This window comes from Onychomys torridus, chromosome 2, assembly GCF_903995425.1.
Source record: "Onychomys torridus chromosome 2, mOncTor1.1, whole genome shotgun sequence".
Taxonomy (NCBI): Eukaryota; Metazoa; Chordata; class Mammalia; order Rodentia; family Cricetidae; genus Onychomys; species Onychomys torridus.
Genome location: NC_050444.1, coordinates 138386201 through 138523710, shown reverse-complemented (window position 1 = coordinate 138523710; position 137510 = coordinate 138386201). Strand labels below are relative to the sequence as shown.

General features: G+C 50.2%; 4 protein-coding genes and 1 non-coding gene across 10 annotated transcripts; 1 reads left to right on the top strand and 4 right to left on the bottom strand.

The window, feature by feature from the left end:
* Positions 1–397: 397 nt before the first annotated feature.
* Rspo1 (R-spondin 1) lies at positions 398–17314 on the bottom strand. The gene is made up of 5 exons (XM_036180135.1): positions 17194–17314; positions 4302–4493; positions 2020–2169; positions 1359–1547; positions 398–727 (listed from the first exon to the last, which is right to left on the bottom strand). Exons 1-5 carry the CDS (start codon positions 17285–17287, stop codon positions 564–566), a joined length of 789 nt encoding a protein of 262 aa, XP_036036028.1. The 5' UTR covers positions 17288–17314; the 3' UTR covers positions 398–563.
* Positions 17315–68325: 51011 nt separating this feature from the next.
* Positions 68326–75017, bottom strand: C2H1orf109 (chromosome 2 C1orf109 homolog). Of its 2 annotated transcripts, none has more exons than XM_036179864.1 (5): positions 74720–75017; positions 73271–73548; positions 71436–71615; positions 69763–69881; positions 68326–69630 (listed from the first exon to the last, which is right to left on the bottom strand). In XM_036179864.1, exons 2-5 carry the CDS (start codon positions 73543–73545, stop codon positions 69551–69553), a joined length of 654 nt encoding a protein of 217 aa, XP_036035757.1. In that variant the 5' UTR covers positions 73546–73548; positions 74720–75017; the 3' UTR covers positions 68326–69550. The 2 variants fall into 2 exon arrangements, with proteins under 2 accessions (XP_036035757.1, XP_036035758.1); XM_036179865.1 differs by having other exon boundaries at positions 73271–73545.
* Positions 75018–75228: 211 nt separating this feature from the next.
* Cdca8 (cell division cycle associated 8) lies at positions 75229–94557 on the top strand. Its single transcript, XM_036179862.1, has 10 exons — positions 75229–75514; positions 75627–75755; positions 78162–78202; positions 84512–84584; positions 88480–88562; positions 90236–90300; positions 90912–91004; positions 92497–92623; positions 93246–93332; positions 94086–94557. The coding sequence occupies exons 1-10, from the start codon at positions 75421–75423 to the stop codon at positions 94128–94130; spliced, it is 837 nt and encodes a 278-aa protein (XP_036035755.1). The 5' UTR covers positions 75229–75420; the 3' UTR covers positions 94131–94557.
* Positions 94558–101309: 6752 nt separating this feature from the next.
* On the bottom strand, positions 101310–137273 carry Epha10 (EPH receptor A10). 5 transcript variants are annotated; one of them, XM_036177273.1, is made up of 18 exons: positions 136583–136599; positions 134875–135056; positions 134588–134652; positions 132012–132690; positions 124332–124487; positions 123526–123876; positions 119660–119793; positions 114920–115091; positions 112168–112276; positions 106605–106663; positions 106364–106489; positions 105310–105495; positions 104632–104693; positions 104235–104438; positions 103819–103968; positions 103105–103298; positions 102622–102777; positions 101310–102431 (listed from the first exon to the last, which is right to left on the bottom strand). In XM_036177273.1, exons 2-18 carry the CDS (start codon positions 134969–134971, stop codon positions 102317–102319), a joined length of 3015 nt encoding a protein of 1004 aa, XP_036033166.1. In that variant the 5' UTR covers positions 134972–135056; positions 136583–136599; the 3' UTR covers positions 101310–102316. The 5 variants fall into 5 exon arrangements, with proteins under 5 accessions (XP_036033166.1, XP_036033167.1, XP_036033165.1 ...); XM_036177274.1 differs by lacking the exon at positions 134875–135056 and having other exon boundaries at positions 114920–114998; positions 136583–137262; XM_036177272.1 differs by lacking the exon at positions 134875–135056 and having other exon boundaries at positions 136583–137261.
* On the bottom strand, positions 133259–133361 carry LOC118578980. Its single transcript, XR_004944359.1, has one exon. It is a non-coding gene; the product is annotated as a U6 spliceosomal RNA (small nuclear RNA).
* Positions 137274–137510: the final 237 nt, after the last annotated feature.

Genomic DNA, 137510 nt, shown 5'->3' with positions numbered 1-137510 from the left:
TGAAATAAACCTTTAAGCAGTTTCCAAGTCAGGTCATCCCTGACACATACCATGGATGTGTAATGACTCTCATCAACAACCAAGTCACACAGCTGGGAGTGCCACTCAGGACTGGGGAAAGCACTCTCCCCATTGGCAGCCGCTCAGCTTTGGCTCTAGTCTGCCATCCACCTGGCAGATGCTGTCCCAGCAATTCCTCCAGAAGGTTCCACTCCTTGAAATTTAGGTTCAGATGCTGGGAGTTCTCTCAGACATGTCTTCTGAGAGCATCATAAACTGAGTGTGTACAGCTAGACCACAGGATGGAAGTATCTTCAGTGACCTCAAGAATGTGTGTGTGTGTGTGTGTGTGTGTGTGTGTGTGTGTGTGTGTTGATGTTTTCTGATGTGGGCCATATGTGCGCCTGGATATGCATGGATGGATGGATGGATGGATAGACGGATGGGGACGTGAGTGGACAATGTGTGGACTTGCTGTCCCAGATGCTCCAGTTCTGGAAAGTTCTCATTATGCAGTACAGCACAAGACTCTTCCACACAGATCTGGAGACTGGTCACCATGCCTAGGTGGGTCCTGCTGACGTGAGTGGTCCTGCTGTGCCTGGATGTGGCTGCTGGTGCCCCTTGTGTCTCCGAGAGTTGGCCCCTGGCTCCTTGCTGTTCTTCCTGGCCGTATGCCTATTGGCATTCTCCCTCCGGCCTTGGCCCCCCTTCCTCCTCTTCTGCCCTGCGACAATCGGATAGTGGAGAAAATCAACAAAGGTGCCCAAGGGTCCTCAGAAGCTCATGACAAGGGAGCTGGGCAGGAAGGCAATAGGAGGTTGCCTCAAAGCCTCTTCTGGCTGCAGTCTCCTCAGGGGACCTTATAACATGAGTACAAGAAACAGCCCCTAGAGACTGACCTGCCTCCACCCCACTCCACAGTGCACACCAGGCACCCTCCTTCGCCTCGGCCCTTGGACCCCAAAGACCCTAGAGCATTTCCTGACTGTTCAGGGAAGGTATCAGAACGAGTGGAACAGTCCCTACTCCCTGCCACCCACAAGGCTATCCCTGATACCAGGCAGGGTGGGCAGCATCTACCTTGTGGCCAACTTCAGGCTCTGTGGCCTTGTCTGAATGGGTCCAAGTATCTGGGCCTTAGCCCATCCCAACCCCCTCTGCTTTCCCAGGGCCTTTCTAAAATGAACATCCAGAAGAAATGGGACAGGGATCATGCCCCACAGAAGTTTCTAATTTCTGCCACAGAGCATCTCAGGGCATTGTCCTCAGCCAGGATACGCCCCCAGTTTGCACAGCATGGCAAACCCGGCAGGCCATAGATATTGCTGACCCCATAGGCAGAGGCTGCAGCTCACCTTCAGGACATGGCGTCCTGCGCACTGTACACTTCCGCGTCTCTTTGGTGTCAGTGCAGGTGGCATGGTCTCCTCCAGGAGCATGGAGCACTCTGCGTGTCCGCTCTTCCGATCCCTTCCGGAAACCACACAGCTTCCTCTTCTTGGAGCAGGGCCCCCATGGGGACCACTCACTCATTTCACATTGTGCTGACAGGAGGTGAGGTAGGAGGGAGGGAAGGAAGAGGCAAAGCCCTCCCCCCCCCCCCCCCCAGTGCCCCAGGGAACCCTCACCCACCCACCCAATCTCAGTCCAGACCTCAGGTGGGTGTGAGTTCTACAGACCAGAGGCAGAGGGTCACAAAGAAAGAACCCCAAAATGTGGTTGCGAAAGGTGAGCTTTCTTTTGCCCTGCCCTTTCACTCTGTGGACATCAACCTCTTTTTTTTTTTTTTTCCTGTTTTTGTCTGTTTGTTTCTCTGTAGCTTTTGGAGCCTGTCCTGGAACTCACTTTGTAGCCCAGGCTGGCCTCGAACTCTCAGAGATCTGCCTGGCTCTGCCTCCCGAGTGCTAGGACTAAAGGCGTGCCCCACCACCGCCCGGCAGCATTCAACCTATTTGAGTTCCATCAAGCTCTCTGCTCTGGGCTCTGGGTCCTCTGCTTCTGGCACCCACTCCTTACCAGGACTGCTGCACTCCATGGTGCTGTTGGCTGCAGTGGAGCCCTCGGGACAGGCTGGATAGCAGCGGCCCTTGTGCAAGTACAGGCCCTCCAGACACTTGGTGCAGAAGTTGTGGCTGAAACAGGTCTCACAGTGCTCGATCTTGCATTCTGAAGACAAGGAGCAGAATGGAGTGTGCCCAGGCCAGGATGGGCACATTCTCTTATCCCTAGCCCCAAAGCCTGCTGCTCACAGCCACTCACAGAGGTCAAGATCTTCCTCTAGAGTTGGGATTCCTGCAGAGGAATTTTTTTTCCCCCGAGACAGGGTTTCTCTGTGTAGCTTTGGAGCCTGTCCTGGAACTCACTTGGTAGCCCAGGCTGTCCTCGAACTCACAGAGATCCGCCTGGCTCTGCCTCCTGAGTGCTGGATTAAAGGCGTGTGCCACCACCACCCAGCCAGAGGAATCTTTCAGAGGGGGAGGGGACTTAGAGGACACTGAAGTAGTCTCTCCTGAGTACTGACTGGGACTCTTGACAACAACAGAACCCAAATGAAGTCTAAGATCCTGGAACCCAAGATGAGGCTCAAGGGTTTCTGGGAGGAGGGGCCTTCTGGGCTTGGTGGAGACAGAGAGGACGGTTTCAGCATCCCATGGCATCCTAAAGCCCCTCTAAAAAGAGTAGGACTGAATGGGAAGATGAACATTCAGGCAGCACCTGTGTAGCACCCCTTCTCACATTGTTGGGCACCCCAGCACCCCAGCATTGGCTCTCCTCCTGCCCAGAGCAGAAAGAATCTGCTCAGGAGAGTGGGAGCAATCCCAGGGCAAATTCCTCTCCCTGTGCAAAACCAAGTTCCGGGAACCCCTGGGTTGGACTCCCAGGTCCCTCCCTCCCTCCTTCTATCAGCTCCCCCCTTTGCGGGAGGTGGGCAGAACAGGGCTTGGCTGGGAACAGACAGGCCTTCCACCATCTCCCCTTCCCAGACTGGGAGGTACTGGCTTCCTCCCAGTCTCTGGCACTACAAGTGCCAGCTGCCAGCCTACCAAACTCTGGCACATCCAGGAACCCCCTCTTTCCAAATGCCCTGAAGACCAAGAGGGCAGCTCCCAGGGCCCACCTCACCTCACTGAGCTACCCGCCCACCTCCTTCTGTACCTTCGTCTTGATGGCTTAATTTCAACTTTGCCTCCCTTACTCCTGCCCTACCCCGCCTCCCGCTGCTCCCACCAGATGGTTAGATTCCTGCGTTTGGTTGCCAGTACAATAAGAACCAAAATAACAATAGCAGCTACCATTTATTGAGTGCCAGACACCAGGTTTATAGGTGTGTTTCCCAACAACCTGAGGAGGAAAGACTAGTACTCCCAATTTAAGGATGAGCTGTCAGGGGGCTGAGATACACTCAAGGTCATACAGCGAGCTAATAGCCAAGCTGAGATCAGAACTCAGAAGGCTGCGCTGGCACCGGGCATCTTGCCTCCATGCCTCTAAATTGTCAGCTTTAAGAACCTATGGCCCCTTCTGCCCAGCCTCCCTCCAAAGGCTTCTGTGAGGCTCAGTGATCTGAGATCTGGAAATGAGTTCTATAGTCCCAGGCACTGAATTGAGTGAGGAAACACTGGTATGGCTCACATGTACAGGTTCACTGGGTGCCCACCCCCAGAATGTCCCAGTTGTAGTTACAGGGACGGGATGGAAACAGGGCAGCATGTGTCTTACAACACATGGTGCTGTGACTGGAGTGAAAAAAGGAGGAGCCAGAAGCCAAGGGGAGCCATGAAAGAGCAGAGTGGCCAGACAGGGTTCCATGAAGCCAGGGTAGAGCTGACACCAGGTGACTAGCAGCAGGAACGTGCGCCAGGCTGTAAACCTCAGAAACATCTTGGTGGCTGCAGTGCAGAGGGTGGGCTGGATGGACAGGCTATGGAAATGGTGCAGGAGACAGGTGTTGGGAGTCTAGATATGGCAACAGGGAGAAGGGGAACAGTGGCTGGGTTGGGATGAGTGAGTGGGTTGGGAAGCACAGTGAGAGACTAGCTTTCGGGTTTCTGGCTTGACAGATGAGTTGGGACAGTCAGAGTGACCTGTGGGAACAGAGGTAGGTGCAGATACGGAGAGAGGAGGGTGGAGTTCTGGTTTGTACCCAGTGGGATCGTGGGTGGAGCATCTAGGAGGCTGTCTGCCTATACATTTGAAACAAGAGCCTCATCTTCCTTCCTGTGGCCCCTCTACACTTCTCATCGGCCATTACTAACTAGTTCAAAGCAGGGCCTCTCCATCCCCATCCCCACACTCACTGATGCATTTGTTCATGTCGGGGTTTCGGGCATCGAAGTATCCAGGCGGGCAGGATGGCAGGCAGACGCCCACCTGGCGGATGTCGTTCCTCTCCAGCAGAATGAACAGCTTGGGCGAGCACTTGAGGCAGCCGTTGACTTCCGAACAGAGCTCACAGCCCTTGGCACAGGCTTGGCTCCCCTCAGCACTGACTGCAGGGTAGAGTAAGGATGAGAAGAGGAGACCCCATATTTCCAGGTTCTCACAGAGATGGGGGGTGATCCTTTGGGGGCTTCATTGCACAAAAGGAATGTGCATCTCAGAGGCAGGGCTGGGCAAACAGCTCTCTGCAAGGTTGCCTTAGGAACAAGCCTACAGTAAGTAGCTAGTATAAATGCCTAGATCTGCACCACCAACTTCTTACTGCCCCAGCACATCCTGAAGTCTATACACTTGTTCTTTATCCCCAGAGATGAAACTCAATCTGTACCTTCCTGGAACTTATCCTAATTCTCTCCAAAGGAGAAAACTTCAGCCTCAGGTACCCAAGGAAGCTTTTCAATTGCTGATAAAGTTTTAAGATCAAGAGGGATTCTGGATTAAAAGTTCTAAGGAGAAAGACAACTAGAGTAGCCTCTGCCTAGAATAGTGGTCTAGTGGTCTCAACTTGAGAGATTTTGCTTCCTAGGAGACATTTGATCAACTTTTTCTTTTCTTTTTTTTTTTTTTTATGACTGAGTCTCTTGTAGTCAGAAGATGACATTGATCTTCTGTCCCCCTGCCTCCACTTCCTGAATGCTAGAATCCCAAGTAGATGCCACCACACCTGATTTTTGTGATACTGGGGACCAAACCCAGGGCCTTGCTCATTTAAGATAAGCACTCTATGGACTTAAATCCCCAACCCTAGGAACTTAAAAAAAAAAAAAAGATTTATTTTAATTTTATATGTATAAGTGTTTTGCCTGCATGTATATATGTGCACCATGTGCATACCTGGTGCCCTCGGAGGTCAGAGGAAGGCCTCAGATGATTGTGAGCCATCATGTGGGTGCTGGGAACTGAGCCCAGGTCTCCTACAATAGCAATAAGTGCTCTTAACTGCTGAGCCATCTCCCCAGTCCCTGGGGACTTTTTTGACCAGAGGAATGAGTTGCTACTGGCATCAAGGGAATAAAGAGAAGCCCTTAAGCATTCTCCATTATGTGGCCCAGCCCTGGACAAAAAGAACCATGTAGTCTAAAACGTCTGAGACGCCGAGATTGAAACATCCTGGTTTGGTGCTTTCCCTGAAGGCAGTGTGACCTTCCACAATGGCCCTGAGACTCGCCTTTCATTCTGTCCCTTCATTAACTATTCAGCCCACACTCACCCACCACCTTCCATGTGCCCCATACAGGGTGTGCTCAGAGGTCAAATAAACTGGGCCTCTTTGTTGTGGGACTGGCCTTCAGTGGGGCAGACACCTATTCATATGTGAGTGCTGGCAGCCCCAAACCAGCAACACTGCACTCAAGAGTCCAGGAAAGGCCAGCATGATGGATCATGCATGTGATCCCAGTATTCCAGGCAGGAGGTTATGAGTTTGAGGCCAGGCTAGGGCAATATAGTAAGAAGACTGTCGAAGAAGGAAGAGGAGGAAGAGGAAGAAGAAGGGGGAGAAAAGAAAAAGAGGAGGGGAGAGAAGAGAAAGGACTCTCAAAGGCGGTGTCACGGTGTCCCTTCTTGAGGGATCAGTAGGAACTTGTCCTTTACAGAGTAGAGAGGAACAGGGCCAGAGAAGGGCAAGGGAACATGCAGATAATTTGGGGAGGGAATGTTGGGAGATAAGGTGTCTTCTGTCTGTATCACACTAAGGAGCTTCAGTCCTGTGGGCAGTGTTTCCTTTCAAGCACCCTTTGCATACAATTCTTCTAGATGTTAACAGAGGATGTGGGGGAAAGGTGATTGCTGCAGGCGAAACCTGGAACCAGTGTCTGAAATGCATCTCAACGGGATTGTTTGTCTATTTGTTTTATGCATGCTATGGTGCGCTCATATAGAGGCCAGAGAAGGAAGGACACTGGGTTTCTTTCTCCACCACTCTCTGCTCCACAGGGTCTCTCACTTGCCCTGAAGATGGCTGTTTTGGCTAGGCTCACTGACCAGTGAGTGCTCATGATCTGCCTGTCTTCTGCCCCACAATGCTAGGGTTACGGGCATGCACAGCCATGTCTGGTTTTTGCTTTTCTTTCATGTGGGAGCTGTGGATTCAAACCCGGATCCTCATGCTTACAGAGCATGTGCTCCTACCCACTGAGCCATCTTTCCCAGTCCACTTGGACTTTGGGCTTCATTACTGTTAGAAATAGTTGTTGTTGTGGGTGGGGGTAGGGGAGGTGAGGTGAGGGGGTAGGTGTGCATGTGTGTGTGACTGTACTTGTGTGGAGATCAGGGGACGACCTTCCACCTCTAAATGAAATCTGGGGATCAAACTCCAGTAGTCAGGCTAATGCAGCAAGTGCCTTTACCGTCTCAGCAATTCTGCCATTCCTGTTTACTTTTTGTTTTAAGATTTGTTTGTTTGTTTGGTGTGTGTGTGCGTGTGCGCGCACATGAGAGAGAGAGAGAGAGAGAGAGAGAGAGAGAGAGAGAGAGAGAGAGAGAGAGAGAGAGAATGTCACTGTGCATGTGGAGAGGTCAGAGGGCAACTTTCAAGTGCCTCCTTCTACCATGTGGGTCCCAGGTTAGGCTTGGCAATGTCATCTTGCTGGCTCTGCTTTTACATTTCAATTTTTATTTATTTTTTAAGTCTGTCTTTTTTGAGGGAAGAGTTATTTTGTTTGCTTTCAAACCCTGATACATAAGGTTTCTCTGTGTAGTCCTGGCTGTCCTGGAATTCGCTTTGTAGACCAGGCTGGTCTTGAACTCAGAGATCCACCTGCCTCTGCCTCCCAAGTGCTGGGATTAAGCTCCATCTTGCTTTTGTCTTTGTGAGACAGGGTCTATACTATGAAACCTGACTATCCTGGAACTTATTCTGTAGAACAGGCTGGCCTTGAACTCACAGAGTTCCATCTACTTCTGCTTCCTAAGTGCTGGAATTAAAGGTGTGCATCACTATGCCCAGTGTTTTGTTTGTATTTTGAGAAAAGGTCCACTATGTAGCACAGGCTGGCCCCAAACTCATGGTCCTCTGGTCTCAGGCTCTAGCGGACTGGGATGGCAGACATCATCATTCCAACAGAACCCTTCCCTGCAGGGCTTTTTCTACCCTGATGACAAACCTGTGTGTGCAGTGACTCTCTGGGAGGGGACAGAGAAAGAAAGATGTACTTCCCAGACATTTTGGCTGTAGACCACTTGGTTTTGTTTGTTTGCTTTTGAAACTTTTTTTTTTTTTGGGGGGGGGGTTCAAGACAGGGTTTCTCTGTAGCTTTGGAGGCTGTCCTGGAACTCGCTTTGTAGATCAGGCTGGCCTCAAACTCACAGAGATCCACCTGCCTCTGCCTCCCGAGTGCTGGGATTACAGGCGTGCATCACTACCGCCCGGCACTTTTGAAACTTTCACACATGTAGCCCAGGCTGTCCTCAAAGTCTCTATGTAGCCAAAGCTAGCCTTGAGCTCTAGCTCCTCCTGCGTCTACTTCCTGAGTGCTGGGGTAACAGGTTTGTGCCACCACACCTAGTTTTATGAAGCTCTAAGGATTACCCAGAGCGCTGTGTGCACGCCAGGCAAGTCTTCTGCCAATCACGCTACTTTCCCAGCTTCGTTCTTTGGCTTTCAAGACAGGGTCTCACAGTGTAGCTGAAGCTATCCCGGAACTGCTATGCAGCCCAGGCTTCCTTGAACTTGAAGCAGTTTCCCCACCTCTGTCTCCAAGTGTTGGGATGACAGGTGTGAGCCACCAGGCCCAGCCCATTATTAGTACCAACCCTCTTTTCTTCGGGATGAGGAGATGAAGAGGTTAAATTACTGAGCCACGCATCAGCCAGTTTGTGTTCCGGGAGCACAGTCATACGAAAGGCAGATGGAGGCTGTTGAAGAGAGTGCAGCTTGATGACTTCTTTCATGTGGAAGTTGTTTGCCCGGAGTCCGTGGTACTGAGTTGGGAAAATGAAACATGGCTTTCGTTTCTGCCTGGCATGCTCGCTGAAGGGGCAACTATGCCTGCTGCACCGCAACTCTGCGGAGTCTGTGCGCCAAGTGTGTGGGTCACTGGAGAGTTTAGGGACTGCCTCCACTTCATGGAAGGTCCTTTGAGTCACCATCTCATTTGTGGCGGAAATGAATGTTCACTCTGGTTTTGGGCTTTTGCGTCAATGGGGTGTCCCCCTGGCGGTCTCTACAGGGGGCATTTTATTCCTTTGTTTTTGTTTTCAGCACTGGGGAATGATACAAGGCCTTTGAGTGCTGGGCAATCAGTTTACCACTGAGCCACACCCCAGCCCTCTTTTTACTTTTTACTTTGCGATAGGGGTTCACTAAGTTGCCCGGGTTAGCCTTGAACTTGCTTTATAGATCCAGGCTAACCTTGAACTTTTCAAGCCTCCTTCCTCAACCTCCCAAGTCCTGGGATGCTGGGCCTGCACAATGAGGCTCAGCTCTTGATAGCTAGATTTCAACATTCATTCTTTCTTCTTGGCCTCTCTGTTAAGAGCATATTTGCACCTGGCGGTGGTGGCACACACCTTTAATCCCAGCACTTGGGGAGACAGAGGCAGGTGGATCTCTGTGAGTTCAAGGCCAGCCTGGTCTACAGAGCGAGTTCTAGGACAGCCAGGGCCACACAGAGAAACCCTGTCTAGAAAACCAAACAAAACAACACATTTGCATAGTGTTGCCCCCCCCCCCCATGTTCACTGTCCGCTCAGCCTTGTCACACTGCGTTTTTCTCAGTGGATGTTGGTATTGGCTAAGAAAGTGCTACACCCAGGGTCAGCATAGCAGGAACATGGTGAGGATGGTAACACAGGAAGCTGAAAGAAAAGAGGGCCAAACCAGGAAGAACCTCTGGAAGCAACAAAGATACCAGCTCAAAGTCAGCCAGGGAGGCCGACAGGAGCCGTGGTCAGGACTTCACTTTAGAAGGGCCCCTCAGGACAGGGGACAAGGGGCTAAAGAGGTGGCCAAGGAGGAAACAGGAAGATGCCCAGGTTAAAGCTCTCAAGCAGGGAAGGCGAGCGGTGTCACTCACCTGCTGTCCACCCTGAAAGCTCCGGCAGGGACATTTCCAGTCTCACTAGGACACTTAGTGAGAACTAGCTTCAAACAGCGGTGAGCTGGGGTGGGCCAAGAGCCAGGACAGGGGCAAACAGACCTGAGATCTGCAGGTGGCAGATCCCAGAGACCAGGTGCTGGGTTGCATGTGGTGTGAGTGTGGGGCAAAACACAAGTTCAGGGGACTTCGAGACACTGAACTTGTGTAACCATTGACCCTCCACTGGGTCAGAAATCCCGGAAGAACAGGCTTGGGTGGGGAGAGGAGAAGGAGTTTGGGCATGCTGAGTGGCCAGTTCCTGTCAACACTCAGGAAAGGTGGCCATCAGGCAGTAGAGCCTGTGAGTCTGGAGCTCAAGGGATGAAGTTTGTCAGTAGATGGACAGTGGAAACAGCCATCCAAGGCAAGTGGGACACCAGGCATGCTGTTGCAGGACTATAATCCCAGCACTTGGGAGGTAGAGACAGGAGGATCTAGAGTTCAAGGCCAGGGTTGGCTACACAGCAAGTTCTAAGCTAGCCTCAGCTAGGCTACATGAGACCCTGCCTAAAAACAAACAAACAAACAAACAAAATAAAACAAGCCACTTCACGGACAGACAGAAAGACAAGCAGGTCTTTTGAGATGGTAAATGGGTCCAGAGAGGGGGAAGCATAGAGGAAGACCAGGAAGGAAGAGGTTGGCCTTGATGAACCCAAGTAGGAGACTGGGAAGGATCCTGAAAACCATCCTGCCTCAAAGGAGTCTCAGGAAGAGGGAGGTACCAACAAGCCTAGTGCCCCGTCAAGGAAGGACTCAGCAACAGGTACGGTTGACAGCCACACTGGGAGTCAATACAGGAGGTACAGAGGGCAGGGAGTGGGAGTAAAAGGAACAGAGGAAGCTAAAGAGGAAGTATCGCTCTCAAGAAGAGTGACCGTGGAGGAACAGCAGGGAGGTGCGGTCAGTGCTGGTAAAAATCTCAGGTGTGAGGGAGTGATGAAGCTCTCAGGCCATGTCCCGGCAGCCCCTCTGCTCCTCAGAGAAGCAGAGGGAGAGAAGGGCCTGGAAAGAGGTAGAGGGGGGATACTGGGGAGGTGGGAGCTGGCAAAGTGGGAGAGGGACCAGGGTAAAAGGGGGAACAGAGCCAAGTAGGAGGCAGCCAAGCCATGTAGCTTTGAAACATGTCTACAAGGCTGGACCATTAGTGGTCACTGACAGTGACTTAGAGAAGGGGAAACAGCCAAACTCCCGTGATCTGGGGAGTGAGTGGACAAGAAGGCTTCCAGAATAAAGTAGAATAAAATCAGGAGCCTGAGGCAAGAAGGTTGCTGTGAGCTCCAGATCATGGGATACAGAGCAAGACAGTGAAGAAAGGGGGTGAGGGGAATAAGAGGAAGAAAAGGAGGAAGAAGATCAAGAAAGAAGGAAAGGGGAGGAGAGAGAGGGGAAGGAAGGGAGAGAAAGGGGGAAAGGGGGGATAGGAGGGACAGGATGCCAAGATTCAGAGAAATTGATGGGGTGAAGACCTGAAGAGACAGGAGGGTCAAGATCCAGAGATGAAGTGGCGGGATTGGATGGGTTAGAGGAGGACCCAGAAGCTGGCATGAGGGTTTGGAAGCTCAGGTGTGGGGTCAGCTTGGTGAACCAAGGGATGTTTACCAAGGTGGAACAGGAATCCTGTGACCTTCTCAGCTTAGGGCATCTGGGGTGTGGCAGGGAGGGAAGAAACAGCATGGAAGGCCGGACTGGAACTCACACGGGGGAATGCGATCTTGAATGGAGGACCCAAGGAAGAGGATGTGTGTTTGGGGGATGCACAGAGGACACAAAAGGGGAGGGGTTGGGGCTGTAGCTGGGTGCGTAGAGGGCTTGCCTAGCATGCATGAAGCCTGGGCTCCAACCCCAGCATTGCATCAATCAGGTGTGGTAGTGCAAGTCTGTAATCCCAACACTCAGGTGGAGGCAGGAGGATCAGAGTTTAAAATCTTTCTCAGTAGCTTGGGCTATTTGAGACTTGGTCTTAAAAAAAACAATTCGAAGGGGAAGCAGAGGCTCCTTCATTCCCCACCATTCACTGCACAGCTAACAGGATCCTAGCAGTGACTGCTGGGAGCTGAATGCTAGGGTATGGTGCTAAAGGTCTAGCCAGCACTAGGAGGCAGGATTGGTGCCGTGACAGGTAGCGGAGGAGGGGTGGTGGGCACTCACTCAGCTATCTTGCTACAGGAAGGGCACATGCCTCCTAGGAGGAACAACCTGTGCAAAGGCCCTAATGTGCTAAGTGTCCCAGAGTGCCCCCAAGAGGAAGACAAGGCTCTGTCCCATTGATGAGGAAAGGGACCAGACAGAAGTCCCTCCAGCTACTTTCTGTGATGACTGGGCCCTGGGCTGTCAGCCTAGGGAGGCCTCTCGGGCTCACGGAGGGGAAGTTGCTTAGAGAAGACAACAGCCTTTCCCTCTTGACCCTCTACTGCCTCTGCTCTGGAACCCTTTGCTTCTCGGGCATATTTAAAAACCAAGTTATGTGTATGGAGGTTTTGCCTGCATGTGCATGTCTGTGCCACGTGTGTGCTGGAAGCCAGAAGAGAATGTTGGGTCTCCTGAGACTTGAATTATAGATGGTTGTGAACTGAATATGGGCACTAGGAATCGAACCCAGGTCCTCTGCAAAGGCAGTCAGTGCTCTTAGCCACTGAGCCATCTCTCCAGACCCTTCAGCCTCCTTTTCCGGTCAGACAGGTAAGGCTATGCCTCCATAATGCTGTTCCTGCCTCTGGCCTCAGTCAACCCAATGTAAAACCCATTCAGTCTCTAGTGGCAGGCTGGGGATGTGGCTCAGTGGTAGAGGCTTGCCTAGTGCATATGAGGCCCCAATCCTCAGGCAGAGACAAAGGGCACTGCTGTTGCTATGATGCTAGCTAGCCCCTAGGTGAAACAGCTTCGGGTTCATAATCCCTCCTCCTCACCGACACTTACTCGAGCTCCCAACACCGCCGAACATGTGGTGACCCCCGACCTCTGCCTGAAACATTGTATCACTTCTAAAAGTCAGACCTACTTTCCAGTGGGCCAAAGGTTTCCCTGAGGTAATCCCCACCCACCTCCTTCCTCAACCCAACCTCAAGCAGTAACCATTTCTCAAAACATACCACTCTTTCGATCTTCTACGCCTTTTGTCTAAGTCAGCCCTTTAGCCTAGAACACTCCGCATTCTTCAAAGCCTCAGAACTAATTTTCTCCTCCAGGAAGTCCTCCCTGATCACCTCCCTGCCAGTCTGAATGGGGTCTTTTCCTGTGGTCACCTTTCCCTAACATTTGAATCCATCATGGCCAATATAATTTCTTGGATGGTCGATATAATCTCTTGTTGCTCTTTCTGCTGAGATGTCTCCTCTCACTACAAAGGGCTTGGGGAAGGCAGAATCTGTCTCGTTTCTGAATAGGAGTCCAGGGAAGGATTGAAACTCACAAGGGGTGGAGCTTTCTAGTGTTGGGCCGAGGTTGGGTGTGGGGTCTCAAGGAGAGTGTGTGTTGGCAGGCATCCCCTGGGGTGCAGAGAGTGGTGCTGGGCACATGTGGGAACTCAGGTGGGTTAGGTCAGTGAGGGAGTCTGCAGGGATGGTGACAGCAATTGTGGGGTGAACTCCAGCCTCGGAACAGCTGGATTCAGTAAGAGAGGCCCGAGGCATGTTGGTGGGTAGAAGATGAGGAATGAGGCCCAGAGAAGGAGAGCAGGAAAAGGCAACATGGGCCCTTCTTGGAGTGGGGTCTAATCCTGCATTCCCTGGACCAGAGGCTATCTGTTGCTTGTTCACTGAGCCCATGGGGGTTTGGAGTCTAACTCAAAGGGAGCATGGTGTAGATCCTCATGTTTCTCAAGGGGCCAGCTGCCCTTCGGCATGCTCTCGCTGTGCCTTCCCCAGGCTGGCCCAGCTCTCCATTGGAAGCTTCTTGGTGGCCTCTCCCCAGCTGCAGCTCAAGAGAGGGCAAGTCCAGACTCCTTATCCTGGCAGGGAGGCCAGCTGATCTCTGCTCCTCCCTGCAGCAGGGACTCCCCAGCTTGCATGCAGCCCTAGGCAACCGGGTGCAGGGTCTCCATGCCAATGGTGGGGAGCTTCATCCCAACCAGTGGGGGTTCCATTCCGATGGGTGCTGGCTTCCTATGGGACAGAGCCCACTGTGGGGGCTTGGGGGAGCTAAGTGCCCTGCATTCCCTAAAGTTTGTGGTTAACCAGCTCCCAGCTTCTTCTGGCTTCATCCACTTCCAGAGCAGATACTCAAGTCCTCCCCAGCTCCTCTCAGCTGCTGTGCTCCCTAGTTTTACAACACAGGCTTGACTGGTGTCTTCCCCATGCCAGGTCCTTTTCTGCCATAGGTGGGGAGCTCACTTCCTCTTTTCTTTTTAGACAGGGTTTCACTCTGTAGCCCAGGCTAGTTTTAACTCATAACAATCAACAATTCCTCCTGCCTCAACTCCCCAAGAGCTAGGATTACAGATTTTCACCATCATGGCTGTATCCACTGATTTTCAGTGTCATTTCCAAGGAGTGAGAAAGGGCTGAATGAGGGGAGCGGGACTGGAGCATGCGCAGTGAGAGATGCCAGCACCAGACTGGGAGCAGGCAGTGAGAAGGGGTAGGAACGGCTCAGGGCAGGACTGAGTAAGGGGTCCTGGAATCAGATAGGAAAAGGAACCAAGGGAAGGTACTCTGGGTGTAAGAGCTGGAGTGAAAGAAAGCTTAATGAGATTCAAAGACCCTAGCACTTGGGAGGCAAGAACGAGGGAAGAGGCTCCTCGGTGAGCTGGAGGAGGGCTTCCCTGAGCTTCATGACCCAGGCCAACCAGATGTCCTTTCTTTACTCTCTCCCACTCCATACAGGGAGACCATCTCTCAGACCTCAAGATCACACATGTCCAGGTTCAAACCACCAGAGAACCAATCAGATCTCACAAGTGGCTGCTGATGTTTGACTGACAGGCCCAAGAGGGATGGCAGTCAGGCAAAAGCAAGAGGCTCCTCTGCACATCAAGACAGCTCCTCAGGGGGCCACTGCCCGATGCCCTTCCACACATGCCCTGGCTTTCCTTCTTCCCTTCCCTGATGCCCAGAAACCAAAGCACAAAATGAAGTCTGAGTGGGACTTTATGTAGTAGTACAAAAATTGCTTTAAGCCAAGCAGTAGTGGCAGACACCTTTAATCTCAGCACTCAGGAGGCAGAGGCCTGGTGATCTCTGTGAGTTTGAGGCCTGCCTGGTCTACATGGTGAGTTCCAGGACAGCCAGGACTACACAGTGAAACCTTATCTTAAAGCCCCCCACCCCAATACATACATACATACATAAAAAGTCCTTTAAAAAAGAAAGAAAGAGAAAAATAGGCTGTGGAGATGGCTCATCAGATAAAAGTACTTGCCACACAAACCTGATGACCTGATTTTGGATTCCCCATGACCCACGTAAAGGCTGGACCCCATATCAAAAGCATCTCTAGTCCTAGTACACCTGTGTAGAAAATGGGAGAAGACTGTCCTGATATTCACAGGCCAGGTAGCCTGGCTCAGAGCGGTGAAGAGATCCTGTCTCAGGCAAGGGGCAAAGGTAAAGACTGACCCTGAAGACTGTCCTCTGACTGCCAACCTCCAGTAGTGTCCTAGAACCCTCCCCCCCACAAACACACGCACACACACTATTTTTACATATATAACGTTTACATATACATCTGAGGTTGGGGTGTGCATGCCTGAGGCCCTGGTCTTGTCCACAGCACACGAAGAAGCCAGCGGTGTACCCCATCGCTATCTGTCATCCCCTAGATGTCTGACTGTGCTTCTGTGCAGTGACATCACAGCTTCACAGGGAGTGTGGCAGGATCACCAAGCAACAAGTACCAACTGACAGCACACACCCTCATGCCTGGTGACCCTCATAGCAATGGAGCGCTCCCCTTCCCTGCCCTACATCCTGACATACATCAGTAATACAAGCTGATACACACACTGCCCAGGCACCGGATGTGGCTGGGTCAAAGTCAAGCCTATGGAAATAGCTACATTCCATAGCCATGTCTAGAAGCTGGCCTACTAAATCCCACTTCAGAGCTTGTGCATCAGTTCCTCTGCCTTGGACCGGGGTCTGATGGCCCCTTGTGTCAGTGGGCATGTGATCCCCTGTGGGTGAGCAAGATCGCTGTGCCTAGTACATGAGTGGCCTGCTTCCCGCCCCCACCCCGTCTCATCATCTCTATGTCATTTCGGAAATAATGGAGACTGATCATAAACCACTAAACCGCATCTGGCCCATGGACTCCAAAACACTGGCCACAACAGAGACATGGGGAGGGGTGTGAGAGGCTTCACTGCTGCCGCTGGAATCTCACTGTCCCTAACTGTTCGTTAAGCTGGTGGTTTTCGGCTTCACCAATTCCCTGAGCCTCCTTCCTGGGGCCTGTGTCCCTCCTGTGGAGAGCCTTGGCCCTCAGCCTTCTCTGGCTGGCAGGCATCAGTCCCATGAGAAAAGTGAAGCAGGGGGAAACTGGGAGAGACTTCGGAAAGACTTCCTGCCTGCATGACATGGCAGTCCTTGATGGGGGATCTCGATGAGGGACAAGGCCTCGGGAGCCGGAGGCCCCCACCCAACTCCCTGGCAGGGTCACTAGCATACACTGGCCACTCCCGGTACACGATACCCCCATAACTGCAGCTGTTGAGCAGAGCGTAAGGGACAGGCCAGGAAGGTGACTCGTTAACTTTGCACTTTAGCAACCTGTTTTAAAGGACACCGGGCTCATTGGGCTCCATGATGAATAACTGCAAACCTAGCATTAGGAAGACTGAGGCAGGGGGATGAATGTGAACTAGAGGCCTACATAGACAGTTCTGGGCCAACCAGGGCTACATAGCAAGATTATGTCTCAAATAAGAAAAGAAAACTGGACTTGCCATTCTTTCCTTTCTTTCATAAAATATTTATTTTTAATTAAGTTTATGCATGTGTGTGGAGGGGGAGGGAAAGGGGTATGTACACATGAGTGCAGGTGTCCACAGAACTCAGAGGTGTCATACCCCTGGAGCTGTGAGCTGTCCATCATGAGCGCTGGGAAACAGAACCCAGGTTCTCTGCAAGAGCAGTGAACACTTTTAACCATTGAGCAATCTACCTACCCTGTTCTTTCTTTTTTTGTTTTGATTTTTAAAACAGGGGTCTCTCTCCCTGTCTTCCATCATACTCTGGCATCATCTTCCCTCTTTGAAGGGCGTGCTGGCTTCAGCTCTGGGAATCCCACAGGTTTAAGTTGCTGGAGAAACTCACTTACCCTTCCCATCTAGCAAAGGAAGCTGAGCGCCTGCTGCCCAACTGTGCAGAGCCCCTGTCTAAACCTTTGCAGTTCAGAGAGGTGCTCTGAATGCCTGAGCTTGGATGGGGGATATGGGGTGTCTCAGGCAGGGACTCTCTCCACAGCAGGAAGCATCACCATGGATACCCTACAAAAGTGGTGTTGGGTCAAAGGGCCTCCTAGAGAGGCGTTGAGCCAGAAAGCAGATCTCAAAGAGGAGGAAAAGGTCCATAGTGAGAGGTTTACAGACCAGTACATCTCAACAAATGAAACCGCCCACCGGATAATCCGCAGCCTTCACAAAGCAGGGACAGATGAAACAGCCATCACACAAGAAAGCCACCACAGGTTCCCGGCCCCGCCCACACCAAGGCTCAGCCCAGTAGGTACTCACTCCGCCTCTGCCTCTTGCCCTTGACCCCTCGGCTGCCCACAGCGAGGTGTGTCCAGCTCAGAACCAGGGCCACCACACACAGCCCAAGCCGCATAGTCACTGGCCAGCCCCGGGCCCCTGGCGGGAGGGGTGGTCTCTTGCTAAAGGCTCTGAGGCTGGCTCAGTGGCAGGAGGCCCAAGCCTGGGCTGCAGCCCAAATCCTCCATACTCTCAGCTGCGGACTGAGCGGTTATGGAGCCGGGTTCTCCATCGGTCCAACAAAGGGAGGTCCTGCTTGAAGCCACCTCAGAGGGTCACATGAAAAGTCTTGTTACTTCAGCAGAGAACTACCCCCAAGATAGACCTGTGGGTAAGGAGAGAGAAGGGTTAGGTCCATAGTGTCTGGAACCCCTAATTTATACCTCCTCCCTTCCTTTGGGTTTCCCTGACCTGGACTTTGCAGAATTCATGAGGTCTGGACACTACACTCCCTACCAGGCATCCCTGAGGAAGAAACCTCATCCTCCTTTCTCCAAGCATCCTGTATCCCAACACTGGGGCCAGCTACAGGAGTTACTGGAATACAACGAATACCCAACATTAAACCAGCTGGCCTCCTCTCTGACTAATAATGGCTAGTTCTAAGTGGAAGTCCTTCTTTAAGTCTACCCTACAGACCTCATGCTGCAAGAAAATCCTGACATTTGAAAAGGAGCTCTCTTTGTCCGCCTATGAGTGACTCCTCAGCTTTCTCTTCCTGGTGCCGAGTCACCCACGTGCCTTTCACCTGTCCCAATCCAGAAGTTAGAGCAGTGGCCTCTGGCAAGCAGGCAGACTCTGCATGGCCCTCTGGGGTTGGAGGGAGAAAAGGAAGTGAGGGTCCCCCCCTCCGCCCCCCAGCCACAGAAACTCTGACACAGCAGGCTGGGCGGGCCTGGCTTTTGTGAGGGGATAAAAACGGCAGCAATGCCCGCCCTGGCCAGAAACACAGAGAATGGCGATAATCCCCCGGCCCAGAGAGAGCCAGGGCTCTGGACCCAGTGGCCAGGGTAGTGGGGGCAGGGGCACCCGTCCCTGCCTGACGCATCTGAGCTTCAGGGTTAACCAAGGAGCACCCGTGACAGCTTCATTTCCACTCACAGGGTCATAGACTCACAACAGAGGCTCGCCCACACACTGCCTAGAAAGAGCACCAGCACACCCACTTAGGTCCCAGGGTGAGCATCTGACCTGCTCCCCTAGGAGGCTCTGCCCAGGGGCTAGCTGTCTTTGGAACAGTCATTTCCCCTCCTTGGGCCTCAGGCTCTGCATCTATGAAATGGGGATTGGTTCACGGCTCGCTCTAAGTTGTTTTGGCTTACTAATAAGAAATCTGAGAGACTAGCATGGAGCCTCCAGCCTCCTGTTCTCTCCCCTTCAGCTCCTCTGTGCCCAGTCTACCCCGCCACCCCTGGCCTCCCAGAGAGGCCCCAGCAAGCGCCCACCTGCACTGGAGATAAATCATTACCCCCTGAGGGAGTTCGGTACCTCCCTCCCTCCTCCCTCTTCGGCCTCTCCCGCTGGCTTTGAAGGCCAGACACACTCAAGTGGTTAAGCTGCCTGTGAGAAGTGTTTACATGAGCCTGATGGATCCCACCTGGTGCTGGAGCTGGAGCCAGGGGGAGATGCCCCCCACCACCTCTGGTGCCCGGTCAGCTGCCACTGCCTATTCCCCCCACCCACCCATGCCAAAACTTCCCAGCCCCTATGTCACACTCCAGCCCCCACAGCCAAGGATATCCAGCCAAGGGGCTAGATATGGACCCTGATGGTCCTAGGTGCAGACTTCAGAATCGGGCTGCCTGGCTTGCAAGGCCAACCCTGTTGTCGTATTAACTTTGAGTTACTGGCCTAAACTCTCTGAGCCTACTCTCTAATCTGCAAGAGTCTGGTTTGGGTATAGTTTAGGCAAGTTCATCCATAACTTGCTCAGAACAGGGTGGGTAATAGTGGGGTCCCAGTTAATGTAGTAATATTTTTTGTGAACGAGGTTTCATTGTGTGTCAGTGTTTGTATGGCCCTGGGCAAAGGAATTTAACATCTGAGTCATCTGGGTGCTAAGTTAAATGCAGAGCCCAGGTGCAACTGCCACATTTGCATATATCTCTGTGGCTGGTGGCCCTGGTCCTGAAGCTGTCACCTCTCAGGAAAGGCTGTGTCAGACAGGGTGTTAGGACCAGGCAGCTTTGATCCACCAGCCCTTGGGCTTGCAAACACTGACTCAAACATGTCTAGGGTCAAGCCTGGGTCTTTGACTTTGGTGTCATTGTGTGGAGTCCACCAGTCAGGAAAGATCTCCTGAATGTCTTGGCACCCACTGAATGGTGCCTGGTACTTCAAGGGCAAGGGCTGAGCAGCCCAGACCACGGCAACTCCTTCCTGGCCCTCCTTACTCTCTACTCCTTCTCCATCCTCCCAGCCTGCCATACTCATCAGGTCCTTGGAGTCCCTGCCACTGAGAACTTCTTCCCAACCCCCATGGGATCCCCTGGAAACCTGTCTTTCTTGGGATGGAGAGGCAGGGCAGAGGTGTATTTCATTGGCATAGGGGGTGCCTGCTTCCCCCTGGGATGGGAAGAATTTCAAATGTTTTGGGCACTGTGTATCTTTATCTCAAACCAGGCAAATAAGCTAACAATTCATCCATACTAGGGAGTATAAAGCAACAGGAGCAAAGCAGTGTGGGTAAAGAGCAGAGCAGTCCTCCCTGTGAAGGTACAGCTGATCTCTGACAGGAAACAATGACCTAATATCTCCAGGCTATCTGACATTTTGTGGGAGTGAATTAGACCAGAGACTCTGTCGAACCAAGTCCCCAGGGCCACAGATTCCCTTCCCCTCCAGCTACTCCCGCTCCTACCTGGCTACTCAAGGAGAATCTGATCCTGTGGAGGAGAGCAGGGAGAAGAGCTAGGAGCAGAGGACCGACTTTTAAATGCCCCTCCTTGTTTCGACCATAGTTTCTGATTTACTTTGGGTGTTGAACTCTTACAGCTCCCAAGTTCATTTTAGAGGGTTCATTGCACCCTGTTACAGGAAAGAGCCGTGGATAGTGTTCAAGGCCCCTGGCATTGGTGGGGGTGAGAACAGCCTTGCTGGCTAGGGCAGAGTCCCACTTACTGTGCACCCCTCCCACCTGGCACCTCCCACCTAGACCCTCGTTTACCCCATCACAAATGAAAGAGCAAGGTTGGATTACAGGGAAGCATGGTCCTGTGGAGTTAAAGACAGAAGATCTTAAAGCTAGTTTGCTACTCCGCTCTGAGTGTCCCGAGGCTGGCCTTTGCCGAGAGCTGAGGCTTGTGGCTCTGGGGATGGACCAGGGCAGGTGAAGCGTCTGGGGGCGAGAAGCTGAGCTGGCCAGAGATCACAAACTGAGGTCACATGGGTCAGGGAGGGGAGGACCTACAGGGAGGACTCACGCTGGGGAGAGGGGGAACTCAGCTGCGGGTGGAGCTGAGGGCGGGAACTCAGCCTGAGTAGGGGGTTGGGGTAACTTTCACCTCCTTGCCTGCAACAACACTGTTAGGATAAATTGGTATTCCGTCAGATGTCGGATACAGACCCAAAAAATGTAAACCATGTCGATGACTTCTCATTAGCCAACACTCCCAATCCCTAAGATCTGCCACCGGCCGAGGAACAAACCGGCTGCCAGGAAGAAGCCGAAGTATTTCGGGGCGGGCGCGGGACTGAGTGCGTGCCAATGGAACCTGTGGGTATCGCAGAGGCACACCAGGCGCGGCCCGGGGACTATTCCCACTCGGTTGGCCCCAAACCCAGAGCGCAGAGAGAGGCTCCACTCCTTGCGTGCGCCTGCAGCGATCACATCCATTCATCCTCCCTTCTTCTCTCTTAGAGAGGCCTTGACAGGTGCCCGGGGAGCGGTCCCGCTGCCCCGACCCCCGTGTCCCCAGCATCTGGCTGATCTCCCCACGAGCACTGCAAATACGCAGGATCGGGTCTCCTGAGCTGGGCCCATCTTGACGTCCCTGGGTGGCCGCAGCACACCTCTCTCAGCCAGGCCACTGCACACAGCGCATGGGCCTTCTACCACGTCGGGCTAGGAGGAGGGACTCGGTCGACGCGAGCCAGGCTGGGTCGCGTGGGTAGGGGTTGGGTCACAGCTGCGTCGCAGCTAGGGTGCGTGGGTCGCGGCTGGGTCGCGTGGGTCGGGACTAGGGACTCCAGGTGGGTCTGGGTCACAGCTGGGTTGCAGCTGGGTTGCGTGGGGGCACAGCTGGGGTGGGTGGGTTGGGGTTGGGGACTCGAGGCGGGGCTGGGTCTTGTGGGTCAGGGTTAGGTCACAGCTGGGTTGCAGCTGGGGTGCGTGCGGGCACAGCTGGGGCGGGAGGGTCGCGGTTGGGGAATCGGGGCGGGGTGCCCCGGGCTGATGTGCGGCGGGACAACGGGATGTGGTCGGGCTCTGCGCTGCCTCCCTGGCTCCCGCTGCGCCCAGACGGGGACCCGGGACCCGGGGCGGACGACGCGCGCAGCTGGACTCACCTGGCGCAGTGGCCGCGGCGGGGCAGCCTGAAGGGGCGAGGGCGCGGCCACTGGGTCCCGCGCTGCCGTCGGCCCCGCGCTCCGCCCGCCGCCCAGTTGCTCAATGCCCTCTCGGTCGCCAGCGCCACGCCCGGCGCATTGGTGCTGGGGCGGCCCGCGCGGGCCCCGCAGTCCGCCGCCCGGGCTCTGCGCCCCGCGCCCGGAGAGGGGCCGGTCCCCGGCTCGCACGAGGGAGGGAATCCCCCGGCGCCACCCCCAGCCTGCCCCCCTGCCCGATCCGCAAGAAAAAACGGACTGGAGCGCCGGGCCCGGGACTCCGTAGCCCCCTCCCGCACACCCGGACTAGGGACGCGCCGTCTGCACCGTGGCGAACGCCGCGAGCTCACGTTGCCTCTCCCCGCCCCGCACCAGTTCTTCTTGGGTCAGGAGCAGGGGCCGAGGACTCTTGCCAAGGCCCGTGCCCTCCATCAGAATATTGGAAAGGGGGCAGGTACTGAACGAGCAGGGCTTGGTGGCCCGGCCACACCCTCCTTCCCTTCAGGGTCAGACCTTCAGTGCATCTGACCAGTTGAGAAGACCGGGGTGAGGAAGGGCTCCCACTGGAATCGGTGTGAGCCATCCCACAATACATCCTTGCTCCCTCGTTCATCGTCTCTGTGGCCAGGACTAAAGTTACTTAACTTCTCCGAACCTCCGGGTTCTCATCTGTTTTGAGGGTTCCGTGAAATGAAGGATGCCGATGCCCAGTTCCGGGCAGGAACTCGAAAAATGTTTGTAAGATGAGAAAGTGAGCGAGGAATGGTTACAGACACCTGCACTGACCTAGAGGAAGGTTGAAGTCCAACCTTAGAGGAAAAAAGGACGGAGGGAGCCACATGCCTGAGGGTGGCAAACAGTTGCCTCTCTCCCCCACCCCCTTCAGACTGGATGGAGAGAAACTCAAACTGCATTTGTAGTGTGTTCAATTTCAGCAGAGGATAGGCTGTCGGGGGCGGGGGGAGGGGGTGAGTAATGAAGACAGGCTGTGGGATCTCCTGAAGAGGAGGAGGGAGCCCTGACTGTTAGCCAAGGGCACAGGGTCGCTGGTAGTGATGGGAGGTGGTGGTGGTGATGGTGGTGGCAAGGGTTGAAAGGCCCCTGGGGTGTTCCCATGGCCAGGGAGCAGCGGGGTAGTTAGCCAGAGGAAGTGAAGCTGCTGGCTCTCCAATGCACAGTGTCTGGGCTCACACTCAGAAGCCTCCCCGAGTCTGTAGGAGCTGGTCCAGGGCCCTCCAGCCCCCTCCAGAGGCCCTCCCCGCTCCGCGGCCCCAGCCTCTTCTGGGTCCGATCAGCCCTTGGCCACGCTCTGCACCTAATCAAACAGCCCTAAATGCCGAAAATGCACTGTTTATTTTATTTTATTTTTTTACACACTTGCATAACTCCCTGACCAGCCACGCCAGGCGTTGGGCTTTTGTTTGGTTTTATTTTGTTGCAGAGAGAGAGAGAGAGAGAGAGAGAGAGAGAGAGAGAGAGAGAGAGAGAGAGAGAGAGAGAGAGAGAACACGAACGATGCAGGATGCAGCCCTAGAAGGCGAAGCTGTCAGTCCTGGGCATGGGCTCAGGTTTCTCGCCTGAGGAAGTCCATGGGAGTTGAGCAGCTCTGTGGCTCAGGAATGGGTGAGAAAGGGGGAAAGGCCCCTGGGTGGAGATAGAGGGTTAGAGCATGTGACCCAATGGAGGCATAGGGAAGAGCTTTTCCTGTATATTTAACATATTCCAAGTGCTGATTTGCAAATGTACAGTCTATGGCCTAATTTCCCAACTACCTGACTCTCTTTTCTCCCTCCCCTTTGTCCCCTTCTTTACTGTATGTATGTATGTATGTATGTATGTATGTATGTATGTATTTAGTGTGTATTTAGCACATAGGCACATGGAAGTCAGAGGACAACTTGTGGAAGTCAGCTTTCATGTGGACCTGGGGATTGAACTCAGGTGGTCAGGCTTGGTAGCAAACCCCTTTACCCGCAGAGCCACCTTGCCGGCTCCTCCTGCCCCTTGCTTATTGGTGTGAATGCAGAGCCGCTGAGATATCTGTCTGGTAAACTGCTCAGAGATGCACAGCCTATAAAGTAACTGGCCTAGAAAAGGATTGGAGTTTCCCCCAACAAGGTTGTGCTGCCTCAACACTTACAGCTGTGGATTCTTCTGGACACATCTTCCCCTACACTTTTCAGCTTCAAAATGTCAGTCACATATGAGGAACATCACCCATCTTGGTCTGCCCTTGGCTGGACCTGAGCTCCAAAAGGACAGGGCTTGTATCCCATGCATCCTTCAGACCCCAGCACCACTGACAGACTCAGTGGCTATTTGACAGCCAGGGTTGTCATGGTAGCCAGAATGGTCCATGCCTCTGTGGTTCTCTCAGGTGATGCTCAGGCTGTATGGCTCCTTCTTCAAGCTCAAGTCATTCTCACCGGAGTCTGGGGAGTTGCTACATCTTAGCAAATGCCCCCGTGCTTCCTGTCACTTTTCCCCTTGCAGGGACTTCCTCAGCACCTTCATTGACTCAGGGAGGCTGAGGAAAAGAGAGATTTCTTATCTCTCCCATCAGGAAGAGCTGATGCAAGAATGGTTTAGAAGCTTAATAACTCTGTCTGTTCTTTTCTCTCTCCCTCAGCCTCCCTTGACAAAAGCCACTGTGGCCTCTCCTAGAGGCTCTGTGCCTCCATAAACGCCTCTCCTTTGAGTCTCTACCTTTGCCAGCAGAGGCTGGAAAACCTATTCACCTTTCCTGCCCCAGGGTAGACCTCAGCTCTCCTTCCTGCCTCCCTTTCTTTGGTGACATTCCTGCCCTGTCCTGTATCCCCTGTCCTGCTCAGGGAACACGGAGACATCTTTCTGAAAGAGCTCTTTGTGGCAGGCTCAAGTATCCTCTTACCCACCCATCCTCCACTTTCTACCCCTTGACTCTTCTGGAACATTCTAGACAAGGTGGACATACTTGACCACGCCTCTCTGCCTCCCCTCCCACAGCCATGGCCACCCCTCTTGGCCTCACTCAAATGGTTCCTTCCCTGAACTCACAGACTGAAAGGCCCTCCTGCCATCTCCTCTATTCCTAGTGCCTCACCTTGTCCTTGGTTGATGGCTCTCTGCCTTTGTTTTGGGGGCTGGATCTCTCACTGAACCTGGGAAGCCACAGTTGGCTAGACTCTCTGGCCAGTGAGCCCCGAGGACCTGCCATCTCCACTCTCCCAGAGCTGAGGTTACAGGCACCTGCTAAAATTACACCTAGCTTTTTTTTTTTTTTTTTTTTTTTTTTTTGAGACAGGGTTTCTCTGTGTAGCTTTGTGCCTGTCCTGGACTAGCTCTGTAGACCAGGCTGGCCTCGAACTCACAGAGATCCACCTGCCTCTCCGGAGTGCTGGGATTACAGGTGTGCACCACCACCGCCCAGCCAGGTCATCATTCTTATGCATAAAGCACATTGCCTACTGGGCTATCTTCTAGGTCTTCTTTTGGTTTCTTTTTGAGGCAGAGGCTCACTGTCTATCTCAGGCTGGCCTTGAACTCGTGGCTGTCCTTCTGCCTCCGCTTCCCAAGTGCTGGAATGACAGAAATGCATGGTTACACCTGCCCGATTCTCCTTACTCCTGGGTGCTGACTTCTATGTGGGCCTCATCTCTGCATCTCAGCTGCCTGCAACCCCCAGCCAGCCTGAGCAGTGCTCACGGTGCTGAGGGGTGGAAGGATCCGCTACAGGCTTCTCCTCCTGGGCCTCTCAACACTTGAGGGCTCCTGGGGACAACAAGACAGGTCAGAGGCTCAGCGGCTGACACACTGTAGGTAAGGGCTCTACCACGGAGCTATTATCCATCTACCATCCAAACTACTAATAATTTTCCATCCCATTCTGGAATCCTCCTGTCTCAGCCTCCAGAGTCCTGGCATATGCCATCTCACCCAGCCTGGGCAGATCTGTTTTCCTGCTGTTTGCTGCTCACTAGAGGCTGCCTGCATCCCTTGGCTTGTGGTCCCTTCCCTGCATCACTTCTGCCCTTGAGTCTGTCATCACAGCTCCTTCTCTGAGTTGGACTCTTGAGCCTTGGTTTTATAAGAACTCCTGTGATGACTTGGGGCCCACCTGGACGATCTAAGACAAACTTCCCATCAGCGAGATCCTTGACGACAGCTGTGAGATTCTCTTGCCATGTGAAGGAACACGCTTGCAGACTTTGGGGATTAGGACCGAGACGTCTGTGCAGCGCTGCCTTCCACAGCATGCTCAGATCCTTCCAGCTGATCTGGCTGCACTTGGAATTGAAGCCAAACTTCCCATCTGACTCACACACCATGGGGGCCTGCCCCTGCTTGCCCTCCCTGTTCTCTCTGGCTATCCCTCGACCACACCAGAGTCAATGCTGCCTCCTTTTCCTCCCCCTCCTCTTCCTCTTTCCCCCTCTCTGCTCCTCCTCTTCCTCTTCTCTTCCTCTTTTTCTTCCTCCTCCCCCTCCTCTTCCTGCCCCTCCTCCTCTCTCTTCCTCTTCCTCCCTCTCCCCTTTCCTTTACGATGTAGCCCAGGCTGGCCTGGAACTCTATGAAGCCAAAGATAACTTTGAGTTTCTGATCCTCCTGCCTCCACTTCCCAAGAGCCCTGCTTGTCTGCTGGGAATGGATGTTCGTGTGTGCCCAGCAACCCCTCTACCAACTGAATCCTGTTCCCAGCCAATCAAGGCTTTCTTCTACTTTGAGTTTTCTCCCAGGTTTGTACACAGCCCGCTCCTTGACATCTGGGTCTGTGACACCCATCAATCCCTCCATCTACGGCAGTTCTAGTGGATTGTTTTGTGCTCCTTTCTTGAGAGTACTTCATCTCAACATGATGTTCTCTGTGTTTTGTTTAGTTTGGCAACACTGGGGACCCCAGAGCTTTGCTACATGTTAAGCAAGCACTTGACCACTGATGGAGAGCGCTAGCATTTGCATTATGTTTTATGAGTTGTCTGCCTCCCCTTTAAGAATGTGAGCATTGTCATAGTGGAGCTGGCCTGAGACTCCAGCACTGGAACTCAGGGTTTGCTCCATAAGTCAACATGTTAATGAGCCTTTGTCCAGTGGCTGCAATGATGCCCTCTGTCTCATAAGGTTACTTTGAGAACAGGGAGATAATAAGGGCTGCAATTATTACTTACATAAAAGGAGTCCACTATTGTACCTGGAATTTTATCCTTAATATGTGTTGCTAGTGTTTTGGTTCAAGACCTTTGTGTGGCAAAGCACATACGCACTTTGAGGCTAGGTCAAGGTGAAGGAAGTCTGTTGGAAGATTATGGTGGGTAAAGCACCCGAGGGGCTGCTGGGGCAGTGGTGGCCTGTGCCTTTAATTCCAGCTCTTGAGAGGCAGAGGCAGGCAGACTTCTGTGAGTTTGAGGCCAGCCCAGTCTACAAAGTGAGTTTCAGGGCATTTAGGACTGTTACACAAAGAAACCCTATCATGAAAAACCCTCCCCGGCCAAACACCCAAGGTGGGTGAAGTATGCGGGGAGGGCATATGCTTCCCTGCATCATAAAGCTGTTCACTCTCCATCTGTCCCCTAAAGGGGTGCACAGCCCCTCGTCCTCTTCTCTCCTTGCACCTGCTCTTTCTCGATGAAGACTGGCAGCTTCTATTTGCACATGGCCACTCAGAGCCCCCAAATAGCCTTGGCACTCTATGACCAGGGAGCAGGGCTACCTGAGATCTGCTGTCATGGGGGATCATGAGACTTATTCCAGAAAGGGAGTGATCCAGGCCCTAGATGGCCTGTCTTGTTCATCTCTGATAATATCACCTGGATCATAAGGTGTGGGCGGCTATCTGGGCATAGTAATCGACAATTCCAGAGTGATGGAGCTGACAGTTCACCTAAGCACAGTCTCTGTCTCCTCCCCTGGGACTTCACTGTGCATGTGCTTCCCCCTCAGACACATTAGCTTGTCTCTGGTGTGTTTTGTCTCACTGTCTAGCTCTGGCTTAGACATAGCTCCTGGTTTTAAGAACCTAAATTTCCATGACAGGCCTGGGTCATTCCTTATAACAGACTTTCAAATAAATTAATAAATGATGCTAAGACCAGAGAGATGGCTCGGTGGGTAAGAACACTTGCCATGCCAGCACAGGGACCATATAAAAAGGCATGACCGTATACCTGTAACCCCCACACTGTGAGGGTGGAGACAAGAGGGTTTGCTGGCACCATTCTGCTGAAAAAATGGTGAGTTCCAGACTCACTGAAAGGCCCTGTCTCAAGGGAATAAGGCAGGGACAGTGATGGAGCAGGACACTGACATTCTTCTTTGGCCTCCACAGGCACATGGGTGTGGCCACCTGCACACACATCTGCATCATGCACATGTGCATACGTCATGTACATATGTCATATACACATACGCACACATAAAATTAATGATTATTATTTGTTGAGTGGATTTTCTTAAGGATCTCTTTTTTCTTTCTTTCTTTCTTTCTATTTTTTTTTTTTTTTTTTTTTTTTTTTTGAGAAGGGATCTCACTATGCAGTTCTGGCTATCCTGTAACTTGCAATATAGACCAGGCTGGCCTCAAACTCAGAGATTCTTATGCTTCTGCCTCCTAAGTACTAGAATTAAAGGTGTGTGCCATCACACTCAGCTCAGAGGAGTCTATTTCTATTCACTCCAGATATAAAAGACCACAGCAAGCAAAAGAAAATTCCATCCAACTTACTTACGGGCATGGGTGACTCAGGCAGCTGCGTTGCTGGGAAGCCCACCCCAGCATGGGTGACAGAGGTTGCATCCCAGGAGTCCTCTGCACAGCTTGTAGGCGCATCCACCAGAGAAGCCTCCTTCGACAGTATTGGCCACTTATGGAGCCTGGGTGAGGGCAGCTCCAGTCTCTGAGTCTTGTATGTTTCTAATGAGTTCCATGAGCCTCCTGTGCCTCCCTCTCCACGACAAATGCCTCAGTCTCGAGGAAACAGCTAGAAGACAATATTGTGGTTATATATTTATGGGATCCAATGTGATTATTTGATACATATATAAAATATGTAATGATCTCAATAACTTTTTAAAAAATCTCTTGCCTGGTAACTTCCCCTCTGGCAATACACAATTATAATTAATGGTTAATTATATCTTGTAACATTAACTACATTCTACACAATTATGTAATTATATGTAACTAGTTTCCAATTACAAGGGCAATTTATGAGTCTCTAGCAAACATGAAGGAGGGTTAGCATCCCCTTTGGCACCCTACTGTGGAAGAATCATCCCTCCTAGGTAGGCTCTAGTCAGCAACTGTCACCTATCCGGTGTGGTCTGTCTCAAATGTTATTTTACAGGTGTTCCGCTATGCCATTTCAGATCCTTGGTTTGCTGTACTAATGGCTTTCCTGGGTGAGGTGCTGGAAGGTGACGGTGTTGACACTTATTTCCAAGCTCCCCATTGGTAGAGGTGCGTGTGGATTTTCCCCCAGAGGAACAGTGCCTGGAGAACAGGGTGATTCAGAGCAGGCTGTATGGCACCTGCATCAGCCCTGGCTTTTTATGTCAGCCCCTTCCCTTCTGTCCACAGGGACATTGCGGCCTGGTTATTATTCTCCTCATGCAGACAAGGAGACCCAGGGGATCAGCCCAGCAGCTCCCCTGAAGGGGCACAGTCCCCAGTTACAGGCTTCAGGGACTTCTTGCATTGCGGCCACGTTTTTTAAGGCTCCCGATTATTTCAGATCTTGAGAACATGAGGGGTGTGTCACAGTAGTCTGGCCAGGATAGCTGCATGGAAGAAGAGGGAGAGGGTTGCCTTTTTCTCTGTATTACCCACACGGGTATCCTCATTAGAGAGAGAAAAAGCGCTTTGCTTACTAGATTGGCAAAGCTGTGGTCCTGGCTTTAATTTGTGTGTCTCTGACTATGGAGCAGATGCGTGGTTTTATAAGTGTCGGATGCTACACAGTCATCTTTTCTTTCCTGTGGATTTTGTAATTAACCTACTGGCCTCTGTGAGGTTCTCCCGACTTAAGTGGAGTACCAGTGTTACAGGGAAAGAATGTTAATTATTTGTTGGGCATATTCATGTCTACTGGCTCCCCCACCTGTTATTTTCTGTGTATCTTAGACTACATCATTTGCCCATTCATTGCCCTGGGTAACCATGAGTCTCAGAGCAGGCAGATTTTTGCTGTCTTTCCAATCCCTAACAGGGACCCGAGCGTGCATAGGTTTCCAGTTAATGTCTTTAGGGTCACACAACAGATAATAAGCTTCATATGCACATTCTCTTCTTCCTTCTTAAAATAAGCTTATTTCATTTATTATTATCATGTATGTATCTGTATGCAGGGGCCATGGAGTCAGACACTAACTCTGTGAAGCTGGTTCTCTCCTGCTTTTATGTGGGCTTGGAGTCTGTAGGCTTGCCCAGCACATTACCTGCTGAGCCTCCTTATCCAATGTCTGCATCTGGTATTTCCTCAGTCTGGCAGTGCTGGAAAGAAAGCGCTGTCTCTAACCCTTCTCACGGGGTTAGCTCACAGCCTTGGCTGAACTGTTCTTTCTCTTCCCTAGTGTCTGGGAGAGAGAGAAAGACAGACAGACAGACAGAGACCGAAAGAGAGGCAGAGAGGCAGAGAGAGAGAGAGAGAGAGAGAGAGAGAGAGAGAGAGAGAGGCAGAGAGGTGGGAAGATAAAACAAGGAGACAGGTGTAAGGCTGACAACATTGCTGAAGGCCTTGAATGCCAAGCCAGAGAGCCAGACTCCATTCTGCACAGTGAGCACGTTTAGCTTCCCCAATGAGTCTTTGTTCCTCTCACGAACTAAGGACCAAGTGTTTTCATCTGCAAGGCTCATGACTAGGACACCAAGACTGTGGGCACAGGAAGTGGCTAAGATACAAGGACCTTTGGGAGCACCCAGACCAGCTCTTGTTCACCTCTCAGAGACCCAGGCCATAAAAGGTGAGCTGACTTTCCCAAGGTTACAGGCAACACAGGGCTTCAAACCCAGCATTGAGCCACATATGGTGGTGTAGTTCTATAACCCAGCATTTAAGAGGTAGAGGGAGGCAGGAGGATCAGGAGTTCAAAGTCATCCTCAACTATGTAGCAAAATTGGATACCAGTCTGGGCTATATGGAGACCTTGTCTCAAAAAAATATACATAATTATATATAACAAAATATATAAAATAATATATGGAATTTATATTAAAATATATTCTATTAAATGCATTGTATGTAATAAAAATATATATTTAAATGTAGAAATCCAAGCTCGTGTCCAATTCTCAGCTGCAGCCCCATCTCCTCATGGCCATGTGACTATGATGAGCCCAGGCTAAAGCTGTCGTTCACTTGCTCACTCCCATCACTTGTCCAATTGTGTTTCGTTCACTCATTTGTCCAACTGGTGTTTTTTCAGTGATTGTCATGCTGTGGGCCCTCTGTGGTCATGAATTCTGTCCATCCCACAGATTAAAGAAAATCACAGATTGAAAATACTACAACTTTGTGTCTGTACTGATTCTGTATGTACTTTTTTCTTCTTCTAGTGCCTAAAAAGTATAATATACATCATGTTTAGCATTATAAATAATCTGAAGGATGGTGGCTGCTTCTTCTTCCTTCCCCTCCTCCTCCTCTTCTTCATTTTTAATTTTTTTTTTTTATACAAAGCCTTAGGTATTCAGGCTGGCTTAACACTGCTGTGTAACAGAGGATGGTCTCGAACCTGACTCTCCTACCTCCACCTACTAAGTGCTAGGATGATATACATATGCCATTATGCCTACCTGGTAGCCTAGAGATAAATTTATTTTCTGAGACAGTCAAGCAATGTACTACAAGCTAGTTTTAAACTCAAAATTCTCCTGCACCAGCCTGCAGAGTGCAGGGTTACAGGCTTGAGCAACTGTACTTGATTTATGGATTTGAAGTAGGTGGGACTGGGCTGGGGATGGAGTTCTGTTGCCAGAGAAGAGGAAATGTCTACCTAGCCTGCAAGAAGTCCTGGGTTCATCCCCAGCATCATATAAACTGGGTGTGGTGAGGCAGGAGGGTCAAAAGTCCAGGGTCATTCTCAGCTACATCCTGAGTTCGAAGCCAGATTAGACCTTGTCTTTTCAAAAATGGCTGTGTGCGAGCAGTGTGAAGTGGCTTCACCAGTAACTCCAGTACTTAAGGCTGAGACAGAAAGACTGCTAGCCAGCCTGGGATGCAGAGTGAGAGAGAAAGCAAAAAGGAAGGGAGGAGGGAGGGGGAGGAAGCAAGGGAGAGAGAGGACACCCACCCGCTGCTTACATACGCAATCTTATGTCTTGCTTTGTAAGGGGCTGCTGTATCTAGATTTGGGGGTGTGGTGTGCTGGAACCAGTCCCCATAGGTACAAAACTGTGTATCAGATTGAAAACTAGGGACTGGGGAGATGGCTGAGTAAGAGGACTTGCGTTCAAACCCCAGCACCCACATAAAGGCACATACACCTGTAATCCCAGCAGTGGTTGACAGAGTCAGGTTGATGCCAGGAGCTGGATGGCCAACCTGCCTAGACAAAGGGCAACTTCAGGTTCAGTGAGAGATGCTGTCTTAAAAAATAAGATGGAGCGCAATACAACCAATGCAGTCATCTCCCCCCTTCTCTCTCTCTCTCTCTCTCTCTCTCTCTCTCTCTCTCTCTCTCACACACACACACACACACACACACACACACACACACACACGCACACGCACACGCACACGCACACGCACACGCACACTCGCACACACACTCACACATGAAAACCAAACTAATGGCAGAATTGGTCTCTGCCCTGGTAGCCCCCAGGGAAGGCGGCAAGCAATTGTCAGCTGTAACTGTGGCGAGAAGATATTCCCTTTGGGAGGAATTTGAATTGGTTCAGCCTGAGCTGAGGTGGGCAGGTTATCAACATTTCCAGGGAAGTGACTGTCAGTTGGGACAAGACAGCAGGAGGGAGCAGGACGAGTGAGAGGAAAGGCCCATGTCGGGGCAAGGGCAGTAGGAAGTCCCGGGACCACAGTAAGTCATCATTGGGGACCCCAAGAAAGATGAGAAAGGGGAGAAGGTGGCGGGGGGGCAGGGGGAGAAAATGAAGGGGCAAGAGGAGGATGAGGGGGAAGAGGAAGGAGAGATGGAGGACCAGGAGAAGAAGAGCAGGGGATGATGGGATATGCACTGAGATGGGGGGAGGCACCAATAGGTGATGTCAGAAAAGCAGGGTGGTCATGGGGGCCTGGAGTAGTGTTAGGGGCTCAGTTCCAATCCAGCGGCAGGGATGTTGCACGGATGGACCTCTGAGAGGCAGGTCACCCTTACTGTGGAAGGCATGCAGGCCAGGGGACTAGTGAGACACAATTGCCATGAGATGAGACTTGGTCCCGAGTCTTCTGGGAACATCAACCAAGAGCTGGTCTGACCTGGGGTGGCTGAGTCAGAGTCCCCATGCTCCCATCCCAGCCCCTCCTCCTGCCAGACTGCCCCAGATGAGAATCACACGGGGGCTGGCTGGACAGTTAATGAGGTTCAGGTGCTACTAGCCCTTGACTCCGGGGAAGGGACAAGTAAGCGTGATTCCCCCCCCCCCCCCCCCCTACCACCCCACCCCCGTGGCTGTTGAGGTCAGTCTTCTCTAGTGCAGTTCAGGAAGGGAGCTCAGGTTCAAAGACAGGGGTGTGGGGGAGGGCCAGGGTGGACTGCAGAGGTAAGAGTCAGATGAGGCTCCTAGGAGAAGACTCTACAGTCTTTCCCTCACATATGTGTCTGTGTTTACTGATATCCATAGAGAGTCTGTGTTGGTATGTACACTCGTGTGTGTGTGTGTGTGTGTGTGTGTGTGTGTGTGTGTGTGTGTGAGTACATGCACATTTTCTGAAGGAGTCCGTTTTCTCATTTAACTCAAAGTATGCTGTATCCCTCTTGGGCTGGGATTTCTGACAGACCTCTAAGACACACTTAACTCCAATCCACCCCTGGACTCACCCAGCTGGTCCCCACTCCCAGCTGCCCCTCTACACCATGCTGACAGGTGACCTCTTCCAGCTGCCTTCCCAGGGCCTAGCTTGTTTGGGAAGAGGCAGGCCAGGGTCACGGAAGCAGCTTCAACTGAGGTTCCCACACAAACACACATTAACTCAACATGTGCACTAGCTAAGATGTGAGCACACACATGCATACCAGGCATGAGTGTACATACACACACACACACACACACACACACACACACACACACACACACAGTCCATCATTTGGGACTGTCAGGATAAGTCAGTTCTGGGTCTGATGGAGAGGCAGGTTTTCTTTTTTTTCTTTTAAAGATTTATTTATTTATTATGTATACAGTGTTCTGTTTGCATGCATCCCTGCAGGCCAGAAGAGGGAGCTAGATCTCATTACAGATGGTTGTGAGCCACCATATGGGTGCTGGGAATTGAACTCAGGACCTCTGGAAGAACAGCCAGTGTTCTTAACTCCTGAGCCATCTCTCCAGCCCGAGGCAGGTTTTCATATGGAGGATGTACACAGTGTCATGGATGACACTGAGGCACAAGAACACAGCAGAATAAGCCATTGTGTGACACTTCTTTTTTTGTTTGTTTGTTTTTTGTTTGTTTTTGTTGTTGTTGTTGTTTGTTTTGGTTTGGATTTTCAAGACAGGATTTCTCTGTGTAGCTTTGTGCCTTTCCTGGAACTCATTCTGTAGCCCAGGTTGGCCTCGAACTCACAGAGATCCACCTGCCTCTGCTTCCCGGGTGCTGGGATTAAAGGCGTGCACCACCACCGCCCGGCGTGTGACACTTCTATGGCAAGGCTCTAAACATACATCTCTCTCTCTTTTTCTGTTACACACACACACACACACACACACACACACACACACACACACACAGATGTAGTCATCTTGGCCTGCTCAGAAGCACAGTAGACAAAGAGCTCTACAGAGGACAGGCCTGGCTCTGCCTTTGTGCCCTTGCACAGATCACTTACCTCTGGGCCTTCTAATACGGGCACACAGGAGGAGCTCAGTAGAACCCTGCTGCCTACCTCTTCTTCCTGATAGACTCCTCCCAGGTGAGAAACCAGGAAGGTGTTTCCCCTCTTTCTTCCCCTCCAGTGTCTCGACTGTACGACTGTAGCTCCAATACCTCAGAGAACTCTCAGATGCATCCTTCTGGGCTTAGCAGGAAGCGGGTGGAATCCTGGCTGCAAACACTTGCAACTCTATAACATCAAGAAGCTTGGCAGTAGGAAGAGCTATCCCTGGCCTGGGGAGCGGGAGGAGAGGAGAGAGGTTTGTGTCCTCAACACGGCTTTTGCAATCTGGAGCAGTTGGGATGGGAGGTACCGGGCAGGTGTGCCACCAGCAGCATAGGCTCCTTCCTCTTCAGAGATGGAGGCCAAGGGACAGCGATTGCTGAGCGGGCAAATCTCCGGGTCCAGCCTGCCCTGGCAAGGGGACAAATCACCTGCTCTCTCGACTGCTTTAGGTCCTGGGTTGGGAAGCAGGAACTCCCAGACAGGTGAGGAGAAACAGAGAGGCATGGGAAGTCGTCTCCTTGCTCTCCAGAAGTTGACATCACAACCATAGTTTTGATGATCGTCCTTTTGTGGCCCAGGCGACCGGGTGGAGGAGTTAGCTGAGCCCACCTGGAGCACCCTACTCTGTAGAAGTCCTAAGGTGGGCTGACTGAGCCACTGTGGAAACCGCCTGTGCTTGGTGGGAGCCAGGGAGGTGGGAGGTCATGAAACTGATGCTCTTTCTTCCAGTCCATGTCCAGATCTGAAGACTGGGATTGGTGGACAAGAAGTGCCAATCAATAAACTCTCTGATCATCCCTCTACTCCCCCGGGAGCCTCTCCCTCCTCCCAGAGCTTTTATTTACAGCCACGGTAAGTTCTTTCACATAGAGGGTGACAATAATAGACACAGCCAGGTACTTCGCCACCTGCGGCAAAGCATTTGCTTGCCTAGAAGTTGTGGATCACTGGCTCCCTTCTTCAGGTGAGTCTGTGCTCCAGGTGCCCTGCAGCTCTCCAGGCTTCAGCCAGGCCTTCCAGTGCAAAGGTATGGATAAGCAGAAGGGTGAGCACAAGTGTGCACTGTGTCAATGTGTGTAAGTGTGAGCATGTGGGGGGGGGGGAGGTGTGCGCCAGAGTATGTGCGCATTGGCTTGCCTCTCTGTGAGTGCGTGCTTCTGAGCATATGATCTCATGCAGCTGTGTCCGTGTGCTGTGTGCGAGGGTGAAGAGTCAATGTCTCCAGGGACTCTGGAGCCATTCCAGTCCCCTCCACAGGAGCAAATTTGTGTGATGGTGTGCATTTGTGCAAAGGTGAAGATGGATACACCACAGGAATCATTGCTAGTCCACACAGAGACCAGCTCATTACCAGGCACCAACACACAAGGTCTTAACTAGTCCAACAGTCCATGAAGAAGAAGAAGAAATGATGACCCAGGTTGTAGTGCCTAGGCTGGACCTAGGACTCCATGCGACACCCTCAGTCACTGTAGCCCCATTCTGTGACCTGGGGAGGTGGGGCGGTTATGCATGAGTCTCAGAGAGGGGACAGATGTAGGAACTCATGGACCTTGCGTGTGGGCAAGCTGAATGTGGGTGAGATGCCCTGTGGTGGTGGGCTCCAAAAGAACAGGGATAGTGGGTGTGTGGACTGGAACCTGAGGGCACAGGCCCCTGCAGTCCATGGGAAAGAGGGGGAGGGGATGTAGGAGTCGGTGCACGTGAGAGAGGCTGTGTGAAGTGCAGAGACTTTTTCCTTGTTTCTTTCTTTTCTGACTTCAACCAGGAACAGATGTGTGAGGGGGCTGACGAATTGGAAACATCTGTAACAACTGTCCGAGCTGAAGTGTAATAAATAGGCCTTTCATCACATTCCCTGTAAGGGGGTCGCTGGGGACAGGCTCAGGGGAACGCTAAAAGGGTTTGGCGGGGGATAGTGGCCTGAGGATGGGTGAGTAGAACAGACTGGCCTTCGACGGTAGGAAGACAGAGTGGTTCCTGGCTTCTCCCAGCAGACACAGGCCTCAGTTTTCCTGTCTGTGCAGTGGGCTTGGCATTCATCCAAGGTCTAAGACTGAACACCCGAGAAGAGGCAGTTTTTCACCTGACATAATTGCCAGACAATGGGACTCGGAATAAACCATGCCCCTGCCCCTCGGCCATGCCTCTTCCTGGGCCAGGCCTTAGCACTCCATGTAATTATCTCCAGAGGTCTTAGCCCCTGGAGTTTACATGCATCGAGTTTTCTAAAGACAGGCACACTGTCCTTGCAGCTACGATGCTGAGTAGGTAGGAGCTGGTAGGGACCTGGAGACCCGAGTTCACCAGTGTGAACACAAGTATTCTGGGAGCCTAGCCCCACATTTCATCGCTGCCTATCCCAGACACTCGGCAGCTGCCAATACACAAATGGGCAGTGGGGATCCAGAGACCTGGCAGCAGTCTGATACAGCATCCAGGAGCCCCAGGAAGGAGGGGATGTGGAGCAGAGAACTCTGAGCTGAGTCTTCCATGACAGGCTCTCCCAAGGCTAGATGTGAGAGGTAATGAGCCTCCCCCACCGAAAGGCTCAGAAGGGTCAAGGGTCTTTCATAAATTTGGGGTGCAGAGATTTTTATCTCCCATACTGCAGGAGCTGTACCTTGAAGGGTTGGAGCTCGGGGGTTCTGCCCCAGCCTATTGGCTTTGCCTGGGTCTTTGGTGCAGCAAAGACACAGTCCTCTGTTGGCCCCTGGAGCCTGAGAAGGGACAAAGATTCCTGTTTGCCACTGACCAATAGTTGTGTGACCGGGGTCATCTAAGCAAGCTGCTGTGGTTCAGCGGCTCTGAGAAATGGGTGTAGGTTACCCATCCACCCCCGCATCACAACATTGCTACAAAGATGCCGTGTGTGTGTGTGTGTGTGTGTGTGTGTGTGTGTGTGTGTGTGTGTGTTGAGGAGCTGTCAGGAAAGTGCCTGCCATGGAAGCATGAAGACCTGGGTTAGTATTTCCAGAATCCACATAAAAGCTAGGCTCAGTAGCACAGATCTATAAACCCAGTGCTGAGAGGGTAGGGATGGAGGATCCTTGGAAGTTATGGCCAGCTAGTCTAGCCAAAAAGTTAGTTCCAGGTCAATGAGAGATCCTGGTGCAAAAACTAAGAGACAGCAACTGAGGAAGATAATCAGTGTCAGGCTCCATATGCACACTCACTGACATGCACACACAGGTTCACATGTCACGCCTGGGAGAGAGTTCAAGCTGAACAGACTAGCAAGTAAACAACACTTGATTCCACAAATGTAACCAAGACCTCAGTCGGCCCCACCAGGGCCTGACACTGACTCCATCACAGGGGCCCTCAGGCCTCTGTCCTTCTGTCTGGATGTTCCCTTCCCCATCTTCACCTGACTGCTCCTGCACACCCTGTCTTCTGAGGCCCTGCCTAAGCCACTGCCCAGGCTAGGACCCCCTGCTTGTGCTCCTCTAAACACCCCAAACCCTACCTTTCCCCCTTACAAAAGTCATCACACGCTTTGGTGACCACTCCATTGTGGATGACACCCACTCCATTGAAGCCTTCCAAGACTTTGAACTCGTTGAGGGCAGATGCGTCTTCCTCTTCTCTGGCTATGGCTGTGACACCTGTCTGTGTCTGGTGTGGGCCTTTTACTCTTTTAAGCTAACATGTGGCATTTGTTTGTGCAAGGTGTGTTCCATGAGCTTTACACTTCATAACTCAATCAGCCCTAACCACCATTCAAGGAAGAACCTGTCAGCCATATTTGAAAAAAGATAAATAATGGCTGAATGAATCTCACTGCCTAGTGAAGGTGATGACAGGTCTTTGTTACTATAGAGACATGCTGCTCCTCAGCTGCCTCAGGAGCTGGAGAAAGCTCTGCTTTGGAAGGAATAAAGGGCAGGTGAATGGGGCCGTTGGGTCCTAGAGTCAGACCTCAGACTCCTGTAAAGCGGGGCCTGTTCTGTTCATTTTCAGTTGATTGCTCTGGACCACAGCTTCTGGATCGGAGCCTCGGGACTGAGCCTCTCTCCTGCCGCCTGTCCCTTGATTCCCTCTATCCTTCAAATCCCAGGACAGGCCCCATGCAGATGCCATTCCAGCCTAGAGGCTCAGATCAGCCTTTCTGGGGTTCCTTTGGACCCCTCTTTCCGCTGAGGGCATCATGGGGGCAGAAGCACTCAGGGGCTGTGCCCCACCTTCTTTTGTTCAAGCAAACAAATAGACCAAATGTTCCCAGCTTGGCGGGATGAGTGTCCGCCCTAATCCAAAGCAATGTGTCTCTCTGGCAAGAACCCCCAGTGGCTCTCCTGACTCTCCACTCTCCACAGGCCATCTCACTGACAGCCTCAGGCTCCGGCACTTGTGCTTTGGAGTCCCCAGTGGTGATGCCCAAAGATCAGATCCACAAGGTTCACCTGATGGAGCCAGATGTCATGAGGGTTCATAAACTGGAGAACAGGTCCAGACTCCATCTGTTCTGGGTGATGGGTGATGGGTGATGTTCACAGCTGAGGAGGGGGTGGGAGATAACAGCAGGGTGGAATGGGACAGAACCTTTAAGGTCCCTTTTAGGGAGTGAACTCCAAGGTTCTCCACATGTGACCCTGCTCTGGAATGAGAACACACCAAAGACTGTCTGCAGTATGGTGGCTGGCCACCCAGACAGGTATCATCAGTGTGTATGAGTGCACACATTGACTTGCAAAGGATACCTGGTTTGTGCACATGTGTGCTCAACAGCTCAACAGGAACACAGAAATCTGCATGTCTGGGGAAGTTTGTTTGTTTGTTTAGAAACAAGGTATCATGTGACCCAGGCTGGTCTTGCACTACTGATCCTCTTTCCTGAGTGCAGGGATTACAGGCTTGTACTATCTCACTCAGCTTGGGGGAGTACATTTGTGAATGTGTGTGTGTGTGTGTGTGTGTGTGTGTGTGAGTAATCGATACAAGGGTCTCTGTGTGTCTACATGGCTGTGGCCGGCATACTTGTGGGGAGCAGGAAGTGATGGAGAGCTCTGGAGACCTGACATTCACACCCTGACCAGCTTGGGCTGCCTCTGCCTCACAGTGTGTGTGTGTGGCGAGGGGGGGGGGGGCGGCGCTGGCTGGCTGAGACTTTCAGAGAGGCTCTGAGAAGGCGGCATCCAGGCTCTTCGCAATCACCCAGACAGACCCACTGGGTGGGGAGGAAACTGGAGCTTTCAGAGGCTCCTGTGGACCTAACTCAGTTACATGCTCATTATGCAGCTTCTCTGCTGTGAGCCTGTGGCTGCTGGGTTGGGCGGGGTGCAGCATGTGCCCCTCAACCCCAGGCTTTCAGTGCCTGTGGTTTTCTCCTGTTGGGTGTGTCCCATCCCGAGGCTCTCCAATCCCCAGGAGCCTCAAGTGTGAGCAAAGACTCACCCTGCCTTCAGGGAGCTCTCATCAGACAGAGGCACCTTGGGGAGTCTAAGAATAGGTAGTTGGCCTGTCCCAGGAAGCAGGTAAAGACAGCAGGGCCTGTGGCACACAGCCCTGCCCTTTCCTCTGCTGAACTGTCTCCGGAAGCCTGTTCCCTAAAGTTCCACTCTAAACTGGCAGTGGGTGATTGCTGGGGGCACAGTTGCCTCCAGTGTGCCAAGAGCCACCCTGGGGAGGGGCTGGCTGATCTCCCCCCAGTGTGAGATGCGCAGTTAGTCACACCCCCCCATCCCAACTTCACAATTAGACTTGCAGTTTGCAAAATCCAACGCCAGCTTAATGAGAAGCATATTGTCTCCCAGGAGAAGCTGGAGGGGGGCAGAGGGCACCACGCCTCCCTAGGGAGGGCCTCTGAGCCCATTGGAGCCTGAGGAAGAAGGCCAGCAGCCCCTCTGCCCTCCCCGCCCCCGGCCTCCTAGCTCCCTTCTCTACAGCAGGGTCCCCAGGCTTTGCCTTCCCTCCTTGGGGGTGGGGGGGCATTTGGGAGCCAGATGTGGAACTCCAGCCTCTGGAAGGGAAGGGGCTGAGGGAGAAAGAGGAAGAGTGGCCATCGGAATCCAACAGATGGAGACACTGGAATGTGGGCTCTGCCATCTGCACTCAAATCTTGAGGTCTTGGACAAGTTACTGAACCTTTCTGGGCCTTGCTGGCATCACTCCCACACCCGAAGGTTCCCAGAGAAGTATGGTAGGGCACTCAGGCCAGCGCTGTGCATAGGAAGTACTCCACATGAGGAGGCTCTGGGATGTCATGAAAGGAAAAAGCACTGGAGTTTCTGAGCTAATGTCAAGACGGGACGGTAGTTACAGCATTGTCCTACAGCCCAAGCCAGAGCTGGTGCTGGGAGAAGGAAGTCCATGAGACTCAGTTTTCCCCTCATGCTCCCTAAAACTCAGGACAGGCCATTGTAAAATCACCCCCTTCTCTCCTCCTCTGAGTGGAGAGCAGTGGAGAAGCTGCAGGGCTGAGGCCAAGTTCTGGGCTCCCCTGGTGATCCACGTGCCCTGGGTGTGAGCTCCACAGGCCAACCCTCTTGCATGCCCTTTCACGCCCTTTGCAGGATCCTCAGAGGCGGTAACGATGGCAGCGTTATGGTGTGAGCAGCCTATGGCTGCAAAATACTTCCAACTATGCCAGGCACGTGTATGGCCACAAAGAAATTCTCTCTCCTAAATCTATTAGGATGATCTGATACTCACTAATCTTACCACTTTCACTTTGTATCATATTTAACCCTTCTAATGGCTTCCAGGAACCGAACTCAGGACCTTGTGCTTGCTAGGCAAGAGCTCTACCACTGAGCCACACACCCATCTCCTTATTTGAACCTTTAAGCATTATGAGAACAACCCAAAGATCCACTGGCTGGTGAAGAGCATCACATGGCACATCTACCAAGTGGAGCAAGACTACGGTGCCGAGGGTTGAGGTTTGCTGACCCTCCAGACATCATGCTTGAGGACAGAAGCCAGACGAGGAATGAGTGAATGGCAGCTACCTGGGATTACGATGGGAATAGGGACTGATTGATGAAGGATATATTTTGGCCTTGACAGAAATGTTTCAAATCATACCATGATAATGGTGGTATACCTCTGTTGATTCACTGAAAACTACTGACTTATACACACTGAGAGGTTTCATGAGTGAATTTTATTTCTTAAAAAAGCTATTAAAGCTGGGCGGTGGTGGCGCACGCCTTTAATCCCAGCACTCGGGAGGTAGAGTCAGGAGGATCTCTGTGAGTTTAAGGCCAGCCTGGGCTACAGAATGAGTTCCAGGAAAGGCGCAAAGCTACACAGAGAAGAAATCCTGTCTCAAAAAACAAACAAACAAACAGAAAAGAGTACTTGTTGCTTTTTCTGAGGACCTGGGTTTGATTCTCATCATCCACCTGGTAGCTTATAACCATCCATAACTCCAGTTCTAAAGGATCTGAAGCCTTCTTTTGGCCTCTGTGTGCACCAAGTACACATGTGGTGCATAGAGATACATACAGGCAAGACACTCAGATACATAAAATAAAAATAAATCTTTTTATGGTCAGGCAGTGGTGGCGCACACCATCCCAGCCCTTGGGAGGCAGAGGCAGGAGGATCTCTGTGAGTTCAAGGCCAGCCTGGTCTACAAAGTGAGTTCCAGGACAGCTAGGACTATTTGTTACCCAGAGAAACCTTGTCTGGAAAAACAAAAACAAAAAAAACCAACAAGCAACTTTTTAAAAAAAGCTATTCAAGATAAAACGATAAAGCAACAAAAACTAAGACAAACTGTATTTTCTCTTTTGCCCGGAAAAAATCCACAGGGATTTTGGCGCCAGGTTGGTTTGTCTCAAAAGTTCACACTCAAGTTCTTCAAGGTGAAATATAAAAAATAGATCCAAGGAAGGCTGGGTAGTGGTGGCCCACACCTTTAATCCCAATGCTTGGGAGGCAATGGCAGGCAGTTCTCTTAGTTTGAGGCCAGCCTGGTCTACAGAGTGAGTTTTAGGACAGCCAGAACTATACAGAGAACCCTGACTCAAAAACAAATGAACAAACAAATAAAAATAAATAAATAAATAAAATAAAATAAAATAAAAATTAGGTTGATGGAGACATAGTGAGTCCCAGGGCTATGTAGTAAGACCCTGTCTCAAAATAAATGTTTGAGGGCAGCCTGGTCCACATAGTGACTTCCAGAACAGACAGATCTACATAATAAAGAGATCCTGTCTCAAAAATAAATAGCTGAGCTGGGTGGCAGTGGTACCTGCCTTTAATCCCAGCACTTGGGTGGCAGAGCCAGGCAGATCTCTGTGAGTTCGAGGCCAGCTTGGTCTACAGAGTGAGATCCAGGACAGGCATCAAAACTACACAAAGAAACCCTGTCTCAAAAAACCTAAATAAATAAATATATAAATACATACATACACACATAGCTAAACTGATGGAATCCAGGTGACCTGGAACTGGCCACAGGTTAGACCTGGGTAGTAATACCGTGTTAAAATGAGTATCATTGCTGGGCGGTGGTGGCACACGCCTTTAATCCCAGCCCTTGGGAGGCAGAGCCAGGGGATCTCTGTGAGTTCAAGGCCAGCCTGGTCTACAAAGCGAGTCCCAGGACAGGCTACAAAGCTACAAAGAAACCCTATCTCGGGAAAAAAAAAATTTATTTTTTGAGTATTATCCAGCCAGGCATGGTGGTGTGTGTCTTTAATCCCAGCTCTCAGGAGACAGAGGCAGGTGGATCTCTCTGATTTAAAGGCCAGTCTGGTCTACAAAAGGAGTTCCAGGATAGCCAGGGCTGTTACACAGAGAAACCCTGTCTGAAAAAAACCAACCCACCAAACAAACAACAAAATATGTATTACCCACGGCCTCAGAGCAATGTGAGGGTAGCCTATTTTCTCTTCCTTCCTGTTCCCCCTCCTCCTCTTTCTCTGTTTTTTGAGACAGAGTTTCACTCTGTAACCCAAGCTGGCCTGGAACTCAAGGTGGTCCTCCTGCCTCAGTATCTCAGGTGAGGATATAACAGGCATAAGCCTACCCACACTTTAAAGATAAGAAACTACAGTGCAGAGCCATCCACAGAAGTGGTCTCTCTGTGGCTCGTTGGGTTGTGTGGTTGTTTGCTTTTCCCAACTCGGTTGTCAAGAACTGGGCCACAAAAGGGAGGTGATGAGAAAGGAAGAGGGGAGATGGACCTTAGAAATAGGTATTCCACAAGACGGGGCCCTAACACCTTGTCCTGCCCCTGCTCACAGGCAAGTGGACATCACCAGGAACCCTAAGTTCTCTTGCCCAGCATGTTTCCTGTCTCTCTCTGTGGCTGCCTGACTCTGTGTGTATACTGTGGAGGTGTTTTGCGTGTAAAATCAAAAGGCCAAGCCTTCAGCATCCATCCAGTGTCAACCTTGCACCCAGCACCAGTCCAAGGTTACTAACTATTGTGCTTCCCAGTGGTACAGAGAAAGAATCGGAATCCGAGGCGATTCTATTTCGTAGGTAAGCGATGCTCACATTGATGATTGATGGGGGATGCCCAAAGCCATGCTCACATTGATGATGGGGGATGCCCAAAGCCATGCTCCTTACCAGGTATGGCTCTCAAGGCAAGCTTCAAAGCCCCAGCCCTACCTTGAGGCTGGCTGTTTCCTTCATGTCTCCACATCTGCCTCCTCTGGCCCCTTCTGCCCAGCTCCCTCTCCTGTCTTTCTTTGTATCCTTGCTTGCCTGTCTCTCTCCCCTGGTCTCTCTCCCTGTGTGTCTCTGTCTCTCTCATTTATTTTTAATAACCACAATAATGAGAAAAGCTCCTTCCAGACCCTCCTGGGGAGGGAGACAAAAGGAGGGAGCTCAGGGACAAGGGGGAGGGATAACCTCCCCTCTAGCTCCTGAGAAATTTAATAAAGGGCCTGAGAAAGTGCTGGGCTCCAAGGCCGGCCAGTACCCTGGGAAAGGGGGCAGCCCCCTCCCCCACCACAGACAGGCTCTGTGTGGGCCTAAGGTCAGGGGAGGGAATGTCTCCGTGTCGGCCCCCCTTCTCCAGCTTCCAGCCTTTATCTCTCCCTTCCCTGCTGGTGGGAGCAATTCCCCTGGCTAATCCGCCCCTGAATATAGGCCCTGCAAACCCCTCCCCTTACCCAGACCTGAGGCTTTCCCAGGAGAGCTACTCTGAAGGGAGAAAGGGAGAATCAATCACGGATTGCAGACTCTGGACTCACAAGAGGTCAGGCAGCCCCCCACTCCCCCCTCCGCTCCCCCCGCAGCTGTGTCCAAGCCAGTCCCCCAGGAGGCCCTTCACAGAGAAGGCTAGGCCCTGACCACCCCATCCTGGCCCTCAGAGCACCTGTTGCTGAGGTGCTCCATTGGTCCCTAGCAGAGAGAACCCCAGATCGTGCACAGAGCTTAACTGTTGCTGACACTGGGTCTTGAAGGCCAGTGTTGGCAAGTTGGAGACTACAGGTTACACAGCCTCTCTTGATGGTCTCCAGTTTCAGCTTCCAATGGCGGCTCACTCAGAGAGTGAGGTAGGCCAGAGTGGAAAACCGCTCTGGTCCAACCCCTCATGTGACTTTTGGGGGAAACCAAGAAGAGGAGAGCCACTAGTGAGAGATGGGGGCTCCCCCGGGTCAGGGCAAGGAAGTCCATTTGTCTGGAAACTCTACTCTGGCAAGGCCCACAGCTCTCTCACCTGTTGAGGAGCAGGAGGGACTGAGAGCTGCTCTGGGGCCTTTGGTGGTGAGTTCCAGAGATTGAGGGAGAGTAACTAGACCAACTTATTGTTTGCAGAGCTTACCAAGTGCCAAATTCTGGGTTAATGTAGTATCTGCTAAGCCCTTGGAGCAACAGGGTGTGCTTTCTACACTTTAAAAGATAGGAAACCTAGGCCGGTCGGTGGTGGTGCACGCCTGTAATCCCAGCACTCAGGAGGCAGAGGCAGGCGGATCTCTGTTAGTTCGAGGCCAGCCTGGTCTACAAAAGGTTCCAAAAGCTACAGAGAAACCCTGTCTTGAAAAACCTAAATAAATAAATAAATAAATAAATAAATAAATAAATAAATAAATAAAAATAAAATAAATAAATAAAGATAGGAAACCTAGAAGACCAGAGAAGTTAGGCCACTAGTCTGAGGTTGCACAGACAATCTGTAAGATAGCACAGTCTAGTGGTATTGGATGGAGTGTCACTAACCCCCTGACTCAGGGAGAAGCTCACAGACAAGACAAATGAAGGCAGGTTGAGGTCCTGGGGAGAGGGCAGGAAGAAAAATGGGAGCTAGAGACAAGGGTTTCAGCGATGACCCGAGATAGGATTTAACACTTTCATGAGAAATGGGAATGCAGAAGGTGACCTCAAAGGGTGACTTTACAGGCAGGCTGACTGACCCCAGCATTGCCCAGGTTCTACAGGCTAACACAGAGCCCTACCTACATGCCTACCCAAGTCAATGCTGTCACGTGAGCAGCAGGAAATGCCCCCCACTCCGCATACCTGGACCTACCCTTCTTTGGGCCCCCTTTGTCTAGAGCTACAGGCAAATGAAGAAAGAGGGGGCCAAAAGATGCAGCAGGGAGGCAAATCCTACCACATTCTGCTAGATGCCAGGGCCTGCACTGGACACTGCCATATCCACAGCCAGACAACAGGGCCAATGGGCTGACATCTAGGACCTTCTCACATTGCAGTGACTATGCAAAAAGGAAGGCACTGTTGCTAGAGGGGAGGCAGGCTGGCCACTTCTGGCTGTAGAACGACACAGTGGTGGAAGGCATAGCTAGCTACTTCCTTTTCTAGTTCTGCAGGACAGATGGATACAGAGACCAGTAAAGCAGAAGTGCTCATTCCTCACTCCACTGGCAAAATACTCCGTGCCACTTAAAGACCCTTTCTTGTTCCCATAGATTATTTCAGTCCTCTTAACTCTTCAAGAAAAAAAGAATAATCTCATTATTATTATTATTATTATTATTATTATTATTATTATTATTAAAGCACCTGAGGCTCAGCATAGGAAAGGACTTTGCCTGAAGACCCACAGCCAGGCAGAAGCAGTACAAAGCATCCACATTTCCCGGCTTCTTGTACAGCACGTGGAGACCCCCAGATCCTGCTGTAGTTGGCAAACTTTGGGATCTGAGCTGGTTCTGAGCCCCCTCCCACCAGTGGGGAGCTGCAAATGGATAGGCCACTCTTGCCTTGAGTGCAGCCCAGCCGTGTGGGGGCAAGGCGGGGGGCTCTTCAGGACACGTGTTTCCACTTTCATTGGAGCTGAGCACTAATAGCAGAAAAACCTGTGAAACTGCTAATGGGATAATGGAGAAAGTATTTATTTATTTTTCAAAGGCGGCCTGTGAGGATCTGGGGGAGGCTGGAGGTCAGCTTGCTGTTAACAGGGATTAGGCACCACAGTGGAATGAGGGGGTTTCCGGAGCAGAGGCTGGAGGCCAGACTGGCCTGGTCTGGAGCACCCCCCCACACACACACATGGAGAAAGCCAGGCTGGGCTTGAAGATTTGAGTCACTTCCAGGTAGGGGACTTCCTTCCTGGAGCATCTCTCCACATTTGCCTCTGGTTCTCTGAGCCCAAGGTGTCAGCACCCTCCAGGCAACCTTCCTCCTAAGGCAATATATGCTTCCAAAGACACCCTTCCTAAGCTGCTACTTCCATGTGAGAAGTGACTCTTCCTGAGTAAGGTGTCTTGGGTCTGGCCATTGTGATCTCTGCTACTGAAAATGTCCCCAGTACTCTATCCAGGTGACATCAATGCTCTTAGATCCCCCAGTTCTGGGCTCTCTCTCTCTCTCTCTCTCTCTCTCTCTCTCTCTCTCTCTCTCTCTCGTGTGTGTGTGTGTGTGTGTGTGTGTGTGTGTGTGTGTGTGTGTGTGTGTAGGGACTGCTCAGAGGCATAGGGGAGGCAAAGCATGTGGGACCCCAGATCCCTCCCTCCAAACAGAGTAGCTTTGTTTTGTTTTGTTTTGTTTTTGCTTGCATATTGACCTTTAACCTTAGGCTTCTCTCCAAAATACAAGGTGTAAAATAAGTTAATTAATTAATAATAATAATATAAATAGTGAGGGCTGGGTATAGCTCTGTTGATAGAGTGCTTACCTAACAGGAAGCATTGGAGTCGATTCCCCAGCACCACCTAAACCGAGCGTGATGATGCATGCCTGTAATCCCAGTACTCAGGAGGTGGAGGCAGGAAGATCAGAAGTTCAAGGTTAATCTTATCTACATAATTTTGGCTGCACTGGAGTTGGAGGCCAGTCTGGGGTTCGTGAGATTATGCCTCAAACAACAATAATACTGAGCATTAAAATTCCCAGCTCTCCCTTCCTCTATGAAGGTGATATAACCTAGGGTTCAGAAGGGACTTTTCCACAGTCACGTGAAGCTAGAGCTTGACTTCAATCTTCTGTCACCTTCAGAGCAACCCGAGAGGCCACAATGGCTCTCTAAGGGGTGAAAAGAAGGGTTTGGACTGGAGTCCTCTGGTCACTTAGGAGGTGTTTTGCCTTTTGGAGACCTGCATGAGACCCACATGGAAGAGGTCAATGGCCCTAGATTGGGGTGGGGTAGTAGGGACAGCAGTAACCCATCTGCAGTTGGGTCTGCCTTTGCCTGTGTGACAGCCCTGCTTTCTGTCCTGCCCAGGGGCCAGTCCTAGCCCACATTCCAGGATCAAATCTGTCCATGGTGGCCAATGTCTCCTCTCAAAGCCAGGAAGGTGGTAACTCGAACACTCTCCCTCTCCCTCTCCCTCTCCCTCTCCCTCTCCCTCTCCCTCTCCCTCTCCCTCTCCCTCTCCCTCTCCCTCTCCCTCTCCCTCTCCCTCTCCCTCTCCCTCTCCCTCTCCCTCTCCCTCTCTCTCTCTCTCTCTCTCTCTCTCTCTCTGCATCTTCTACCATACCAGCAGATATGCAGGATTCTGAATGGCTTACACCTGCACCTGGCAGTGGCCACGCTGGGGAGGCCTGGCTGCCTGTGGCTGGAGGACTCTACGATTCGATTCGGGTCAGATCCAGAACTGCCTTGCCAAGTTGGGCTCACCACAACGACATTCCATTTCCTGAGGAACATGAGCCTGACATTCATCAGTTCCGTTCCCGCCTCACCCTCTGCACTTCCCTGTTCCCGTCCCTCAAATAGTCTTTTCCTTGGGGAGTTTGTCTGTCTGCCTCTATACTGCCCATCCTCACTCCTTGGACTTTGCCCTCATGCCCACCTTTCATAAACTGACTCCAGAGGGAGCTACCCCCACTCCTCACCCCAAACACAAACACAAACCTCCTGTTGGATTGTTTAAGCCATTGGTCAGAAAGTTGCTTCCCCATGGGGTGAGGTCCAAGGAGAAGTTAGGCACTTTTTTAGAGGCCCATATAGCCTGGCCACAGGCCCAAAGTCTATGATTCACCTTTTTGAGACGTATCTATAGGGTTTTACTCTGTCCAGTGTTCTGTAGGTCCTGTGGGAGGGCAGGGAGCCAGACAGATCCAGTGCCCAACCATTCTCAGTCACGAAAAAGGAAGTCCAACCCTCATGGCAGTAAGAAGAATCCCTTTGGGCCACCTGAACCAGACCAGAGGGGAGTTGTTGAAGACTTCCTACCAGCTGACCTTGGAAAAAGCAAGGAGATGGTGATGGAGGAAGAGCTGGGCTCTGAGGTTCTAAAACAAAGTATCACCCAGGGGTTTTGTCCCATTTACATATATCCAGAAGCTCATCAGGCAGCATCCACAAGCCTTCACTGGCATTTTTTTTACAGGGTCTCTCTACTATGTCACTTTGGCTGTCCTGGAACTTGCTATGTAGACTAGACTGGCCTTAAAACTCATGGGAATTCACCTGCCTCTGCCTTCCAAGTGCTAAGATTAAAGGTGTTCACCACTATGCCTGGACATTGGCAAATTCTTAAAACAAAAAGGGTAGGTTATCTAGGCATGGTGGTACATGCCTCTCATCCCAGCTACTCCTGGGGCTACAGAAGGAAGATGGCAAGTTCAAGGCCAGCCTGAGTAACTTAGACCTTGTCTCAAATTTTTAAGTTTTTTTTTGTTTTTTGTTTTTTGTTTTTTGAGACAGGGTTTCTCTGTGTAGCTTTGGAGCCTGTCCTGGAACTCGCTCTGTAGCCCAAGCTGGCCTCGAACTTACAGAGATCCTCCTACCTCTGCCTCCTGAGTGCTGGGAATAAAGGCATGCACCACCACTGCCCGGCATGTTTTTTTTTTTTTTTTTTAAATTGACTGGGTCTATAGTTTAATGATAGATCAATTCCCAGCAACACACACACACACACACACACACACACACACACACACACACACACGATGATAAGCCAATGAAGAGAAAAATAAAGCCAGCAGGACACATGAATGACCAGGAATGTAATAGGTATCCCTAACAGCTCTCCATTTTTAGCCTATTGCCCCGCACACAGTAGGACCTCAGCATTCTGTCATAGGAACAGAGAAAAGGAGGATAGTAACCAGTGTTCACCACAGGGCGGCCTGTCCTCCAGTAACACGTGCTACTTCACTTAGTCTGCCCTATGGCCACGTGCAATGGGTACAGCCCTGAGCTCATCTGGCAGGAAATTGAAGCAGAGAGAATCTGTGTTCCTCACCAAAGGGTACACAGCCTGACTGCAGGTGGTGGGAAGAGGCTCCTTCTGGGTACCTGTAGAGGTGTCGAGCGCAGCTGGGGCCTTCCATCTGTACAATCTACAGAAGCAAAGCAGGTGCCACAGATCTCTCCTAAGTGAGAAGATCCACCGCTCAGAGCTGGCCTAGAAGCTGCCCCCCTGCACTTGAACTCCTAATACTATGCTCTCTCTTCCCTACACCTCATCAGTTCCCTGGAACCTTTCCTGGGCTGGGGTTCAGACAGCTGCCCCCTGGCAAGCTTTGGGAAGGAAACAGTTCCAGGAAGGAGAGCTGGCCCAGTGACTCGGCAGCAGGATTTATGTCCTGTCCAGGGTGGACAGTTTGGCTGTTGTTATGAAAGACTGAGTAGGGTGCAAGGATGGGACTTATTCCCTGTAAATGACTTCAAATGTCAGGCAGCAGAGCCCAGAGCTCTCTGTGCACGCACCCAGCTGCTGGAGGCCAGGCATCCATAGCGAGCATGCCCGCTGACCTCATGGCTACTCCAAATGCCATCAGAGCTCACTAGGAGACAGAAGGTTCCGGCGAAGAGCTAGAGCAACATGCTCTGCAGGGGACGCAGGGGCCCCTCCCGCCTGAGATGGCACAGAGACAGAGGGTGTTGTTCTGATCTGAATAAGATCCACTCCAGTGCAGATGGAGCAAGAAATTACCTGCAGATGTGACTAGGCATAACCACTGTGACTCGCGGGGCTGTCACGAAGGCCGGGGAGTCAGGGGCCTCTTAGAGAAGGCTTGATTCCACATAAGGCTTGAAGCACAGACTTATGCCAGCCTGGGCCAGAGGATGATTGGGCCTGGCTTGTCCAGAGAGTCAACTGATGAATGAGTCTTCAGGGGTTCTGGCTTATGGCTTCAGGAAGGGCTTCTGCATGGGCACCCAGGAAGCAAGCTGCCATTGGTCCTCTGGGCACATGCCACACAGGGACCAAGTCCTCCAGGAATGCTGCAGAGCCTGCCTTTGTGGGCACATTGTGGGCTGTATAAACCAAGACAGTATGCTGTTTAAAGTAGACAGTTACAGCGGTAGTTCACACATTGAAAATAAAGGACCAGGCTGGCAAGATACTCAGTCATTAAGAGCACTGGCTGCTCTTCCAGAAGACCAGAGTTCTGTTCCCACATGGCTGCTCACAGTCATCTGTAACTCCAGTTCCAGGGGATTGGATACCCTCTTCTGGCTTCTGCAAGCACCAGGCACAAAAATGGGACACAGATGTATGTGCAGGCAAAACATACAAAATAAACTAAAAATGGCTGGGCAGTAGTGGCGCATGCCTTTAATCCCAGCATTCAGGAGGCAGAGCCAGGCGGATCTCTGTGAGTTCGAGGCCAGCCTGGGCTACCAAGTGAGTTCCAGGAAAGGCACAAAGCTACACAGAGAAACCCTGTCTTGAAAAACAAAACTAAACTAAACTAAAAATGCAAAAGAAAACAGGACTCTAGTGGATAGTGATGAAGGTATGGATGCTAGATGGATGGATGGGTCAATGTGTAGATTCATTCATTTACTCACTCTCATTAATTAATCCATTCCAGTGTCTAAAAGGCTCCAAACTCTGTTCCTGGCAGAGATACGCAGAGAATCAAACCCAGATCCTGTCCTGAAGAAGTGTATACCAGGGAAAGGAGATGGATGTAAAGGTGGGCAGCTCCCACAAATTAGATAGGCTGTTGTTATACTGGGGTACATGGTAGAAGGGGAAACAGATGAGGACAGTGACTTGGCTTGAGTTGTCATGGAAGACTACATAGAGAAGGCAATATAGAAACTGATCCATGAACGGTGACCAGGGGGTCAAGGGAATGTCACAGTCTATGAAGTACCTGCTTTGTAAACAGGACCATGGTTTGATTCCCAGAACACACATAAAAAACTCTGGGCTTGGTGGCCTGCATTCAACACAGAGGAAACAAAGGTGAATCTTAGGGGCTTGCTGGCCAGCCAGCCTAACCTATTTGGTGGACTCTGGACCAGTGAGAAATCTTGTCTCTAAAAAACAAGGTGGATGGCATCCCAAGAAACAAACCCAAAGTGGGCTCTTATTTCCATAGGCATGTTCACACTCACATACAGATGCGCGTACACACACACACACACACACACACACACACACACACACACACACACACCACAACCTCTCTGATTATTCCACAGACATCCTGGCAGATGTTCTCTGAGACAATGGTTAGGGGCATAGGAGAGAGATTTGTGCCTGTCCATCTGTCCATGACCTGAGACATGTCAGGAGATGAAGTGGAATCAGTGACCTAGGAGGGGCCTAGAATGCCATGCCAAGGTCTTTTTGCAGTTCCTGGGACCTTTGGGAGACTTCAGAGATAAGAGCCCTGTGGGACTGTTGGAGGAGAGCCATCTTCTTGGCCAAGAGTGAGTTGAGAAGACAAAGATTGGAGCTAGAGAACAGTGGAATAAAAGGATACACTGGAGAGGTTTGAAAGTACTGTCCTCTCCGGGACAAGTGTGCTTGGGAGAAGAAACTGCAGGAGAGCAAGCAGAAGCAAAGACAATAACCCTGCATAGACACAGAGAGAGGCAGCCTGTGTGGGCAAGGAAGGGAACAGCCTACGAAGGAATGGCCATCCAGAAGTCTAGGCTTAGTTCTGGCTGCCTTAAATTTCCAAAGAGTTGTGGTTGGGGATTTAGCTCAGTGGTAGAGTGCTTGCCTAGCAAGCACAAGGCCCTGGGTTCAGTCCTCAGCTCCAGTTTAAAAAAAAAAATTCCAAAGAGTCTCCTTTCAGCATCCATTTCCCCGCATGATGGTAGGATGCTCCTTCCTTCCCACTCTTCCATGTATATCCCCCCACTATGAGGAAGACAGCCAAGAACACTGGGCATGGGGAGGAGAGCTCTTGAAACACTACTGAAGTCGGTGTGTTTGGTGTTTTCTGAATTCACAATAGAGAGAGAATAGAAAAGCCCCAAAGCCCAGGCTTCCTGGTGGCACCCCTGTCATCCGGCTGGCCTTTTGGTTTCTTGTAGTCGTTCTTCAAGCCTCCATGCTATCTGGGTCTCTCTGAGCAAATGGCCTTGCCTCCAACCTGTCCTCCCCTGAACTTGCTGTAACTGTCTGCCCTGCCTTCCTCTCTTTCTGAGCATCTGTGCCACTGACCATCATCTCTCCCATCAGCAATCTGCGGCTCCTCTGCCTCCAGGACATGTTCCTGACTTCTCCATCCTGAAATGCCACGTGTGCCTGCTGCATCTGTCACCTGCGCTTGGCTCTCATGACTTGCCACATTCGTCCCTTTTACTTCTTCATCTCCGTCTGCCTCAGCCCACTCCAGAGCAGCTTGCTCTTCCCCATGGAGATCACGCCTGGACGCCAGACTTCACCGCCTTCCTGAAACCCTCTCCTTCCCCGGCTCCCCACTGCCTTCTGCTTCCCCAGGACCCTTTCCCTGGCTTTGGCCCCTCATCCAGCTCCATGGCTGTCTTTTCTATATACACAACCTCTCTCCAAGTCCATTCTCACTCCAGCTCTGACTTCTCTTGTGACCTCCAAACCCACGCCTTCAGAAGCCAGCTGAATGTCCTCTGCCTGGGACATGGCCAGGACTCATACTCCATCTCCTCCTACCTACCCTAAAGTTCATTATCTCCTGTGCTTCTGACCTTGACTCCAATAGACCCAGAGCCATTTTTTTCTACCCACCCTTCATCTACTGAATCACTGGGTCCTGTGCATTGGAGAGTCAACTGTACCGATTCTCTACTGTCCTCATGCTGGGTGTCTCATCTTATAAGCTGTCCAGCTATGAAATGAGTCTCTTCCTCCCTCTTATCCCCTCCCTAAGGGATTTCATCTCATTACTACTCTTACACGCTTTTGTTATTGTTTGAGATAATCTTCCTATGGAGCTCAGGTTAACCTGGAACTCTGGATCTTCCTGCCTCAGTCTCTCTAGTGCTATAATTAAAGATGTGTGGCACCCATGAATAACTGCTGTTGTTTGTTTGTTTGTTTTTGATTTTTTTATGTGTGTGTGTGTGTGTGTGTGTGTGTGGTGTGCATACTCACCAGAGTTGGTTCTTGCTCTCCACCTCTTTGAGACAAGGTCTCTCGTTTCTGCCAATCTTCTTATTCCTGCCTAGTTGGCTCACACGTTTCTAGGCAATTTCTTTGTTTCTACCTCCTATCCTGCCATAGGCACACTGGGATTACAGATGTGGCCCACTGCATCAAGATTTTTGTGGGTTCCAGGGAACCGAATTCAGTTTACCAAGCTGGTATGACCATCATTTTTACATGCTAAGCCATCTCTCTAGCCCACTTCTGTGTTCTTTTTTGAAAATTTATTTTTCGTGCATCAATATTTTGCCTACCTGTGTGTATGTACCCTACTTTTGTGCCTGGTGTCCACAGAGGTCAGAAAAAGGTGTCAGATCCCCTGGAACTGGAGTTACGTTATGGTTGCGAACCACCATGTGGCTGCTGGGAACGGAACTTTGGTCCTCTGCGAGAATAACAAATTCTCTTAACCATTGAGCCATCTCTCCAGCCCCTACTTCTGTGCTCTTTATCAAACTTATTACCTTCTGAAGTTAGCTCCCACCCACTCCCACCCCTTGTTTATTTTCTCTCCCCTCACTAGGACCCAAGCTGTCCTTGCACTGGCACAGGCCCGCCTCATGCTCCTGTTTCCTGCTCTCCGCCTCACCTGACTCCTCACCACTGTGTTCTTTCCTCTTCACCTTCCTTTCTACTCTCATGAACCTGCCAAGCTGATGGCAGAACCTTCCAGGAGGCTCTCCTCTCAGAGAGGCTCTTTTCAATCTTGACTCCCTTACACTTTTTAAAATTAATTATACCAACCCCTGTTCCACCTTCCTCCTCTTCTCCTGCTCCGCCCCACCTACCCCCATCCCACCCCTATCCCCTCCTCATAGGTGGTAAGGCCTCCCTTGGGTAGTCAACACAGGCTGGCATACCAAGTTGGGGCTGGACCTAGCTCCTCCTCCACCTTGCATCAAAGCTGAGTAAGGCATCACACCATAGGGAATGGGGCTCTAAAAAGCCAGTTTGTGTACCCGGGATAAGACCTGGTCCCATTGCCAGGGGACCCACAAGCACATTCATTACACTCTTAAAAGCTGAATGCTCCAAAGAGTTTGTGTGTGTTCCTGTGGAAATCTCCATTCCTGTTTACAAAGTTTTGTAAAATACACAAGGGCATATCCCACAATGATGTCAGCACATACCACAAGACATCGGAAAACTCTTGTATACTCATGAGACAAAGAGAGTGGAAAAGGCAAGCATGGTCTCTGTGTTACCAGAAGTTTCCCCTTGCAGGTCCCCTGACAGCATCTTGGAGAGCCCAGGCAACACTTGGATACCTCTGCTCCAGACAGCTGCACATCCCACTCACGCACTTCCTTCAGATCTCAGCAGAAATGGTAGCCCCTCAGAGAGCTTCCTGCTTCTTCTTATGCCCTCCCAAAATCATTCTACCCCATGACTACTGCCATGTTCCTTCTTTCTCTTTCTTGTTTTTTTTTTAACTAATTAATTAATTTATTTGTTTGTTTATTTATTTATTTATTTATTTTTTCCTTTTTTGGTTTTTTGAGACAGGGTTTCTCTGTGTAGTTTTGTGCCTTTCCTGGAATTCATTCTGTAGCCCAGGCTGGCCTCAAACTCGCAGAGATCTGCCTGCCTCTGTCTCCCGAGTGCTGGGATTACAGGCATGCACCACCACCGCCCAGCTCTTTCTCTCTCTCTCTCTCTCTAATTTATGTTTTTACTTTATGTGCATTGGTGTTTTGCCTGCATGTGAGTCTGTGTGAGGGTGTCAGAGCTTGTGCATGTGAGCTCCCATGTGGGTGCTGGGATTTGAACCCTGGTCCTCTAGAAGAGCAGTTTTAGTGCTCTTAACCGCTGAGCCATCTCTCCAGGCCCTAGATAGGATCCCCCCTCCTAGACGCTGGCTTCAGATTTGCTATGTAGGGGACAATGGCCTTGAACCTTTGATCCTTCCATTTTTCACTTCAAGTGCTGGGATTCACGGCGTGTGCCACCACATCCAGCTCCTTCCATGTTTTATATCTCCCTTACCACCCTCTGGCACAGTTGGTTCTTTTTTGAACTTTATTTTTCTCCACTACAACACAAGCTTCCTAAAACCCAGAATTGAGACTCAGAGCCTGGCGCGTATTCCCTGACTGACCCAGCAGACACTCAGAAGGAATGGTTCGTGAGTATATCCCACGAAGGCAGCTGTTCTCAGCCATGGCTGCATTTCAAGTCACTAGTGAGGAGGGTTAAATTCCTGTACCCCAGCCTACTATACCAAAATCTTAAGGGTGAACTCGCATCTACTCAGTGTCAGCTTTATAAAGGCTCCCAGATGAGTCCAATGTACAGCCAAAAACCAAAACCATCGGTCAGGGTTGTTCCAGCCTTCCTGATGGAGAGACTGCATCTCACTGGGCCAGAGTTCCACAGGATACAGATGGCGCCTTTTGCTGAGTTTTGCCTGTCTCCTGGACAAGACAGCAAGGCTGGAGGGCAGCTAGACACAGGAAGCTGTCAGGCTGTCCTGGGTGGGAACAACCCTCCTGAGTCCCAGGCACAGTTCAGAGGTCAGGACTGGCAGCCAGCATGAGTGGTGATGTTTGCTATCATAGACTTGTCGGCAGGGCTTGCTGCCCTGGGGACACTTCTCTGTTCTGTGATGCCCAATTTGGGTACCTTGGCAACTAGTGAAGAATGATGATGATCTGTGTTCAGAGAGAAACTCTAGACCATCTCCAGGTGGTCCTGGGCAGAGGGGCAGCTCATGCTGCTAGCCTCATCTTGGACATGTAGCCAGAAAATGACACACCTGTGTTCTTGCTTCCTAAATGAATAGTTCCTGGGAGCTTTTGCCTGCTGCAGACTCCTCTGGCCAGGGCTGGGGACTGAGAAGGCCAGAGCAAGCCACTGTCCAGCTCAGAGCTGCTTCTGAGGCTCGGTACCTCCTAACAGAGGCTGTTGGCTGAGCCAAGGAATGTGCCGGGCACGTCTTCATCCCGGTGGTTCTTGGGGCAGTGCCCCCGTTGCTTGGCGGAACAACTAAAGCATGGCTGACCCTCCCACCAGCATCCTTATCTCTAAGCTGGGGGAAATCATAACGTTTGCAAAGTTGCTGTATTAGACATAAAGGCGCTAGGCATGAAGTATGAACCAGAGAAAACATGATAAATGGCAGATGTGGTCTTTGAAGCTTCGAGCTCTTTCTTCTGGGAGCCCCTTTGGGCTTGCTTGCCTTTTGGTGAAGAACCTGGGTCTGAGATGGTCTGGACCTAAGCTCCAGCTCCACAAGGCTAACTGGCAGAACTGGGCCAGGATCCCAGGACTTTCTCTACCACACAGCAGTGACCATAGAGGGCTATGGTCTAGCCAGCCTCAAGAGAAGTTCCACCTCACTTCTCTGGAAAGAAGGGGAGCCAGGAAGCTTGAGGTGGGGGGTGCTGAGAGGAGGGTGGAGTTAGTCCTTGATGTGGTAGCTGGGCCCAGTCGGGGCTGTAGTCACAGTGCTGGGGTTTGGTTGGGGCAGCAGCCACCACTTCCTGTGGCAATGCTGGGCGAATCCGGGTCTGCCAGTGTGTGGGGTTGATGTAGAGAGGATGCTCGGCAAAGCCTGGCAGAAAAGCTCTTGGCTATTAGGACGAATGGGGAGGCCCTCTCCTACTCTCTGTCTCATGTCTGTTATCCAGTCAGCCTCTAAGTCATAGGTAGCCAGGGACTATGTCCAAAGCTCAGCAGGTTGCTGATGGGAGGAAGTGGGTCTCAGCCTCAAGTCCTCCTCTAAGGAAGGATGAAATGTCTAATTAGTTAAGAACCTATTGGGTGCTGGGCCTCACGTTCCTCCTCTGAATGCATTAGCTCATTTGATTTTCATACTAACCTAATGAGTCAGGTATTGCTATCCTGGTTTATAGATGAGAGGCAATGCTCAAGGCCACAGCCATGGGGAGAAGAGCTGAGAAAACATGGAAGCTCAAGATCCTTTCAGGACATTATTGCGTTCCTGGAGGTCACAGTAGCTGGCCAGCTTTGCCGAGGCCCACCACCATCCCTACCAAGTAGAGCAAGGCCTCCTCCCACCAGGCCACACAAGGGTCTCTGTGCTATTCTACCTCTTGTTCCAATTCAAAGATGGGCTGAGCCCTTCAGTGAGCTGGTCAGAAGTAAGGATACGTAAGAGAAAAATAAAGCGATAGAGAGCTGGAAGTGATGGGCTAGGAGTCACTTTGATCAGAATAAGAAAGGTCATCGTGGTTCAGGTGGTATCTGAGCTGGGCTTGCATAAATAAGAAGGTGGTTACCTTTCCATAGCAGGAAACAATGTTGTAAAGTAGGAGGTAAGGGCTGTTTTCTGTAGCAGAGACCCCAGCTCCCTCATAGGAATAGGGAACAGCTTTCCCCAAGCAAAATATGCTTACTAGAAGACTTTTCTAGAAGGGGTAAGGAGAAATTGATGATGGATTCCTGAGTTGGGACTGTCAGGTACCTCTTTAGGATCTATAGACTTTATGGGGTCTGCTTGGGTGTAGAGATTGCTGTGACCAGAGAAGTGGATAACAGGGGGCTGTTGAGAGTGAGGTAGCAGCCTTCTGGCCCAGGAGTCTTTAAACTAAAAGGAAGAGAACCCACAAACAGGAAGGCCAGTAACTTGGAGGTACAGGCTGGAGACCTAGTTCACATTTTCTAGATGGAGGTGTACTCCGCAGGGACACTGGTCAATTGCATGGATGCCTGGCTCCTCTGAGAGTTCAGGTCTTACCTGGTTTGGGAAAGGAAAGGCATGTGAACTTCATCTCTGCACTGAGGGAACTCTGACTGCTGGAAAGGATGTTGCACTTGGAGACCATCTGGAGGAGAGGCCTTTGGAGCCATTCCTTTCTTTCACAGAACTGACAGGAAGGGGAAAGGGCCCCTGGCAAGTACACAGGGTGATGGTCCAGAAAAGTATCTAGTCATCAGCATGGGCTCCTTCACCCCGCCCTGGCTTCGTGTGGCCGGGAAGCCTGATGTCTCTTTTTCAGAAGTGAGATCCAAACCAGCTCTCAGAGCAACACAAGCCAGAGGAAATTTTTAGCGCAGATGTGACTGTCTCACTCTTCCCTTCCTGCCCCTAATTTCTCAGTTGCCTTTAAAGAGGCCGCAGAGAGCTGAAAAACAAATCTGAGTTTAAAGAGACAAGTGCAAAAAATGCAAACTGGGCAAGAGGACAGAGCCTCCAGCTGGACCAAATGTGCCCGGGGAACAGCATCCCCTGCTTGGCAGGTGCTGGGGATTTATGGCTGAGTTTTGAAGACATTTCATCACATTACGAGCCAGCTCAGGAGACCCTCATAAAACTCTGCTTATATGAAAGAACAAACTAGCTGATAAAAGTCAGCTGCTGCCTATAAACTTGCAGTGGGGATTGCAATTGAGTAGTGGATTTATTAGTCTGGACTCTCTGAAAATGAAGAACTACCCTGCACGTTTGAACCAGGAGAGCTGGACCACAGAGAGTCACTGCCTGCTTACAGCACGGCACATGGACCATACTGCCCCTGGCCCCCATGACTCACTCCACTGGAGACCAGAGGGTCACACTCACGATCTAATTTTGCATTCCCCGTACTCACCTCCCACAGAAAGAATCAGCCACTATCTCCACCCTTTGCACTCCCGCACATTCTTCATGACGGCCCTGCTCACACCAGACTTGCATGGATTTCTCTTATTTACCTTTGTACTGTGGTGATCCGTGCAGGGCTGGGCCCATGGAGAGGTCTTAGGGTGGGTGCATGTGGATGTGGCTAACCTGTTGTTGTTACCACCCCATTCCTGACAGCATGCATGCAGCTCTGGGAGCTGTCTGTTGGAGCTGAGGACTAGCTGGGGCCCAGAAGGCTCATGGAGAGAAGAGCAATGTGGATGTTGGCGCTACTCTACTCTGTCATCCCTGTCTACATTGCTGCTTTTCCTATATGGATCAAAGAGAGAAAAAGAACTGGGTACAGTAGCACACGCCTTTAATCCCAGCACTTGGAAGGCAGAGGCAGGCGGATCTCTGTGAGTTCGAGACCAACAGGGTCTACATATTGAGTTCTAGCCTAGCCAGAACAACATAGTGTGACCATGTCTCAGATGGTGGTGGGAGTGGGTGGCTATACAACAGGATGAGGGTTACTGTATGAATGCACAGAGCAAGCCCCTCCCCACCATGTGGGTCCAGGCCTCTGGCATTATGGCTCTAGTTCACTCCACCAGGCTCAGGAAAACTACTTTCCACTGCCTTGTGCAGAAACTCAGAAGAAGCCTTCCAGGAATGATGGAGAGGCAGGTGAATGCCTGGAAGGGTCATCCCGTTGTTCTTTAAGAATAACTGGCATTCCCTTCTCAGACTGGCATAAAGGGCAAAATATAGGGCTCTGGCAGACAATTGGGACCCACTCCAACCCTTTTGGCTATGGAATCAGAAGGGAGGGCAGCTGGCAAGGTTTGAGTCACCCTGGAAGGGGTCAGGACACTCCATCACTGTTGCCAGGTCTGTTCTGTTGGCTCTGCACAGGGCAGGGCACTCAGAGAATAGACGTTAGGTATGCCCTCTCTGTGAAAGAAAAGGGACAATGGACTGTAGGAAAGGCCCTTTCACCAGAGCCAAGATCCTCTGTAAATGCTGCAGTGTACTTGGCCACCAGTGGGGACTTAGGAAACTGTCTCCACAGCTCAGCCTCTTCATCTGTCCAATGGAGACAAGCACACCTTCGTCAATGCTTGCAATAGCTTGAAAGATATTTTAAAACATAAAATAAATAGTACATGGTAGTGCAATCTGTAAATCCCAGCAAGGGGACTGTAGTGAGTTTGAAGGCAGGCTAGACTATAGAGGGAGATCTTGTCTCAAGATCAAAACCGGGTGATGTTAAAGAACACAGCAAGCCGGGCGTCCGTGGCGCACACCTTTAGTCCCAGCACTCGGGAGGCAGAAGCAGAACAATCTTTGTGAATTTAAGGCAGCCTGGTCTACCAAGAGAGTTCCAGGACAGCCAGGGCTACACAGAGAAAGCCTGTCTCAAAACAAAACAAACAAAAACAAAGAGTATTGTGGAACTTTTTGATGAGCAGGTCATGAATCTCAAGGGCAAGTGTTGACAACTACCCCCAAATCTGTCACAGAGCCTTTGCCTTTTTTTTTTTTTTTTTTTTTTTTTTAAAAAAAACTTCAAGATAGGCTTTCTCTTCATAACAGCTCTGGCTGTCCTGGAACTCACTTTGTAGACCAGGCCCTGAGCTCAGAGATCCGTCTGCCTCTGCCTCCCAAGTGCTGGGATTAAAATTATGTACCACTACTGCCCGGCTCCATATCCTTTTCTTTAATGAACCTATGACCCCATAAGGACATAGCATCCTCTCCATTATGCAGATGGGGCAACTGAGACTCGGTCAGCAGGAATCACTGGAGAAGACCTCATGGCTGGCTAGCGGTTGTGCTAAGAGTTGACCATAGGGCAAAGTGACAGGCTGTGCAGTACATGCTGTGACCTTCCTACACAAAGCTGCTCCGCTGAAAGTGTGGCAATCCCCCTCCTCACAGGGAAAAGGACCTCTAAAGGACCCAGCGCTTGGGCTGGTTGGGAAAGTACCTGGCTTCCTTCCTCTGGATGAATGTCAGGCACAGCAGTCATCATGAAGCCTGAACTCCCCCTAGGCAAGCAGAACTTCTCCTGAGAGCCCAGGCTTGGGACAACACACACTTTGTCTGAGAGCAGAATTGTTTTTCTTGTTTTTCAATGTCAGGGATGAGTCTCACATGCTAGAAAACTCTTTACCCCTGAGCCACATCTCTAGCCACGAAAGAATCTGTGTGTGTATGTGAGGTAAAGTATTAGGAGGTGTGTGTGTTTACATGGTGTATGTATGCACATGTGAAGACCAGAGGTTGCTCTCCACTCTTAAGAGTTTGTTTGAATTAGGGTCTCCTTTTTTTTTTTTTAAGATTTATTTATTTATTTATTATGTATACAGTACTCTGTCTGCATGTGTCCCTGAAGGCCAGAAGAGGGCACCAGATCTCATTACAGGTGGTTGTGAGCCACCATGTATGTGGTTGCTGGGAATTGAACTCAGGACCTTTGGAAGAGCAGCTGGTGCTCTTAACCACTGAGCCATCTCTCCAGCACCTGAGTCAGGGGTCTCTTTATGTAGCCCTGGAACTCAGTTTGTAAAGCAGAGTGGCCTCAAACTCAGAGAGATCCTCCAGCCTCTGCCTCTGGAGTGCTGGGATTAAAGATTAAAGGCATATACCACCATGCCTGGCTCCACTAAGTCTGTTTTGTTTTTGTTTGTTTTTCTAGACATGGTTTCTCTGTGTAGCCTTGGCTGTACTAGAACTAGATCTGTAGAGAAGGCTGGTCTTGAACTCACAAGAGCTCAGCCTGCCTCTGCCTCCTCAACGCTGGGATAAAAGGTATGTGCCACCACCTCTCAGCCTTTTGCTTTACGTTTTGAGACAGAGTCTCTTACTGAATCTGGAGTTCAATGATTGGCCACCGTAACTCCAAAGTCCTCCTGTTTCCACCTCCCAGTGATGGGGCTATAGACATGTCTGCTCAGTTGGGGATGAGAACTCAGGTCCTCAGACTTGATGGCGAGCACTTTACTCATGGAGCCATCTCTCCAGCCCTGAAAGAATCTTCAGGCCAATTTTTGAATGTGTTAGAGTAGGGACAGGAAAACCAATTTTATTTTACTGGAACAGACTATGGCTCACAGTGGCAGGAAAGTGTGTGACCAATTGAGAGACATGGAAAGAACTCACTCCATCACCCAGCAGTGTCCCTAAACAGCGAGCTTTACTAGGGTTCCCACATGGTGATTTCCTCTAAATTACTTTACATTTGATAACCCCAGTAAAAATATTTTTGTTTTTGTGGTAAGGCACAAGATTAGTTAAATAAAAAATTGGGGACTGGGGATGTAGCTCAGTGGCAGAGTGATTGGCTAGCATGTACCAGGCCATGGATTTAATTCCCAATTGCTTCCCATCCAAAGTATGGGGGAACATAGCATAATTAACAAATATGGAAGCTCAGAGAAAGCTGACTTTGGGATATCCATCAGTAAGAGGCAAGCAATAAATTGTAGCAACACAACACATCGAACTGTGTAAGGGCATTCTATGCATGTGTTTGGATGTATGCCTATGCATGTGCCTGAGGAGGCCAGAGCTGCTCAGATGTCCTCTATTACTCCCCTGTGGTAGCATTGTGTTCCCCAAAATATTGTACACTCTAATAAACTTTTCTGGGGCCAGAGACAGAACAGCCACAATATTAAACATAGAGGTTAGGCAATGGTAGCACATGCCTTCAATCCTAGCATTCCAGAGGCAGAAATCCATCTGTTCAAGGGTTCAGCCAAGCATGGTGGCTCACACCTTTAAACCCAGGTAGTGACGGCAGAAAGAGAAAGATATATAAGGCATGAAGACCAGAAACTAGAAGCATTTGGCTGGTTAAGCATTTAAGCAGCACAGTTCAGCTGAGAGGCTTCCAGTCTGAGGAAACAGGATCAGCTGAGGAATTGGTGAGGTGAGGAAGCTGTGGCTTGTTCTGCTTCTCTGATCTTCCAGCATTCACCCCAATACCTGGCTCCAGGTTTGATTTCATTAATAAGACTCTTTAAGATTCCTGCTACACTCCCCACCTTGTTTTTTGAGACAGGGTCTCACTGTGACCCTGGAGCATACCAATTCACTAAACTGATGTGTGCCATCACATCTAGCTCTTGTGTGGTGCCAGGGATCCAATCTCAGGCACACCCTCATGCTGTGCAGCGGCACTCTTTACCAGCTGAGCCATCTCCCAGACTCTCTGTTTTGAAAATTTTAAGAGAGTTATATATTTACACAGAAAGAATTCCAAGGTACAGTGGAAATACAGATATAAAATGCGGGTATGTGGCCAGTTGGCGGTGGCGCACACCTTTAATCCCAGCCTTCAGGAAGCAGAGCCAGGTAGATCTCAGAGTTTGAGGCCAGCCTGGTTTACAGAGCGAGATCCAGGACAGGCACCAAAACTACACAGAGAAACCTTGTCTCGAAACCTCCCCCTTCCTCACCGCCCCCCCCCCCCCCTGCCCCCCCCAAAAAAGTGGATATGTAATATGTCACTATAGTCACTAAAACAATGGAAAAAAAACAAACTCCAAACTGCCTTTTGTTTCCTGTGTCAGCTGTCTGCTGCTGTGGGAGGAAAGCCCCCCTGAAACCTACTAATTTACATAATTTTTCCGTTTGCACGTACCAGATATCCAAGCACGGGTCTGCTGCCATCTTATCTCAGGTCCTTATGTGGTCCCATCTGAAGGTTCAACCAGTGGAGGATGTTCCCAAGCTCCCTCACAGGGTGCTGTCCAGCACAGACCTCTGAGTGTCTCTCTGCAGGATGACCTCACAGCATCTCAGCTGACTTCCCCAAAGGTGGGAGATACAAGACAGAGAAAGGGGCAGCAGCTAAGATAGAAGCAGTTTTCTTTTCCTTTCTTTCTTTCTTTTTACCTCGAGACAGGGTTTCTCTGTGAAACAGTCCTGGCTGTCCTCGAACTCACAAAGATCCGCCTGGCTCTGCCTCCTGAGTGCTGGGATTACAGGTGTGCGCCGCCGCCGCCGCCGCCGCCGCCGCCACCACCACCACCACCCGGCATAAACAGTTTTCTTGATGACCTATTCCCAGAAGTGACTCTCACTGTTCCACTTATTAGAAACTGCATTACAGGGGTTGGGGATTTAGCTCAGTGGTAGAGTGCTCTAGCAAGCACAAGGCCCTGAGTTTGGTCCTCAGCTCCAGGGGGGAGGAGGGGGAGCTGCTGCACTACAGAGTGGCACATCAAAGGGCAGGGAGTCCACAGGGCGTGAAGATCAGAGGTGGGGTCACCAGGGCCCACCTCAGAGACACCAGAAGCAGTTAGTAGGCAGATGGGGAAGGTTTCTCTGAATATATCCGTGTACCTTTTACACTTTAGGTGATGTGTACGTTATCCAACAAGTAAGTCACATTTACTTTTAGATTTAAAATCTAAAATAATAATGAAAAGGTTGGCATTTTAGGAGCTGGAGAGCTGTCCCAGTGGTTTAGAGCACTTGCTGTTCGTGCAGAGGACCCAAGTTCAGTTCCCAGCACCGACAAGGCAGTTTATAACTACTCATAACCCTAGCTCTAGCAGATCCAAAGCCCTCATCTGGCCTCCACAGGCATCAGGAACTTAAAATACATTCTTAGCAGAGAGAGAGAATGGGAGAGAGAGAGAGAGAGAGAGAAAGAGAGAGAGAGAGAGAGAGAACAGCATTTTTAATAGAAAAATCTAATAGTGAAGAAAATAGTGTTTGGTAATTATTTAAATAATTTTAAATAATTACCAAACACTATAAATATCTGTTTCATGGAGAAAGACAGCTTTATTACACAAACATAAAACATTTATAAGTACTACTTAATAGAGCAGGTACATTCTGAGAGATGGACTTTAGTGATTCTGTTGTGTATTTCAACAAAGATGCCTAGGTTACTAGCAATACTATGTTATGGGGCCACCATCATAGTTAGAATAGGGTCCTTCAAACGCTAAAGTGTTATATAGCACACAGCTACACACACACACACACACACACACACACACACACTAGCACAAGTACAAAATACAAACCTGTGTGCATGTCTGTATGCAAATGCACATGGAGACTGGAGAGAGATGTCAAGTGTCTACTTCTCTGGTCTATCCTCCCCACCCTTTCGCTTTTGAGATAGTATCTCTCAATGAACCTGGAGCTTGCCCACTGTCCAGCAAGTCCAGAGTCTGTCCTGGCTTCCCAGAACTGTCATAAGTACATCTCACTGCACCAGCCTTTCATCTGAGTGCTGAGAACACTCAGGTCTCTGCTTGTTCAGCCAGCACATACTGAAAGCCAACTCTCTCTCTAGCCCCCAAATACAAACTCTTAAGCAAAAACTCAGGATTCTATACAATCTGGCCCAAGCTGACCTCACAGATGGGGTCTTGTCATCCCATCCTACAAACTACATAGTCCATGTTCTGAATTTTATTACCATACCAGGCTCTGGGAGTAAATGTAACAAGCATGGTGCCTGACACACAACAGACTTGCAGCAAACTCCACCCTCAAACCAAGGCTGCTTTTGCCTAGACTGTCCCCAGGCCTGGGCTGCCCTGCTCCCCTCTCCCTCATCCAGCCCCAAGTCCACTTCCCTCAAGGCTAACTCAGATGTCACTGTCACCATAAAGTAGTTCCCACAGGAGGCAGTGCCTCTTTTCTCCCACAGCGCTTTTGACTTCAACTATAACCTTTCTGCTATTCTATTATAATCCGAATCCAATTCTCTACAACTCCTAGACCAGCAGCATTAACATCACCTGAGCCCTCATCAGAACCTCAGAGGTGAGAGTCTGTATTATATTTTAACAAGATAATTGCCATTTATATGCACACTTAAGCTTGAGAAACACTGATTCAAAACTGTCTGGCCTGGGGCTGCAGAGGTTGGTCACTGGTCAACACCTAGCTGCTCTTAAAGATCCACATTCACTTCACATGGTGGCTGATGAACCATCTGTAATTTCGGTTCCAGAGGATCTGATACTCTCTGGTGGCCCCAGGCCTGTACAATAATACTTCCCATAGCTTCCCTCCATCTCTATGCCCAGGGCCCAGCATAAGACTCAATACTAATTGTGGGCATGGTGGCACACAGCTGTAGCCCTGGCATTTGAGAAGCTGAGGAAGATCATTAGGCATTGTGGCAAGCTTGTAATCCCAGTCCTGGGGAGACAGAGGAGGATCCTGGCTCGCTGGCCAGCACACATAATTTAGTTGGTAAGTTCAAAGGCAATGACAGACCATGTCTCAAGGGTGGAGGATGATATTCCTGGGGATGACACCTAGTCATCCTCTGGTCTCCACACACACCCCCATACACAAACATGCATGCATAGATACAAACATGTATAAAGAACAAAAAACAGCTGGGCGGCGGTGGCGCACACCTTTAATCCCAGCACTTGGGAGGCAGAGCCAGGCAGATCTCTGTGAGTTCGAGGCCAGCCTGGGCTACCAAATGAGTTCCAGGAAAGGCGCAAAGCTACAGAGAAACCCTGTCTCGAAGAAAAAAAAAAAAAACAAAAACAAAAAAAAAAAACAAGTAATATATTCATAAAATGTCAGATTGTCTATACAGTACAGTTTTGTTGGCTTATTTGCAGATATCCCCACTACCCACAAAGGTAAAAAGATCAAGTTTGTATCAATGTTTTTGTTTTTAAATTTGTGAAGAATAGTGAAGGGACACAGATCAAAATATCTAGGGTGAGTCTGCATTATACTTTCCTGTTGTTTAAAATTTTTATAGTTTCCCTTTAATTAAAAACAAGAAATGTAGTAAGAACAACAAAGTCATGTTCTTCTTAAATATATTCATCCTCTGTGTTAAGTCCCGTGCATGGCAGCATGTGGGAAACTGGGACCCCAAGGCAAGCGGCCTCTGCACAGAGACTGAGTGAGGCTCTGACTCAAGGCTGCCGTTCAGCTTATTTCCTGTTACTGTGTGTGACGGCTGATCTTGGCTGTCAACTTGACCACAGCTGGAATCAACTAAAACCCAAGCAGCTGGGCATGCCTGTGAGGGCTTTTCTTGACTGGATCATTAGGGTGGGGAGACCCACCCTAAATCTGGATCTTTTGAGGTGGGAAGACCCATCTCAAGTCTGAACCACACTTTCTGGTGGCAGTCCACATAAAGGCATGTGGAAGAAGAAAGCTCTGCTTTCAGATTGCCTGCCCTCACTCTTGCCCCATCTCTCTCGATATATATTCATTCATTCTATCAGTTCTGCTCCGTTAGAGAACCCAAAACACCATGATACACACTGACCAGTACAATGGAGAAACGGTTTATTAGACTCATGATTTGAGGGTACAGTCCATCCCTCAGGGAAGTCAAGGTGGCAAGCACTTGAAGCAGCTGGTCATATGACACCCGCTATCACGAGCAATGGAGTAGTGCTCAGCCTGCTCTCTCTCATTTGATCTAGGGCCCAGCCATGAAATGGTGCCACCCACATTCAGGATGGCTCTTCTCACCTCAATGAAGAAAATCCTGCACGCCTGCCTGCAGGCCAGCCAAATCTAGAACATTCTTCATTGAGTTTCTCTTCCTAGGAGACTTTACATGTGTCAAGTGAATAACCTGGCCAGTCACTCCAAACTCAGAAGAATGCAGTCAATGAGAGGTCACCTGAGTCTCAACCTGGCATCTGGAGAGCCTCGCTAGCCTCAGTCCACTTATTTCTTTCCCTCTGCTTTTGCCCTTTTTTTTTTTTTTTTTTTTTTTTTTTGAGGCAGAGTCTCAGATGTAGCCTTGATTAGTCTGGAGCTATGTAGATGGGGTGATCTCAAAATCACAGAGATCTCCTGTCTTTGCCTCTCCAGTGGTGTGTGGGCTACTCCCGGCACTCAGTTACTTTGAACAGCAACAGGGGACCTCTCAAGGGCAAAACATTCAGAACCAGTCACGCTACACCATCTCCCCCTAGTGGCTGGTTTTGGAAATGGAAATTGGCCTGAACTACTGTGAAGGGGTAAACATTTCAAATGCTCTTTCCTTCGGTCCCTCCCTTTTTAGGGTGTGCAAGGGATTGAATCCAGGGCTTCATGTGTCTCACACACACACACACACACACACACACACACACACACACACACACACACACGTTGCTACTGCCCTGTGCTCCCAGATCCACTCACATCTTTAAACCATTAAGGACTCAGATACTGACACACAGAACCAGGACCTAAGCCAACTGGATGAAGTACTTCAGCTGAACCAGAGGCCACTGTGGCCCTCTACCCCATCCTTTCCTTCCCTGCCACTCCAGCCTAACGATGGAGATGGACACTGCTCATCAGTGCTGCTTTTCCTGTTTCCTCTACCCCATCCACTTGCCGGAGCCGCAGGTGCAACAGCCACGGACCCTTGGCCTCGGCCCAGCGTGGAGAAGCCCTAGGGGCCTCTACCGTAGGTACTGATATCTCAGGGCGTCGGGCTGCACTGCTGATGCTCACTTAGAAACAGCAGAGGTAGCAACAGCAGCCCTCAACTTCGGGGCTCCAGATCTCCAGACACTGAGCAGCTTCCTGGCTCCTCCAGGAAGAAGGAGACACTCACCAGGATATCTAGAATAGGAAGCAGGTACAAGACATCAGGTTTACTGAGGCCCAGAAGCCCAGCAGCAGTGTCTCTAACACCTCCAAAGAGGCAAGCCGCAGGGAAAGGAAGGCAGATGGGGAACTAATGGAAACCAGTACCTGGCACAAGGGTCTGGCATTCATCTTCAGAGATCTGGTCCCAGGCCTTAGGCAGAGCTTGGACGTTGGCCAAGTCTCCCCAGTGGATGGAGGAGAGGAGGTACTTTCTCTTCAGGTACCTTCCCAGAAGTTAAGGACTGCTCAGAAAAGAAAAAGAAAAAGGCAATCTGCTGGAGAGGAGTGTGGGAAGCTAAAAGTGGCAGCACACCCATTGGCACACCTTCCCAGGTAGGCAGGGCTCACCAGGGCCAAGAGGACTGATGGGCACCTGTACTGGCACAACATGATGCTACCAGGAAAGAAGATGCAGACCTCACAGGCTCACGATGGACCAGACAGAAAAGCAAAGTGACTTAAGAGACCAGACTCTGTGGCTGTTCTAGTTAGCTGTATTGGCCCACACCTTTAATCCCAGCACCCACGAGGCAGAGGCAGGCTGACCTCTGTGAGTTCAAGGGCAGCCTGGTCTATATACCGAGTTTCATGACAGCCAGGGCTATCGAGAGAAACTAAAAATGTAACAAAAACAAAACCCTCAGTGGCAGTTGAGGTGAACACACCACTGGAGAAACACAGAAACAGAGGCACAGGGCGGGGGAAGCATGGAGTGGACTTGGCACTGCCGCCCTCTGACACAGCTTGGCTAGCGTGGAAGAAAGCTGAAAGATGGCTTGAGCCAGGCAGCAATGGAGGGATTCTGAGCCTTAGCCCCGCAAAGGAAGAGCTGACAACTCCCGGATGAACACAACCAGATCTCAAAGAGAGACAGTCTGGAGACTGCCAGGAGTCCATGTCAGGGGCAGGCAAGATGGCTCACTGGGAAAGGTGCTTGCTGCCAAATCTGATGACCTGAACTTCATCCTGGGAGCCACATGGTGGAAGGAGAGAACTGATTCTGTCAAGTTATCCTCTGACCTCCACATGAATGCTCTTAAACACTGGCCTTGGCCACACTATTCTGCTTAAAGGCTTCTCAGAACTTTCATCTCAGAGTGACAGCCAAAATCTTCAAGATCCTTCTCAAAAACCAAGGCCCTCTGACACCATGCCCTGCCCTCACCACATGGACCTCATGGCTCTTTCCTAAATATACCAGGCATGCTCCCACACAGGCCTTTTCACTCGAAGTACACTCTGCCTGGACCATTCTTTTCCCAAACATCCACGTGGCTTGTTCCTTCACTTTTTCAAATCTTGGCTCAAATGTCATAAGCATCACTGCCTCATGGGTGCCTGCCTTGACACTATTAAAATCACAACTCCAAGCTGGGTGGTGGTGGCACACATCTTTAATCCTGGCACTCAGTAGGCAGAGGCAAACAGATCTCTGGGACAGAGGCCAGGACTACACAGAGAAACTCTGTCTTGAAAATAAAAAAAAAAAAAAAAAAAGACAGCCCCACCTTCCTACCTCGCCTTCCCTGCTTTACTCTTGGCACTCAGCACAGGTGACACCACATACCCCCCTCTTCTCATCCTGCCTCTCAACACTTACAGAAGTACCCAGCAGGCAACCTGTAAGAAATGACTATAAAAAACAGATCCAGGCAGAACCCACGGTTGAGCTCTAAGGAGAACTGCAGCAAACTATATAGCCTGAGGACCTTGTGAGATCTGAGTCAGCAAAGACTTCTAGGAGCAGCTCTGAGCGGTCTGGACGCACTCAAGGATATGAGCTCCGATAGTGTCTGTCGATGTCTTGCAACCACTCCAACATGTCAGCCACAGAGGGGCTCACAACCGAGGGCCGCAGGACAGCATCCATGTCAAGTGCAGCCGAATGCTGCTCATAGGTCTGAAACACCTGCTCCACATGCCCGCTGATGGTGTCTCGAACCTTGAGGAGGGTGGCTCTGTGGGAAAGGTGGAATGTTAGGCAGTATCACGAAAATGGGAGGAGGTAAGGCTTCTCTAACCACTACTGGCACTTGAGGGTTTTAGAGGGCACTCCAACCCTCGGACACACTAGGGGAGTGGTCTACCACTGAGCTACACACCAGTCCCACTTTGCAAATTATTTTTAATGAAGTATGGGGGAGGGTGCACACACGCCACAGCACATGTGGGGAAGTCAGGGGACTCCTTTGTGGTGTCCATTCTGTCCTCCCACCTCTCCACGGGTTCTGGGGACTCAACTCAGGTCAGTAGGCTTGCAGAGCAAGTACCTTCACCCAAGGAGCCATCTTGACCGCCCTTGTTTGGACAGTTCTGGAATGACAGTGAGGGCTCAGGGTGCACAGAGTGCTAGGGAAAGTGAGTTGTTTCCCCTGCATAAAGGCTCAGGACTACATATACAGCAAACACAGTCAGTGTATCAGTGAATGAATGGTCATTAGAGGGAGAACTATGACAATGTATAGAAAGTGCTTTTGCACCGGTGGTGGTGGTGGTGGTGGTTACACACAAAGAACCCTGTGTCACGGGTGTCAGTGGGGTGAGGGGGTGATTTTGGCATTGCCTAGGTATTCTTCTTTTTCTTCCTCTCCCCCAGTCAGGGTGCTGGGATTAAAGGTATTTGCCACCTCTGCCTAGTTATTATTCTAATGCTGACTATAAGGAACCCATCACCAAGAAAAAGGTTGTAACTTCCCAAGGACAAAGGATCCCCTAGCCCAGAACTCTGGTTCTAAAAAACCCAACTATGACTTACAGTGTAGAAACAGGAAACGATCCCATAAATCTATAAGTCTAGCTTATAGACTGTGACCAATAGTAAAAACACAAACAGAAAACAAAGTATCAATGTAACACCTGGGTTATTCTTTAGCAGGCTATTTCAACTACACATGTATCCACCTGTGTATAGAACAAACTTTAACGTTCTCTTGCTTCCAGAACAGGGTTACACCAGAGGTGTGTAAGGTAATGGCCTTGGTTCTGGCACAGCTACAGAAGAGGGCAGCTACCCTCTCTCCAGTCCCCTTCTCTTCTGCTTTTGTAATTTCTTTTGTTTATTTAGTTGGTTTGGGGTTATTTATATTTTTCTTACTCATTTATTTTTATTTATTTATTTCTGAGACAGGGTTTCTCTGTGAGTCCTGGCCACAAACTCAGAGATCTGCCTGCCTCTGCCTCCTGATTGCTCAGATTAAAGACATGTGGCCACCACACTCGACCTGTTTTTTTGTTGTTGTGGTTGTTGGTGGTGGTGGTGGTGGGTTTTTTTAATTTATTTATTTTTGTTTGTTTGTTTGTTTTTTTGAGACAGGCTTTCTCTGTGTAGCTTTGGAGCCTCTCCTGGAATTTGTTCTGTAGCCCAGACTGGCCTTGAACTCAGAGATCCGCCTGCCTCTGGGATTAAAGGTATATGCCACCACCACTTGGCTGTTGTTTTTTGAGGCAAGGTCTTATAATGTAGCCTGACCTCAAACTCACAGTCCTTCAACCTTAATCCTCTGAACTACCACTCCCAGACTGCTTCTGTAACTTGTATGTCCACCCTGACTGGGGCTGGGATGTCACGAAGCTTTAAGATCTCCGCCAGGAAAGGGGCCATGGAGCCTCTTACAGCCTCTCGGCGAGCTTGTCCAGGACAATGTCACCAGCCTCCAGCTGCTTGCGCCTCAGCCGCTCCTCTAAGTCCGGGAAGGGACGAAGGGCCGGCACATCCTCAAACCGCAGACTCTGCACTGCCTGCAGCTGCTCAGCCAGGTTGCTGAGAGAGGAGAGGAGGGGCGAGCAGTCCCGCAGAGTGCTTTGCCACAGGTTCTGCTGCTGCTCCACCACGGGGAAGCACTTCCTCAGGACCTCCTGCACAGCCAGCAAAGGCTGGTCTTGAGCCATCTGCTGGGAAGACAAAACCAAGACTCAGGGTACCGGACGGGGAGGGCCTGGGACAAGGGTGAGTCATTTCTGACCCCACGAGGCGGTCTGCTTTTGGTCTTCAAATAGTCCTAAGGCAATATAGAAAGGTAGGGAGACTTTGGGGGGCGTGAAAAAGAACCCGGAAGCAGGTTGATGACTTTGGTCAGCAATGACTTGAGAATTCCAACAGTACAATTTACCAGCTGCTTCAGGCCTTACTCCCTTCCCAGCTGTAAACCTTCAACCTTCTAGAAATCTCTCCAGAAATCCCATTTACATGGGAAGGACATGTACTACCCCTTGTACAACCATAGGACCTCCTGGCTTCACTTTCTATAATACCATCCAAGGCGTCTCAGAAGCCACCTCACTTACTTCTGTTATCAAACAAGAAGGTAGAGAAAGTAATGACCAGTTTTTCTTAGAAACCCTCTTGAGATGTTTCTTGAAAGCCACCAAAATAGTATACATGCCTAATGTGAAGACAATCAGTTGCTGACTCTCCCTTGAGAAGCCCATACCCACTTGGCCATGTCTTACTTTCTGAGATTGTTTGAGTAGCCTGAAAGTGTCTTTTATTTTCTGCCTGGGTGCCTTTCTCTTAATCCTTGTGCTTAAGCCTTTATTAAAAATAGCTGGGCTGGAGAGATGGCTCAGGGGTTAAGAGTGCTAACTCCTCTTCCAGAGGACCGGAGTTCAATTCCCAGCACCCACGTGGCAGCTCATACTCGTCTGTAACTCCAGTTTCAGGGGACCCCCACACCCATATTTTTTTAAAAAATAGCTTTAGGATGGGTGTTGTGGTGTGCATCTTTAATCCTAGCACTGAGGAGACAAAAGACAGGCAGATCTCTGAGTTCAAGGCAACCTAGTCTATATAGAGAGTTCCAAGCCAGCCAATGTTACATAGTGAGTCCCTCCCTACTCAAGTGTGTGTGTGTGTGTGTGTGTGTGTGTGTGTGTGTGTGTGTGTAAAACTCTGCTTCTTAAACTGGCTAGTCCTGAATTATTTTCAACACAGCCACCAACTGAGCTGAAGTCCTAAAGCGTAGGGGAACTCCCCACGCTGCTGAGGGTGGCAAGGTAAAGCTGTCATCTATTTTGTCTCGTCACTGCTGACACTCAAGAGTGGAGGTTCCGGCGGTTCTCTTACCAGCTCTCTCTGCAGAAGGACCCTTGCTTCTCACCTCCTGGAAGTCTTCAGAAGAGGTTTCTTCAGGACAGGGCAATCTCCTGCTTTAGATTGCAAATCCCTGGGGGCCTGTCTCTCCTCGAACCCGTATTTCTGGAGCCAGAGTCTTGTCTGCTCTCTTTGAGATTGCCAGCCGTGTCCCTAAACCAGCAGGAAAACCTAAATCCTGGGCAGTGAAAGCTAAGTGGACACCAAGAAGCACACCGTGTACGCACACGCTCAAAAGCAAACCCGACAGTCTAGTTCCACTAAGCTCGACTCGGAAGTCGCGAAAAGAAGACGTAGGCCGCAATGACTTCTGGGCATTGAAGTCCTCTATGAGGATTGGTTGCGGGGGGGGGGGGGGATGGAGAAGAAGCTTTGTTGTGATTGGGCGTTGTGAAAACCATCCTAAGACGGCGACTTGTTATTGGCTATCCTGTGTCCGTTGAGTTTGAATTGAGTGGCGGTTACCGGAGGAGCAACCTGCCCCTCAGCTGGAGCTGCAGGGTTTCCTGCTTGTGTGTTTCAGAGCCTGCAGGGACGCGTCCGCAGACTTCTGGGTACCCAGACTCCAACGACTGCACTCCCGCTGCTCCGCGGTGGCTCACCTGCTCTTTCCCCGTCTCACCCGCTGACCCGGCTGCTTGGTCCTTCGCTCGACGCAGTCCACACCCGGCGCCATGGCTCCCAGGAAGGGCCGCACTCGCAGCACCAAGACCAACGCGCTGCGGAACCTCAAGCTCGCCTCCTTCCTCAAGGACTTCGACCGCGAGGGTAAGAGGGGGATTCGCGGAGGTCGCGAGTGTCGGGCGGGTCGGGGCGCGGGTGCGACGGGATCCGGGTGGCGATGTTGACACGGGATCCGTCGGCTTTCACCTCTTCGCAGTGCAAATTCGAACCAAGCAAATCGAGTCCGACAGGCAGAACCTCCTCAAGGAGGTGGAAAACCTGTACAACATGGAGATCCTTCGGCTGCCCAAGGCGCTGCGCGAGATGAACTGGCTGGACTACTTTGGTAAGAGCTGCTAGCTTTTTTCCCAGTAGCCGACTAGGGCTTAACTTAAAGCTTTCTGTAGCGACTCGTTCTTAAGGAGGTCTAACATAACCAACCACCCGTGGGAAATTGCCGCTTGTCATAACTTACAAAAGAATGGCAGGCCCATCGAAAGGAAGCGGACATGAATTACCCCTCAGATGAGCATTATTAGGTTCACAGCTGAGTGGGAGAGCATTAACAGACATGTACCAGAGGTAGGTAGCTTGATGGGGGCTTTAAGGAAGAGAGCACCTTCAGGTCCGGAGGACAAAGCAAGCTTCTTCTAGTTCTCGAAGGCTTTCAGGGGTGTGAAGAGGGTGCTCCACACCGACGTGACCAAGCCTAAGCTAGCCTGCCTGCCAATAGGCAAGGACCAGGGCACTAGGTAAGGACTATAAAGTTGTCCTGCAAGGCCACACACTGCACACTTTCTCATCATCTCTCTGTCTGTCCAAGGAGAGAGTTGGGGAGGCATATCCGTATTTAGGGGAGAAAGGGGGATTGTGATCTCAATCCACCCTACTGCTGAGTCTCACCTGGGACTGTCATCCACCTGGATAGGCAAACTTTTTCTCTTAATAGGCCAGGAAACAAATATTTTAGATTTCCGGAACTGAATTTCTGTTTTAGTTCCAAAAGAGCCATGATGAATTCTGTTTCTGAGCACACAGAAATGTCAATTTCACATAATTTTCACACATCAGGAAATACTGTGTATACTCACTTTTAAAAATGAACGACTAGGGTTGGGGATTTAGCTCAGTGGCAGAGCGCTTGCCTAGCAAGCACAAGGCCCTGGGTTCGGTCCTCAGCTCAAAAGACAAACAAACAAAAACCAATGAATAAATTAAGAAAAAAATGATTTGGCTTTGTCAGAGGTGAATTAGAACAGTAGCCTTGAACAGCTCTTTCTTGTGGAAATCGCCAGTTTAAAATTGAGCAAGTCACTTGTGAACTGCAAAGGCAGGGGTATTTTTCTGACCAGAGAAAAATTCCAACCCATTTCCCACCTCTCGTTAAACTTCCAGTCCAACATGGAGGGTCCTTTCTCTCCCATCCATTAGGTGGCTTTCACTTTCTCTGTTTTGCTCATCACTAGTAACTACCAGTGTGTATCTTTCTTCCTGGGTAGAAGTGCATGTGTTGCTCACAAGAGCCATGATTCTTCTGACATGCCTTATTAATCCATGTGTTCATTCATTTCTCCAAAGTTGAGTGTCAGTCACTATGCCAGGTACTAAAGATGCAGTAAGGGATAAAACAGGCATTGTCCCCTCACTAGAGGCTTATGGGCTAGTGGAGAAGGGTCATTTAAAAACTCATATAGAAGCTGAATAATGGTGACTCACACCTTTAATCCCAGCACTCGGGAGGCAGAGCCAGGCAGATCTCTGTTGAGTTAGAGGCCAGAGCGAGATCCAGGACAGGCACCAAAGCTACCAGAGAGAGAGAGAGAGAGAGAGAGAATTTTAAATACTATAAAAAAAAAAGATGGGCATAGTAGCCAGTAAGTAAATACAGGTTAATCATGATAGTAAGCCAGTTCTGTTTTTGAGACAGGGTCCCTTTGTGGCCCTGGCTATCCTGGACTTCTCTTAGGTAGACCAAAGTGGCCTTCAACTCACTTGAGATTCACCTGCCTCTGCCTCCCAAAGTCCTGGGATTAAAGGTGTGTGCCACCATGCAGGACAGTAGACCACTTTTAGAATGGCAGGATAAGGCACAGAGATACTTAGGCTCTCATATTACGGGCAGAGCCTATTTGAGCCCCAGGCATTCTATTTATAAAGCCCAAGATCTTAACTGTATACACAGGATTCCATGAGGATTTCTAACAAGAGGAGCTAACCTAAGTTTTCATTCTACATCTAGATCTAACAAAGGTCTAACCTTTTTAGTCTGCACATTTACTATGCCAGGTTTTTACCAGGACCAAGGGATATTATCTTTGGAATTCAGTTCAGACAGGAGTAGACAACTAAGTAGCTTTAGTAGCTTTTGACTAATTTGCTATATACTATTTATGTATGTATTTACAGTTTGAAGCAGTCATTATAATAGAAACATTAACAGTTTGAGTGTGGCGTTTGAGCTGAATTTTAAAGAATAGAAATTTGTAGGGTACAGAAGTGTACTGAGCAGAAGAAATACTTAGTATCAAAGCACTGAGTCATGGGGACAGCTGCACTTGACAAACAACAGGAACGTTGAGGACACAGAAAGTAGAGTCACTGGCTACAAGGAGGAGTCTAACTGAAAGACTGTGAAAGGCAGTGCTAGACCAAAGGCTTCACTGATCCAGTTTGAGAAAGACAATTGATAGTGCTGGGAAAGACACCCATCATTCAGACCTCCTAGTAACTGAACATGATGTTCTTTTTAAAGCCCTTGGCGGAAACAAACAGGCCCTGGAAGAAGCAGCAACAGTAAGTGACCCATCTTGTTTTTGAATTGGTTAATTTATAAGTTTAATTCTGTCATCAAATCCTACTGTTGGGTGTGTACTGTAGAAAAGGCTTCGTCAGAGGACATTATCTGTGGTGCCATGCATGAAGTCCAACTAGATCTCAGTCCTTAAAAGGAGTGTGCTGTGTGACACCCCACTCTCCTATGAGTTCCTCATCTTGGGTTGCAACCAACCATGCATCAGAAATATTCTGAAAGAAATAGTTGCATCCACACTGCCTATGTACTTATTATTCTCTAAGTGCCATGCCCGAGGCCATGGAAGTATACAGCAGGTGACAACTAGTATTTAACAGGTTGACCCACCAGATGGGGAGCCCCACTTGGCAAAGCTGTGGAGTTACTGACTGTAAATGACCGGTTGCTCCTGTCTGTAATTTTTCTCATGTGCCATTTCATTTCTTCCCTAATAACAGCTATGGGTATTTCCCCCACTACTTGTGTGTTTATCTTGTAAAACTATTCCATCTTTGGATATACATACTGCTATGGATGGTCAGGAAGATGATTTCTACTTAAGCTGTTTAATTCTAATAGTATTAAATATTTTTCATAACTGATGCAGGAAAGAATAGTATTTTCAGTCACAAAGACAGCTAATTTTAGACTCCAGAACATATTCAAAGCAAACTGGCTGCTCCTGGAGACGAATACACAAGGATGAAGTCTCAGGTGTTTATCGATGATTCAAGGTCAGACTTGAAGCAACTGTTTACTTTCTGAGAACCCTAACAATAGGCTTGGCTAAGTATTACTCGCTGGCCAGTCAATGTGACCTTCCTAGCCCAAGAGAAACTGTGATTCCTTAAGTGTATCAGTTTGTCTCTGTCTCTGTTTATTCAAGAAATGCTTCGTGACCCTAAAAATGTAACATATATTGTCCAGAATTTGGCTGTAAGAGAGGGAAGGAGGAATGAGAGAGTGTTAGAATGTGGGTGTGGGTATGCGGAGGGAGGCTGAGGAAAGAGAATGAGTAACTAGGTTAGATAGAGAGCAAGAGAGAGTGTCAGAAAAATTTTGAGATGTGTGTAAAGAGAGATTCATAGCTATATGTTAAGAGATGTAGATGTGTGGAGACAGATTTCCAGAGAAGGATTTTTAGGATGAAGTAAAAGAGAAAGTTACCAGGTAGGTGGATCTCTATGAGTTCAAGGCCAACCTGGTCTATAGAGTGAGTTCCAGGATAGCCAGGACTGCTTGCTTCACAGAGAAACCCTGTCTCGAAACCACCCCCACCCCCACCCCTGCCAAAAAAAAAAGAGAGAGAGAGAGAGAAAGTTACCATCAGAAAGTATGTGTGTGTTTCCTTATTTACCTGTCAGATAGATGGAAACTTATTTCCAAATACCCTTATATTTAAAAAAAAAAAAAAAAAAAAAAAAGGTTTTCCTAATATCCCACTACTCTGAGGTCTTCTAGTCACAACCCTGGAGCAGTTCTGGGGAGCTGGCCTCCTCCAGACTGTGTTGTGTTTTGACTTGTTTAGAGAGAGTTTAAAATATATAGTAGCACATGTTTACATTATATGCAAATGCTATTCCATTTTATTTACTTTTTGATTTCCTGAGACAGTCTCACCCAGGCTGGCCTAGAAGTTGTCTTCCTGCTGACCTCTCCAGTCCCTTTACTCTGCCCTCTTAGAATTTCCTGAGACTACAGAAATAAGACAATCTTATATCAGAATATTTGGCCTTTTAATATGTGCAGCTCCATAGTTACAATGAGAGTCCTTTGGAGGTCATAACAAGTATCTTTCAACCTTGCCTGAGTTTGTGTTAATGAAGTGACACACGGAAAGTCCTCAGACAACACTGGATGGGGTCCTGTTGCCAGGGAACTCAACTGTACCCCAGAAGTTTGGAGCTAAGAATACCTCCTCCTGTGGAAGGAAGGGCTAAAAGGAAGCTGGTCACCAGTGACCAGCAATCAGTCATACCTGTACATTTCCATACACTCTCAAACAAACAGGGTTTGAGAGCTACCAGGGGTGGGGACGGGGGCACAGCAGAAGGGCATGGGAGTTCCATGGCCTCTCCCAACACCTTGCCATGACATGTGGTAGGGAAGTTTCTGTTTTTCCTTTCCCTCTGAAATAAACTGGTAATGGTCAGATTAGTTTATAAACATATCAGTGTAGATCAACAAGGGAGTTCATGGGCAGTGAGGGTGGGGCTTAAAGTAAGGGCTTAAAAATAGGAACTTGAGGGGCTGGAGAGATGGCTCAGAGGTTAAGAGCACTGGCTGCTCTTCCAGAGGTCCTGAGTTCAATTCCCAGCAACCACATGGTGGCTCACAACCATCTGTAATGAGATCTGGTGTCCTCTTCTGGTGTGCAGGGATGCATGTAGGCAGAACACTGTATACATAATAATAATAAGTAAATAAATCTTAAAAAAAAAAAAAAAAAAAGGAACTTGAGGGCTGGAGAGATGGCTCAGAGGTTAAGAGCTGAGTTCAATTCCCAGCAACCACATGGTGGCTCACAACCAGCTGTAATGAGATCTGATGTCCTCTTCTGGCCTGCAGGCCAAACACTCACTGTATACATAATAAATATAAATCTTTAAAAAAAAAAAAAAAGAAAAGAAAAGAAAAGAAAAGAAAACTAGGAACTTGAGCCAAGTGGCAGTGGTGCACACCTTTAATCCCAGCACTCGGGAGGCAGAGGCAGGCGGATCTCTGAGTTCGAGGCCAGCCTGTGTAGTTGGAGTTTTCCTGCCTGGCCCAGTCAGGACAAATCTCTCTTACCCGCCAGTCCCACAGTTGCTCAGACCCAACCAAGAAAACACACAGAAACTTATATTGCTTATAAACTGTATGGCCGTGGCAGGCTGCTTGTTATCTACTTTTTCTATCTTAAATTAACCCATTTCTATTTATCTATACTTTGCCACATGGCTCATGGCTTACCAGTACCTTACATCTTGTCATGGTGGCAGCTGGCAATGTCTTTTCCCCACCCAGCCTTCCACCTCCCAGAATTCTCTTCTCTCTTGTCCCGCCTATACTTCCTGCCTGGCAACTGGCCAATCAGAACTTTATTTACACAGAGTGATATCCACAGCAAGCCTGCTCTACAGAGTGAGATCCAGGATGGGCTCCCAAAACTACACAGAGAAACCTATGGGTGGCCATAGAGGTCTGCAGTTCTGAGTAGCCAACTCAAAATGTGCAGCAGAAGTGTATTTGGGAGGAGACATTTTACTCCCCCACAGTCTCTTTCTCTATACCCTTTGTAATAATTTTTATCATAAACTGCCAAATGGTTCAGCAGGTAAAGATACCTCAACTGACGACTTGGGTTAGATACTTGGAGTCCACATGGTGGAAGGAGAGAATTGATCAAAGTTGTCCTCTGACAACATGGGGGCTTAGATAGACATGCACATACACATTAGTACATGAAGTAAAATGTTCCTCTGGGTTGAGAGCAGCTCTAGGCACACAGTTGTGGGACCCCTATTTGTAGCCAATAGATCAGAATCATAGGTAGAGTAACTTAGGGCTGTTAGGTGGGTAGTAGGGCAAGTTTCCTAGGGTCTGATGCTATTCTCAGATAGATAGTATCAGAGTTGAATTAGGAGTGCCAATCCTAGGATCCTGGCTTGGTTTGGGAGAAAGCCTACACAGTTGATACAGACGTGTTCCATATTGTGCAGAGTATCATAGCAGAGGGTGGATTTGTCATCCTAAATCATCAGAGGGAATCTGGTCCATTTTGACAGCTTCCTTGTCCTTTACCCTGAAGTTTGCAGGGGGAATGGAGAGCCTAGAGCTTAAGTTCCTTCAACTCTTTTAGGCTCAGCTGATCATGGTGGCACATGCCCTCAATCCCAGCATTTGGGAGGCAGAGGCAGGAGAATCTCTTGAGTTTGAGGCCAGCCTGGTCTACAGGGTGAGTTCCAGGACAGCCAGAGCCACACAGAGAAACCCTGTCTCAAAAAAACAAAAACAAAAACAATCTATTAGGCTGTGACCTAGCCTAGGAGACTGGGAATCATAAAGATTGTTCTTATGCCACACTGCTGAAGACTCAGTCACTTTCTGGAGACTCAGAGACTCAGTACATTTTCATAGCATCACTCCCAAGACTGAAGGTGGCATGGTGGGAGGCAAAAATGAAGGATTTATTTCTTCAGACACCAGCCACATCTGTGATGGCCAGCAGCCATGTTACTAGTAGCAACCATGTTGGACAGCAAAGCAATAGAATGTTTCTGTTGTTGCAGAGAGTTCTGTTGGACAGAGTTGGGAGCTAGTCCAGCATTGGCCTTCACAGAGTCCCTAGGCATGATAAAATCATATATAAACAGTGCGTACACACACTTGACTGTTTTCTTGGGGAGAAAGTTTATCATAATTTGTTTGAGTTCATCAAAATTGGAGTCTTGGATTGAAAGTTTACAGTGACTTAAGGGTTCACAGTCTCACTGAGTAGCTGGTGTTCATCAGCTTCAGAAGTTAAAGAGCATTAGGATCCAGTTGTTGAAGTGTTGAGGGATGTGTCTGTAGGAGGGTGGAAACAAGCAAAGCAAAGCAAAGGCAATATAGCAGTCTTAGTCCACGCTCTGTTGTTATAATCATGATTCATTTTACTCATCCCCCTGCAGAAACCCAGATTTAATGTTTCAAAACATTCTAGCTGAATCATGCTCATTAGCTAATATGTGTCTCTCGTTTTAAATTAGTCAGATATGTAGAACTGCAAATAAACCTTCTGATGTAATGTGGGAGATCCAACATTACCACGCCAAATTGAAAGAATTCCAATTTAGCTTTGATTTGAAATCCAGGGAAGAAATGATACTTTGGCCCCAAAGCTCCTAACTAGATTTATTGGTGCTCCCAAGACCACTGTATAGCCAAACTTACCTTGAACATGTTGATCCTCCTGCCTCAGCCTTTCAGGCACTGCAGTTACAGTTTTGGTGTACTCTAAGAAGACTCCCAGGACTCAGCATCTAGTTACACAAGTGGCAGTGACTATCACAAGTACACAAAGCAGAATGAGCAAGGTGAAATAGTGCATGTGTCAAAGTTCGAAGGAAGCTAAGGGTAGGCATGGTGGTTCACATTTTTAATCCAAGCACTCAGGACACAGAGGTAGGTGGGTCTCTAGAGATGGGGGGGCGGGGCTAGTCTACATAGTGAATTCTAGGACAGTTGGGGCTACACAGAGTGACCCTGTCTTAACAAAACCAAACCAGAGGAAGCCAAGTATAAGCTTCCAGGAGTCCCCTTCCAGTGGAGTCGCAGCACAAACTTAATTCCATGTACGTGAATGTTTTCTTAGCAGAAAAGCTCACTCAAGACTCCATGTAGATTTTTATGAGGGCATCTTCTGCCTAGAAAAGCAGGTGTTGATAACATGTAAACTATATTTGCACTAAGTTTAAGCACAGAGAGCTATTGTTAGCAGGAATAAGGAATCCTGAAATCCTTGTTCTCAGAAGGTAGCCAAGGTCCAACCTCACAGTTAGGCCTGTAGTGTTAACTCTTGCACTGTGTCCATAGCCTGCCACTAGTAGTGAGTTCAAAGCCTGCCAGTCATTACTAGAGATGGTTGAAAGTTGGCATGGTAGACAGCACTAATCTGTTAGAGAACTGTTTCTTGCTGAGTGTAGACAGCCTCAGAATTCTCCTAATCACTTTCTGCACTCTCTGCCAACCCACCCATCAATCCTGTGCCAGTCATGATTCGTGGGACTTCAGTGTTCCATGAAGAAAGGACTAACTACGAACCCACTCTCCTCCTTCCTGGCTGTGTAGGAAGACCCTGTCTCAAACAAACCAACATCACAAATATGCAAGCAAAACTGAAAAAGTGTTTTCTTACATTCTGAAAAAAAAAGTGTGTGTGTGTGTGTGTATACAAACATAAATACATGTATATATGGACAGAACCAAATCAACAAACTCTCTTTAAATTTATTTAATTTAATTTTATTTGCATTTGTATAAAGGTGTCAGATCTCCTAGAATGGGATAGTGAGCTGCCATGTGGGTGCTGGGAATTGAACCCAGGTCCTCTGGAAAAGCAGCCAGTGCTCCTAACCCCTGAGCCATCTCTCCAGCCTGATAAACTCTCTTCTAAACAAATGAAATAATCGTGGTTTGCCTTTGAGGAATGACAGGAGAGGCAAAGAACCAGGGAAGAATACATAGCCAGAAGCAAGTTATTGGCAAGGTCTTAGGTCTTGAGTTGTGTGGTAGGTTTACAGTTAGTTTGTGCTTTGATTTACTGTTTCTCTACCCGCTGTTTGTCACAGGCTGATCTAGACATCACAGAAATAAACAAGTTAACAGCCGAAGCTATTCAGACCCCTTTGAAATCTGTCAAAAGTGAGTATTTTTCTTTTGGTATACTCTTATCTGTATGTGTATATGTTTATGGTATATGTGAGTGTGTGTGGAGGCAGTGGCTGACATTGGGTGTTAATGTCACTTTGTTGACATAGGGTCTTGCTGAAGACAGAGCTTGCCTCTTCAGCCAGTCTAGCTAGCCAGTTTACCACATGCCCTGGCTCTACCCCCTGAGGGCTGGGATTACAGATGGGATTTCCCTGGGTTCTGGGTGTCTGAACTCCATTCCTCACACTTGCTTGCCTGGTTTCCATTGATCCATCTCCCAAGACCTTTAGTAATTTGTGTCAGAGTCTATGTGTTATGCGAGAAAGCCTGAAACTGGCTGTCCTCCTACATCAGTGCTGGGATTAGAGGCATGTGCCAGCCTGCCTGGTGTGAGTGCATTCACAGCCCCTCAGGGAGCAGAGAGCTGAGGTCCAGACCAGGCCTCATTGGTGTGCTGGCTCTGCTAAGACTAACTGGCCCATGGTTTTGTGAGTATAAAAACTTGACTTGTGAAAGGAGGGTATTGGGAGGTGTTGGTGCATGCTTTTAATTCCAGGACTTGGGAGGCAGAGACAGGTAGTACACGGAAAAACTAAAAAAAGAAAAAAAAAGTGTGTGTGTGCTGGAAACCAGGCCTCGGTGCCTGGTTACTTTCTCCAGAAGTATTTCTTTCTGGCATCATCAGCAGGACTGAAAAGAATTGCAAAGAAACACCTCAGCATTTAAATTCAGTGATCTGCCTGTGCAGAATCATCTCATAGGCATATCCCGTACTGTGGGACTGTTGTTACATTTGTTTATTTGGGAAATGGCTGGTATGTACTACAACTTACAGTAATTGGTTTTCTTCTACTAGAGGTATGGATCCCAGGGATTCAACTCAGGTCATGAGGCTTGGTGGCAGCACCCACTGAACCATCTTGCCAGCTCAGAAGCAGTTCATTGGGAAGGCAAACTATAACTAATGAGCATGGAATCGGGTTGGGTAGATTAAGGCATAGACCTTTAAAAAAAAAATAAAAAGGAGCTGGACCACATGCCACTGTCATTGCTGGTGAGGGTTAGACCTTACTACCATGGCCTGGATGTTCAGGCTGCTCTCCAGGGGGCGTTGACAGTCACCTGAACCAGGACCATTGTTAATTCTGACAGAGTTTCCATCACACCTGCCTTGTAGAGTGAAGAAAGCATGAGGTGTTTGCCCCCTGAGTACAGGATGGAATTGGGCTAGAGTTCCTGGCCGCATGTTCAGTCTGTGAGGTCCCTCTATATCTTTTTGTTGTTGGTTGGTTTGGGTGTTTTATTTTTAAGATGGAGTTTGCCTACACAGCCCTGGCTATCCTGGAACGTCTCTGTGTAGACCAGGCTGGACTTGAACTGGCAGAACTTGAACTTGCCTCTGCCTCCCAAGTGCTGTGTGCACCACCAAAAAAAAAGTGTAACACCATGCCTCTACTATCACATGCCCATCATCAATCAGCAGTCAACAAGTGTTCTTATAACCAACCCTTTGACCTCTCAGCTTCAGCTAAAGGGAAACTATTAAATAAAAAACAAACCCGGGCAGTACTGGGGAGACAGAGGCAGGTGAATCTAAGTTCCAGGACAGCCAGGGCTACACAGAAACACACACACACACACACACACTCACACACACACACAGAGGAAAAGAAAAGAAAAAGAAAACCATCTATGGTGGCACATACCTGTCATCCCAGTACTTGGGAGGTGGAGGCAGGAGGGAGTATCAGTAGTTCAAGCTCAGCCTCAGCAACAGAGTGAGAATGAGGCCAGCCTGGGTCACCTGAGACCATCTCAGAAAACACACACACACAATTGTTTTACGTGTCAAGGTCATGGCTGATACAAAGGGCTAGAGTGGTTGAGTCTGGTCTCTCCCACCACCATGACTAAATATCTGAATTTTCTCTGTAACCCCTGCTCAGGATTTTCCAGCTCCTATCTTGTATTTTCCAGCTCCTATCTTGTATTTATTTAGCAAATCTGTTTTGTTCTGTTGTTTTGGTTTGGTTTGGTTTTTGGTTTTTTGAGACAGGGTTTCTCTGTGTAGTTTTGGTGCCTATCCTAGGTCTCGCTCTGTAGCCCAGGCTGGCCTCGAACTCACAGAAATCCACCTAGCTCTGCCTCCCCAGTGCTGGGATTAAAGGCGTGCGCCACCACCATCCAATTCTGGTTTTTTGTTTGGTTTTGGTTTTTTTTGGTTTGGTTTGGTTTGGTTTTTTGTTTGGTTGTTTTTTTGTTTGTTTGTTTGGTTTGGTTTTGTTTTTGAGACAGGGTTTCTCTCTGTAGCTTTGGAGCCTGTCTTGGACCTCCTCTGTATCCCAGACTGGCCTCAAGCTCACAGAGATCCGCCTGCCTCTACCTCCTGAGTGCTGGGATTAAAGGCATGCACCACCACTGCCCAGCTGTTTGGTTTTTTGTTTTTTGTTTTTTTCTTAATGGAGCTGAGAACCGAACCCAGGGCCTTGTGCTTGTTAGGCAAGCGCTCTACCACTGAGCTAAATCCCCAACCCTGTTTTTTTTGTTTTGTTTTTTTGTTTTTGTTTTTGTTTTTTGTTTTAAGATTTATTTATTTTGTGTGTTTGAGTGTTTTGTCTGCATGTATGTATGTGTATCACATGCATGCCTGGTGCCTGAGGAAGTCAGAGGGGGCATCAGATGCGCTGGAATTGGAGTTGCAGATCATTGTGAACCACTACTTTAGTGCTAGGAACCGAATTTGAGTCCTATACAGGAGCATCAAGTGCTTTTAAGCATTGAGCCATCCCTCTAGCCCTCCAGAAATCTTTTTTAAAAAGAGGTTTTAAACAAAGAAAACAGCTGTGTGGTGGTGGTGGTGCACACCTTTAATCCCAGCACTCGGGAGGCAGAGGCAGGCGGATCTCTCTGAGTTCACGATCAGCCTGGTCTACAGAACAAGTTCCAGGAAAGGCACAAAGCTACACAGAGAAACCCTGTCTCGAAAAAAGCAACAACAACAAAAAACCCAAAAAATGAACAAGTGAAAAAACCACTATGTAGTGCTGCTGATTAAGACAGATTTGGGCTAAGAGTAATGGCATGCACCTGTAATCCCAGCACTTGGGAGGTTTAAGCATGAGCTTTCCAAGTTTGAGGCCAGCTTGGGTTATATAGTGAGTTTGAAGCCTGCCTAGCTTATGTAGCAAGAGCCTATCTCAAAAACAAATGAAAAAAACTACCAAAAACCCAATAATAACAACAAAACAGCACATGAGTGTGAGACCTGGTGCTGCCACTTACTAGTCCAGATGGTTTTAATAAAGACTCAACAACAGTTGCTTTATCTGTAACAGGTGTCCCCACTTGACAAGGCGGTAAGACTTGAAACAGTTACTCTATAAGAGTGGGTGTGGAGGATTGTTGCTTCTGTATCCTCAAACCCTAGAATTGTGTCTGTAGTTGTTATTTGTGGAATGAATGAAGATAAGGCCGATTGGACAGTATGAAACACAAGTTATAAAAACTACTAGTAATAGCCAGATGGTGGTGGCACACGCCTGTAATCCCAGCACTCAGGAGGCAGAGGCAGGTGGATCTCTGTGAGTTCGAGGCCAGCCTAGTCTACAGAGTGAGTTCCAGGACAGCCAACACAGAGAAAACCTGTCTCAAAAACAACCTCCACCACCCCAAAATAACTACTAGTTATCACATTGCTATTTGTAAATAACATTATTATTATAGTTAACTTAGGAAGAACAAGGAGTACAAGGGATGCTTAAGATGAATGATTCCAGCAGAAATAACAAATTCTCATATCTGGGGGCTCTCACATGGAAGGCAGTGCTGTGCACCACCACCCCCCTCCCCACCTGAACAGGTTTCAACTTAAAACTGTTTGTTCCAGAGCGGAAGGTAATCCAGGTGGATGAGGCAATAATGGAAGAAGAAGAAGAAGAAAAGAACCGTAAGACTCTTCGATCTGCAAGAGTAAGTAGGAATTCAGGTTAGGGAGTTACACAAAGAAAGATTTGGGATAAGGCTGGAGAGATGGTTTGGCACTTTAGAGCACTGGCTGCCCTTGAGGACCCAAGTTCAATTCCTAGTGCCTGTGGTGGCTCACTGCTGTGTGTAACTCCAGTTTCAAGGGATCTGACACCATGGCTCCCAGGCACACTTGTAGCACACATACATACATGCAGGCAAAACACCTGAACAAATTATTATTATTTTTTTTAATATGGAATACAGTGTTTCTCTGGTAGAGTTCACCGACTAAAAAGATTGCACTTTGTGTCAAATAGCACAAGTCACTGTGGATACAAGTGTAAAGTGTGTAGATCAGGAAGAGGAGGGAGGAGGAAGCTTTAGGACACACCCAGCCAATCCTTTCAGAGGAAGCTTCACTAGCTGAAGAAGAGAGGGATGAGAGTTCAGGTCAAGTGAGGAAAGTCTTTCTGAGGAGCAGGAAGTGGTTTGGTATGGCTGAAGCTGTGAGAGTAATGGAGGAACATAGAGACCAGATAATGGAAGAAGACCGTATACCAAGCTTGAGTTTCCATGCTGCCAGCTAGGCACTAGTAAAAGTAGGGATGTTTCTGGGGTGAGTGTTAGCAAGAAAAAGTGAGATAACTGATGCAAGCTAGTGGGAGCTCATGGACTCTGGACTAACAGCTGGGGAGCCCGCAGTGACCGCCCTAGGTCCTCTGAATGTGATAGTTGCATTGCTTGATGTATTTGTGGGTCCCCTGGCAATGAGGCCAGGACTTATCCCAGCTACACAAACTGGCTCTTTAGAGCCCCATTCTCCATGGTGCAATGCCTCACTCAGCCATGATGAGGCGGGATGGGCTTGGTCCTGCCCCAAATTGGTATGCCAGCCTACCCAAGGGATGCCTTACCCCCTATGAGGAGGGAATGGGGATGGGATGGGGGGGGGAGAAGGAGAGGGAAGGGGAACGGGTTGGTATGTAAAATGAAAAAAAAAATTGTTTTAATAATTTTTTTAAAAAAGCAAACGAAAGAAAAGCTGGCCAGAAACAAGCCAAGCTAAGGCTGGGCATTTATAAGTAAAAAAAAAAAAAGTGAGCTTGGTTGGCCTAAGAAAGGAGAAACCAGAGATGGTAAATGCTTTCCAGGCTAGACAGTGGCCATCTAGTGACTGTAGGACCCCTGAAAAGGCAGAGCCTCTGGTAAGGCTCTGGGGAGTGCCTGCCAATTGCCTGCCCTGCTGAGTTAAGTACTTTTCAGGATGTCCAGGCTAGACAGGATTCCAGCCTAGAGCTCAGCAGGGTGGAGAGACTCTCTGACCCTGGGTCTTTGTATATTCATTCCAGGTAAATAGACTGTGCTGGAGCAAACGGGGTGGGGGAGCTGCTGATGTGCACTAGAGGGGAGGTAGAAATGAGTACCTCAGGAAAACTCCCCCATGGGTGGCCGGGAAGGGAGACAGTGGGGTTGGAAGGAAAGTAATGGGAACAAGCCAACCTGACCAGCCCATCAGTGAGCTCCAAGTTCAGTGAGAGGGCCTATCTCAAACAATAAGGGCCTTCCTGTGTTGTTTTACTTTTCCTTTCAAAAGCTGGTTCTCCTTCCCTTGTGTTTTTATCTTTCTTTCTCCTTTGCTAGGCTCTGTGTGACTTTAGGTTTGATTGTGCTTTCAGGTCAAAAGATGCCCTCCATCCAGGAAGAGAACCCAGTCAGTACAAGGAAGAGGCAGGAGCAAAAGGTGATGGTTTCCTGAGATAGATGTGCTGCTTTGTTTTTGGTGGAGAAGTCCGTTAAGCATGGTAGAAAGAGAAGCAGAGAGAGCTCTGGGGGATGAGGCTGGAACCACCTGATGTGGGCACTGGGAATTTGGGTCCTCTGGACAGAGGAAGTGCTCTTAACCATAGAACCACCTCTCCAGCCCCGTAGTTTCTTGAAATACCATCCTGGTCCTGCTTAGAATCTCCATGGGCTCAAATGGATCATGCAGACTCACTCACTGTACACCCTTTGAGGGGAAACAACTTACGTAATTAGGCCCTAGACTGCCTATGTCTGAAGGGCAGACCATGTGCCCAGAGAGAACGCAGGCTCTTCCACCTGGCTGGGAAGTCCCATGCTGCCACAGGCTGCCGGGTTCAGCCTCTCTGCTCCTCACTACTGTGTGATCTCAGGGAAGTTTACTATGATGACCCTCTGTGGCTGTAAATGGATTGTGCTCCCCTCCCAGGCAACTCAGAGGGTTCCATACGTGATGGGTGCAGGGCTGCATCTGACATGACCATTGCCTCTGTAGCTACTGCCATCTTTGCACCTGTGACTTGACACCCTCATGCTGTTCCTTCCATGCAGGTTAAGCAATGATTTTGTGACACCAGCCATGAGCAGGCTGGAGCCATCTCTGGTGAAACCAACCCCAGGCGTGACACCTAGGTTTGATTCCAGGTAAGTACCGAGAGCAGCCTTTGTATTGGGTGGAGCCCAGCCATGAACAGCACTTGGAGTATAGGTAATGCTCCTGAATCTTTGGTGAGACACCTCAGAGCACAGTTGAGCTTCCTACCATTGGTCCTCCCCGACACTGCTTTCAGTTCCTTACCTGATGAGAGGGAGAGAGCATTGGCCTGTGAAGATCAGAAAGAAGGCCTGTGCTTTTAGCCTTCTCTGATTCTGGTCAGATGGTATTGGAAGCTGAGTAGTTGCTTATTCCTGTACCCTTGGAAAGAAGAAACTTGATAGCACCTTTCCTGAAGCCTATATAACAAGACTGTTTACAGCAGAAGCTAATACCTGGCCTGAAATAGCTGATCAGCCAGGAAACCTGTGTTGTCACAGTTAAGGCAGAGTGATGGTAGCATGCACTGGTAATCCCAGCCCTCAGGAGTTGGAGACAGGAAGATCAGTTCAAGGTCACCCTTGGCCACATAGCCAGTTTGAGGCCAACCTGGGCTACATGAGACTCTTCTCAAAGAAAAATGAAAATGGTGTGTGCTCCAAGGGAGGAGCCTCCCAGTCACAGCGGTCCTCCCAGCCACAGCGGTCCTCCTAGGCTGCTTCCCAGCTGTACCGCGGCTCCTGTTGCTCTTGGACATAGAAAAGATAGGGAATTAAGACCAATAGCTTCAGCTGAGCGGTGGTGGCGCACGACTTTAATCCCAGCACTCGGGAGGCAGAGGCAGGTGGATCTCTGTGAGTTCAAGGCCAGCCTGGTCTCCAAAGTGAGTTCCAGGACAGGCTCCAAAAGCTACACAGAGAAACCCTGTCTCAAAAAAAAAAAAAAACAAAAAAAAACTAATAGCTTCTATGGAGTAGGACAGGAAAGGGCTATCTCGGATGGGGAAGACTTCCCACTTTTTTTTATTTTTTATTTTCGGTTTTCCAAGGCAGGGTTTCTGTATAGCCCTGACTGACCTGGAGCTAGCTCCAGACTTGCCTCGAAATCACAGAGAGCCGCCTGGCAACTTTCCGTTTCAATTCCTACTCCACTGTTTGCCACATCTACTTACTGCCATTTTGGAGGAAATAGATACTGAAGTTCTGTGTAGAGAAGGATGTTTTGGGGATTAGTGTGATGTTGTCTCGGATTCCCCCTCTCTTGACCCTGGAGAGGTCCTGGGGTGGAAGTCTGAGCTGCACTTGGACGCACAGGAATCCATGTGCTTCTGGTTCTGAGGATGGGTGGGGAGCTCTGGAGCTTTGGCCCATGGTAGGAGTTGACTTTTGCTGGATGTATGTTTGATAATTGCAGCCTCCTTTCTCCAGCTGTGTTTAGTCATTACAGCTTGAAAAATGTTTTCCCTAAATTTAGAATTTGCCTTCTTAGAAGCGTGTGATTTGAAAACTACAGCTTGAGACCAGATGGGGTTGGAAGGACTTCTTGTGAGGGTGTCATTATTCAGTCTGCCAAGCCATCTTCACTGAGTTCTCCAACTTTTAGGGTTTTCAAGACTCCAGGCCTGCGCACTCCAGCAGCCAGAGAGCAGATTTACAACATCTCCGTCAACGGCAGCCCTCTCGCTGACAGCAGAGAGATCTCCCTCACTGTGCCTGTGGGTGGTGGTGCGGTAAGCGGCATCCCGGGAAGCCAGGCCCCAGTACGCTGCACAACAAAGCCTCTTTCTCCTGACTTGGCTCCCCACGCCTACTTCAGAGACCCTGAAGAATCCCTTCAGTGGGTGGATCCTAGTCACCACACTGCCTCAGCACTCAGAACCTGGTTCTCTCCCAGGGTTGTGGCCCAACTCTGGGTTCTATCTGTCCCTCACCTGTCTTCTGCTGCGTGTATAGTAATGGCTATGAGAGGGAGCTCAGAGGAAGGCAGGCACACTGGGGTAGGGCCATGTACCTCCAGAGTCTTAGAGATTCTGAAACAGGCTGGCCTGGGTTCTCGGTGCTGCAGAGTGGGTTACCAGCCTGCATGAGGGGAGGGCATCTGATTGCAGATTTGGTCTGTGCGACATTGTACTTGGTAACCCAGCCAGTGGTCCACTGATAGCACTGATGCCGTCATTGTCTCCTGAGGTCTAACATACTGGTACTATATGCCTACATTATCATTTCTCCATCCTAACTGTCTCTGTCACCACATGGCAGAATATCAAGGGGATCCTGGGTTCACTGGCTGGCTGCTGGCAGAGATTCCAATATGGAAGGACATGCCATCTAACCCTTTCTCCCTCCATACAGAGTTTGCGGTTATTGGCCAGTGACTTGCAGAAGGTTGATATTGCTCAGCTGAATCCAGAGGCCATAGGAAACATTAAGAAGCTCTCGGTGAGTCCTGGGTTTGTCTCCACATGGAGGAGCTTGCCCTTTGCACTGGCCTTTGTGAGGCTTTGCAGAGCACTGCCCAGGTCTTACTTTACTGTTCCCTGTCAACACTGTTCCGTTTTCTATCTTAGTTTAAATTCTCAAGAGGAATAGCCCGCCTACAGCCCAGTCAGCCATGCTTGGGTGTGAGTGGGAGCTTAGGGTACAGGCATGGCTGCTGGAGGCCCATCCTTGTATACATCAGGAATGAGACAAGCCTTGAGCTGGGATCCTAAATATGTACTAAGGTCTCATAGACATCTGTGACAGTCATCCCCAGAAATGAGTCTCCAGTTAGTCTCTGATTAGTTTACAATACAAATGAAGAACAAAAGGAAGAGGCCCTGAGATCTAGGCTTGGGAAGCTGGAAGCTCAGTGATTAGGCAGCAGAGGACCCAGGTTTAGCTCCTAGCAAACATGGCAGCCTGTAACTCCAGTTTCTGGGGGTCCATAGACATTTAGACACAATCACACACATAAAATAAAAATAAATCAGTCTTGCCGGGCAGTGGTGGCACACGCCTTTAACCCCAGCACTTGGGAGGCAGAGGCAGGCGGATCTCTGAGTTCAAGGCCAGCCTGGTCTACACTGTGAGTTCCAGGACAGCCAGGGATAAAAATCAGTCTTTAAAAACAATCCTGTGCTTAGGTGCACTAAGCTGACTGGGCTGGCATGCCAGGCATGTCTTAAAATGACCTCTCTCTCTCCTCTCTAGAGCCGCCTTGCCCAGATCTGCAACAGCATACGGACTGGCAAATGAGAAGACGGCGGGGCGGCAGAGGTGGTGGCAGAGCGCACATCTGTCCTCATCCCTCAGTCTGGGGCGCTGGATGGAGAGTTTCACTTGCTGACACGTGCGACGGTGCTTCTGTCTGTCTGTCAGAGCTCCAGTGTCTTGCTACACATCTAGTTGTTTGGATGGGGAACACAGGCCTAGTCAAGGGCTTTGTGTGCCTGGTGCAGAGTGACTGAGCCGTCTGTGGCTCGTGGTCCCACCAGTCTAGACTGCTTGGAGCCTTGTCCTGGAGGGCTTATGAGAAGGGCTGTGTGACTCGTGCTCTGCAGGGAGCAGTGGGGTCCTGTGCTCCCTACAGATGCCGCTGCCCAGCTCTCTGTTGTGGTCTGTTTTTCTTTCAGTCCTCTAGTTTTTTCTATTGCTGAGGCTTTTGTATATGTTGTTTTCTGAGCAGTGGCATTTCAGCTGACTTGTCCTACTGCAAGATTGCTGTTTTCAATAAATCTTGGTTTGCTTTGGTTTTTATATCAGTCCTCAGCCTGCCTGTTGTCTCCAGCTGGGCTGCATTTACTCGAGTGGTTTGGAAGCCGCAGCTCCTGGAGTGGGCATCCCTGGAGTGGGCATCCCTGGAGTGGGCATCCCTGGAGTGGGCATCCCTGGAGAGCTGCCTTCTCAGGAGTGTGGAAACTTCCTATGGGCAAAAGCACTGACCTCCAAAAGGGACTCCAAGATCCAGGGCTGTGGTAACTCAGGCTAGCTGCATTCCCCACACTTAGTCCCAGGAACTAAGGAAACCAGAAGACATCTGAGTAAAACCAGTGTGGGGCTTGGCCAAGAGGGATAGGGCACCCACCATCATGCTCCTTGCTCACTTCACACTGGGGCTCAGGCAGGGCTCTGCTTCCTCCAGCTCTCCACACTAATGGGCTGCATGGAATGCTGGTGGCAGAGGACTCTGGGAAAGAACGGGGGTCATTGCTGGGCTTGCTGGGTATGCCCTTTATAGAGAGGAAGTCATCGTCTCTGGTCAGTGGTGGAATTTGGAAGAGAAGTAACAGCCTACAACTAACCACACCTGAGGCTTCCATCTCTGTGTTGAGCCTGCACTCAGGGATCGGGTGGAATTCCACACTACCCAAAGCCAGGTCTCCTGTGCTACCTTTCATTTCCAACACTGGCAGCATAAACTCAGTTAACAAGATGCATAGTGCACAGTAGGTGTTTTGGCTACACTGTCCCTTCCTCCTAAAGAAGGGACTGACTTGGGAGGTTGAGCTCCCCCATCCCAGTGTTTCAGAGAATGGGCTTGATAATGTCGAACAAATTGCACCCTTGGTGTTTGGGTTAGTTTGGCAGTAATCTTTGCTTTTCTGATTTTGTTTTTATGGATATGAGTATTTTGCCTGTGTATATGTCTGTACCACATGCATGCAGTGCCCTCAGATCCCCTGAGACCAGAGTTACAGACAGTTGTGAGCTGCCATGTGGGTGGTGGGAATTGAACCCTGGTCCTTTGGGCAAACAGCCAGTGCCCTTAATGGCCAAGTCATCTCTCTAGTCCCCTGAATGACCTATTTTAAAAACAGGAAGATACCACAAAGAGTGCTAGCCTCCAGAAGTAAGGCATGGTAGCCTAGACCAGTTAGCCAGAGGTGAGGTGTGGCTTCTAGTTCAAAGCCCCAGAGGTGACATCCTCGTCTGACCTACTTCATCCCTCTGGACAATTTGTACCAGAGCTGCTCAAGGTGGAAGAGCAGATGCACCGTGGCATCCTCCCTCAAGACCCCGGGGTACCAATAAAGAGAAGGGTCCTCCAAGTCCTCCAGGGGCCCTGGAATTTTGAGGATCCCCTTAGTGGACAGATCCTACATGTCTTTCCTTGAGACTAGGCCACCCTGTGAAGTAGTTCAACAGTGAGAGAGTGGACATCAAGGCATTGTTCTTTGAAAGCCAGGCACAATCATTCTCTCAAGGTAATTAAAGGCCTATCTCCAATAATAGGGAAATCCTATGCCACCACAGGGCTTCCATCTTCAGGGTGTTCCCAGGACCCCTGAAAAGCAAAGCAAATCTCTATCACAATATACACCTAAATCTGCCTACCTTGTTGCATGATGTGATGGTTGTTGGCCTACACCTAAAATTCAGTGTAACACACTCAAGGATTATAAGTAAGACAATTTACTAGGTATGGTGGTACCAGAATGTGAGGATTAAAGGCAGGGGGATCAGGAGTTCAAGGTTATCCTCAGCTACATAGTGAATATGAGGACATCCCGGACAAGGGAACCACCTCGGGGGTCAGGGAGGATAGTCACAATTCAGAAACAAGCTTGGTCTGGATTCTGGATTTTTCTTACTTGAAGCGGTCTTAATCAAAACATTTTCCCTGCCCACACTTAATGTGCTGTAGGCACCTTGAGGTCATCCATGACCCTAAATGGTTTCTGATTTCTCTCTGTTGTCCCATGCACTTCAGCTGTCAAAGGGGTACATGCTGTGGTAGGCAGTGCAAAGTGGGTGAGGTCAGGAGGGGAGAGATGATCTGTAGAAATGCCAAGGTCAGACCCTGCTTAACAAGGGCAGTGAATTCACTACTGTTTCCTCTGAGAGCACCCCACGCCAGTGAAGACTAGGCTCTGGAGTCCACAGTGCCTAGAATTATGCCTCATTCTTTTTATAATTAGCTGTGCAGTAAACAATGAGATCTTAGCTCCCAGCGCTGGCCCAGGTGTCTGGTACACACTGGCTGAACAGAGGACTACTTCATAAAACCAGATCAGGCTCACTGCCCAGAGAAGATGGTTTCAACTCCCAGCCATGCACTATATCTATCTGGGGGTCTCACCTTGCTAGTAATAACCCTACATTGCAGAAGCACTTTGCTGCAGTCTGTAAGATCCTTCAGCTCCACCCCCCCATCTTTCTTTTGTGACTTCTGCACCCCTAAAATTAAGATCATTGTTAGAAGCTGTATAATTCCCCACTCAAACTGCTTTGTGGAAATCCTAACCCCAATAACTGAACGTGACTGTATTTTCAGATGACTTTTTTTTTTTTTTTTTTGGTTTTTCAAGACAGGGTTTCTCTGTAGCTTTGGAGCCTGTACTGGACTAGCTCTGTAGACCAGGCTGGCCTTGAACTCACAGAGATCCACCTACCTTTGCCTCCCAAGTGCTGGGATTACAGGCGTGCGCCACCACCACCTGGCCAGATGACATTTTTGAAGAAATAATTAAGTTTAAATGAGGCTATTGGGCTGGGCTGGTATGGACCAGATGCAGAGAAACAAAAAATGCCCATTGTCAAACCCAGAGATGTTCCCCTCAGTCTGCAGAAGCAATGCAGTGTTCTTGGCCTTCCAGCCCCAGAGCTGTGTGATAATAAGCACATTATGTACAACACACAGGGTGTAGTGCTTTGCTGTAGTGGCCTGGAATAAGCATGTAGTCTAGTTACCAATGTCATCTCCCCTCCACCCCCCACCACTCTGGATCTGACTCCCACGGAAACTCATACTTCCTGTGATGGCGCATGCTTTGGCCTCTCCTTCCTAGGATGATGTTTTCTTTTTTAATGTGCATTGGTGTTTGGCCTGCATGTATGCCTGTGTGAGAGTGCCAGATCCTCTGGAACTGGAGTAACAGTTGTAAGCTGCCATGTGGGTGCTGGGAATTGAACCTGGGTCCTCTGGAAGAGCAGCCAGTGTTAGTGCTCTTAACTGTCTGGCCTCTCCTTCCTGTTGCTCCTTGCAGTCTGGCTCCTGTGCCCTCTATCCAAGCTGCCCTGTAATGCTGGAGCTTCTCCAGGACTCCCCTCTACTCTCTGTGCTCCCTGGGTGGCCTCCCTCCCATGGTGGCTTCAACCTTCCTAAGTGTGGTTGCTGGTAGTCTTGTCAGAGGAACAGCAGGTGGCAATTGGGGTGCAGGGTGTCAGCTCACCTAAAGAAAAACTCTCTGATGAGTATATCTTGTTTAAGCAAGGCTTACAAGGATACAGATGCCAGAATGTCCTTTGCTTCTGTTGTGCCTTTACATGTTGCTGCTACACTGCCTGTATTGTAGTGTGTTTATCTCATGGATACATCCCCATCTACTGGACATTTATATCTGTGGATTGTCAGGAAGATGATTCCCTCATTAAGCTGTATAATTTTGATGAATAAAAATGAATACAAGGATATGCTACAGAGTCAGAGCCCATGAGTTCCCCATAAGGAGCTGCTTCTGATCATAGCTCAAATTAATGATTAACTGGGAGCCAGGATGGCTCAAATTCCTTTAATTTTATTGCTGAGCACCACTAGCTGATACAAAGCTTCAAAAACAGTTTTAAATTAGACCAGATGCCTTGCTAATGATTTTTAAGATTAAACATTCCCAGTAAAGCAATCTGTAAGGACATTACTGAGCTGTCTGGTCATAAAATACAAAACAGCCCAATTATTGCTAGCTGGCAAATGATTAATTCCTTGCACCCATTCCTGACCTCAATTTGTGCAATTTTGACTAGTCAGGGTTACAGAAAATAATTTGACTCTGTAGCCTCAAAATAAGGGCTACAGGTTTTCTTGGATAGTCAGGAATCATACACGAAACAAAAAAAGTACATTTTAAGATTTAAGTGTCACAGTATCATGGAAAGTGCCAGCTAAGCTGATACTAAAAGATATGTAGTACCTGAGCACAAACTACAGAATCTATGACACCCTTAGCTTCTCTTTGTCCAAAACCCAACACTCACCAGGCAAATTGGAGATTTAAAGAAAATTCAGAATTTATGATTCCTGATTACAGAATGTTAGTTAAAAAATGTTTACATGGCCCGGTCGGTGGTGGTGCAAGCCTTTAATCCCAGCACTTGGGAGGCAGAGGCAGAGGGATCTCTGTGAGTTCAAGGCCAGCCTGGGCTACAGAGTAAGTTCCAGGAAAGGCGCAAAGCTACCCAGAGAAACCCTGTTTGGGTTTGGGGGGGTGGGGTGCAGGAGCAAAGAGGCGAAGCAGCTCTACAGCTCTACACTCAGGTTGGTTGCAAGTACGCAATTTTCTTGTTCTCTTGGGCTCTTCAGCAGTTTAGGTTTAACATTCCTTATAGACTACATCTCAAGATAGATAGTAAGTAATTGATTCTTTCTTTGTAACTACAATTGACAGCCTGTCAATTAAAGGGTGGCTGAGAAAATAACGCTCCTTGCTTGCTCATCAGAGGCTACGCAGATACACTGCATGAGAGTTGTTGGAAAGGCTTTGTTTTTAGCCATGTCTTTACCTATGGAGTGCAACCTTCCATGACTCTTATTGCCTGAAAGATTTTGTTGGGATATATAAGCAGTGTGGTAGAGAGGGGGAGAAAAGGAGATAAAAGGAAGAAACCATCAAGAGAGCGTGTGAGTGTCCTCATTTTCCCTAACTCCTCAGATAGAAAAGTTTTAGCTTCGATGACACTGTGGGATTTCCTTTGAGCCCTGTGTGCTGCCTTGGAGGCTGGACCATCGAGAGGCTGGACCATCAAGAGGCTGGACCATCGAGAGGCTGGACCATCGAGAGGCTGGACCATCAAGGCCACATTAGTGAGGTGACGACGACGACGACGATGACCCCAGAGGTCAGTCTCTATCTTACACCTATGCTCCAAGGTCCAGACCTAGATATCTACCCATGTCCTAAACAGTCTTCAAGCATCTCACATGAACATCCCAAATCCAACTGTTGGTCATTTCCTGTCCCCAGCTCCACATCTGTGCAGGTATCACGTCTTCCAGCACACATAACTTCCTTTCTTGACTGGTTTTGTGATACAGCCTTGTGTGACACCCAGTGTGTCCCATGTGCCTCTGGCCCTTGTCCAGTCCCATTTCCTGTGTCTCCACTAGACTGTGGCATTCTGAGTATGAATGCATACTCAGGGGCTGTGTGCAGAATCTCCACCCACAACTGCTCAGTGGTTTAACAATGCCACACAGAAGGACCATAACAGACAAGTTTTTATTACTTTGTACTGCGTATAGAACCCAAGAAATATAAAAAGCATCTCCAGAGCTCCTCGAAGGAGCCTCCACCCACAACCAGCCCCTTCCTCCCTGGGTGGGTGCAGACAGGGCAATATGGGTTCCAGGCCGCCTCTCTCTGTCCAACAAACAAGTTCCATGTATAAAAATAGATCTGTGGAGGGTCCCCAGTGCCCTAGCACCCTGTATCATGCTGATGCCTATGCAGGGCTGAGGCCTGGGACCCTCTCAGGATTCTAGGACCTCACTCCTCATCAGAGGGGAGGTCTACCCTGGACACCGAAGTCCTGCCAACACAACCAGGGACCCCTCTGCCGACAACCGGGGAGGGAGGAGTTTGACCTTGAGAATGACTCATGTGGCTGGAGATGGGGGGAGGAGGTTCCGATCACCCAAGACGGGGCACTGGTCCCCATGAGCCTTGGATGTTGGGCCAGTTTTCCCTGGAGGGAGAATGAAGGAAGAGCCTGTGGGGGCCTATCATTTCCCCCAGTTCTGAGTGCACTATCTCAAGTCACTGAGCTCAGGCAGGGGTCCAGGGAGCAGAGAGCCAGAAATGGGACAGACTCTGACGAGGGAAGAGCTACTGCTGGCAGATCAAGGCCAAAGGCACTGCTGAGAGTCACTGCCCCCCCCCATGGGATACTCCCCAAAGATGCCATGTATTCCAGCCCCCAGACTCTGTCAGAGATCCTTGCTTGGATTCTGAGTCTGCTGATAACTCCAACCACCCTACAGAGAGAAACTCTACCTCTCAAGACCTTATTCAATTCTGACTTATGCTAAGAAGCCTTCTGGACACCCCTTGACACATACATAACAACGATCCACCTGGCCGACCTCCCTGTCCCCATGGGAATCCGCTCCTAGTCCGATCCCTCCACAGGTACCCTGAACTCTGTCTGCCTCTCTGCACTCCCACTTGCTGGCCCAGCCATGCTGCCCCTCTTGCCTACCACAGCTGAAACAGAGCAGGGAGCCATCAAGAGTGATGCAGAAAAATTTGGCCCCAGTGGTCCTGCCCACATCCAGCAGCCTCTCTCTCTGCCCAACCTGGATAGTCTTGGTCTCCAGTTCTCACAGCTGCCAGGATCCTTGCAGATAGGTCAGCTAGCACCATACTCCTTCAAGGGCCTGGACAGCACACACACAGACACAGACACAGACACACACACACACACACACACACACACACACACACACACATACACACACACACATGCGCACACGCACACACACACAGGCACTCTACAGAGGAGGAAGCATGGCGTGTGGGGGCAGAGCAGCCTGAAGGGACTCGCCCATCAAGGACTCGCTGGGCTGCCCAGGGAACAGTGCTGGTGTGATGGGGAAAGGCAAGCTCTCTCCAGAGCCAGCCCACTCCCTGGATTATGGTCTGGCATCAAACCCTGGCTCTGAGATTATAAACTCTGACTTCCCCATCTATATACAATGGGGCTGGACCGGCCTGTCAAAACCACTGCCTCCTCAGTCTCTTTCTCCTCTCTACTCTCCAGAATGCAGAGCAACACCTCCCCCCTCTACCCCGTGCTCTTCTGAATCAGTTCCCAAACACATGAGACAGCCAGGCTCAGGGGAGCACCAGGACCTTGTGTGCCCTAGTAGGAACCTGGCCCTCACCCTGACCTGCTAAGCCAAGGCAGGAAGCCATAAGCTCTGAAGCCTCCACCTGGGGGTCCAGTCCCTGAGCTCAGCACCACTTTCCTGCTTGGGCCTTGGCATAGGAATTAAGGGACACTACCCACTAGCCCAGGGTCCCATACTCAGATGACCAGGCAGCTGTGGCCTCTGCTACAACCAATGGGTCTCTCTCAGGAACCCTTACTGCCTAGTAGGCTAAAAGCTCTCTGAGGAAATGAGATGCCCACTGATTAGGCCCAACCCGAAGTGGGCGTGGAAGACCAAGGGGCCTGAGGCAGGACAACTGAAATTGACTGTCTTCCCCCAACCAGCTTTGCCCTTGACACCCTAAAATGCTTCCTACTGTTATCTCTGGGGTCCTCTCCAGGGATCTGAACCTCTTTTGTAGGACCACTAGGTCAGCAAGGTGTTGAGAGGAAATATGAAATGTGGGGGATAACGTGGTACCAACCCGCTCAGGGCCCACTAAGAGTATGAGAGCGCTCGCTCCTCCCACCCAAGGGAGGTGTAGCTTGCAGGTCCTTGGGCAGGATTGAGCTGCTCACACCTGTACCCCCTGGCCCTGTAGCTGCAGCACTCGAGTCTGCAGGGCGTTGATCCCACTCAGGAGGGCTTCTCGATGCTCAGCGGAAGAGATACCCAGGTTCCCCAGGTCCCTGCAATGAGGCACAGTCGTATGAGGCTGACTCGATCCATCTCTACTCCTCCCGTGGGAACCAACCCTCTCCTTCCCCTTTTCTGGACAGGGAAAGGCCCAGAGCCAGGATAGGTAGGGCCTTCCCATCTAGGTAAGAGCTCTGTTGGGTTCCCTGAACCCTGTCCTTGACCTTGGCTCCTTAGACTCACTGGGCGGTCATCTCAGCCACAGCCTCCAGGCTTCCGTAGCCAGCTGCAGAGAAGTTGTCCTTGTAGCGGCACAGGTCCAGGGCCTCCAGCCAGGCACCCACAGAGCCAAAGGAGGGAAAGGTAGAGAAGGCACGGTCTGCCAGGGGGGTGGGAGGCCTGGGAGCAGAGAGGCCACAGTCAGTGGACAACCAGGGTGTGCCACCAGACCCAGTCACTCTCTTGAGAAGCAAGAAAGGACAGGGGAGAGAGTAAGGTGATCACACCTCACATGGGCACACAAAAGGCCCTGGAGAAATGGGTCAGGACAGTGCAACAAGTGGAGAGATAGCCAACTAAAAGGCAAAATCCAGGACATAACTGCCATGAAGTGAGATGTGCCTGAAGCAGGTGGGGCTGTCAGATCTGTCTGGACACTGGGAGAATATTGGCAGACAAGTGAGAGCTTGGCTGACTGATCTGGCTTGGGGGTTGGTGAGGATGTACCTGAGGCAGGTGTTCGCGGCACACTTGGAGGGCTCTGGCTCCTGCCCCATCTTGCTCAGGATGCTGTGGATCTGGGAGAACCTGGGCCGCTCACCTGGGTCCTTCTGCCAGCAGTCAAGCATCAGCCGGTGTAGTGGGGAGGGGCAGTTCCTGGGGGGTGGCAGCCGGAAGCCATCCTCCACAGCCTTGATCACCTGGACTCCAATGACGGGAAGGAGACAGGATACTTCAGATTGCCCAATACACACACACACACATCATCATCATCATCATCATCATCATCATCACCATCATCACCACCACCACCACCACCACCATCATCATCACCATCATCACCACAACCACCACCACCACCACTACCATCATCATCACCATCATCACCATCATCACCACAACCACCACCACTATCATCATCATCATCATCACCACAACCACCACTACCATCATCATCACCATCATCACCACAACCACCACCACCACCACTACCACCATCATCATCACCATCATCACCACAACCACCACCACTATCATCATCATCATCATCACCACAACCACCACCACCACTATCATCATCATCATCATCATCACCACCACCACCACTATCATCATCCCAAGGAGGACTCTAGGCAGGACGGGAGTAGAAGAGAGGTCTGGAGCTAAGAGGCTAAGGATCAATAGGCAGAGGTCAGGACGCTGGAGCCATAGGTCACTTACATCTTGTCCAGACATGTCCCAGTAGGGCCGCTCCCCAAAGGCCATCACCTCCCACATGACAATGCCAAAGCTCCACACGTCACTAGCAGAGCTGAAGTGGCCAAACTGAATCGTCTCAGGAGCTGCCCAGAGTGCTGGGCTCCGGCCACTCTGTGGGTGGGTGAGCAAGGCAGGGCAGGAAAGCATTGAGTCACCAGCACCCACATCCCAGTCCCACATGTCTTCCCCCACCCTCTTCACATCTGAGGGAGCAGCCCAGCTGACATGGGGATGGTACCATCAAAGGAGAGGGACCAGGTAGGGAAGGACCACCAGCAGCAGGAAAGGAGGCAGAGCAGAGATATGGAGACCATGGGGCTGCTGGGTGTGGCCAGCAGGAGAAGCAGCAGGTGGAACCAGAGACGGGAACTCCTTACCATAGTGGTGTAGACAGCTTCTGCTCGGTCCCGGGGACCCCGCCCAAAGCCAGAGATCTTACAGATGAGGCCACTGCTGACGAGCACTCGGCGGGCTGCCAGACCCCGGTGCACATAGCCCATTTGTGACAGATACTTCATGGCCGATGCCAGCCCAGGCAGCAGACCCATCAACTGGGCGGCCATCAGCTCCCCCTCGTGATGCTGTGGAATGGGTGAGGGCCGTACATTCAGATCACCCAGGAAGCCACTAAGTCCCTCTGGGATTCAGGGTACCACAAGCAGTAGGTCAGCCTGCCCAGAGGAGGCAATCCCAAATCCCAAGCCCAAGAGAAAAGGGAAGAGACAAGAAAAATAGGACATTGGTACTCTCCCACCCAGGGCTCCAAGCACTCACCCTGAGGAAGTCATCAAGGGCCCCGAGGTTCATGTACTCCGTGACGATCATCAAGGGGTTTCCTGTGCCAGGGAGAGACACACTAAGTTGCTGGCTCTACCTGTGTACACACTTCCTCCCACCAGCTCCACCTCAGGCAAGACAGCCAGAAGCAAAGCCAATCTTTCTAATCTTGCCACCAGCCCATTAATCCCACGTACTCAGCCCTGCCACCTGTTCTGGCACTGAGGTACAAAAAAGTCAACTGAGCCAGGCGGTGGTGGCTCGAGCCTGTAATCCCAGCACTCTGGGGGCAGAGGCAGGTGGATCTCTGTGAGTTCGAGGTCAGCCTGGTCTACAGAGTAAGTTCTAGGACAGGCTCCAAAGCTACACAGAGAAATGACCCCCCCCCCCAAAAAAAAGTCAACTGTCTATAGTGGGACAGGATTCAAGTCAGAGCTGCAAGGAGTCAGGTGAGAAAAATCAGTCAAGGAGGAAGTGATCCACTCCCCAAATGTCACTGGCAAATTGGAAAGGTCATTCTGGGTCATCATGGCCACTCCAAGAGAGGGGCCACCCTGAGTCACTGAAGAGAAAGGGAACTAGTGAACTAAGGTTATGTCTGAGCCCACTCCATACCCTGGCAGGGGAGCCCACCCAGCAGCCAGCTAAGACAGGGGTGTGCAGTGCCTGGCCTACCTCGGGTGACAACTCCTTCCAGCCGCACAATATGGCTGTGGTCAAACTGGCCAAGGGTGAGGGCCTCAGCCAGGAAGCTGAGCCTCTGGGAGTCGGAGCAACCATCCCTCAGAGTGTGTACGGCCACAGGCAGCTCCTGGCGACCAGGCAGCTGCAGGCAGCCACAGCACAGGTCCCCAAATCGTCCTGCAAAGAAACAGCACCTCAGCAGACTCCGGACAGCAAATGGGGCAGGCTGAACCAAGGAGGAGACTCTGGGTCGTGGGTCATTTCTAGCTTGCTGCGGGAAGTTCCAGAGTTCGAATCCTAGCATCCTGAGTACCAGGAGTGTCACCTCGGGCTTCATCTCTTTCCTCTTGGCCTAGAGACGTGTGCCTGCCCATCAAAGGTCTTTGAACCCAACAGAGTCAAGGACTGATGAGGATGAGCTCTATTCTGCCCCACAGCTCCTTCCTGACTTCTGTTGTGAGGGTTCCAGGGTGAGGCCTGTTTCTTGGAGCAAAAGTAATTGACAGTTGTGAACCGTCAAAAGGAGACTGATGCTCAGAACCAGCAAGGCCCTGCCCTGAGCCTGCGGAGTTCCCACAGCAACCCATTGAGTGGCGGATGCCACGCCCCTTTGGGGGTGTGTGAGAAACTTTGGCTCAGAGAGCAACTGAGGGTGAGCCCCTAGTCGCTCAGCTAATCAGGTGTGTTTTTGACTCGCCCTTCCCCGCTGTCCCATAAAAGCCTGGGACTAAAGTGAGAGATACTCAGGAGGCTGTCTGGGAAAGGTCCTGAAGGCAGGTGTCCCAGGGTGACCTAGGGAACAGAGGAGAGAGGGCAGGGTCACAAACACCTCGGGTGGGCGCAGGACTTTCGGGGGAAGGGGTACCCTCGGTGCAGAGGCAGGGCTTCCGGCCATGGGGTGAGGACTGGAGGGGGACGCTGGCTGAAAAGAGGTAGGGATAGCAGAGACGCCGGGCTTTCCCCAGTGGGTGTTGCCTGGTGGGTGGGGTTTATCCAGTGGGCGGAGCTCCCTGATGATTGCAGACTTCTAGGGTCCAGGGCTTGCCTGCTCCCAAGCTCTTCTCCAGGGTGACGCTTTTGGCATCGAGCTCCTTGGCGAACAGATGCACAGCCTGCAGCGGGTCCCCGCAGCTCTGGGGGTCCAGAAATGTGCGGCGTGTCGGGACTTTGACTGGGAACACAAAGAGAGAGAGGCTCTGAGGAAAGGGCTCTCAATGCTGGGGGAACAGGAAGTGGCGGCTGGGAAGGGGTCTAAGGCAGAGGAGTGTATGGCACAGACAACTCACAATGGAAATACAGTTCCTCCTCGTCGTGGGCGTCCCCGCTTCCTTTGCCATCGCAGGGCCTGTGGGGACGCAGAGGCATCCTTTCATCAGGCGACCCCAGCCCTTCCCACTTCACCAGCGCCCAGGGCAGCACCTCTTGATCCTTTCAGAAAGAAAAGCTCTGTGCCCCTTCTGGGGAGGGACTTCTCGTCCTGCTGGCTGGGAGGCTTCTTTTCGTTTTTAATTTATTTTCTGATCTATTCATTTATTTATATAGTATGTATGTCACTCAAAGGGCAGGTTGCAAAAATTGGTTCTCTCCCTCCACCTTGTGGCTGCTTGCCATCAGCTTCATGGCAAGTGGCCTTACCCACGAAGCCATCTTTTTGGTTTGGCTTGGTTTTTTCAAGACAGGGTTTCTCTGTGTAGTCCCTGCTGTCCTGGAACTTGCTCTGTAGACCAGGCTGACCTACAGAGATCCACCTGCCTCTGCCTCCGGAGTGCTGAGATTAAAGGTGTGCACTACCATGCCCAGCTCACTAAGCCATCTTTTTTTTTTTTTTTTTTTTTTTTTTTGGTTTTTCGAGACAGGGTTTCTCTGTGTAGCTTTGTGTCTTTCCTGGATCTCGCTCTGTAGACCAGGCTGGCCTCGAACTCACAAAGATCCACCTGTTTCTGCCTCCCGAGTGCTGGGATTAAAGGCGTGTGCCACCACCGCCCGGCTTCACTAAGCCATCTTACAACCAGCTTTCTTTGGGGAAAAAAAAAAAACAAACTTGTAAAAACTGCTTCTCTCTCTCTCTCTCTCTCTCTCTCTCTCTCTCTCTCTCTCTCTGTGTGTGTGTGTGTGTGTGTGTGTGTGTGTGTGTGTGTGTGTGTGACTCACTCCTGTGGGGGTCTCTCTCTCTCTCTCTCTCTCTCTCTCTCTCTCTCTGTGTGTGTGTGTGTGTATGTGTGTGTGTGACTCACTCCTGTGGGGGGTCAGAGGACAACTTGAGGGAATAGCTTCTCTCCTTCCATCATGTGGGTCCCAGGATGGAACTCGGTCCAGACTTTATGGCAAGCTGTTACTTACTGGGCCACCCCCACAGAAGGTTCTCCCCCACCTTCTTTCTGCACCTTTGGCTGCCTCAGTTGCTTCTCTGTGGCTCCCTGTCCAGCAGCCTCCTCCCCTCAGCCCGAGGACAGTCCTAAACTCAGATCTCGAGCCTTCCAATTCCATCCCCATTCCTGCTGTGTCTGCTTAGACACAAACTCCAGAGGTGTGTCAGTCCACACTCCTGGCACAGAGCCCCACGCCACCCTGTGAGGAATAGCAGGCTGATCCGTCCTGAGCCAGAGGCAAAGCCCACAGCAGTCTGGATCTGGAACCCCGAGGCAGAGCTTTCCTGGCCACGTGGAGACTCTGGCTTTTGTCTGGGAGCAAAGGAAAGCACACGGGGTGGGGGGGGGGGGGGTGGGATGGGGATGGAGGGGTAGGGATGAAGATTCTGGCCGCCACTCTATAGTCCCCTCAGGAGATGGCAGTAGCTTGAGCTATGGGGTGGCTGATCCTGGACAGAGGTGAGGGAACTGTGGAGGAACAAGAACAAGACTGGACTGTGGGGCTTGAAGATTGCAGGGAGAGCTCATGGAGAGTTGCACCAGGCAGAACAAGGGGAAGTTCAGGCTCAGACATCTGAGATCCTAGGGTGGTGGGAGATGCAGGGGGGATCTAGGAGAAAGAAGTCTAGCGCCTGGAAGGGTGATCTGCTCTGGAAACACAAAGGCTGTAGGACTGGATGGCTCCATTTTTCTCTGTAATAAAATCAGGATAAAGACACCCCTGCCTAACAGCATCACGGTAATAGAGAGCTTACTGTTATAGTGGGGGTGTTTTATTTCTGTTTTATTTTTGTTTTGTTCTTTTGAGACAGGGTTTCACTATGTAATCCTGGCAGCTTGCATCTCTCTATGTAGACCAGGCTGACCTCAAAGGTGTGTGCCACCACATCTGGCTTATAGTGTGGATCTGAGCTGTCTCTCAAAGGTTTGGTCCACACACTGGGGTGATAAAAGGAGGTGATGGAACCTTTGAGAGGTGTGGTCTTGGAGAAGGAAGTTGGGTCACTGGTGGCATGCCTTTAGGAGAATACTATGACTCCAGTCCCTTCCTGATTTGCTGTATCCTGGCTTCCACTGAAGTGAGCAGCTGCCTTTGCTACAAGTTCCCACCAAGATGACTTGGCATCCACAGGATCAAGGCCAATTGGCCACGAACCAAACTTTTGAAATTGTGACACACACACCCTCCCCCGCAAAGTTTTCTTCCTTGTTGGGCAGTGGTAGCACACGCCTTTAATCCCAGCACTCCAGAGGCAGAGCCAGGCAGATCTCTGTGAGTTCTAGGCCAGCCTGGTCTACAGAATGAGATTCAGGACAGGCACCAAAACTACACAGAGAAAACGTCTCAAAAAACCAAAAAACTAAAAGAAAACAAAACTTTTCTTTCTTATAAGTTGACTGTCTTGCACATCTTGTCACAGCAACAGATGGCTAACACACTTACTAAGCCTCAGAGTGTTGTGGTTTGGATGAGAATGAGCCCCATACGCTCATCTATTTGAATGCTTTGTCCCCAGTTGGTGGAACTGTTTGGGAAGGATCAAGGAGGTGTGGTCTTATTAGAATAGGTGTGGCCTCATTGGAGGAGTTGTATCACTGAGGGTGGTGGTTGAGATTTCAAAAGCCCATGACATCCCCAGTTAGCCCCCTCTCTGTCTCTTTCTCTCTCTCTCTCTCTCTCTCTCTCTCTCTCTCTCTCTCTCTCTCTCTGTCTTGTGTTTGTGAATCCAGTGTAAGCTCCAGCTTCTGCTCCATGGCATGCCTGCCTGCTGCCATGCTCCTCACCATGATGGTCATGGACTCTTTCTTCTAAGCTGCCTTGTGTGGTGGTTCCATAGGCTCACAGAGAGTGGCACCATTAGGAGGTGTGGCCTTGCTGGAGGTTTTCTTGGAGGAAGTATATCACTAGGTGGGCAGGCTTTGAGGTCTCAGAAGCTCAAGCCTGCCTAGGGGCTCATGGTCACTTACTGTGGCCTGTGGATTCAGATATAGAACTCCCAGATACCTCTCCAGCACCATGTCTGCCTGCATGCTCACCATGATGATAATGGACTGAATCTCTGAATGGAAAGCCAGCCCCAACGAAATATTTCCCTTTATAGGAGTTGCTGTGGTCATGGCGTCTCTTCACAGCAATGGAACAGTGATGACGACCCTTTGATCATGACATCTTCACACAGCAGCAGAAAAGTAACTAAGGCACAGTGCTCTGTATGGGGGAAGAGGAGGGTATTTTGAGTAGTAATGTGCTCCTGAAGCAGTAAGAGGGACTCTCTTCTGGGGAGAAGGGCTCATCCTGCCTAAGAGGAAGGCTCCTTCTCTACAGCTAAGAAATGAGAATGCTTATGAGGCAGGCGGGGGTTCTAGCCTTCACCAGGAGACATTGGGGGGCCAGCGAGGATTCTAAAGAGTAGAGCCACAGACATGACTGACAGAGTAAGAGACAAGGACAGGGCCTTGGCAGGCCCAAGTAGAATGGCGTTATGCACCTGATGGTAGAGCATTTCCAAAGGGAATGGCCGGAGGGCTATGAGAGACACAGAGAGGGGCTTGGGAATAAAACCTTGAGAAACCAAGAGGCCAGGCTGGCCACCCAGTGGCTGCTGAGGTCACCTAGAGCGATGACTGAAGGGACTCATATATGACAGGGGACGTCCAGAGAGAGGGGCAGAGATGAGGGAAGGCTAAGTGGATGCAGGAATGACAGGAGAACCCAAACTAAAGCAAACTATGTGTTCACATGGACACTCCGAGACTGCCAATAAAGTTAAACCTTCAAGCAGAGAGCAGAGTCCATGCTTGGCTGACCAGAATTAGCCATAGAGGTTTTGGAAGACCCAGCTAGCGGGGGCACAGGAAGTAGTAGGGAGGGGCTTAAAAAGAGGTAGAGAGGCTGGGTCAGCTGATCGTTCCTCTGTTGTCTTCGGCTCTATCAGGGTTTAGCCGAATTTATATTTACATTTAATATAAGTAATCGTTTCAACTATGAAACAAAGTCTATATGAAAATGTTAGCGTGAGGGCTGGGGAGACGGCTCAGTCCCCTTCCAGAGGACCAGTGTTCACTTCCCAGGACCCACATTAGGTGGCTCACACCGCCTATAGCTCCAAAGGATCTGATGTCCTCTTCTGATCTCCAAGGACACACACACACACACACACACACACACACACACACACACACCATCACTCTCACAATACACACAAATCAAACTAAGGCTTTACAAAGGAAACCTTGTCATCAAATTACTTAGTATGGTAATCTGCTCCCGGGCTCTCCTCGCTGACGGACAGTTAGACATGGAGTCTGCAGCTGTCTCCTGGCCTGCCCCAGTGCACTTGTTTCTCCACAGCCCCATAGTTAAAGCTGGGATGAGCTGTCCTCTGCAGCTGCCCATCCCTGCTTTTCCAACAGGCCCAGAGCGTGGACCTAAAGGTAAGCTCCATGAGAAAGGAGTTCCCAGATCTTGTCCTGCCACTGCTTTTTTTTTAGACAGGATATCAAAAAAATGCAAATAGCCAGTGTCAAAGAAACACCCACTGTCCCTCTGGCTCACAGGTGGCTCAGACTATTGAGAAGTGGCTCCCCAGCCAGCCCACTTTTCCCCTGAACCCATTTCCAACTCACTAGCTCTGCCTATCACAGCCCCAGACTGCGGCTGCCAGGGGCCTCTGGGCATAGCAGGATGGTCCTGGGAAGGGTAGGGAATACACATGGCTGAAGCCTCTGCTTTGTCCAAAGGGAATGTCTAAGGGTCTTTCAGCCAGATCCGACCAGGCTCCAGATCTGTCTCCCCCATGCTTTCTCTGCCTGCAAGCTTCTTTGTGGAGAGGGACATGGCTCAGACAGGGAGTTTCCCTCCCTGTCCCCCTCTCTCTCACCCATGTACTGACTTTCTCTTTGCTTGTGTTCAAGGGGCTCCAGATCCCTTGGGGCCAGAGCTGGGGCCCTCCGAGTGCCTCAGGAGAATCCTAATCACACCAGAGCAGCTGGGGCTTGATTCCATCCTCAGTGATGCCTTCTGACATTTAATGAATTAAGGAGCTAAATCCCCTTCATCCCGGCACGGCTGAGCTAGCTGCAGAGCCTGCAGCTGGTGCATGAACAGCATGTGGGGGAGGGGCCGTACCGGCCACACTAGTATCTTTTTTGAAGGAACAGGGAAGCAAGACAAAGGTCTCATGTAGCCCAGGCTGGCCTCAAATTCTATATATAGCCACTGAAGTAGTTGAACCTCTGACCCTCCTGCTCCTCCTCCTAAGTGCTGGGGTTGCGGACGCTTGCGTTCCCTGGCAGCACTGGGATCTATGTAGCAGTGTGCTTGAGTCTGTAGACTTGCCTCTGTGTGTGTGTGTATGTGTGTGTGTGTGTGTGTGTGTGTGTGTGTGTGTGTTGCACTTATAGATACTTGTGTGTACATATTTTATACACATGGGGACAGAACCCACCAGAGGTCACCAGGATGAAACCAACCACCTACCTCCTCCAGATGGCCAGCACACTCATCACAGAGCCCAGGACCAGCAGGGCTGAGATGGTCACAACAGTAACAACGACTGCAGGGCTCTGGTCTCTGGACCCCGAGGCAACTAGGGAAAAACAAAGCACAACAGAACAGGGGGCTGAGACAGGCAGAGGACTAGGCTCCGGAGCAAGCACCAAGAGAGACTTTTGTCACTAAGGAGGACCCCTCAGCCCCTCGGTACACAGCAGCACCAATGCCCACAGTGGCAACTGGAAGGTCAAACCTCTGTTTGCAGACATCACCTCTCTACTGCAGCCCAGCTCTGAGAGGAGGCAAGAGTGCAGGCAGCTGGGGCAAAAGACTTTCAGAAGCTCCCTGGGGGTCACAGCCTCTACTGAGAGTTCCTTTCTCAACACAGAGTATCTGCCAGCGGCAGTCTGTTAACTGCACACCCGCATCTAAGACAGGCTCCTTGTGCCGGAACTATATTGTCCTGTCTCACACAACAGTCCTGCAAGGGTTACTCTCCAGGTCAAGTGGAGGAGACAGGTTGAAGAAAGTCACCTAAGTCGTCCAAAGTCACATAGCTAGCTCCTAAGTGAAAAAGATAGGATTTTGTGGGGGTTTGCTTTGTTTTCGAAATGGGGTATCACGTAGCCTTGGCTGGCCTCCAACTCACGTAGCCAATGATGACTTTGCTTTGAACTCCCGACCCTTCTGCCTCCACCTCCCAACTGCTGGGATTATAGTCATGTGCCACCATACCCAGGTGAACCCAGGATTAGAACTGTCCCCAAAACCCTCTGCCTGATGCCAAAGCAGTTCTGAAACTAAGTTAGTAAACAATACTTAACGGGGGGGGGGGGGGGGGGGGGGGGGGAGAGAAGGTGAGCAGAGCAGAAGCCAGCCCTTCCTTCTTGATGTCCCTGAGGAAGCTGGAGGGGGGTGGGGCGCTGGAAGACTGAAAGATTCAGGCTGTATCCCAGGCCCTGATGGGGGCCTGGGAAACGGAAGCATCCCCACAAACTGGAAGCTACACTGTCCAGAGGCAGAGGATAACAGGGTGGAAGCTGAGTCAGGGTTGGGGAACTTGGAGAGGCATAACTAGAGACCCTTGGGTGCAGGCTAAGGAGAACTACCCTGAGGCTCACTAGGAGTGGCGGACAGATTCCTGCCTGCCTGGCTGGAGAGGAAAGGACAAGGGCAGCGGGCAGCGGGTGGAGCTGGCAGTGGGGATGGAGAGGAGGGGCCTGAGAAAGGACAGGTTCAGTATAACTGTTGGGGGGGGGGGGAGTACTGGGCACTAACCGAGTAGAAAGATGGCTGTCTGTAGCAGCTTCAGGATGCGGAAGAAGGAGAACGGGGACCCGGGCAATGGGGTCAGGGATACAGGCGTGATGAGGGCTTTGGCTCAGATGGCTTCCTCCATGCAAATACCTTCCCTACTCACTTCCACTGGTTCAAATAGACCCAGGCCTTAAGACACAGCTCTAATCTCATCTGGCCAGCACCTGCCCGGAGGCCAAGCACAAACATTCCAGCAAGACGTGCTGTCTACCTTCCCAGAACGGAGCTCCCTCCCCAATGTTATCTTCACCTCCCCTTGGGCTCCCAGCACTTCCTATCTTGGATTAGAGTCGTGTAGCAGGTTGGGAAGAATTCTTATCTTGACAGCTGGTGCCAGAATGCCTCTTAGGGGGAGCTGCCTTTGTTGGGGAAAACACCTTCCTGAACTGCGCAGGGTAGATAGAGGTGAGATCCTGAGGGCTGGGTTTGCAGCAGGCTGAGCAGTGAGGCGGAGCTGCTGGCACACACACTGACAGGGAATGGGGAGGGGAGGGAAGGCAGGGGAGAGATGGGGAAGAAGGGAGCTAGCTAGATACCAGGAAGCGGGGCCAATTCAAGATCAGGAAAAAGTTCAGCTTTTCCTCTGTTGTTAGAACTTCAAGACGTAATTTACACACCACTCACTTCTCTCCCACTTCCTTCCGCTTCCTCCCTTCCTTTCTTGTTCCTTGAGCCAGGATTTCATATAGCCCAGGCTAGCCCCAAACTCTCGGTTCTCCATTCCCTCCCAAGTGCTGGGATTATAAGTGTGCACCACCAGCTCAGCCATTTATTTATGCCACCCAGGCCGACCTTGAACTCTGTGTAGAGGCTCTTGGCCTTGAACACCTTTTGATCTTCCTATCTCAAGCCTTCCAAGTGCCCAGATTGCTGGCCTGTGTCACCAAGCCCAGCACTTAAAATGTGCAGGGATTGGGTTGGGGATTTAGCTCAGTGGTAGAGCGCTTGCCTAGCAAGCACAAGGCCCTGGGTTCGGTCCTCAGCTCCAGAAAAAAAAAATAAATAAATAAGAAATTAATTAATTAAAAATAAAATGTGCTCACTTGGATCCCTTCCAGTTCTCCTCCCCTTCAGGGGAGTTGGTTTCACAGGCTAATCCTGGTGGGAGAGAGGGACGGTACCCCAAGGTGGATCTTTGTCATGGCAGAGAGAAGAGCAGTGGGAAGGATCCAACAAGGCCCAGAAAGAGGTGGCCTTGAGAAGCCTAGGAAAGAGGCTGGGTCACTGAAGATGCATCCTTCAAGAAGGGGAGCACCAGCTGTCCCTGAGGCCTCTGCAGTGTTCTCCAGGGAAGATGCCCAGTGGATCTCAAATTGTTTAGCTAAGTAGATGCAAAGCATCTCTTCTGCGGCTCCCTTACCGATACACTTGTCCCTACCTCCTGCCTGCATCCAGCGCCCTCCACATGCACACCACTTACCTTCCCCTGGGGTCTGCACTTCGATACTTGGGTTGAAGCTCTGGGTCTCCCATGATGGCCCTGGGGAGGCTGCCCGGATCTGAAAAACGTATCTAGTAGCAGGCTTCAGGTTGGTGACAGTGACAGCCGGTGCCCCTGTCTTCACTGTGGAGTAAGTCTGCTCACTCTGACCCTGGAGAGGATGGAGTAGTGAGGCCCAGACCCAGGAGGCTGAGAGGAGGGGAGCAGGAAGACAAGGGACTTCCCGTGAGTTGGGTGGGGAAACCTGACCCCGACCATCGTGGGAGACAGCAGAGATTTCTCCCATCAGAGTCCCAAGTGCCTCTCTCCTCAAAACTCATCCCTTAATAGGCCAGAGCCTCCTTTGCAGGGGTGCCCAGGTGGTGGCTACCAGGGCTTGGCAGTCCAGGGGTGAGGTAGGCCAGAGCCCAAGCAAGCCATACACTGCCACCTGCCCTGTCCTTGACACTCAGGAGGCTTTTTCCATCCCTGTCATCTGATTTGCAAAGCAGAGGAGAGTCAAGGTTATCTTGTTGGCTTTGCTCGGTTTTTGTTTCACAGATGAGGAGTGTTAGTCTCCGCTGTGGCAGCAGCCTGCCTCTGCCGCCACAGCAGTTATGACATCACCTGTCGCCAAGCGCCTTTCCACCATCACCCAGCTATCCGACGTGCACCCCTGAAAAGTGCCCCCCAGAGCACAGCTCGCTCTCTTAATCTCTCTTGCCTCTCCTTTCCTTTTTTGTCCGTCTGTCTGCCTGCCTCTTTCACGTCCCCACTCTAACACAACCTTTCACTCTTTCTCTTTTCTCCTCTCCCCTCCCCCAACAAACCCCCTGTGCTAACTCTGTGGGGCATGGCGTGTTTACTGAGTGGCATACCTTGGCAAGGCCCTCTGAAAGGTACCCAATTTCCCTTTTTTATTTATCACCACGAGGAGCCTGGGCTCAAGGGGATAAAGACTTGCTTAGCTGGAGACAGGGGAGGACACTGGCTGTGACTGGTGAGGGCCTACTGGCTGCGGGCCACTGTGCTGGCCCCCACACCCCTTACAGCCCTTATGCAGCCCTCTAGGGTCAACATTTCTCTTTCCTTGTTAAGGAAGGGGGGCACTTCTAAATCTTCAGGTCTGTCCTTTGCTGTACCCCAGTACACCTGGCACCCAAAAGTCCTCAGGAGGCTCCTCCTGTCATTTGTTCCCACCCACACCTTAGCGTTCCCGCCACACCCACAGACTGGAAAGTCAAATGCCTGCCTATAGCCTGTGGTCCCTCATTTTCCCGGACAATGACACTCATGGCTACAGGGCAGACTCTGACTCAACAAGGACTCATCAGATTCTCCCTTGAACATCTGAACAGTCAAACCATCTTTGGTGTGATGGTTCATTTATGTGTGTGTGCGTGCATGTGTGTATGTGCTTGTGTGTGCATGTGAGTGTGTGTGTGTATGTGCTTGTGTGTGCATGTGAGTGTGTGTGTGCTTGTGTGTGCACGTGCTTGTGTGTGCTTGTGTGTGCATGTGAGTGTGTGTGTGTGTGCTTGCACACACAACTGGAGGCCGAAGGTATATGCTAGGTGTCTTCCTTTATTGCTCTCCACTTATTGAGACGGGGTCTCTCTCTGAACCTGGAGCTTGCTGATTAGGCTAGATTGGCTGGTCAGCAAGCTCTGAGGATCCTTCCATTGCACCTCCCAGTGTTAGAGTTCCAGATGTGTGAGTGCTGGGGATTCAACCCACATTCTTCAAGTGCTTTACTCTCTGGACCAGCTTCCCAGCCTCATCCTAGTTAATAGTTGCTGCCAGCCAGACTGGACATGAAGTCTCTGCGTGTGTCTGTGAAGATGTTTCTACAGACCTTCAACTGAGGAGGAAAGACCCACCTGGAATGCATGTGGCATCATCTCCAAGGATATGGAACCAGTAAAAAGGAAAATGTGCCGGGCGGTGGTGGCGCACGCCTGTAATCCCAGCACTCGGGAGGCAGAGGCAGGTGGATCTCTGTGAGTTCGAGGCCAGCCTGGTCTCCAAAGCAAGTTCCAGGACAGCCTCCAAAGCTACAGAGAAACCCTGTCTTGGGGGGGAAAAAAAGGAAACCGTGAGCTGAGCACTAGCATCCATCTCTCTGCTTCCTGACTGCAGACAACATGACCAGAAGCCTCACATACTACCACCATCTTGCCTTCCCCACCTTCAGACTGTGAGTGGAAAACAAGCCCTTCCTTTCTAGGGTTGTTTATCTCTGGCATTTCATCTTATCAATGTAACTCATTCACCTAGAAAGAAAACAGACCGAGGCTGTAGGTGGTAAGGTGGGATGGGTGCCACATGAGCTAAGAGCAAGTCCTTCTGTGCAGGAGGCTGGGCTGAAGTGTAGAGAAGGTTGATGTGGAAGGCACTTTGGTGCCAGAGAAAAACTCTCAGACAAGTCTCTATCTGGAGACCCAGAATCATGTCAAACACAGCCAGCCCCTTTGGTACTTGCTCTTCTTTCGGGGGCCTTTGTCCCCAGCATATTCATCACAGTCATTGATCAAGGGCCTGAGGCATGCAGCAGCTCAGCCTTGAGACTCTTGCCTATGCTCAGACAACTGAGTGGTGGTTTTGTGCATCTCTTCTTTTCAGATTTATTTATTATGTAGTGTCCTGCTTGCATGCATGCCTGCAGGCCAGAAGAGGGCGCCAGATGTCCTTACAGATGGTTGTGAGCCACCATGTGGTTGCTGGGAACTGAACTCAGGACCTCTGGAAGAGCAGCTAGTGCTCTTGACCGCTGAGCCATCTCTCCAGCTCTTGTGTGTCTTTTCTAAGCACCTGCTGTATACACTGCTCTCTCCCAATGGCCCTCACTGCTGTCACCTAAATGCCAGGGCTCCTCCTGTTCTGGCCATCCTTCTCACAGACATCTCTCCTTTAGCTGCCATTTCTGTGTTCAAAGTTCTCCCCCAACCCTATCTCTCCAGCCCACAGCTTTGATCTGAGCTTCAGACATACAGGAAGTCCACCCGGATAGCTGACAGCCTCATATAGAGCAACACCATACTCATCATGCAGCCCCTCTCTCTCCTCTGTGGTTCTCCACCTCAGCCAGCAGCTCCTCATCCTCTGCTCATCCAGGCCCATGCATTCAAAAGTGATTCAGTGACCCTATTTTTTCCCTGGGCACCCCAACTATCACAGCTCTCAACAGACTTCTAGTAATCAAAAGCTATTATCTGACTCAGCAAAGCCCTACATGCTGCTGAGGGAGCAGAATTTTATCACATGTGGGAAGAAGTTTCTCTTTAATGAATTAATTTGCATAAAAGTGAGGCACTGTTTCACGGAAGATCACATCTCAGAGTTAAAGACACCAAATGGATAGGGAAAGAGCTTGGATTGGGAAATAACTCCATTCATCACATCGCGGCTGAACTGTTAGCACAGATTTAAAAACACACACAAGAAGAGAAAGGCAGGAGGAGGCACATGTCTGTAATCCCAGCACTTGGGAGGGGGAGGCCGGAGGCTAGCTGGCTACATAAGACCTGATCTCACAATAAAAATAAACAAGTGAACCATCGATGAAAGAAGGGTAGACAAGGAGAAAAGAGGAAAATGTAAAGCTATTTGTGACGAGGGACACTAGAGCCAGCCTGGGGTGGGTGGGATGGGGAGAAAAGCCAAGAAACTCAGCAAAAGGCTGGGTGTGGTGGCACACACCGCCAATCCCAGCACTCAGGAGGCAGAAGCAGGAGGAGCCACAGAGTTGGAGGCCAGCCAAGGCTACATAGCAACACTCTGTCTCCAAAACAAAGAGAAAAAAAAAATCAGTGAAAGTATCTTATGAACATCAACATCAGACAGTGTGGTGCATGTGTACAATCCCAGATCTGGGGACACAGAGGTTGGAGGGTCAGAGTAAGTTCAAGGCCAGCCTTGAATACATAGTGAATCTCAGACCAACTGAGGCTCAGCAGAGAGAGCCTGTCCCAAAGCAAACAGAAAGGATCTTATCCCCGACTGTTTGCTATATGGAAAGCTGGGGATGGTGGTCCAACCCTAGCACTCAAAAGGCTGAGGCAGGAGAACTGCTTGAATCCAAAGTCAGCCAGGGCTACATAGCAAGACCCTATCTCAAAAGTAAAAATACCTCTATGGAGTTCACGATGAGTATGTTCTATTTGTTTGTGGTTTGGTTTTTTGAGACAGGGTCTCTCTGTGCATCCCTGGCTGGCCTAGAACTCTCTCTGTAGACCACACTGGCCTCAAACTCAGAGATCTGCTTGCCTGACTCCCAATTGCTGGGGTTAAAGGCATGTACCACCATGCCCAGCTGAGTGTGTATGTATTTTAACGTACATAAGTGTGTATGAATTTCATAAGTGATTTACCACTCTACCCTTTTATATAGTAAATCACAGGAATGCAGGTCTCCATTCTGGAACATATTCCAGCCTGGCAAAGTGCTCCTGTGGTCACATGTATATCTCTGTGTGCCTTTCCATTACAAAGTTTGTAGATGGTATCTGTAAACTCAGCCAGACAAAACAGACCTGCCCCAGAGCGAGCTCTTCATCTCCGCTAAACCCTTATCCAAGGAGGTGAAATGGAGCTGTCCATGGGTGAAGAAGGAGAGAGGGAAAGGAAGGGGCAAAGGAAGGAAGGACCTCAGGAGGTCGCAGCTGTGTTTGGAATGTCAGAGGAATAAGTCTGAGCGAGGCAGGCAGGCCTGGATCCCGATGGCTTCCAGCCGAGACTCACCTTCTCATAGTAGCGGATCTCATACTCTGTGCCATTGGCTCCGGGAGCTCCAGCAGAGACAGGTTCCCGCCACGACAGGGACACGCTCTGGGGCTCCACTCGGTCCCTGCGGATCTCATCCTCCTCCCAGGGTGCTGAAAGTAAGCAGAGGGGATGCTCCTTCTGGACCCACTGTCCCCAAGGTCCTGGTGAAGGCAGGAGGTGCGGGGTACGCACTTGGGCGCATTGTTAGATGGGGCGGAGGGGGGGGGGGGGGGGGGGGGGGGCGTGACCTGTGGGTGGAGATGGGGACTGTTGAGGGGGCCTGAGGGGCAGAGTCGGTGGGACCAGAGGCTTAAGGAGAGAGAGTCTCTGGCCAAGGCTTCTCAACTTCATTGTCTAGTGGCAGAAGTCCTGCTTGCCTTCCCTCCACCCAGTTTCCCTCACCCTGTTTGGTTCTAATCCTTCAGCCTTTCTGTGGTTTGAAGACAGAGTGTGGAGCCGAGACAGGCTTGTACACGGTGGTGTGGCTGCAGGCAAGCGAATATTAGAAGGAAAACTCTCCCAACATGATAAATTTAAAAAACAAAAACAAAAACAAAAAACAAAAAACAAAACAAAACAAAACAAAACAAAAAACCATGGGAAGCCCACAGAGAAGATCACACTAAAGAATGAAAGACTGGAAAGTTCTCTCTCCTGTCTGGAGAAAGACTGGGATGCCCACTTGCTCCACTTCGAGCCGCAATAATGCTTAAAACTCTAGCTAGAGCAACCAGGCAAGAACAACAAGTCAAAGACACCCAAACTGGGAAGATGCAAAGAAACCATATAACACTTTGGTTCTAGAAACTCTCTGGACAGTTAGCCTGGCTTACAGAGATACACTTTCTCAAACAAGGGAGGTGAGGATGAGCACTAGAGGGTATCCTCTGACCCCCACATATCACACACACACACACACACACACACACACACACACACACACACACACACAAAATCATTTATATATATATATATATATATATATATATATATATATATATATATATATATATATATATATATATATATATTAAAATTGGCCGGGCAGTGGTGGCACATGTCTTTAATCCCAGGCAGGTGGATCTCTGAATTTGAGGCCAGCCTGGTCTTCAGAGCAAGTTCCAGGACAGCCAGGGCTACTCAGAAAAACCCGGTCTTGAAAAACCAAACCAAAACAAAAAAAAAAACAAAAAACAAAACAAAAAAAAATTCAGAGTCATGGCAACTGACTCATAATCACACCTGTAATCTCCTAGCACCTGAAGCAGGAGGATTGCTATGAATTTAAGTCAAGTCTGGACCAGGCTAGAGAGGTAGCTCAGAGGTTAAGAGTACTGGCTGCTCTTCTAGAGGTCCCAAGTTCAATTCCCAGCACCCATATGGTGGCTCACAACCATCTATAGTGAGACCTGCTACCCTCTTCTGGCATGTAGGCATACATGCAGGCAGAACACCGTATACATAATAAATAAGTATATCTAAAAAAAAAAAAAAAAAAAAAAAAAGACTAGCCTGGGCTAAAGAGTATGTACGACATTGTTTCGCTTTTTAAAGGGATGTGGTGGCTGGAGAAATTGCTTAGTGGTCACAAGTGCTTACTGCACTCCCATCAGGTGTCTTACATAAGATGAAGTCCCCATGGATCAGACACACTGTAACCTTTGCAGGTCCCTGAATGCATATGCACATGATGTACATAAATTTATTCAGGTGCACACATACACATACATTTAAAATTAAATAAGTATTTTTTTAAAGGGCCAGGCATGATGGCACAAAACTTTAGTCCCAGCACTCAAGAGGCAGAGGCAAGTGGATTGCTGTGAGTTTGAGGCCAGCCTGATCTACATAGCAAATTCCAGGCCAGCCAGGACTAAATAGTGAGACACAAAGGGGGGTGTGAGAGCTGAATGTGTCTCAGTTGGGAGGATATTTGTCTAGCATGCAGGAAACACTAATTTGTTCCTAGAACCACATAAACTGAGCCATCCCTAAAATTCCAATGCTTGAGAGGTAGAGACAGAAACAACTCAAGATCATCCTTAACTATAAAGTGAATGTGAAGCCAGTCTTGGCTACATAAGACTCTGCCTGGGGCTGGAGAGATAGCTCAGTGGTTAAGAGTACTGGCTGCTCTTCCAGAAGACCTGGGTTCAATTCCCAGCACCCATATGATAGCTCACAACTGTCTGTAACTCCAGTTCCAGGGGCTTCAGTGCCTTCCCCTGGCCTCTGCTGCTACCAGTCCTGAACATGGTGCACAGATACCCATGCAGGCAAAACACCCATGAATATAAAATAATGAAAAAATAAAGACCCTGCATATATAATCTATATTAAAGGGGTTTTATAGAGCAGGGCGATGGTGGTGCACGCTTTTAATCCCAGCACTCAGGAGGCAGAGTCAGGCGGATCTCTGTGAGTTCGAGGGCAGCCTGGTCTACAGAGCAAGATCCAGACAGGCACCAAAACTACATGGTGAAATCCTGTCTTGAAAAACCAAAGGTGGGGGGGTAATAGAAATAGTCATGAGTAGAAAAAATTATGATAATACATACTTTTTTGGCTTTTTGAGACAAAATCTCTCTATGTAACCCTGGCTGTCCTAGAACTTGCTGTGTAGACTAGGCTGGCCTCAAACTCAGAGATTTGCCTGTCTCTACCTCACACATGCTGGGATTAATAGCATGTGCCATCATGCCTTACCATACTTTCATTCTTTGATATAAAGTCTCTTGTAACCCAGGCTGAGTTCAGATTCACCATGTAGCTGAGAATTACCTTGAACTGATCCTCCTGCCTCCACTTCCCAAGTGCTGAGATTACAGGCATATCTTTCTTTCTTCCTTCCTTCCCTCCTTCCTTTCTTCTTTGGCACTGGTGATCAAACCCAGTGCCTCAAGCATGCTAGGCAAATACTGCATCATCAAACTATTTTTCTAGGCCTGGAATTGTTAAAAATGTGACCGTAATAGCAAGGGTTAAATCTCAATAGAGATAATAAAGAAAAGAAGTGTCCCAGAAAACCAGGTAGATTGGAAAATCTCTCAAAAGTCCTAGGAAAGGGATTAAGAGCTAAAAACGATAAAGGAAGTGACAAGATGGGAGAATCAGGAAATGGATGTACAACCTAAGGCTTAGAGATCGTCTTAGGAGATTCTGTAGGAGCTCTACGCAGAGCAGCTGCTGAAGAGATCTTTCCCAGCAATGAAAGAAGAGCGGATCAAAGGGCCTACTGTGCTTCAGTCAGACTGGGCGGGAATAAATCCACATTGGTTCCATTTTCATTTTCATCAGCAGGATGAAATTATTCAAACACCCCTGTGTGTGCACATCTGTACCCCCAAGGTACTAACAAAAGAATGAAAATCACCCCAAGCCTTGTGAAACCCAAGTGACAGGGTAGGGTCACAGAAGACAGGGGAGGAGGGTCACACACCAATCAGACAGGGGAGACTCAGAAGCCACAGCGCGAGCTTATCCATCTTGCAAAGGGCACTCGAGGGATTACTTGAAAGTGTGCACCAGAGGAGAGACAAATCAGAAGTAAATGTCAAGGATGTGGAGGGTGTGGGTGGTTTTCATCCCACTCGAGACGCAGAAACGGGGAAGGCGACCACTCTGTCGCCTGCGTTCTGACCTGGCCTGCTCCTTCAAGGACCGGAGACGCGGATGGAGTCAGCAAAGGGATGGCGGGGAGAAGGAGGGGACACACAGGTGCCACTTGGGTTGGGGGGGGGTGCGATCACGTGGGTTCCCAAATGCCTTGGTATGCGTGCGGGGAACTGCGGCTGGAGAAGGGGCGAGTGGGAGACGGTCTCCGCTAGGGCGCGCGGCCTTACCCCCGGGTCCGGTGGACACGGTGACCTGCGCGTAGGTGGCTCCCGCGGCGGCTGCCGGGCCTGAGACGCCGTTGAGCGCGGCCACGCGCACGGTGTAGCGCGCGCCCGGCCGCAGGTGCAGCAGCGTGGCGGCGCGTTCCCGCAGGCCGGCCTGGCGCGGGACGAAGGCCACACGTGGCCCGCAGGGTTGGCATGCGCCCGCCGGGCCGTCGCGGCCGCAGAGCAGGCACAGCAGCGAGTAGGTGACGTCGGAACGGCCGCCGGAGTCGGCAGGCGGCAGCCAGCGCAGCCGCAGCGCCAGGGGGGAGCGGCTCAGGCTGTACTGCAGGTCCCGTGGCGCCGACGGCGGCCCTGCGACATGGGGTGGCGCTGAGTGGCACCGGGAGGGGACACAAGCGCGCGGGGCATGGGGGCGCAGGGGCGCGGGCACCCCTGCATGGGTAGCAGTATGTGAGCCGGTAGCCCTTGATGGGGACGTGGGAGTGAGGGGCGGGCAGCCAGGAACTGAGGCGAGGACATGGGGACTGTCGAGGGGATTAGGATGGGAACATGGTCACCGGGGAACAGAGGGCATGAAAGAGAGGAGGGACGTCCCAGCCAGGCCCAGGGAGAGGCGAGGGGAGTGGGGAGATGGCCACTCACAGAGAATCGACCCCCATGTTCATCCTTCTGGGTTCCCCTAGTCCCAGGCCCGGGTGCCCAGACCCACCCCAAGCTTCCCTGTTTGCCCTGTCAGTCCAACACCCCACCCCCGCGCGCGTGCCCCGTCACCTCCTCCCCACCGCCAGCCAGGAGGGGGCACTCACGGGTGCAGGAGGCTGAGGGCGGGTCAGTGGGTGAGCGAGCGTAGGTGTCCTGGCACACGCAGAATGTAGAGGCGTTCTCCAGAGCCAGGCTATGCTCCGGGCACGGTGAGCAGAGGGGCCGCCTTGGGGACACCTTGAAAAACCCTGGGGGACAGGCTGTGGGAAGGGGCTGGTGAGGAGGAGTCTCCTCCCTGACCACGCCCCACCCTGCATCCCTGATTTTCCTGGATTAGGGTGGGGAAAGTGGACAGCTCTTAGCCCAGTCTCACCTGGCCCTTGACGAATGCAGTGTGTGCAGGGGATGGTGACATAATTCACTTCCGTTCATACATTTGACCTCATCCCCATGGTTAAAAAGAGGAGAGTGAGGCTGAAGTGTCCCACAGTTAGTGGGTTTCCCACCCTAGCCTGCCCCCTTTCAGAGCCCTGACAATACTGCTGTAAGGTCAAAGGTGCAGACTTGATGTGAACAAGAGAAAAGAAGGGTGAGGCCTCTAAGGGCTGGTCCCATCACTCAGGGACAGACAGGCAAGCAGGCAGGTATGCACGCGTGCACGCACACACACATACACACTCACATCAAAATTCATTCTCCTACCACTGCACACTGGGCTTAGCAATATCATAAACCTTTTCCAACTCACACAGTGGACTCCAGTTTGGAGGCAGAGCTGGGCAGGTGGAGGGGTGGAGCTGGCAGAATGCTCCAATGGCTTCCTAGACTAGTTCTGATCTGACATCACACAGGAGCCTTGCTGTCCTTGCCTCCTCTCACCTAACCCAGAGCACAGCTCCTAAGAACAGACTGAAACCCAAGCGGTCTGTAGCTGAGTTGCGTCGCTCACTTATTTGCTGTGTGGTCTTGGGCATGTTGGTTAATCTTCCTGAACCTTGTATACTGTTTCTCCCTCTCCGGCCCCAAGAGAGGACAAGTGAGCACACACTGATTGATTGATTGAGGCAGGATCTCATGCAACCCAGGCTAGCCTTGAACTGAACCCAGGCTATCAGTGTAGCTGAGCACTGACCTTGAATTTTTTTTCTTCCTGCCTCTCCTGAAAGCTGGGATTACAGGCAGGACAATGCTCTGAACACCTATTTTGTTTGTTTATTGTGTGTGTGTAGGGGGTGGGTGTACATGACCATTTGTGAAACAGAGGTCCATGTCAAATGAGGGTCTCTCTGGGCATCAGAAGCTCATGGCCTCAGCTATTCTAGCTGGTCAGAAAGCTTCTGGGATTTGCTGCCCTCTTCCTGTGCTGGGGTTACAGACAAGCTCTGCCACACCAGCTTCTGTGTGGATGCTGGACGTCTCATCGAGGTCTTTCGAGTGCCACGGCAAGTGTGCTTACCCACTGAGCCATCACCCTATCCTAAATGCCCATTTAAAAACGGTCTCAGTCCAGGTTGGGGCAGCAGCTCCTGGCCCCTGATCTCTGCTGTGCCTGGTCCCCACCTGACTCTCTGGCCCTTCCCTCCAATCTAGCTGTGAGTAGAAGGCTAGACCCAAGAAGACAGAAAAACAGCAAGGAGGAAGGCTAACCCCTGGGAAGCAGTCTCTTAAGAAGAGCTGAACCCTGGTACTGTTTGAAAGGCTTGGGCTTGGGAGAGTCCCATCTTGCCCAGAGTCCCCCATGGCGTAGCTGGGAAGAGGGGGATCAGTGGTACTTTTCCTTTACCACAGTGGTTCTCAACCTATGGGTCATTGCCCCTTAGGGGTCAACTACCCTTTCACAGGGGCTGCCAAAGACCCTTGGAAAACATATTTATATTACAATTCATAGCTATGGCAAGATTACAGTTGTGAGCAAAAATAACTTTATGGTTAGGGGTCACCCCAACAGGAGGAGCTGTATCAAAAGGTTAGCACTAGGAAGGTTGAGAACCACTGCTTTAGCACAAAGCACAGGACCACTACCCCTGGGAACCTAGGGTGTAGCCATGGTTAAAGCCAAGACTTGAAAGCCTGAGGCAGTATTAGCTTTGCCTCTTGGGGTTGAGGAAAGCATCAGTCAGATGGGAACTGTGATCACAGCCTGTTGACTGTGTGGTGAAATAGAGGGGTGAGGTCTGGACAGTGCCCACAGTGCCAGTCTCGGGGTGCTGGGAAGAATGTAGAGGTGCCTTGCTCTGAGTGGAAGAGGGTTACCGTCCTAGCTGTGGTCATCATGGCCCCACCATAGGCAACTGTGGTCCTCCCTATTTGGAGAGGTGCTGTCTAGAAGAGTGGTGTGTTGACAGACAGACTCAGGGAACTCCCCGACAGCCAGTATCTTCCTCTTTTCCTGTCAAAGTCAGAAATGCAGAAGTGGTCTAGTTCAACTCCCACTGGCCTTGCCACGGAGAGACTTTTCACCAGCTTTGCTCATATACCTCACGATGGGGAAGTCTCCCCCTTCTCACCCCTTTGCTACCAGATAGACAGCTTTGCATAGGGGAAGCCCAAGGTGGGTGCTCCGTGTAGAGTTACCTCTGGCACACCACCAGGGGTCCCAGTAACCTGTATAGTCTCAGCAAGCAGGCAGATCCACAAGAGACTTGGGAGTAAGTTACCTTACTAGCCTTGATGTGTTCCCTAAAGAGAAGCTGAATTTCACGCGTTCTTATGGTGGCCAGAACAGGAGCAAGAACAAAGGTCACTACTGAAAGGAAAGAGTGCTGGGTGGTGGTGGTGGTGGTGGTGGTGGCGGCGGCGGCAGCGGCAGCAGCAGCAGCTGACGCCTTTAATCCCAACACTCAGGAGACAGAGGCAGGCGGATCTCCGTGAGTTCGAAGCCAGCCTGGTCTACAGAGAAAGTTTCAGGACAGACAGAGCTGTAACACAGAGGAACCTGTCTCAGAGAGAAGTGGGGGGAGGGGGAAAGGAAAGAGTGGAGAGATCATAACTGCGTCTCCTCGTCTAGCTTTGGGAAGGTGTTCACTTAACTGCAAGGGACACTTGGACTGCCTGAAGGTTCCAATGCAAGCCTGACCACTCCTTTTCCCTTTCTAGCCCTCTCCAGCAGCCCTCACTACGCCCTCTCCAGCAGCCCTCACTACGCCCTCTCCAGCAGCCCTCACTACGCCCTCTCCAGCAGCCCTCACTACGCCCACTCCAGCAGCCCTCACTACGCCCACTCTGACACCACAGAGAGCTTCTGGCTCCTGACCCACGATGTCCCACACCCTCTGCCTCCTGGCTGCTGAGTTCTCCAAAGTCCATTTCCAACAGCACCTCCCTTGGGAAGTTTGCCCTAGATTTTCCCCAGCTCCCCCACTGCCCTGGGCAGAGGTGACGCCAATACAAGTGACTTTTATCTGGTCTCAGCCCAAGGAGGGGGAGCGTGACACAAACCAGAGATCTTTAGTCCCTAAGCACCCACAGTTTTATCATCCCCCATAAGCCAGGTGTTCTTCTAGGCTCTAAAGAGGCAGCATAAAGGAGACAAGAATCTGACTGTCCCGCCCTGTCACAGACGACTCCAAACCTGGCAGAGCACAGAGAGGGGTCATTAGTTGGTAATTCTCCCCAGCATCTGGCTATGAAAACCACAAACACCTCTGTCTGACCCACATCTCCTCTCCTACAGTCTGAAAGGTGGGGACAAGCCATCTCCACTCTGGACCCCTGTCTTTTACTCTCCATCCCCCACAAAGTTGCATTCCATCTGTCACCTCCCCTACTGGTCTTTGCAACTACTGCCTCTTTCCAGTGATGTCACTAGTGGGTGGAGCAGACAAGCAGTCCATTTCCTTGTAGGCATAAGGGCTCTGACTATAGACTATTTTAAAACAATCCTAAAACTGACTAAAAGTTGTCCTGCTTTTTATTAGCAACATGCGTCAGCAATCTTAACCTGCGTCAGTAATAAAACACTCCTTCCTCTTGAACAGATTGCTCCCCACACATATTTGGTATGCCACTGGCTCCCCACCACCCATAGCATATACACAGGTGTCTCTGGTCTGCAATAAAAGCCCTCTCTCTGTGCAAACAACACATTCATACACAAAGATCCTACCAACCTACAATCCTACTGAAGATACCGTTTCTTTATTTCTCCCTTCAAATTCAGGCTTCTAGAGTCTTTTCTAGTAACTGTGTGTGTGTGTGTGTGTGTGTGTGTGAAAGGGGGTCTCACATAGCTCAGGCTTGTCTCACACTCACCATGCAGCTAAGAAGGACTCTGAACTTCTGATCCTCTTGCTTCAACCCCCTGAGTTGGGATTATAGGCACGTACCATCATCATGCCCGGTTTCTGTGGTACTGAAATGGAACTCGGGGCTTTGGGGAGGCTAACTGAGCCACATGCCTAAGTTGGATGCTCTACCAGCTGAGGTATCTGAGATCACTAGACTTTGAGACTCTGGCTCCTCAAGGCTCATTGCTCTTTAGCTGACCATAGCCTGTTCTTTCCGTTGCTCCACTGAAATTGTTCTTGCCAAAACCAAGTGAACACTATCCAACTCTTGTCATGCCTGAGTGCTCACCACACTATAGGCTGCTGTCTCCTGAATACTCATCTCCCTGAACCACCGTGTTACCTCCTGCTCCTTTCTACCCTTTACCCTCTCAGCATGCCTTCTCCAATCTCTTTATTTTTAGACGGGGTCTGTTATGTAGCCCCGACTGTCCTAGAACTCATTGTGTAGACCAGACTGTCCTGAAACTCACGGTTGCCTTCCTCTGCCACCCAAATGCGGGTCACAACCCACTTGGCAAACCTCTATTTCCAAAAATATTTACATTACAATTCATAACAGTTTCAAAGTTATAGTTATGAAGTAGCAATGAGAATAATTTTATGGTTAGGGGTCATCACGACATGAGGAGCTGTATGAAAGGATCAAAACATTAGGAAGGTTGAAAACCTCTGTAAACCTCTGGATGAAACTTCTAGAAAATGATTTTTGCTGGGTTTTGCTTGCTGAGCCACCTTGCCTCTTTGGGGTTTTTTCTTTGTTTCTTTTTGAGATTGGGTCTCATGTAGCCTAGGCTAGCATCACATTCACTATATAGCCGAGAATAGCCTTGAACCCTGTTCTTCCTGTCTCCACCTCCTGGGTGCTGAGATAACAGGCATTCAGCATCCCGCCCTGCCTCTCCTCACTCAAGCACAGCTGCTACCGCGCCAGTTCACAGCTGGAAGTCTCTCGCCTGGACTTTTGCATTGCCTTCCTTCCTCCGTTCTGTCCTCCCAGGCTTCCTGCCCTGATCCTTGCTTTGCTACTGGCAGCTTGAATGGTCTTTTGAAAATATGAATCACCTCCCTAGCACCCTCCGCTTCCCTTCCACTTTTTTTTAAAAAAGAAGAAGAAGAAGAAGAAGAAGAAGAAGAAGAAGAAGAAGAAGAAGAAGAAGAAAATACAAATCGGAAAGTGTTGACTCCCCACCCCCCCACCCCCGCCATTGGTCTAAAGTATAAAGTCTTTATTTCATCATTCACTCATGGCCCTGACCAGCTCCTAGCTCCTTACTTCTCACACTCCCACGTGCCCTCTGCAGTAACCACACGGGATTTCTGGTTTAGTACCAACTACTATGTTCCTTTCTGTCACCATCATGCTTCTGCAGAATGTCTCAGCCGCCAGGAAGAAAAACCTCCCTTCCTTTGGAAAACTCTCCCCATCCTCAGAACCAGGTTCTCTGTGGATGTGACACACCCACGGTGTGATAGTTTAGCACTGACTGTCAACTTGACATCTGTAAGGGACTGTGCAGAGCAGGAGAACAAGTGTCTGCTTAGCTTTAACTGTCGGTTTGACATACAGCCTAGCATCACATGGTTAGCTTTAACTGCCAATTTGGCGCAGCCTAGCATCACCGAAGTGTCAATTGAGGATTTCTCAGATCAGGTTGGCCTGTGGGATGTCTGTGAGGGATTGTCTTGATGTAGGATGACTCAACCCACTGTAGGAGGCACCATTCCCTGGTCAGACTGTCCTAGGCTGTATAAAAAGCTAGCTAAACATTTGACCCTCTGTGGCTTTTGCTTTGAGTTCCTTCCCTGACTTTGCTCAGTAATGAACTGTGGCCTGTAAACTGAAATAAACCCTTTCTTCCCCTTGGGTTGTTTTTGGTCAGCGTTTTAATCATAGCAACAGGTAAAATGACAACATCAAGCTTGGTCACTTCCTCTGTTACCTACCATTCTGTAGCCCTGTTATAGCACAGATTACTTTCTTTTTTAATGTTTATTTTAACTTATATGTATGGGGGGTTGTCTGCATACCATAAACATGTGTGCCTGGCAGAAGAGGGTGTCAGATCCCCTGGAACTGGCGTTTTGGGTGGTTGTGAGCTATCATGTGGGTGCTGGGAATTGAAGTTGGGTCCTCTGCAAGAACAGCCAGTGCTCCTAACCCTGAGCTGTCATCTCTCCAGCCCCACATTATCACTTTCTTATGACTTAAAAAAATAAATCGCAGCCGGGCGGTGGTGGCACACGCTTGTAATCCCAGCACTCGGGAAGCAGAGGCAGGTGGATCTCTGTGAGTTCGAGGCCAGCCTGGTCTACAGAACTAGTCCAGGACAGGCTCCAAAGCTACAGAGAAACCCTGTCTCGAAAAACCAAAAAAACGGGGGTTGGGGATTTAGCTCAGTGGTAGAGCACTTGCCTAGCAAGTGCAAGGCCCTGGGTTCGATCCTCAGCTTCAAAAAAGAAAAAGAAAAACAACAACAACAAATCGCTGCCCCTTTCCATCTAGATGTAAGCTTTTCAAGAGCTGGGGCTGTGTCCGACTCCTTTGCCCAACTCCTTTCTATTGTCCTGACACCCAGAAAAAGGCCTGCTTTACAAAGTGCACCCTTTGCTAATGAGATAGCTCAGTGGGAAAGGGCAGTTGCTGTCCAACATGACCACTTGAGTTCAATACCAGAACCCATGGTGGAAGAATAGAGCTGATTCCCACATGTGCTCGCTCTCTCTTATACACACACACACACACACACACACACACACACACACACACACACACACGAAATACATCTTTGAACCTTCCGAACAAATGCACATATTCTGGATCCCACCCTATTCTGCTTCCGAGCCACAGACCCAGGGACCCAGGAAACACCCCCAGTGGCACAGTGATTCCACTTCAGAAAGCTGAGTGCAAGCGGCCACCCTTGAGCTCTGAGATGCCCCAACAGCCTGACTTGAATATGGTCAAAGGTGAAGTTCCTGGAATGCTAGCCTGAGGTTTGGACTGCTGTGGAGTTCTTTCTTATGCATGAAGGAGGCATGGCGGAGCAATAGGTTCCCAGAGCTGGGCAAACCTGAATTCCATTTTCTAACTTTTCAAGTGAGGTAGCCACTCATCTCTTTGGTAATGGGAATCTATCATATTGCCTGAAATACAGATCTCTATGTTTTTGCTTTTGTTTGTTTTGTTTCAGACAGTATCTTACTATGTAGCCGAGTCTGGCCTTGAATTCACAATCTTCCTGATTCAGCATCTGAAGGTTGGGTTTTACAGGCCTATGCCACTACCTCTGGTTCCTAATATATCCTTATATGGGATCAAATTCACCTCTTCCAGTAGGTCTTGGCTAAGCCCACTAGAAACCACACAAAAGGCCTTGACTCCCAGCTCCTCCTATGGCTTCTCCACTTCCACTCACACTTCTTCAGCGAGGGCACACTCTTTCATGCCACCTGAATGCTATGTGTTCATCCCACCCCTCCAGGTGCCATAGCTACCTTCACAGATGTTACCACGTTCCTGGAATCCTGCACTGCAGCTGCAGCGGCCCACCGGCACCAACCACTCGCCGTCAGCACCACAGTGCATACGGGGAGGACTGCCAGGTTCCCCTTCCGAGTGGGACACGCATGTTCCAGCCACTTCCACCAGCGTGGAGAAGGCACTCTCGGCTGCTGTGGCTGGGAAGGACGCCAGTCCCCGCACTGTGGCACGACACTGCTTGTAGTAGACACGCACGGAGACCAGCGCCACACATGCACCCACATCCTGGAAGGCCAGGTGGAAGCCTTGCCGGCTGAGGGGGCCGATCTCACGCACCTCTGTGTTCAGCTTCATCTTGCGCTCCCCCAGGTCGCCCTGCGTGAAGCTCTCATCAGCTGCGATAGTGTCAATCTTGCGGGGCCGGTTGCCTCCTAGGCGGGGACGCCCACGTCCCAGGTCGGCCTCGGTTTCCAGGTAGTAAGCGTTGAAGGTCTCTTTGCAGGTGCCTGCAGCGCCAGGGATGCTGCTGCAGTCTCGCAGTGTGAACTGTAGTTCCACGAAGATGCGCTGCCCACGGCCGCGGCTGATCCAACCTGTCTGCAGCCAGTTGTCCTGGTTGGGCTCCAGCACGTTGCACACTTGGTACGTGCGGATGGGACGGTCATGTTCGTCCACACCACTAATCTCCTCCCACTGAGGCAAAAGTACAGAGGTGGAAGGACACCTTAGAGCCCGGAGCTTAAGCACTGGCCTTTCTCCACCTTTTTCACATCTGCCTCCCCGTCCCCTAGCACACAAGCCCCTAAATATGACAAAATTCAGGAAGAGGAGACACTTCAAATCCATTTTCTTCCGGGTACTGGGGATTGACCCTAGATCCTTGGGCATACTGGGCAAGCAATCTACCACAGACCTCTTCCCCCTTTTTATTTTGATGTTGCTTCAACTAAATTGTCCAAGTTGGCTTTGAATTCACTCTGTCAATCAGACAGGGTGCACTTACAGTCCTCCTGACTCAACTTCCCCAATAGCTAGGCTTACAGGTCTGTGGCACGAGGCCGTTCCAATCTTTTTCCATCTATTTGTTTGTTTGTTTGTTTGTCTGTTTGTTTAGACAGGATCTCATCCCATGGCCTAGGCTGGCCCTAAGCTCACTATATACCCCAGACTGGCCTCAAACTCACATCAGTTTTCCTCCCTCAGCCCCAGAGTGCTAGGATTACAGACATGAGTGGTCACACCTAGCTTTCTCTTTTCTTTTTAAAATATGCAGCATTTTGTGGATTTGCATGTTGTCCTTGCAGGGGTTATACTGATCTTCCCTACATCATCCCAATTTAAAATATGTGCTGAAAACCAAGCACGGTCTTTATTTTCATCTATCTATCTATCTATCTATCTTTCTATCTATCTATCTATCTATCTATCATCTATTTATTGAGACAGGGTTTCTCTGTGTAGTCCTGGCTATGCTGGAACTCACTCTGTAGACCAGGCTGGCCTCAAACTCAGAGATCCACCTGCCCTGCCTTCCAAATGCTGGGATTAGAGGCATGTACCACCACCGCCTGGCCACAGTCTTTATTTTTGTGGACGAGGAAACTGAGGTTGCAGAGGGAGAGCCACTTGACTGGATGGGTGCAGTGAGTCAACAACAGAGCTAGGGATGATAACTAGAGTCACTCAACTCTCTGCTCAGTGACCTTTCCTCCTCACCCCACCCCACCTTGCTTACTCTGTCAATAACTGACAGCTACTTAGGGGTCTACTGTGTGTGAGGCAATGCCCAGCATTTGTCCCATCAAGCTTACATTTCTGTTCTTAGACACAGCCAGTTCTCTCATTTATTTATTTGACTGACTTACTAAAGACTTGGTATTTTCTAGTAAAGCCACCCTGGCTTGATACCAAGGGTTCTAGAGAATACAAACTCTATGGCATATCTTTAAATATTCTTTCACAGGGCTAGACAGTGGTGGCACACTTCTTTATTCCTAGCACTCAGGAGGCAGAGACAGGCAGATCTCTGAGTTTGAGGCCAGCCTGGTCGGTCTACAGAGGGAGCTCCAGGACAGGTAGGGCTACACAGAAAAACCCTGTGTCAAAAAAAAAAAAAAAAATTCTTTCACGGGGCAGCTGAGATGCCTCCGTAGGTAAAGGCACTTGCCATCAACCTGACCTGAGTTTGATCCCCAGGACCCACATGGTGTGTGGAGAGAATGGACTCTCACCATGGTCCTCATCTCCACTTCACACACCATGGCACCAACACATATACACACATACATAACCACAATAAATAAATCAGTGATTGAAATATTTTAAATTCCTTCAAATTTTATAATGTACTTTAGCCATATCTCTCATTATTCTCTCTTATCTCCCCCCGCAACCAAACTACTTCTTCTCAGCAAGCCACCCTCCTACTTATGTATCTTTGTGTGTGTGTGGCCCAGTGCATTTAACCAAGGTTGCCTGCATGAGCGTGGGTGGGGACTTCCTGTGGTACATTTTGATCCAGGGTGAACACAGGATGCTAAAGGGACTGAACTAGAGGACCCTTGGGATTGAGTGACAGTTTAACACCTACCCCATTACTTGGCAGAGCAGTCCAACCCAGTTCAGCCTGGGAGGCTTTGGAGTCCAGGAGGATAACTAAGGAGAAGGGAGAACTCAGATGTCAGAAAGCCGCAGCATCAGGTTAGAAGGATGGGAGCCATTGCTAGGTTTACCAGATAGCTACAGGAGGGGATAGGGAACAAAGCAAAACTCCTGACAGCCAGAGTAGCTCAAGTCTGGAAAGGGGCAGCCACTGTGATTAATGAAGGCACCTCTATTCATTCCCTGAGGCTTGTGATAAATGACCACAAACTTAACCGTTTATGTCCTCTCTCCCAGCTTCAGTGCTGGACTTCTCCTCTGCTTCTATGTCCATGTTGCCTTCTCCTCTGGCTCCGAGTCTTGCTGCCCTCATACAAGGGCCAACACGGTTGCATTGGAACCACTTATCCAATCCAGATTCATCCCTTCATGTCAAAATCCGCATCACACTGCCAATCCTTTTTTTTTAAAAAACCATTTATGGTAACATTAACAAGTTCTGGGGGTTAGGACTGGGCCTCCCCCACTTTTTTTTTTTCACTGAAGCGAGTGTCGTTCTCAGCCTTCCACAGAGTCCCTGGAAAATACTCTAAGGTCAGCTTTCACATTAGGGATATAAGTCAGTGACCTCTTCACCCTCCCCACGCTCCCCCAAATTATATTTAACTGTCAACTAGTGGGAGGAAACTGTAACTAGCAGTGGATCTGGGAATTCTTGGTTGCACCCCAAATCCACCCAGATCCGAGGTCAGTTCACCAGTCATGGAGAAGACGGAAACCTCTCTCACTTGCCTTCTGGGGCCTCTGGTGAAAATGAAATAGAGAGACCACTTAGCAAGAGGAGACATCAGAATACTTTGCTTCTCTACCCAGCCCCTTTCCCAGGGGCCGCCACCTCTACCTGCTTTGAAAGAGTGCCAGGGGCCCTTTCACACATAATCCATGACCCTCTCCACCCTCCTCCGCACCAGAAAAGCTTGGAGTCACTTTATTCCCTCGGGATGTGACAGGTCGGCGGCAGCCTGCATCCGTTCGTTCATCGGTTAGTCTCAGAGAAGCACGGGTCTGGATAGCAGAACCTTCTGCTTAAACACAGGAAGCCAGGCCATCCCCAAACCTCAGACAATCACTTCCCTAGAGTGGTAAGGAAGCTGGTGGGCTTCCAAGGTGAGGTCCTCCAAGAGGGACTGGTTCTAGAGGCAGCCGCGACGGTGGGCAGGGCCGCCGACAGTGCGCTGGGTTTTTCGTCACCAGCAGTGCCTGAGAATTGCATACTGGCAGGCATCTGCCATCCCGCGCCAGGACAGAGCCTGCGGGCAGAGTCTGCTCCAGCATCTCAGGGTTCTGCACCTGGTTGTGACGCCTCTGGATTCAACTGAACGTACAGCTCCCAGAGGTGTGGGAGCAGAGGCAAGACTCCGGCGCTGATGTCGCCGACAGCCCCAAATCCTCCGCAACGCGGACCGCGCGTGGTGGACTCGATCCCAATTCAGCACTGCGGACAGTTCCACGGTCAGCACTTCGGGCAGCGCCCGGACTCGGCGCGGATGATTAGCATCCAGCCTCCGGCTGTCCACACCACGGTCCCCTAGGCCCCCGCTATTTGTCTTCATCCCGCCTCACGCTCGGATCTCGCCGCATCCCCTCGGCTTCCCTGCTCCCTTTATCTCCCCGCCCCCACACCTCCCACCTCCAATCATTCAGCCTGTCCGGCTCAACGGCCCCTGACTGCTGCCTCGGGCTCCTGTGGTCCCCAGACCCTTTCTTCCCCAGCCTCCTAGGTCTCCAGACCTAAGCTCCTCAATACCCCTCTCTTCTCTATCGCTCAGCCAACCTGCCCTCTTTCTCTAGTTCTTTCTCGCCCTGCTGCCCGCTTGCTTCAAGCCCCCAAACAGAGTAGTCTCTCCAACGACGCCTACCCCCAGTCCCCTAGCCCCCCCCCAACTCTCCCTAATTTTTGGCTCCCAGGCACAACCCACCTTACCTTCCTCGGCGGTCCCGGGCCGCCCGGGTCCCAGAAGCAGAGCGAGGCAGAGTGGCATCAGGCAGACGAACAGGCGCAGCGGGTGTGGACCGGCGCCAGTCTCCATGGTCCACAGACGGAGCTGTCAGTGCGGCGGCGGCTCAAGCCTCGCCAGCCCAGCGCCGCTGAGCAGTGCCCCCAGACCCCAGCGCCGGCTGGGGGTGGAGTCTCGCTGGTCACCATCATCCATGGGGACCAATCGCTAGGCATCGCCGTGGGAGACCCACCAATCCTGGCCAGCAGAGAATGAGGAGGTGGAGTTTCATAGGCCAGGGGCGGAACGCCCAGCTGGAGGGGGAAACCAAGGGGTCCCGCAGATCTCCAAACCGTGGGGGTAGGGCAGTCCTGAGAGCTAGCGGGGCTGCTGGAGAGCGAGACAAGCTGGCGTCGGTGGACCAGAGACCCTTAAACCTTAGCTTTCTGCATCCTGAGAAGTAGGCGCTGTGGGCGTGGCTTACGGAGGGGCGGTCCGCGGGGAAGCGGCGACACATGCAGTCTCTTTAGCTATTCTTGGGAGCACCTTTGCAATTCCCTGGACTTGCAGGGGATTTCCGAGACTGATATCCTGACCTCAAGCTCTAGGGAGCTCTGGTGTCTCCCAGCCCTTGGCCTCTTCCTGTGTCTGCGGCTCCCGGTGTTTCATGGTTCGATCCCTCCTCCTTTTTCTCCCGCTCTCATCTCTCTCTCTCTCTCTCTCTCTCTCTCTCTCTCTCTCTCTCTCTCTCTCTCTCTCTCACACACACACACACACACACACACACACACACACACACACGCAGAGCCCAATCCTAGGAGCTGCTTGGGAAAAGAGAGTCAAGCTGGAGACAGGGTCCCACCCTACCAGCATCGCTTCCGAGGCTGGGAAACCATGTGGACGCTGAGATGGGGG

Coding starts and splice junctions, on each gene's coding strand:
- Rspo1 (XM_036180135.1), bottom strand. CDS start 17,287: ATGCGGCTTGGGCTGTGTGTGGTGGCCCTGGTTCTGAGCTGGACACAC. Junction 4,494..17,193: donor GGGCAAGAGGCAGAGGCGGA/GTGAGTACCTAC, acceptor TCTACCCTGCAG/TCAGTGCTGAGGGGAGCCAA. Junction 2,170..4,301: donor CGACATGAACAAATGCATCA/GTGAGTGTGGGG, acceptor CCTTGTCTTCAG/AATGCAAGATCGAGCACTGT.
- C2H1orf109 (XM_036179864.1), bottom strand. CDS start 73,545: ATGGCTCAAGACCAGCCTTTGCTGGCTGTGCAGGAGGTCCTGAGGAAG. Junction 71,616..73,270: donor GACAAGCTCGCCGAGAGGCT/GTAAGAGGCTCC, acceptor CCTTTCCCACAG/AGCCACCCTCCTCAAGGTTC. Junction 69,882..71,435: donor GACAGACACTATCGGAGCTC/ATATCCTTGAGT, acceptor ACTTCTGGGAAG/GTACCTGAAGAGAAAGTACC.
- Cdca8 (XM_036179862.1), top strand. CDS start 75,421: ATGGCTCCCAGGAAGGGCCGCACTCGCAGCACCAAGACCAACGCGCTG. Junction 78,203..84,511: donor CCCTGGAAGAAGCAGCAACA/GTAAGTGACCCA, acceptor TGTTTGTCACAG/GCTGATCTAGACATCACAGA. Junction 84,585..88,479: donor CCCTTTGAAATCTGTCAAAA/GTGAGTATTTTT, acceptor TGTTTGTTCCAG/AGCGGAAGGTAATCCAGGTG.
- Epha10 (XM_036177272.1), bottom strand. CDS start 136,688: ATGGAGACTGGCGCCGGTCCACACCCGCTGCGCCTGTTCGTCTGCCTG. Junction 134,653..136,582: donor GCCCGGGACCGCCGAGGAAG/GTAAGGTGGGTT, acceptor CCTTCTCCTTAG/TTATCCTCCTGGACTCCAAA. Junction 106,664..112,167: donor GTGCTGGCCATCTGGAGGAG/GTAGGTGGTTGG, acceptor GCGTCCCCACAG/GCCCTGCGATGGCAAAGGAA.